This window comes from Notechis scutatus, chromosome 1 (assembly GCF_049901735.1).
Source record: "Notechis scutatus isolate UNSWTSFEM ecotype Mainland chromosome 1, rNotScu1.2, whole genome shotgun sequence".
NCBI classification, from domain to species: domain Eukaryota; kingdom Metazoa; phylum Chordata; class Lepidosauria; order Squamata; family Elapidae; genus Notechis; species Notechis scutatus.
This window is the reverse complement of record NC_142009.1, coordinates 317,513,509-317,631,726: the sequence shown is the minus strand read 5'-3', so window position 1 is coordinate 317,631,726 and position 118,218 is coordinate 317,513,509. Positions and strand designations below refer to the sequence as shown.

The 118,218-nt window shown below is 40.1% G+C and overlaps 1 protein-coding gene across 2 annotated transcripts; it reads right to left on the bottom strand.

Annotated features, from left to right (window-relative positions):
- Positions 1-2,946: 2,946 nt before the first annotated feature.
- On the bottom strand, positions 2,947-111,983 carry MAP4K5 (mitogen-activated protein kinase kinase kinase kinase 5). 2 transcript variants are annotated; one of them, XM_087952444.1, is made up of 33 exons: positions 111,791-111,983; positions 107,270-107,535; positions 63,911-63,968; positions 49,393-49,483; positions 48,805-48,869; positions 48,205-48,260; positions 46,377-46,424; positions 46,109-46,151; positions 43,879-43,951; positions 42,769-42,900; positions 42,589-42,651; positions 42,371-42,452; positions 41,423-41,539; positions 40,148-40,226; positions 39,034-39,092; positions 35,551-35,618; positions 32,617-32,661; positions 30,732-30,774; positions 30,117-30,315; positions 28,952-29,049; positions 27,458-27,499; positions 25,940-26,024; positions 25,759-25,838; positions 23,360-23,420; positions 22,957-23,071; positions 19,686-19,744; positions 18,790-18,893; positions 18,127-18,304; positions 16,152-16,220; positions 9,816-9,908; positions 8,807-8,877; positions 6,442-6,497; positions 2,947-4,758 (listed from the first exon to the last, which is right to left on the bottom strand). In XM_087952444.1, the coding sequence occupies exons 2-33, from the start codon at positions 107,375-107,377 to the stop codon at positions 4,671-4,673; spliced, it is 2,628 nt and encodes an 875-aa protein (XP_087808570.1). In that variant the 5' UTR covers positions 107,378-107,535; positions 111,791-111,983; the 3' UTR covers positions 2,947-4,670. The 2 variants fall into 2 exon arrangements, with proteins under 2 accessions (XP_087808570.1, XP_087808571.1); XM_087952445.1 differs by having other exon boundaries at positions 3,028-4,758; positions 111,734-111,983.
- Positions 111,984-118,218: the final 6,235 nt, after the last annotated feature.

The following is a 118,218-nucleotide window of genomic DNA, read 5'->3' as shown; positions in this document are numbered from 1 at the left end:
ACTGCAAAGTCTTGCTTGCATTGTGTTAAATAATAGCATACATGAAATGTTTGAATCCCAGCTAAGGACAAGTCTGGAACTTCCAGAAAATTTCCTGAATAGGACTTTGAACATCAATGGCTGGGTTTGCCCATTTTAATCTTGCTTTAAACAGGAATAGGTAACTTGTGGTTCATCTTACTGAATCATTGGGCTATTATAGTCAGCCATAATAGAATGTGTTTTATTTGGGCATACCTATGTTTCTTAACACTTAACAGTTTTTTAAATTTTTTATACAGACTTTATTATTTTATAAATAATTCAAGGCAGCAAATATACCTAATACTCCATTCTCCTATTTCCCCACAACCACCATTCTGTAAGGTGGATTGACCTGAGAAAGTAACTGACTTCTGTGAACCCAGAAATCAGCAATCCAAATTCTTTATGGAGAGGATGCTTGACCATTTTACTGGGTGCTTACTACTGTCCTTTTAAAGACCTAATTTTGCAGCCTAGAATCTTGTTTCAAATATATCTCCAAAGCCAAGTTTTAATATTCCAATTTTCCTGGTTGCCCAATTTCACAATGACTCTGGGCAGCTGAGATAAAGAGAGGCTAATTTATTAAAATGTTACTGTATCGATGAAAAGCCATGATGAAATCACATCATAACATTCTTGTGCAAATGTTGTCATCTGTGTTGGTTGTGTGATGTCATGTCCCCTCTAACCCCGTTATGCCCATGAAAACAATGCAAGTATTTGGAGCAATGCTGATACTTCTGGGAAATTAGCTGAACTACTGATCAACATGGTTACCATTGATCCATCTAGTTTTGCAATCAGTCTTGGTAAAAATAGCAGCCCCAATTTCAGTTCTGTTGAGGACCTTTCAAATATTAATTGAAAGTAACCCCGCCCCCTTTACTTTCCCTCCCTTTACAACCTGCCTTCTCTCCAGAGATCACTTGTTACTCCTCATAAAGCTGCTGTTACCCCTTTATAAATCTAACTCTAGCTGCAAACCGTTTACATTTGAGGGGTCCTTGATGCTCTCTGAACTTGTTTTCTTGCAGGCTCGTAACCAAACTAGGTAACACCATCAGTGCTAGTAAGGAGTTGGATTTGCTCTGTTTATATTCTAGTCTTAGGGGATGATCTTAGTTCGATTGGACTGTTTATTGCTTGTTTGGCAGTTCTTTGATTGGGGGTATTATTTGCTTGATTGTTGGTCTGGTTCTTGGAGTTAATCTATGCTCATCTGGTGCCGATTGTTGGTGGGGAGGTGTCTGGTCATTTTGTTCCCTTTTGAGTTTGTAGATTGTCTCTTTTGCATCAAATATAGACATTGTTTATGTCTATGTATCTATTCATGGCGAATATGTTAAGAGTTCCCCCCCCTTTTTCTACCCACCACAAAACAGAAAAAGAACCGGCCCCCCCCCCCCAACAACAACAAAGGGCCGCACCCGCACAAAACAAAAAAAAAAACGCCACACCCCCGCCCCACCCCCCCACACAAACAAAACAACCCCACCCCCCCAACCCCCCCCCCCCCACCCCCCCCCCCACCCCCCCCCCCCCCCCCCCCCCCGCCCCGCCGGGGGCGGGCCCCCCCCCCCTGCCGGGGTTCTAGAAATTCCTTAGCATTTTTGGACTTGGCTTGGTCTAAGATGGTCAGTTTCCCAATTGAAACTGTGGTTAAGCCCGTCCATATGTTGTGAAATTATGTCTTCCAACCAGTAGTTGGTGCTCAAGGATGTGCTCTGCCGGTCTTCTGTCTGTATGTCCTATGTAATGGCTATTGCAATCCATGATGCATTCATTCATCCCTTATACTTTATAGAGCAGTGGTGGCTAACCTTTTTGGGCTCCTGCCAAAAATTGTGCACGCACTTGCACTTGCGTGCCAGCACCCAGAAAGCAATGCGCTCCCCCACGCCCCCTACGCATGTGTGCGTAATCCCCACCCACCCATCCCTGCCACCCCTTACCTGCACTGCGCCTCACAGCTGATTTTCGGTCAGTTTGAGGCCTTTTTCAGCCTCCCAAAGGCTCGAGGAAGGCTTCTGCAGACTTTGCAGGCCGAAAACTAGCCCTGTTTAGTCACTTCCTGTTTTTCCAAAAATATTGGAAGTGATGAAACGGGGCTAGTTTTCGGCCTGCAAAGCCTGCAGAAGCCTTCCTCGAGCCTTTGGGAGGCCGAAAAAGGCATCAAACCAGCTGTGAGGCGCGCACATGCCCAGTGAGGTAAGTTTGCCTGCAGCTCGTGTGCCGGCACAAATGGCTCTGCGTGCTACCTGTGGCACGTGTGCCATAGGTTCGCTATCACGGTTCTAGAGTGTACAATTAGTTACAAAGTAGAATAGAAATGTCTCTTGCCAATTTCAATATGATAGTATTGAACAACCCACCTGAATCCCATTCTCCCTTCTGACGGTTCAGGAAGCATATATGATTTTATGCTTACAAAGCTAAAGAATATTAAAGATTGAAAGAGCCTGGCCTGAGATTAGATTCCCGAGATTCTCAACAAAGCAGATTCAAATATAAGCCAATACATGCAACTCATCCTGTTACAGACTGGATCTCCTGGGCTCTTCCTGAAATGCAAATTCAGACCGTATTGTATCCAAACTTGAGAATTTTATCTATGTGGAAAGACATGGACACCCCACCCCCTTAATAAGAGTAGAGATGCTTCTGAGTGAAATTCAGTATCATCTGCTATCATTCAAATAGAAAATGTGCCTCAGCTAACTTGTACCCACAAGATGGATACTGTTTCAAACTGTGAGGGCTCTGCTAGTTGGGAAACAAACTGCATTTCAATCTGTTTTTTGATATAAAAAGGATTTTTTTCTTAGGAGGAAAAATGGGAAACTTGTTAAACTAACTGTCCTTCAAACTCTTTCATGTGCACAAATCCAATGTTTGTCCCTTTAATAAAAACAGACATAGTTTAATGGGCATATTTTAATTGGGAAAACAAAAAAGGAAACAACATGGACGACAGCCTTGAACAAAGGATAATGGAGAAAATAAGATTTCCCAAGATTTATTAGACAGTACTGCTTCTTATATATATATTTATACCATACCACCAAGAAATAAACCTACCACTCAAATGTGCCCAAGTTGAAAGAAATATTTCATTTTTCCTAGGCACTGCATTTTATCCAACTTCATTCTGGCATAGTATAAATAAAATATGTGTCCATGAACAAATTAAAGCATTTAAAAACTCCTTGAAACATGCAGGGGCATCGTGTTTAGAAAGGTTTATCCAGTCCAGGCCATTCTGAATCTCTAGTTTGACATTGGGGCACATTAGGAGGGTTGCTGTGGGAAAAAGCTGTTATCTTTTTCCAATAAGACACACTTTGGGGACAAAGCACAGGCACCCCTCACAAATGGCTAGTCAACATCTAGAGGTACTCCAGGACTCTGTTAACCATTGGTGACCAGGACAAACTTGTGTCACATTTTGACTGCTGAGTCAGGAGCACAAATGCTTGTAGATCTGGATAAACCTCTGTTCCTCCAACATACTTATGAGAACTGACATGTGGAATGTGGCTTCCCTCTTCAGGTTCACACTCGCATACACGCAAATGTACTGCATAACTCACCTATATCTATTTTATACTTCTTGCCCATTTTCCAGACTGTTATTGATCCTAATACTTACCTTGCATTTCATACATAATTTCAATCAATACCAAATGATCTTTAATGACCAACTCTAGAAGGCAAACCCATATGAAATATTCTTGTACAAAACAGATTTTATATATCGAAAAAGGCTTGGTTTAAATTTTAAAATCCTCTCTATATAAACACCTCCCTTCAACAATGTCCTATATCTAAGAAAAGGTCAAGAATGCTGGTTTTTTTTTTTACAATTGTTAAAAAAAACACATCCCAAAACAAACCACCCACCCACCCACAACCAAAAGCTGCGCTGCAACCTTCGTGTGCTGGAAGTTAAAATGCATCACATCACCCTAGCAGCAGATTAATAAATAAAGATTAAATAGTGTTTCTTTACAAATCCATAGAGAACAGCTGCGTTAAAAAATAAGGACACAAAAACAACTTCCTGGGAACCTCTGCTGAGCATTCCCTGACACGGGGATGTTTTGGTGGCATGAGAGAAAACCCACAAAGGCCTCACAGAGGAGAAATTCATTTCCACTGCCTCCTGCCCCACAGGCATCCCCCCTTTCCTTATTTTGCTGTTGACTTCAACTCCCAGTATCCAAAAAGTAGGCATTGTCAGAAGATGATGAAATCAGCAGCCCAAGCCATGAACCCGAGCATGAAGATATCCTGTCCCAAATCATTTTGACTGCATTTTGAGATTTTCCAACATCCATGCTTCTGTAGGCCTAACAAACAGAAGGGACTGATGATCTCACAGCTTTTATTAAGCCAACAACATAACCAACCACACAGTGGCAAGGGAGAGAACAGCTGCTTCCCAGCTGCAAGACACGTGCGACGTTTGGTTCTTGATGCTAAAAACAGGGTCCATTCAGACATCAATCGGAGAATGTGAAGGCAGAGGCAGAAGAGGAGAGGAAAAGGCGCCACATAATATGTCTTGAACAGGAGATCCATAAAGAGCGGCTTCCTTAGGCAACATATTGCTGGCTCACAGTTCCAAGTCGATTCACGGTTGCTTAGTAACTGTTCTCGTGGCCTGCCAAAATGTAGAGATTGCTGTGTGCTGTTGGATTATCAGTCGGCCTGCTTTCCAGCACCACCACCCTATGGGGCAAGCATAGAATAGGTAAGACAGCAGTTGCTGCAGGCATCCTGGATGCTGTTCCTTGAGCATTTGCTACTGGGATACTTCTAACCTTCCCATCCATCTTGGCACCCGTGTTTTTCTTACACAATCATGCATGCACTGTAGATATGAAGATATGATGCAGAAATGTTCCTTTAAGACGGAGCTGGGCATTTTACAGCCTTCAGGCTACATTGGCCCTTTGGTTGTCCCTGTCTGTCTTATGAGAGGTTAACTGGAAATTAAATAGGGCTTTACCACCAGAAGTGCCAGAAGTGCCAACGAGGGAGAAGTTAATTGCCTTGGTGAACCCGGTAGGCCGGCCCCTTTTCCTATATTTCATATAGCTATACATTTATTTGGGTGAGTGGATGTGGTTTTGGCCTCTCTATGCAAATGTAAAATGTAAAGGAAACAAAAAGGAAAACTTAAAAATCTTACTGCAGGAAGGTTAATATAATTTAACAGACAGTGAAATCTGTTCGGATGAAATTCGGGACTAGAATTTTAAGAGTTTCAAGTTATACCTTATTCAAAAAGAAATGGACAGACTGAAGGTGAGGAGAAGAACATGTATATGTGAAGCAAGAACATGTATTAATGGAGAACCAGGACTTTAAGTATGAGGGTACTGGGTATGAATATAAGGAAAGGGGAAAAAGCAAAGATATTGTTGTGAGGGTATGCTATAGACAAGCCAGGAGAAGATATGGATCATGCCTTCCTGGACCAGATTACAAAACTTTCATGGAAGAGAGGCACAGTAATGAGAGATTTCAACCTTAGGGTCCTTGGTGCTCTCTGACCCTGATTGTTTTCTTGTGGGTATTTCAAACTAGGTAACATCACCAGTGCTGTGGTAATGAAACATCTGCAAGAAAATCAAGCTCAAGAGAGTACCGAGAACCCCACAGTTCAATTCTGAGCTACACGTATTCTCTTCTATCAGGCTTCAACTGTTGGAAAACCATCTTAGCCAAAATTGCAAAGTCCCCAAATTTCTTATCAGTCTTTGGGATCGCTTTACCTTTCAGGAGCTTGAACAAGGGGACTGGATCTCCTAAGTCTGACCCTAACTAACAAGGAAGGACTTAGCTGAAAAAGTAAATATACTGGAGACCTTGTGAAAAAGTTATCACACTACCTTAGGTTTCAAGATATTACTGACATGATGATAGCAGCATTGCGTAGCTTTTAATTCAGGAGCACCAAATTCAGTGAACTTAGGGGAAAAAAAACATTAGATAGAAATAATCAAACGAAGGGGCAAAAAAAGTTATACAATCTGAAGAGTGCTTTATGGAAGATAGCCTCTGGTTTTTAAACTACTTCTACAGTGGGCGTATCTTCTCTCCTTTCTAGCATCATAATCTTGGAATTTTGGCTTTGGCCTTGAAACTACAGAATGTCTGCTGTGTTTGTCAGAGCTTTACCTGAAATTTGCAAGGGCTGAGATTATGTGAAAGATTTGTGTGTCAATCAAAAGGCATGGTGCCTTGGACCTGCAATTGCCTGGCCATCACACATTGGTATAAAAGTGAGAGAAGGCAGTGGTGGAAGAACACACTCAAAAAGAGGACTGGGAAATAATGATTGTTTCTCTAAATGTACTACTTTCTTTTTAAAGGAGAAAAGGCTGCAGGCTGCTCTTCTCAGCTCACCTGTCAGAGCCCAGTAGACGGAACACCCTTGTTTCATCAGAGATCTCCTGGGTAACCTGCAAAATACCAAAAACAGAACCCAATGTGAATAACTGGCAGAAGAGCATCTTTGCCCATTTGGAAAACCTAATTCAGATGACAAATGAGAATTGTTTCAAGCAGCCCATCCACTTTTAATAATATACATACCAAGTCATTTTTACATTATGTACTAAACCCTAGTAATGCAATTCTTCCTCAGCACAGAAAAGTCACATTTGTTCATTCAGGAGGAGGTTTTTATATATAGTGTTGTAGATATGGAGCACAGCTGCGTTCAGCAGAAGATCAATCTTTTGAGAGTTTCCATTCAATTTGGGAAGCTGCCATTCAACTAGATGGACTTCTAGCTAACTTAACTAGACCAATTTTCAGCCAGAGAAGGATCTCTCCTCTCTTTTAATGTTTTTTCAAATAGAAGTTGACAGGGATTAAATCTAGGTCCCATGACAAGAAATAGGGCATACTACTGTCGTCTTACTCAAAACTGATCAAGGAAATACGCCTATGTTTTTAATCCAATAGCAGATTCTACCAGTCTGGGACAATACAAACTTTTGACATTTTAATAGCATTATACCAAATATCTCTATAATCCTGATAAAATATTGTACAATAGATCAGTAAGATTTCCATGCCACAAATTGGGAGAAATTGAAGTCAAAAGTGTACCAGTTGGTTAATAACAAAATGGCTGAGCTATGATTTGAATGTAGAACTCCTACCGTTCAACAGAATGATAAGTGCAAAGGAAGCTGTATTAAATCAGGTCCATGAGATTCAGTGTTGGGTATTCCCATGTGCAGGAGGAAACAATGCCTACTTATCACTACCTATTAAGCTACCGTATTTGCCGGTGTATAAGACGACTGGGCGTATAAGACGACCCCCCAACATTTCCACTCAAAATATAGAGTTTGTTATATACTCGCCGTATAAGACTACCCCTCTTCCACACACCTTCCACTTTTGCACTTTTTTTTTTTTTTGATGCACTTTTCTGCTTTGGACAATTTTGAAATGAGCTAATCCAATTTTGAACCAAGAATATGCAAATAGCTATGGAGTTTAGAAATGAGTTTTAAAAATATTTTTCATTGCTTACCATTAAGCGTAAAATATGTTGTAAATAAAATGAGAACACAGGAAACGTTCTCTTCTCAATACAGCTGATCTCTCTCTCTCTCACACACACACACACCAAAAACCCGGACACTGAAAAGGCTGCCAAGGAACAGTATATTCAATGCCTTCTCTTTAATCAAGAAACAAGGAATTCCTTAGAATCTTTTTTTTCCCCAAGTGGCCCTCTTTAAAAAAAAAAATGGAGGTAACACTTTCATTCAAAAAGTCTTCCAGTATCTGGAGTCGCTCAGACATATTGAAGTGAGGCAGGAGAGTAAGTGAAATTTGAAATGATCCAGCTACCGTTTTCTTCCCCTCCGCCCGAAGGCCATTATCTCCACGTCAAAACGAACGAGGGAGGCAAAGAAGCCAAACACGCTAAAAGGATCTCTTTATTTTCCTACACAAGGTCACACCTACTTTTCCGCATTCAAAGGACAACCTCTCCTCACCACCACCACACACACACACCCCAATACCCGCAAACAATGTTCTGGGCATTAATCACCATTGCTACATTAACCTGGTAAATTTATACCCTGCCTCCCCCAGTGTTGCTTTGACAGCAGGATTTCACACAGCGGGCGCTCGCTCGCTCTCTTCTCCGCTCTCCCACCGTTCGCACATGTTGGAAGCACCGTAAAACCTGATAACCCACCCGGGGCTCCCCATCCTTAACCTACAGCCGCCCGCATGCAAAACCTGCGTGCAAAAAGAAAAAAAGAAAAAGAAAAGTACGCCGCACGTGAGGATCTTGAATCCTCTCCTCCCACACCGCTAAGGAAGGAAGAGGGGGAAAGATTGCGCAGCGCGTGGCGAGTGACACCCGCCACACACACACACACACACACACACACACACACACACACACACCGCTCCCCCAGCCTCCTCCCGGCTGCAACTCAAGCTCGAAGTGGGAGTCGGAGTCCTCCCGGCGTATAAGACACCCCCCACTTGGAGGCATGTTTTTCAGGGCAAAAAGTCGTCTTATACGCCGGCAAATACGGTATTCTTTTTCTTTTGCATCATAACAGAACACACTCTTGTCTTCGAGCCAATAAAATTATTCAGGTGCAGATTAGAAGCAATAAGGGGGATTATGTTGTTCAGGGTTCCTTTGTCTGTGACTGGCACCTGCCTAACTGAAGGGTAAGGAGGAAAGCAAAACAATGACCAACAAAACACTCTTGCCCAAACTTACTTCATCAGACTTAAAACTTTTGCCTTGCATCCCATGTTTCCAGAAGGCCAACACGCTGTCCTGGAGGCACACTGCAAGAAGAGACACAATGTAAGACTGACTGATTAGGAATGTTTGGGGATGAGCTTTCTGAGCAAAGGGAAGCAAGTCCATTTTATTAGTCAGGCTTCATTGCGTTCCTACCATACGTGAGGGACCCAAATGAAAGGTAGAAGTATGGAAACAGATCTGTGGAATGAGTGAATCTTGGGTACCACTTCCAAAGGCTGGGAAGATCAAACTGTTAAATTTCCACTGGCTGATAAATTAATCAACATAGAACAAGAACCCAGTTTTTCTCATTGAGACTCATTTTTCATTTCATTTGTCCCTGCTGAAGGACAATTGTCAAGCGATGGAGCACAGTTAAGTAATGTGTCACTCGTATTACCACTTATCTAGCATCAATTAATGAGAATGTATGATTCCAAATGAACACCCCTTGAATCTCAGAGGGATCTTCGAGGTTAGTCAGAAGGAATATTCCCACTGCAAAATGTGCAGCATTAAACCTGAAGACTGACCCTTGGTTAGAAAGGCTCAGGCGTTTGAGGATACAGGGAGCTTCCTTCTTTCCTTGCATTTCAACTTGCGAATCTGTGGTGATTTATAACTGTTTATCATCTATCATAGGAATCAGTAATATAGTCCCTACTGGCATTCTGTCTGCAAAACCTCTGAATAACATCTATAGTCTGCCCCGCATTAAATAACTTTCATTATTTAAAAATTTAGGCAGATGCTTTAGGCAAATCTTACGTAATTTTAGCATAAGACTGGGATCTTATGAGATTTCGATTAGGAATGCTGAAATCTGACAGTTTGGATAACAATCCACAACACATCATACATAGAAAAGCTGAGAATGATATCATAGAAATCTCATATTTTAGCCTTTAAAAATGCAACCGTCTCGCATATGATATAGTCACATCAGGCACAATAAATGACAAGGAAAGCATTTGCTCACCTACAGATTCAATGCAGAAATCAAAACTTAGTTCTGATGCCAACTTCTTGCTTGACTTCAGCTTACCATGCAAATTCACAATCTTCACAAATCCTTGATTGAAAAAAAGCAAACAATATAATAGTAATAAAAGAATCTCAGTGCCAGATAGGTTCAAAGCCTGCCTTCAAAAGCAAAGGAGAAGAACATAGTACTTATAGAGCTCAGTCAGCCTCACTCAGTTTAAGGTCAAATCAAATGGACAGACTTTTCAAGAGACATAGTTTGAATTTTGCTGACATTAAAAAATATTTAAATTCACTGTTTTAAGACTGTGCTGAATTCAATTGAGATTATTTATAGAAATTCTTTAGACTTTTTCACTAACTTGAAAAACAAATGTTATTTTCCCCTCAAATATTCACCAGGTTTTCCATATTAGAGATAAGCTCATCTGTCCCCAGATCAATAAATTTATCTATCATCTTTCTTTCCTTATCAGTAACTTTTCATTTGCTGTTATGAAAATAGTAATAGCAATAGCACTTAAGACTTATATACCGCTTCACAATGCTTTTACAGCCCTCTCTACAGAGTCAACATATTGCCCCCCAAAATCTGGGTTCTAATGAGCCAAATCTTTGTTGTTTAATCAGGGGTGGGATTCACATTTTTTAACAACTGGTTCTGTGGGTGTGGCTAGGTGGGTGTGGCCATGTGACTAGGTGGGCGTGGCTTCTTCTTTTGCAGCAAAACACCCTCCCCCCAAATTTTTGGGCCTCCTGGGCCTCAGGGAAGCCTCCTTGCGGGGGGACGTTTTCTCTCAGAAGGCTTCCTGGGGCCCAGGAAGGCAAAAAATGGAGTAGGGGCTGCAGGGCCCCCCTCATTGCCCCCCCATGCTCCTTTTGCCTCCTGGGCCTCAGGGAAGCCTCCCTCGGGGGGACGTTTTTCTCTCAGAAGGCTTCCCTGGGGCCCAGGAAGGCAAAAAATGGAGTAGGGGTGCAGGTCCCCCCCTCATTGCCCCCCCCATGCTCCTTTTTGCCTCTTGGGCCTCAGGGAAGCCTCTTGGGCGAAGCAGCAAAACAGTGAGGGAGACCCCGGCACAGCTAGTCATCAGAACAGCTGATAGTTGAAAGGGGGGATAAAAAGAAATATCTTAAGGAGTGACTCTGTATGGGGGAGAATGTAGTCAGCGATGTTGGGATGTGCGATGTCGCACATGCACGATAAGGACTGACTGGGCAGGGAGGGAAGGGGCCAGCCAGGGGCATGATTTGCCAGTTCTCTGATCTGTGCAGAATCATAACAACTGGTTCTATAGAACCGGTCCGAACCGGTAGAATCCCAACCCTGTGTTTAATCTTTCTTGAACCAAGGATCACCATGGGCTCATGAGGGCCAGCACAGATATCCAAGTAAGCTGGAGGCTGAAGCAACACCAGGTGAAAGCTTAAATTTGATTTTGTAATTAAAAGTAAATTGCACAGATGAAAAAGAGATAATTAATTGCCATGTCTCATATTAAAAAAAAACTTTGGAAGCTTCTTGGTAGGTAATGGGATTGTATAGCTGTGTTTAATTTTGACATAATGATGCTAAAGGCACAACTGAGAATGATGGAGACATCTGTGATTAAGACATCAGATTAATAGTTTCAGAACAGGTACAGTTAATCAGCAGTTCACTGTGTCACAATCTCTTTTTTCTCCTTTCTTTACTTGCTCTCTATTCATCAAAAATTCTAACAGTTATAATACTGTGTTACTTTTTGTTGGGGGTCAGAAAAGATTGATCAACTCTTGGAAAATCTTAACTTTTGCTGTAGCAATGATTTAGGAGTCAGTCCTGCTTCTTGCCACTTGGGGGCTTTTGCTGAAGAAATATTCACTACAATGAAAGTGTCAAGCAATGCATTTGGCTTTACTACATGCCTACAACTTTATTACATCGAACAGCAAATGTGGGCACTGGGCCTAGTTAGCATCCATTCTGCAGGACATCAAATGATGAAAGGTACTCCCTGTTCCCATGCAGTACTACAGAGACTGTCAAAAAGTTTAATGGCTTCTGCTGTCATTCCAAGATGTCACAAACGCTGCCTTGTATTTCTGAGGCTGGAAAGAGGGGTACTGAGGCTAAAAGCAGAGAACTGTACAAATGTATTTCAGCAATTAGAAAAATTCTGGTTTTGGTTTGCTGACATATACTGGCCAGAGTGAACAGACTGGGGTGTTCTACTGAGTTTCTCATACAATAAGGCCGGGTCTTTTTTTTTTTGTTGAGCCCTGAAAAAATGGCTAGGCCGTCTTTTCGGGGGTGACTTAATTCCCCCCCCCCTTGCATCCTCGGGCAGGCGGGCGACGACGGCTTGGATGTTGACCTCGGTGTTGGTGGGGCACTTCGTATCGGGAGACTTTCCACCACCGTTGCTTTCCCTTCTCCCGTGCTGCTGCGGCATTTGGAGCAACGCCATGGCGTTTGGCGCAGCCACGCGGCATTTGGCGCAGCCATGCTGGGCCGGCCAGGGCTCCTCCCTGCAACCGGAGCCTGGTGGAGACACACAGCTTCAGGCGCTCCTGTCGCCGCCTTCCCGGGCATCGTTCGAAGGCAAAGCCCATTCTTTTAAAAACGACGCCCTACTACTGGTACAACAAAGCCTCCCCTGCCCAAGAGGGAAGCGAATCTCCCGGGGCTGTAGGCGAATCTCCCAGGGCTGCAGTGCAGGATTGGCCCACCCCGGGATAAGTGCCCAGCCGCCATCCCTGCCTGGCGCTGGGCAGAGTGCTAAGAGCTTCGCCTGGGGCGCCCAGCGCAGCTGACAGGCGGGCCCTCCTGCCCGGTGGCGGAGCTCTGGCCAAAGCAGCGAGTGCCTCCCCGCCGGGCCATCCGCGCATCCCGCCAGGGCCGTGCTGGAGCTGGGTGGGCTTGGCAGAGCCAGGAAAGCGAGCCGAGGGTGTGCCCCGCCTGCCAAGCAAAAAAGCCGAGCCGACCTGAGCTTGGCTTCCTTCCCAAGTCCCTCCAGCCTGACCCTGAAGTGGCCACTGGGAGAGGCTGCCCAAGGCAGTGATAGCGCCCACCCATCCGTGGACAGGGAGGCAAGGCGATGGCCCGTGCCACGTCCTCCAAGCTGAGCCCCGCCGAGTGAGCGCCTCTGCCCGATGCCCATGCCGCTGCAGCGTTTGGAGCTGCCGGCACGTTTGGAGATGCGTGGGGACCGGGACGGGCTGGGTGAGGGGTGGAAAGGACAGGCGGCTTCAGGCTCCCTGTTAGACCCGTCGGCCAGGGAAGCAGCACATGAAGCTGAGTGTCTCTGCCAGGCTCCGGTTGCAGGGAGGAGCCCTGGCTGGCCGCGCGTGGTTGTGCCAAATGCCACGTGGCTATGCCAAACACCGCGGCGTTGCTCCAAATGCTGTGGCAGCACAGGGAGAAGGGAAAGCAATGGTGGCAGAAGGTCTTCCGATATGAAGTGCCCCACCAATGCCGAGGTCAACGCAGGCAGCACCATATCCGGGTGTGCAACAAAAGTACTTCCTAACGGCAAGCCCCCGTCATTCCCCCCCACCCCCATTTTGCATGTTTTAATATAGGCCTTAATTTGGGGGGAGGGGCTTAATTTCATTTCATGCCTATAAAACATGCTGGGACTTCCTACTGGGAGAGGCCGTATTGTTGGAGAAACAGGGTATAAGGCTATAACATAAATAAATCCACATAAATTCAGAAGCCTCATAAGAAATCTATCTGGAACTTCCGGTTTGTCGGCTTCGCGGCGGCAGGGATTTGCGAAGCTGCGCGATCCCTGCCGCGCTAGCCGTTTTTGGGGCTCCGACCCAGCCGGGTGCGGAGCTAGCTGCCCTGCAGGGGCAGCTGAAGGTAGGGGATCCGGAGAAGGGTTTGGGGTGCTGCAGACCCCCTCCCTGGCCGGCAGAACCCCTTTTCCCAGGGACGGTGCAGCGGCGGTCCGTAATGGCCGCCACAAAGAAGCTGGCAGCCGGGTAAGAATGCGCAGGAGGAAGTGGAGAAAGTGATTGAGAGGAGAAAGTTTTTCTTGGCTCCTAGGACTCTAAGACATATTTAATAAAATTCCTGAAAAGTATGACTTTCTGAATAATACCTGCCAGAAGAGGAAAAAAGCGGCTGCTTGAAGGTGCTGAAAGGATAGCTTTCCCTCTTTTCCTACGGAATAAATAACTGGATATTAAGAAACCTATTTTTTAGGTGGAAATTGGTTTTAAGCGATGAGTGGGAAGAGAGAGGATTAAAAAGAAAATATTTGTATGCTAAGATTTGTTGGAGCAGATGCCTTAAGGATTTGAAGACTAGAATATATTGTAACAAGACTTTAAACAGATTATGGACTTTCTTTCTCTTTGATTGATATCACCCCAGAAGGAGAAAGTGAGAACTCTGCCTTGGTTTGGACTGATTGATAACTTTGGGACTGTTCTATCTTTTTTATTTTCTTTTGAATATTCTGGTTGTTGTAAGAAGAAAGAAGGAGAAAAGAAAAGAAAAGATTTATAATGGCTCTTTCTGTTGAGGAACTAAGAAATGGTGTGGAAGAAGCTTTCCTTTTCTTAGAAATGGCGCTTACTAATTATCAACAAAAATTACAACAGATGAAGACAGCAGAGGAACAAGAAAGAAAGGAAGGAGCCATCTTTAATGAATCTCAGAATTTGATCCAGAAAAAGGAAGAGAGAAAGAAAAGAAAAGAAGAGAAAAGAAGAAAACTAAAGGATTTAAGGACTTAAGATCTAAAAAACATTTAAGAAAGGGAAAAATAAAGTGCAAAACCAATATGATGATTGTAAACAAAGGGGAAAAGAAATACGACAGAGAAGGGAAGCCGGTAAGGCAGAGGCTAGAAGAAGGGGGTAGAAAGGTTTGTTTGGAAAAGAAAGAAAGGGAAAAGGTGGAGAAAAGCTACAACGTTTTGAAATTAAATGGAAAAAAGGAATTTTTTATGGATAATGGATAAAGTATAATTTAAAAAAAAAAAAAAAAGATTTTGCAAGGTACATAAGATGAGATGGTAGTATTGTAATGGTTTAAGAGTTGATAAGAGATTAAAATGTTAAAATGTTTAAAAATGATTGGTTTTAAAACTTAATAATAGGAGAGGTTTAGAATATTGTTTTAATTAAAGAGTTTAATAAAATTATGGTATTGATGTTATTATAAAATTTTTATTTTAGTATTTCTTTTTAATATTTGGATTTATTCTCTAATTATGCACTTAATTGTGTTGGATGTATTAGTTAGATAGAATGTACCAAGCAAAATCTGATTGGGTATTAGATATTATTTTAAAGATTAATTTGATTAACTTAGGGGAGATAGAAAGGCATCATACTCTGATTAATGATTTCAGGAGAAACTGATTTTCTTTTTTTCATAAGGGATGAGACAAAGGGATGATAAAAAATGGACAAAAGATACAAATATAATGATTTAAACTAAGATGATTAATTAAGGTAGAATTAAGAAGTGTGAAATATGTGGAGAAGTTAATATAGAAGGCTTAGAATGGTAAATAAAATAAGTAATGATATGTAAGATGAGCATGAATATAATTGAAGTCCATGAAGAGAGAGACACCTGGGTCCAAGTTACTTTCCAAAAGATATTTTTTTATGTTTTGTGTGTTGTGTGTATATGTCTTTTTGGGGGGGGAGAATTGGTAAAAACTTGTAGAAATATAGAATGAGAATAATGGTAACTAAGTCAGAAAGAAACAGATGAAATAATAATAATGATATTGAATAAGAGTAAAGAGAAGTAAAGAGAAATTGAATAAGAGGTTTTGGTATATTATATGGAAATGGTTTAAAACAGAATCATAATTTATCTGACTTGTTAAATTTACAAGGGAAAAAGGTTTAAACATGTAATGAATAATGATAATTTGTGTGTTTTAAAAATTAATAAAACTTGTTAATAAAAAAAAAAAAAGAAATCTATCTGAGCACTTCCCTTGAGCCTGAAGCTATCCTTTTGTTAGTCTAATTTACACAGAGTGGCTTCTAATGCTAGAAGCACTGGAGAATTGAAGCTTTCAGTTTTTCTTGAGAGTGAACCTTCTCTATCTGAAGATGCTTTTCAATTAGATAAGATTCAATGGAAAGAGACTTTATCTGGAGACCTCCATTTCTAGGATCAGGCAAAACACTAAAAGAAAGGCCTTTTCAATGACAACACCAAAATGCCACATGTCTGATGTCTACTGTGATATTTTTCTGCATCAGGTAAAGCTGAATGCATTCTTAATCATATATTATCTCCCTTTGAGGTATTTATTCCTTATGCCCCATCTCCTATTTTCTTTTAGACAGGATATGAATCCCATTCACTTACTGTCCAAGCAAACAAGAACTGTATCTCTTTCCAGCTGAGTGACGTGGATGGCATCAAGTTGTTGACAACCTTTAGGGGAAACAAACGATTAGTCTGTATCCAAAACATCAAGGCACCAAAACTAATACACATTCAGCTTATTACATCAGAAGCCATTAAAGTTGCTTTGAAATAAAAAAAGCAGTAAGAAAAAAAAATAAAGAGATTCAATTGGATGGACTCTTCAGCTCAGATTATTTTTAGAGCAGTATTTTAATCACTGCCATCTTCTTACCGATGTTTAGGACAGGGTAAGGAATTATAAATTGTTTAAATGTTGCTGGATTATATTAGCAAGCAGGGAGGGTTGACAGGAGTTACAGTTTAGAAGCATTACCAATACTTAATACTGCAAGGGGGAATTATGCATGTTATAAGTATTTTAGAAGCAACCAATTGTGTATTATGTAGGTAACATGTGGCAGACAAAGAGCCCTTGATCTCGGATTACAAGGGAAGCCTTAAAAGGATGTTGCAGGTAATAACACTCATTCACTGTGGATGTGAGAAGCAAGAAATTAAAAGGGAAATATTGTAAGAAGAAGCACTGTTCTGAAGAAAAGGGAAGGAAAGGAAAGGTTTCCTTTATTAGGCCGTTGAACACTAAGATAGCATAGTAACAAGTCACTTAATAGGCAACATTTGTATTTAATAAATACATAATGGTACAAAAGCAATCTTTCTATGACCTTTGAATTCCCCATTGTTTCTTTCTCCCATTAAAAAAAATATGTGTTTTTATTAGAATTTGTTCCCTCATCGATCCTAAACCAAAGGCCTGTTGAACATTCATAGAACACTGTAGGGAGAAAGCGGCCTATAAGAACAAAAAAAAAACCAAAAAAACCCACCAGGAAATTGGTAGCAGCTTTTCTGACTAAGATTTCCTAAACTGCAGTTCAGTTCATTAGATGCATCCTGCAGAACATCTGCTTCTATTATGTAGTTTCTTTGATTAGGGATCATTGCTGGAATCCAATATCTGTCCAAAAAACAACATCACCCTATGGTTTCCCTTTTCACTGCAGAACACTAGGGATTCATCTTAGAAGGAAAGTCTTCTGCAGGTGGCTATCAACAAGTCTGCCTTCTGCTTGTGAAGGGTTCCAGATGTAAGTATATGGTCTTCTGCAGGAGGGGAAAGAGGTTGGGCAAATGACATGCATCTTGATGTCATCATACAAATGACACCTAGTTGCTTATAATTATAGAGTGGTGACATTTGCACAATGATGTCATGTTGCATGGGTCATTAATTTTGATATGATCAGGACTTGTAATATATCTATGCCAGAGTATCTTATTTTTCAAAATAGTTTGAACAAGCTGGCTTCCTGCAGTCCTTACTGGAATACCAGTAAAATAGAACTTCTATACACTGAGGAGTCAAATCGTTCCAACTGTTAATCTTCATCGCAGCCCTCTCCAACTAAGTAGACTAGAGTGATGGGTTGTAATCCAACAAAGCTAATCCATATGCTTCTGCTGTTATAAATATACTCCTGCTAATTACCAGTATAGGATTATTGTTTATTGAATTGTGGGTTGTACTGTTTTCATGTTTTATCCTATGTTTATCACATTTTTGCCTTAGACAAATAGGATTTTTGCAAAAATAATAATAATAAATAAAACAATGAGGTAAACGAGGTATGCACAAAACGTTGCATTGTATTTCTCAGAAAATGCAAAGTTCTGAAACATTCTAGAATGTTTTAGTCTTCTTCTGCACCATGCTGACCTAGCCATTTTTGAGAGCTGTCCAGCAGTTTCCTAGGACAAAAATCTTCTGGGACAGGAAGTGCTTTGTGGTGGTCTGGCTCCAAAATAAATATAAAATGTTTCCAAAAACATTCCACATCCGAAAACAGAATATTTTGCACATACCGAATACAGATAGTAGGCAAAATTAAACTAAACGCGGCCAGAGACTCACCTGTACCAATTTCTGTAAACCATGAAGAAGCGGAGTTCAAGTTGATTGTCTCAAACTGTACAACCTGATTTGGTTCAGCCCCTCTGCTGATCGCAACACATACCATAGGGTATTCCTGTTCAGGGATCACCAGCATTTCAAATACTTTCAGTGGCATTGGCAGAGGGAAATCAAAGTGCTGGAGGATGAAGATAATTAAAAAAAAATCTAAACAACTTGTATATTTTAAGATATGCATATTTAGAATGTATCTATTTGTTCCAGCATTATTTCATTTATATTTTATCTAAAAAGTAACCTACATACAGTATTCAATTTAAATCTATCTACAATATTACAACAAATATAGAGAGGTATACAAACTCCATGCACTTTCTCTGAAAATGCTCTCAAATGAGCTTTTATGGATTCGCTTCCCAAGGATTGTTATTTTATAGGCCCTTCTGTCCTGTTTTGTCTCCAAAAAACAATTGCCAATTTATCCTTGATCTTTTTAAAATTTAAATATAGACTAATAGCTTAAACTGAACTCAAAAACTGCCTTAGATCCAAACTCATTTGAGATCTCAAATTATTTCAAAATTCTAACAGCAACTCTACTTTTGGCAGATTCCTTTTAAAAAGTTGCAAAAATACAAGAGAGAGGTAGGAGGGAAAGTTTACCTTTATTAACATGAATTTCTGCATTGGTTCATACCACTGAAGCAAAACAATTCCCAATTGCAAAGCTCCACAGAGATATTTATGACCTGTATATGGGTTTCTTACTAATGAAGGAAAAAGAAAAGAATTCTGAAGTAATCATAATAGATTATTTTAATTTGCCAGCTACTTGAATTCATGTTACCATTTATCACAAATGAATCATTTATCACTATTCTCCTATGCCTGGAGTAACCTCCTAGAAAAGTCATGTGATGTTGCATCTCCACAGAGATATAATTTTTGTTAACATTATTAATTCAATCAAGTTCCCTCAATCTACCTCTATTGCAGACCGTATGTACTTCAAAGATTGCAGAACCACCACACTCAACATGGCCAATTGTAAAGGATTGGGATGGGTATTGTAGTTCAGTTTCTTCTTGGATTTCTTGTTTTTCTTTCTCAGTGGTATTGTACTGGTCTGGGCTTCTATGATGCATGATCTTTCACACTGTTAATCTGAGAGATTAAGCCTGAGCAATTTATACTTGCATGGAATCTCAACCTGCTATTCTCATCAATTACAGAACTATCCATGTAGTCTTCCTCAGAGAGAAGGAACTCTCTCTGCAATAGTAGTCAGGAAAACTTCTGAAGAGCACCTGCTCTACTTTAGCCAAGCTTTGACACTATGAGTTTAGAGAAAGAGCAAGAGGTGAGTAAACAGAAGATCAGGTTTTGGGGCAACCTTCCATATTATAGTGCCTTTTGAGATATACTGGATGATTATATTTCTGGTCAGAACAGTCACACAGGATGGAATTAAGATAATTATAGTCAAACATATGCAACAGTTATCACTCTAAGTGTATTGTAAATTGTAGAGTAGTAGAGATGGAAAGATGAAAACTTACCTATGCAACATTTGTGGCATCCTTTTGTATCTGGGATCTTTGTTGTTAAGGCAAATTTTCTGAAAAAACAAACCAACCCAGAGCCAACTGTTAAGAATAGATCAGAGGCCTCATGGGAAAATACTTTTTAACAGAGTTTTCTTTAAGCCACTTTTGATTTAAACCCATAGAATATTAAACAGTGACAGGAATGGAGTAACTGTTCTTGATGGCAATTGTATATGTTTACAAAATAAAAAAATTATGGAGAACACAGTTATCTCCAAATATCAGCTTTTGGAGACTGTTTTTGTAGCATTTTGGTGGACTTTCTGAAAATAGAAAGACTTTTTTCTGTTCTTTCAGGATTTTCTTCTTATGTAGACTCCTTTCTTCTATTAACATAAAAGGGTCTTCATTTTTAATATATAACACTTCACTTATAGTAATAAATCTAACACAAACTAAATTTATAAAAAAAAGAGAATAGAGATGAGTAAAAAGTGCAAGGAAAAAGAGAGAAAAGTAAGAATAAAGAAAAATAAATATATAAATATCAATACTTTATGACTTCTGATCTTCATCACAAAACAAATCTAGTAACTCTTTACCCCCTCTAAAATTAAACATTTATCCCCTCATCTCATATCCTATCACTTATTTATAAATATATCATAAAACATAGTATTTTCAGTCTTGGTATCAGCAGAAAGTCCATAAAGGGCAGTCAAAATGACATCTTAGTTTAACCATGTTTAAATTTGTTCTGAAGATTTCTGGTAGCTTAGTGAGTTTTACGAACTTAGTATCCTTTAAAGAAGCCCTGTCACAGTTATGGGCAAGAGGGCCGATTCCATTGTCTCTGGTGCTCAAATGTGTGGAAAATCACTGTTCTGCAATCTTCTTGCCAGGAGCAACTGTCTGGAATACATGTGGCTAATCTCTCATCTCCTCCTTATCCAGAGAGATCCAAGGAATTAATCTATTCATCAGTTCATTGGTTTTTGTCCCAGCTATTTGTTCTACTTTTGCAGAGCTGTTTTCAGTTCAATACTGCCCCCAGAAATTTCAGGAACTATTTTCCTGAATTCACTGACTAGAAATGCAATGCTTTAAGTATAAAATACATGGTACAAGAAAACTATATACTGTTTTAATAATTAACATTCTTCAGAAATATTGAATTCTAAAGAAACAAATTACCCATGTTTGACATTTCAGAATAGCATTCTTTTTCCTTCCCCAAATACATTTTTAGTTTTCTTTGCTTTCTCAAATTGTTTTTTTCTGTAGCTCTAGATGTACAGGAAACATTTCTCTAAGTTGGTATAAATTCAGTCATAATAAAAAATTCTATCTTTCTTGTATCCATCCAATTGGCCACTATTATAATATTCTTCTTACTGACTTTCACCTAGTGGCAATTTCAATTCTAGCGGTCATCAAGAACAAAAAACCAATTTCCCTTTCCTTTACTTTAACAATATCCTTTGTGTAACCCAACAAAGATCTCAATAGTTTTAATCACATTCTGTAATATCCTTTAACTGTTTTAATGGCTGTTTGCCATAATTTTTAACTTTCAACAATGCTATCATCTGTGAATACCATCTACTCTGTTATCTCCTATAGCATCAACACAGTTTAGAGTCCTGTACTCTATTTAAAGAACTATATAATTATTTTCCTAAAGTTATTTGACAACAGAGAGCCAGTGTGGCATAGCAGTTAAGTTGCTGGTCCAGACTCTAAGCCAATGACTCTGAGCCAATGACTTCCCCTCAGCCAAACCTACGTTATATGATTACTGTTGTGGGGAATATGCCTCTTTGCCTAAGGTGCCCTGAGCTCTTGAAAAAATTGAGAACAATTACATTCTATTTTATCAAGTATTGTGTACTTTATACACTTAAGAAGGTATCATGCCATAGTGCAATGAATCATATAGATAACTTGATAGAAAAAGTTTATATTCTATAACCGACAAAGTATAAAAAGAAAAAATGAGAAGAATAGAAAAAAGCTCAGGAATAAAACAAAAATAGTCCAATAATTCATGCTAGACAATTGCAGTTATAGTTGGGAATGAAAACCAAAGGAAGAAACCAAAAAGCACTTTACAATATATAAAGTTATTTTTAAGAGATTCTTATTTGTCCAATGTTCTGTCTTTTCTCCATCCCAAGATACCGAAAAGCCTCTCAATTCTGATTTGCAACTTTTAAAAATTATAAATGCTTGTTACATTATGGCTATAGCACAGAGTAAGAAAGGCTGGATTAAAATCTATGTTCAATCACAAAGCACATTGGGTGATTTGGGGTCAAACTTTGCTGGATTGCTATGAGGATAAAATGAATAAATTGAAAAAAAGAATATGTGAAGATGTCCATGTTTGTGTGGGGGAGAAAGATAGAAAAACAAATGTCAAGCCCCATGGAGAAGTGGCCTAATAAAAGTGAAACCTATACCAACAACTTTATTTCTGAAATTTATCTTCAACTTTCCAGACAAATATGCTTCAAAATTGTCGCGAATAAATTAAAATGAGAATAAAATAACTAAAGAAGGAAAGCTAAAGCGACAGAATGAACCACTTTACAAGCAGAAGGGGGGGGGGAACGACTCCCTGGAGGCCTGAATGGGACCAGTGAGGACAAGAGGCAATCTTTGAATGGGTTCAATTGGTGCTACTATTATGGCAATTTGTCTCCTTGCCTTGCTTTCAACAGAAGGAGAAAACTGTTGAAATAAAATCTTAGCAATCTCTCTGCTTTTCATGAACTATAGAATCTCTGGGTCCCAAACCATAAAATTTATATTTTTGTTTCACTTTCCTGAAATCAATTATCTATTTGTTTATTTGTACCCCGCTTGTATTATTTTTACAAACATCCCAAAGCGGCGAACATATCAAACACATTTTCTTCCTTCTATTTTCCCCACAACAACAACTCTGGGAGGTGGGTTGAGCTGAGAGAGAGTCACTGGCCCAAAGTCACCCAGATGGCTTTTCATGCTAAGGCAGAACTTGAAATCACAGACTCCTGCTTTCTAGCCTGGTGCCTTAACCACTAGACAGAACTGGCTCTCTAATATTATAATATTATAGAATGTTGCAAATACCCGTCTATGTTTGCAAACCTAGAAGGAGCAAAAACAATTTTCTATGAACATTTACAAGAAGAGGCAACAGCTTATGGAAAATATTGTCATGATCAGCTATAGCAAGCAAGCCAGATAAATGCCTGGGGCAAAATATCAAAAACTTGTTATCTCAAGATTACCATACCTTGGTAGTATTTTATCGGGAAATCGATGGGTCTGAATATGAGCAGCTATTCCTGTTTTTTTGGCTTGTTCAAACAAAGCTATTAGGTTATGGGAGTAGAGCTGGAATGTTTTCCCTATAACACAAGATGATATTTGATCTGTGTCAGACTCTTACATATCAAACTGATATTGCAAAAATAAATAAATAAGTAAAAGGAGAAGGAAACTTATAGAGCAGAAAAATTACCTTCTAAAAGAATAGCCCCCAAGTATCCATAGGTCCAAGCAAATTGCAGAATGAAAGGGAAAAAATTAAAGAGAAATGATTTTAATAGATTTACCAAAAGTTAAATTCAGTACACTGAAATTTTCCACCCCCATCTTTTAAACTTTATGAGACATTTATTCAGCAATATACATACCTGAGAGTGACATTAAAGTGTTGTTGATAACATACAGCCATGTGCACCGCCGTGGGAACAACTAAGAAAAAGTAGTAGAAAATGTTTCAGTGGTGAAATTGGGGGAAAAGGTATTTTGATTCTAGAGCTCCGTGAATTCCAGGAAATATAATTCTTGGGCAAACAAAATTATCCAAAATGTAAACACACAAGGAGACCTTCAACTCTCTTCAACCTGATCTAATATCAATACTACTAACAGGATAATTTGAAGTAATATTACTTGGAGGTAATCCCTTTGTATTCAACTACATTTATTGCTAGATAAATAAAAGCATTGAGATCAAATATCTTGTCTGTCAATATCATTATCAAACTTTTCAGAACTCCATGTCACTCACATTTTAATACTTTTCATCTATAAATTTATCTCTACCTCCCTCCCGGACTTTTAAGATCACTCATAATAATTCATATTGCAAAACTGAATACCAGGAACCCCAATCAAAGAGGTTGAAAAAGCAGGAACAATAACAGAAAATTGTGGTAGATCAAAATATTACATTGAGAAATGTAAAGCAATAAGAATACTTTCCAATCACATTGCAGGCTATACTGAGTGATACCGCTCAGAAAAGAGATGGATAAATTTTCCTTAGGAAAAATCACAGATTTAGGTCAATCATTATTATTGATTGATCAATATTGATCAATAATACTGATTGATCAATATTATTAAGTGTTGTACCTTATGATTCTTGACTCTGGATGAATGTATCTTTTCCTTTATGTACACTGAGAGCATCTGCACCAAGATAAATTCTTTGTGTGTCCAATCACACTTGGCCAATAAAAATTCTATTCTATTCTATTCTATTCTATTCTATTCTATTCTATTCTATTCTATTCTATTCTATTCTGACATATGCAATCTTTTTCAGGCCGAGAATATTCTGGATCTTAAGTGGGACCACATTCTAAAAAGTGGAGGAATCCAGAAGAAATACGTAACTTTTTGCTGAATTTAATTAGAACTAAATATCAAATTAGATCAAATGCAGTATGACATTTTATAATTACTGCCTATGCATTTCATATATTTTTCCTAACATCTAACATTCTCAATCTAATTCAGCAGCATCCACAAGGAGGGGCCAAAGAAGTCAGGATGTCTGCATAACCAAACAATCAGAACCCCACATCTTTTTCATTATTGTAGTTGTTGGTTTAAATTCATTGACTACCTTACTCCAGTGGACTCAGGGTGGCATACAAAACTAGGGAAAACATGAAAACAGCTAAAAATATTGAATCACAGGCAGCCCAAATTAAAATAATTATTAGACAGCAAAAACAGCAAAACAAAACAGGGGCCACTGAACAAATAAAAATCAACCCTGGGCCTGGGACCAGAGCATAGAGAGGAGCCACATAGGAGGAATCCAAGCCAGGTCACATGCCTATACAGCCAAGGCCTGACGGGTCCCCTGGAAAAATTCCAAGCACCAACAGGGGCCACCAGTCACCTGGGACAAGCCAATTCTGTGTGTTGTGTGTGTGTGTGTGTGTGTGTGAAACATATATAAATATGGGGCAGAGCTTCCACCATGTACTCTCCTGACACTCCCCCCCCCCCCGTGAACACAAGCCAGAAACTATGGCAACCTCTGAATTGTCCTTGCCTATGTCATACTTTTTGGTTCAGATGACTGCAAAGCTGAAAAGATGTCCCTGACCCTTTGCTGAATCTACAACAGTCTAGAGCAGTCTAGAGCATAGGGGGAAAAAATCTTCAATCTAAAACAAATACCAAACTACCACAGAGAAGAGATACAAAGAGGGGGTGGGCTGCTGGGGATTTGCAGGGGTTCGGGAGAGCCCCTAGCTAAGATTCTGTGCAGTTTGGAGAACCCCCAAATCCCACTCCTGGCTGGCCCCTCCCACCCCTCCCAGGAGTCCCCACATGGCCTGTTTTGAATGCAGGTAAGTGCAGGGCATGTGCGGAGACTTGGGGAGGGCGAAAAACGGGCCTCCCGAAATTCCAGAAGGCCAGAAATGGGCCCGTTTCTGGCTTCCAGAGAGCCTCCAGAACCCGGAGAGGCTGTTTTCACCTTCCTGGAGGCTCAAGGAAAGCCTCCAGAGCCCAGGGAGGGCAAAAACACACACACACACCCGCCATGGTACAGGAGGCCATCTAGGCCATGCCCACCATGGCCACACCCACCCAGCAACCAGGCAGAGAACTCATTGTTAAAATTTTTGAAGCCCACCCTGGATACAAAATACCACCCAGCCTGCTTGCCCACATCCATGACATTCTTAATTTCCCACCTGAGAAACGAGCATCATTTTTGCCTGGGTCTCTCCCTCCCTAGGGAATGACCACCTCCATCTGGGACCCAGAAAACATTCTCACTTACCTGCTCCATGGTAGCTTCATGCAGCTCATTGAGATTCAGCGTGTAAATGCCCTCCTCAGTCCCAAAGATAATATACTGATCTGTAATACAGTAGAAAAACCAATTGACTTAGCTACACAAGTTGAAAAAAAGTGAAAGTAACAAAGGATCTCAAATTTGCACACATAAAGCAATTTTTTACCTTTGGTGTCTGGGTGTATCCATGATGTGGCACAATTGATCTTCAAAGGACAGCCATCAAACACTTTTGAAAAACATGCTCCCATCTAGAACAGCATTAGTAAACAAAATACATCCCAATTTAACAACATGGGAAGTTCCTATTCGTTCTGGACAACCGTTTGTCTAGAATAATATAGGGTTTTCTGCTTGAGCAGGAGGTAGGGCTAGAAGACCTCCAAGGTACCTTCCAACTCTGTTGTTTTGTTGTTCTGACCATTATTACTACCTTCAACTGGTATAAACAAGGGCCAATGAATCTCTGGGATGAGAGATAATAAAAAATGGAATGAATCCTGATCTATTCTGTGGAACTTCAATACCATACAGGGATTTTGTATCTCCCAATTCCTTTGTAATGGGAGGATGTCTGTTTCTATCAACCCCCCTACCCAAACTCTGTAATTTGGGAAGGCATCAGGGGTGGAATTCTACCGGTTCGGACCGGTTCTATAGAACCGGTTGTTATGATTCTGTGCAGTTCAGAGAACTGGCAAATCATGCCCCTGGCTGGCCCCTTCCCTCCCCTCTCCGTCAGTCCTTATCGCACATGCGCAACATTGTGTGCATGCCCGACATCGCTGACTGCATTCTTCCCCGCCCAGTCACTCCTTAAGGTATTTTTCCCTCCTCCCGATCATCAGCTGTTCCTATGATCAGCTGTGCCGGGATTCCCCTCGCTTACTTTCTGCTTCGCCCAGGGGGCTTCCCTGAGGCCCAGGAAGGCAAAAAATGGAGGGGGGGATGCAGCAACCCCCCCTCGCCTGCTCTTCCATTTTTTGCTTTCTGGGCCCCAGGGAAGCCTTCTGGGAGCAAAAACGCCCCCCCAGGAGACTCCCCTGAGGCGCAGGAGGCCCCAAAATGGAGCCCGGGGGGTTGCTGCGTGCCCCCCTTATGCTTAGTTTTTTTCCTTCCTGAGCCCCAGGAAAGCTTCCTGGGAGCAAAAATGCCCCCCAGGAGGCTTCCCTGAGGCCCAGAAGGTCCAAAAAAAAGGGGGGGGATGCAAAAAAGAAGCCACGCCCACCCAGTCACACGACCACATCCACCTGGCCACACCCACATAACCAGTTGTTACAAAATTTGAATCCCAGCCCTGGAAGGCATAGAACAATGATGAGGGTTAGTTAGCTATTATTTTTAAATACTTATTTCAGCAGTCCGATAAAATACATGAAAGATTTATCTATATTAGTTTTAGTTAAGGGAGACTGTTCCATTAGCCAGTAAGATCTCACAGTGATGCCAAAGTCTCACAAGCTTCATTCTTATGCATGATTCCCAATCATTAAAGTGAGTAAAGGTGCGGGCATACATCCCTTTGAAAAATCCCATGCTCGTTAAAGAGGAGGATGGAGGCTAGGAGCCAAAGGAGGGGAAGAAAACAATTTGGGTTGGGGAAAAAGGGTGCAGATGAAACAAAGTTAAAAGTTTAACAGCAGAACAATATCAACACACCTTCTTTTTAACTGAAAGAACTTACCAGCACTTTTGGCGTTGGTGGCAGGCCATTGATTGCTGGCTTCTGTCAACAATAATAGCAAAAGGCCAAATTTGAATTCAATCTGAAATATTCCTAACATACTTTAGTAGGCAGAAAAAATACTGTCAAGAATGAATCAGTGTGTTCTGTCCTTGTTATTTATGGGATTGCTTAATAGTTACATTTGCATGTGTATTAGGATATTCTGCCAAGATAGGCACTCTTCGGGTGCTTTTATGTTTGGTATATGTCAACAAGGAAAGTGTGTTCTTGGCAGAATTCCTTCTTATGGAGAGATTCTTGTGCCAGGCAAATTGCTTTTATCCTCCGGAAAAGTATCATCTGTGCATGTTTTTGAAGTGTTTAATTTGTGCCTTAGTGAACCGCAGCTTGCTAGAGCATGCTAAATGGAATATTCTTTTAAGCATTTATTTAAAACATTTTCAATAAAGTAAATACATGTTAGTAAATGGATTTTTAAAAAAAAAGATTTCCAGGATTTCTGGAATGTTGAGCTGCAAACAATTGGAGAAAGAGATAGGAAGATGCTATGTAAACAGAGGAGAGTTCAAGTCCCCCTTAATTCCAGAGCCTCAGTGGGTGGCTTTGAGTCAGTTATTCTCAGCCCCACTTACTTTACAGAAGTGTCACTGTGGGGTAAAATGAAGGGGAACCCTACATAAGCTGCCTTCCATGATCAGAGGAAAGATAGGTTGAGGAAAGGTGAGAGACACATCTGACTAACAATGCTACACTATTAAAGCCTGGGATGAGTGGGATGCATAAGTGAAGGAGGGGTAGTGCCAATGTTTGCCATGGCTCCGTTTCTAGGCCTTCAGATTTGTAGATAGCTCTAAAAATCTGGGAAAGAAGAGGCTCGCTCGTTGACTTGGACCATCTTCTCAACCGAGAACTTTCCAAATGCGTTAGAGTGACAATTCTCAGAATTCCCATCAACACAGCCAATAATCTTAACACAGAGAGAGAATCTGAGGCTGAGAAAGATTTCTCAAATCTGCATTATTCTGGAACAGGTGTGTGTGCATGCATAGAAGAGTGCCACAGCAAACAGAGAGTTTTCAAGGATGGAAAAATAATTCTTTCCTTGCCTGCATTTCAGCCACCTCTTCCTGCATCTGTGTGTCTCCCCTTTTAGATATTTATCTCCCCATTTTTATTATTTTTATATATAATTCAAGTGGTGAACATATTTAGTACTTCTACCTCCTCCTCTTTTCCTCAAAACAACAACCCTAGCTGGAGAATGGGGCTAAAGGAGAGGGACTGGCCTAAAGTCACCCAGTCAACTTTCATGCCTAAGGCAGGACTAGAACTCACAGTCTCCCGATTTCTAGCCTGGTGCCTTAACCAAGCCAAACTGTCTCCTTTTTCTTGCCTGTCCCTCTGTAACCACTGGCGATCAAGAGTGCTTTTTGGATGTATCGAACGGCAATCAAATGTCCACGCTGCAGAAGGAAAGATATAAATGCCCACCAGGAATTCCCGCTTCTCCTTTTTCCGTGGCAGCTGCGGCATATGGCCCGATCCCTCAGCGTTTTCCTCAGGATGCTTCATCACAGTGTCCCCGTTACCTAAACAGCAGAATTGTAAATAGGAGTAAGCCCCACATGAAGAAAAATAGAAAAAAAAATAATCTAAACTGGGTAATGGGAAGAAGAAGGGCAAAACATTCACTAGTATTCCAGGGGATGACAAAACATTCACTAGTATTCTACTGGGAATCTTCATCCCTTCACCCAGGAAGATTTTCACCTCAAAGGGGAGACTAACCCAAAGCTAGTCATGAGTCCACTGCTCTGCTGGGGCCAAGAGATACAAGGAAATGATATAAAGAGGGAAAGACCAAGTTTTTTTTTTCTTTTTTCCTTGGACCTCCGTCCATTTTTTTACACATTATTCCTATTTTATGGCTTATGCTGTAAGTTTTCGTGAGTCTCCTGCTTTTCAATGGCAAGTAATCATGCTGCCAAATGTTGGTATCATGAACAAAAAGGACTCCAGGGGCATCAAAGATGGGTTTTGAGGCTTCAGCCTGCAGGAAAAGTAATATTTTGATAGTCTACATTTCTCAGAACACAAATAAGGGATTTTCAAGGGTTTATTTTTTATGCCATATACTGAAATTTGGGTTGATGACAGAAATTGTAGAAGACCAAATTCCCACCCAGCGCCCCTTCTAAAGTCTGCAAATTGGCTAAGAACACATGATTATGGTTGAATCAAGTGCTTTTATATACTGTGAACTGACTGTCACATTTTAGAAGTCCTCTGACTTAAAATTTAAGTTCTTCTGCATTCTGATTTGGGCATTCCAATTTAAAGAAGGCATACTATATGCCAAAGTGAAAATATTCCTACTGGGGAATAATGCATTGAGATATCCACCCAAAAGTATCAGACAACTTGATGGTACCATCTTTCCTCCCTTTTCATGCTGAATATTTTCAGGGTAGTTATAGCCTGCGTCTGAGCATACAGTGCAAACTTTCTGCAAAGATCTCCTTTAGTATTTGTTTCATCTTACATATTTCGGGAGGTCCTGATGAAAATGAATGAACCATGAAGCTAAGAGAACTTTGCATATACTGTTGAGCATGGTGGAAGTAATAATCCTCATTCAAGGAACGATGTTAGTTACCCAAATCTGTGTATCTGGCTGTGAGCAGACCAGGGCTGCTGACACTGCTGCTCATCCCAAATACAGAGGGTTCTAGCTGAGGTCCACAAACAGGTATGCTTTGTCTCCGGTGACCTGGTGAGGCTTGATTTTGGAAATCGGGACAATACTTGATCGTCTGGGACTTCTCATTATCCATGAAAATTTCTTCTAATCGAGGCTAAAGCAGAAACATAAAACATGAATGTTGCTTTTCCCCTGGACATTTTCTGTTTCTGAAGATGTGATCAAGCCTAACATGTTCCCTCTTTCCCAAGCCTGAGCTTCCCTTTATGCCTGATGTTTCTCCAAAATGGCCTCTCTGGCATATGAACAGAATCTCTATACCATATCTTTAAGTTACTTAGACAAAGGTCCCCAAACTTGGCAACTTTAAGACTTGTGGACTTCAACTCCTAGAATTCCTTAGTTAGAACAAGACCAAGTAATATTAAACAATCCCTGGAAATGTGTGACCAATAGCAATAAAGTGAACAATGGATGATACATAAAATCTTACTAGTTTTTAGAAATCTTGTTCCTAAAAAGCTTCCTTAGTGTGCAACTGTTGATTAATGCTTAGGAATATGCAATTACCTTTGGAGGCAGAGGAGGGGGTCCGGCTCTTTTCAATGTTGATCTAAAAAAGTCCAACAAAAGTGTTTATTCCCATCTAGTAAGGTAGCAGCATTACTACTGGTATCAAGAAATCATTACTGCTTGCAATTTCAAAAAAAATGGCTAGTTGCCCAGCATCAGGGGTGGGATTCTACCAGTTCGCACCTATTCGCTAGAACCCGTTGTTAACTTCTAAGCAGTTTCGAGAACCGGTTGTTAGAAGAAATTACTGGCCTAATCCTGTAAGGAAGGCAGGAAGGAAACATTCTGGTGTTGCTTACAGAAACTTCCTCTCCATTAACCTTTATTACATTCTTGGCAGGACTAGACTTCCTGTCTCAGGAACCTCTCTGGAGTTTTCTTTCCCTCTTTTGCTGGTACTCTGCTTGTGTGAAGTGACCATTCAAAGTTACAATGGCACTGAAAAAAGTGACTTATGACCATTTTTCACATTTACAAATGTTGCAGCATCCCCACAGTCACGAGAGGCCAGGAGAGGAGATGTGTGCCTCAATGTGAGTGATGTTGAGTTGGCCACGCCCAACCAGTCACATGACCAAGCCATGTCCACCCAGTCACATGACCACCAAGCCACGCCCATCAACTAAGCCATGCCCACAGAACCGGTTGTTAAAAAATTTGAATCCCACCCCTGCCCAGCATGGTTAATTTTGCAATAGTAGTATAGCTTCTTTCTTTCATATGGAATTATTTTTAAGTAAGCAAGCAAACAGAACTGATTATTGGTAAAATAAAAATACACAAAGATCACCCCTTTGAGATTTCTTTCCCCTTTGTAAATGAGGATATATCATATACCTGAGAATACCCCCTCCTGCACAAAGTCCACTGACAAGAAAAGTTATCTTAAATTTCTCTGGTGTTCCTCAAACCTACATCCTACTATACATGTGTTGTTCTACTCTTAAAGATACAAATAACAGACTTTTAAAAGTCATCTACTTCAATATCCTATGAATGCCATCTATAGCTACAACATCCCTGAGAAATGGCGTCAACTTAAACTCCAAAGGAGGAGTTTCAAGGTCAGTCCATCAAGTCCAATATGAGCTGGTCCCAAATAGACTTCTCATAGGACTATGTGGAAAATGAAAGAAATGATTTTACACTACTGCCTAGGCTGAACTAAGATTAATCTGGTCCACCATTTCATTGATAAAAAAAAAATCACTAGTAATAGCTCTGAATTTGTCATTTTTTCCCCCCAGCAATTAGGAATTAAAAATTAAGAGCCACTTGAAGCTCACAGAAGATTTGGGATGTTTTGTTTGCATCTTGATAGACAGTGCAATGTAATGTTGCAAAATGATACAGATCATTTTGGGAGGAAAACTGTACATGCTTTCCTAAACATGTCTTGAGATTCTCAGTCACATAGGTTATGGTTGTCCCAAAGGTGCTTTTTCAAGAGGCAACTGGACTTTCTTTTGTTTTTCCTTCCTTCCCCATCCAAGAAGCAAAGAGGTGTGAAGAAGCTTCTTGGGTGAGAAGCAAAACATCTTCAAGGAAAAGCAAAGAAAGTCCCACTGCCTGTTGAAAAAGCACCTCTGGGTTTCTCAAATATGATGGCTAAGCAAACTGAGAAGTTGTGGTTTTAGAGAGCAGCTAATTCCTTAATTGTCATTGCACAGAGTCTGCAATGCAAGTGGAAGCCCCTTCCAGAACCATCTGTTCTGAGTATCTTTATGTTGTAAGTCCATGGTGCAAGAAAAGCAAGATGGTTTGGCCTGTATCCAACGTGATGATTTCCATTCTCAGTGTGGAACAAACATAAGCCCTTTTTGGGGTAACAATTACAGTATCAGTCACTAAAGATAAAAAAGGTCAGCCAGAAAGCACTTACTCCTCAGCATCTTCATGGCCATTACCAAATTTGGTAAGATGTCCCCTAAAAGAAATGTTTACAAAATTAAAAAGGAAGAAAACAAATTGTAAATCAAATCAAAGTTCAGTTTGAGCAAGTGCAGCTGAAAGGCATCTATTTCTGTGACAGCTGAGAAAGTCAAGCGGCCAAGTTGGCAGAAATTTGCTCTATAGAAAAAAGATAACCCATAAAGGAAACCTGGAAGAGGCATAGATTCTCTGTGTCATCCAGGAGGCACATAACAATTATATCTGAAAGGAAGTTTTGCTCTGAATTTATCTTCAAACTTCAAAGGTTGAGAAACAATAGTCTATATGACAACCTTCCCCAGGAGTGACTGTAGCTGTGTGGGGTAGAAACTGCAGGAATTGAGTTTGGAGTGTTATCCGGCTGGAGCAAGCTAGTTTTCAAAACACTGAATTATCTCAATTTAACACGCTTCCTTCACCAATCTTCCCAAGGAACTCTTACAAGTTCATGATTTCCTTGGCCATTGTAAGCTTGGCTCAATTCATACATCAATTCTACACCTCCAGCAAGAAACATTATTGACCAAAGTTTTGCTCAGAATATCTGTGGACAGGAGAATTTTGGGGGGGGGGAATGTTAATGACAGTTTGCTATAGTTCCAACCATCCTCCCACAGAGATGGTTTAACTAATTCAGAAGAGAAACAACATGTTTGCTGAAAATTGTATTCGCTGAAAATCGGATTTAAAGTAAACTCTGTTTTCATTAGAATTCTAGCTGGTGAAATGACCCTTTCACATAGAGCCAAAGTCTAATAAAGTCATAAATCACAGTTGTGTGTTTTCTAGAGAGGTCCAAGAGTGCAAAAAGCTACTCTAAAGCCAAACTAAAAAGGCTCATTTTTTATTGCGTGGTGGTGACAATATCCAGGATTTCAGGCTTCCAAAACCCCAAGCATTTCCTGTTTATGCTGCTGGGCAGAACATGATCTCCAAGGGAGTGGAAGTTACATTTGCCCTGACTGGACGTTAGGGGCACTCGTATTCTACGTTATCACTGCAGCTGATGAATGTGTTAACACCTGGCCTCTCGGTTTCTTTGAGGAATTCATTCCGTCCAAAGCAGCAATGAATGCTAGACATAAATCCAGAAGCTCCTGTTTCCCAAAAGTGCTTTCTTTATCAGTTGCCTGATCCTGGAAGTCACTGCAGGACATGCCAACCCAAAGCAACGGAAAAGGCAAAAATACTCCTACGCAATCAGAGAAAGCCATCAAAAATATCATGAATATTTACAAACCAAAAGAGAAATTCAAAACCGCTAGGATTACAAAGCCCTTTTCCTTCAGTGAAAAAAAAAAGCTACACTATAAAGGAATGCATTTATTCATATGTATTCCTCCTTATCCCAGTTTTCCCTGCATTTTCTTTGGTATAAACCCCATGTCAAAAGTAGTAAATTCCAAAAGCATTCCTCTTCACTCTTTGTGATAAAATCAACTGTGATTTTATAATTAGTAAAGATTTATGGAAAAAAATATATAGTAAAACTATAATGTAATGGACTGGCCAAAAGAGGAATGTACGTAAAGAATGACCCACATAAATAGAGGCTATGCTGCAAGGCCCAATTCAAGGCTTTTTAAGGCAAAAATATTTTACTATGATGAGCTGCTTCTGCCATGGAACTAGCAGTTTTCTATTTGCATGGTGATATAAGAAACCTATGGTCCTCAAAGCTCTCAGATCTCAGATGACCTGACTAGGACCTATTCTAAAGAACAACTTTCCTAGGCTAGACCTTCTGGCTGCAGAAAAATACAATAATACTGATATCTGCCTCCTCCAATTTGGTGTGATCTAGAAGTATTGGACTTACTCTCATAAACCCCACTAAGCTGGGCTGGGCTACCTAGGAGAATGGCAGCGACTACCTAAACATCTCTTATGAATTGCTCAGAACATTATGAAGAATTCAAAATGGTTTCTCATCCACTCAGGGCTAGGGGTAAAGAGAACTGATCTCTCATAAAAAAAAGCTGCCCATAGGGCTAATATACGTTAGCTGTGAACTAAAGAGACAGCAGCAGCTGTATTAAACATGCCTGAGGTTGAAAATGTAACCCAGACTGAAAAACAACTTGTACACTCTCCCAATAGATTCCACTCTATGTATCAAATGAGATTTCTACAATCACATGTAACACAGTGCCCTTATCTCTCATTCCATGCTATGAGAAGCAGCACGAGGCAATGAGAATATGTTTTAAAATTATTCATATTTCTGAAGTTCTTATCCTTTAGAACCCCAGACTGGGCAAACTGCACCAACAGCCGTAGTAAACAAAGTGCTTCCTGATCAATTTCCATAACAGCAGAGAAATACAAGGCAAACCTCTAACAGGTTGGCCATACTGAAAGCAAGGATACGAGCCTTAAATAACTGGATCACAGATGGGCAACGTCTGTAGGATGAAGGACCACAACTGAGCCTTCCAACCTTATGAAGGCCACGGAACAGACAGGTTTTAATCCTCCCTCTCCCCTCCCCCCAACTCTCTTATCCAGATAGATATCTGACAGAAAATTAATTGGCTTATTCCTTTCTTTTAATTTTGATGCCACCAGACTCCAGAATGAGTCTGAATGGCACCAAAACCAAATTAAGTAAATAAATAATGCTGAAGATGGGGACAGAAGAGCTTCTGAATGGCAAACTATTCCCATTTTCAGGAGGTTTAATAGGGGGTTAATAGCAAAGGAGGAAAATGTTCCTCAAAGAGCTCCCCTTCTTGTTAAACTGAGCTTGGAAGTCCTCTCGAACTCATACCGAGCATTGTCTCCTACAGTCTCCAATATCTGCTCCCCCCCACTTTGCTCTCAAAAGTAAGATTAGCATGAAAATCCCCGCTATTTATTCAGGACAAAGCCATGCAAAACTTACTTGGCACAACCTCCACCATCAGTGAAAGGGCTCCAATGTGAAGCAAAGGGTGCTCCGGCTGGTATTCTCTGCCAATGCATAAAACCACAGATGAGTGACTTCCCAAGAGGACCCAATCCTCCAAAAATAAAGATTAGCACTGCTGCAACTGAAATGGAAGCTTTATAGACACATTTACAGCCAAGGCAAAACAATTCCCAAATTAAGACACAGGACTGGTTTAGTTCTGGTCTGGAAAATTCAAGCAAGACAAGGCGTAGCACAGTATAGTAGGTATCTAGAGGAGGAACCAGGCTTCGACCTCACATAGCCAAAAGCAGCTGCCGTAGTGGTGGAGGCTAGTAGTTTTGAAATACAGTAGTCCTCACTTAAGGTTCATTCTTTCAGCGGCCATTTGAAATTACGATGGCACTGAAAAAAGGGACTTATGACCTTGAAGTTGCAGCTGCTGCAGCATACCAGTCTCACAACAACAACGTTCAGTCCCACCGGGGCAAGACCTGCTTTTTGGGCAGCCTTCTATCCCTGGCCATCAACTGCCTCCACTGCCTGATCTTGCCATACCCACTGCACCCCACTCCATTATTGCAATGGCAAAAAAAAAAAAAAAAAGGAGAGATAGAGGAGTGGGAAGCTCAAAGGCAGGCAGATACAATCCTTTACCTTACTGAATCTCAGAGCTGGAGAGATAAACCAGGAATGGCTTGGATTGGGGTAGGTCCTTGCCTAACGACCAGTGCGATTCAGGTAAAAACAGCAATGGGAACTGATGGGATAGCTGTTGCTATAGGGTCTCCTGCTTGAGCAGGGGGTTGGACTAGAAGACCTCCAAGGTCTCTTCCAGGTCTAGTTGGTCCCAATATGGTATTTCCAATAAAAGTATCCTTTGAGGAATTTAATTGCCTTGGAGTCTTGCTTGCCATGGATTTATTACTTGGAACCCTGACAATATGACACACTACTTATTAGAATCAAGAAATGAGTTACTGCAGGACTTCCGGGTTGAGCCCTCCTCACTGATGGCCCGTAGATTGTGACTGTCCGCGGCTATGGTTTGTGCTCTTTCATCGGACAGCCCCAATCATTGCGATTAAGGGCTGAAGCTGCCTTGGAGGGGCGGTGGAGTAAGGGGAAGACGCAAGCCAGGTTGAGGGGAGCCACATCTCCCCTCCTGGGCTTGGTCTCCCCCCCCCCCCGAAGACGACTGAAGCAGTGGTCTAAAATGGCCACTCCAAAGAGGAAGACGACTGAAGCGGTGGTCTAAAATGGCCACTCCGAAGAGGAGGACTCAGCTGGACTAAGATTTGTGCAGGGGGGAAGAAAGAGGTGGATAACATCTGAACCGGGACAATTGGATGAAACAACTAAACAAAAAGTACCCCGGGATTAAGGTAACATTGAACTTTTAAGAAAAGAAAAGTGAACGGCGGAAATACAAAGGGACAGGAAAAAAATAAGAAAATAATTTTGACAGCTAAGCGGGGCTTCAAACCGGGAAAGGAAGAAGCCGGAACTAAAGACTTAGTTAAATTGGACTAAAATATTTCGGCAATAAACAGGCATAAAATAAAGCTGAACTTAAGATTGTCAAAAAAAATAATAATAATAAAATTTACAAGTTGGAGACTGGATTGTACTGGAATATTGAGGTTTGAAAAACCCTAAATAAAAAAATAGGGGAAAAAAGTGAGGACTTTGTATAACGGAGAGTGCCATCTTCTGACAAAAACTTGAGCTCAAACAAAAGGGAAAGCATCCTGTTTCTGTATGAACTTGTGTGGATATAACATTAAAGAAAGATTGAAACAAAGTAAGAATCTTAGAAAGTGAAAGCTGAACCAGAATAAAGAAAGAAGCAAGGAAAGACTGATTGTGGGATTGATTGACGTTTTTGGTATAGACCCTGGGCTGGAACAACTGAGAACAGAAAACTGGAAGAAGAAAGAAGGAAAGTAAAAGTGTTTTTTGTGGACGTCAACGATTATAAAATATAAGAGTGTGTAATGATGATATCTCTTCACAAATTAAAAATGGAACTTAAAAATATGAGAGAACTACTACAGGAAAGAGGCGAATCACTTTGCCCTGTGTTAGAAGAAATGGAAATGGCGATTGAAAAACAAGAAGAAAGAACTTTAGAGGAGGAGGAGTTGACTCAAGGAGAAGCCATCTTAAATAGACAATTAACACAAAGAACACTACAAAGACGAGGGGAAAGAAGGAAGGTTAAAAAGTTTACATTTAAGAAGGTAATCAAAAAGGGGAATACCTGTGAAATTAGGAGAGATAGAAAGATCCAGCAGAAAAGGGGAAAGGAAGATACCAAGAAAGAGAGGGATATAAACTGGAATGAGAAAAGGTATGGGAAAAAGAGGGGGAGGAGAGGCAGTAAGAAACAGGTGCATGAAATAAAGAACTATGGAAATAGTAAAATGATGGGGAAAAAATCATTTTTTCAGAGATAATGGTTGATGAACTAAAAAGGGGATTCTGCAGGGTTACAAGGGCTAACAAGAATATGTTTACAATTAAAAAAAATACTTAGAAAATAGGGTAATATAGATTATTAAAGAAGGGATAGATACTGATAACTTTTATTAGATGAATATATATCTTTATTTTTATTTCCAAAAGAAAAGTTAAGGTTTATTGAAGAAATTGTAATAATTGAAATGGATGTGAAGATGTTTAAAAATGAGGTTAATATCAGTGACCAGAAATTGAATTGTCAATTTTTTTCCCTTTTACTTCCTTTGAAATTAGAAATAAAATTAAGGGGGGGGGGGAGAAATATGCTGCGGAATCCAAATGAAAAGATGTAATGACTATTATTGTAACTACTTAAAAATAATGGTTTATTGGGAATTAAGATGAGAGAATAAAGGTATATTTTAACCACTGAGATGTTGCACAGAAAGCAGTAAAAGGGGGGAAACCTATACTTGTCTCTTTTGTGTGTGCATGTATATTAAAACTTGTATTAACCTAGAATCTATAGAAAAAATGTGTGATGGAAAGCAAATATGACAGATTAAAGAACTACTTAAATTAATAAACTACTACAGACTATGAAAAGGAAGGAGAGACATTGGTAACTTTTTTTTGATTAGGCAAACATATATTGCTACTTTTATTTTTAAAATAAATATTAAAGGATTATATTTGAAATAATTGAAATGGAACGAAAAGATGTTTTGATTGAGATGAATGTAAGAGACTAGGATTAATTTGCTTGTTTCTTTCCTTTTGGAAAGTTTGAAATGGAAAAGGTAATAGTAGAATTAAGTATGCATATATGAATGTATAACTATTGTCATATTTGTATGTAAAAGTGATGACCCAGAAATATGTTGTCCACTAAAAAGAGCTTTTTGTTTTTATGTGAAAAATTGAATAAAATTTGTTTTAAAAAAAAAAGAAATGAGTTACTGCAAATTAAAATTACAGAGAGAGGAAAGGAAAAAAAAAATAGTCAAGTCATACCATTTCATCCCGGGCTTCTGTCTCTTTCCTTAAAGGTGGTTCAAACTGCAACTTGTCAACTACAAAACATGTATATTTGCAATTTTAAACATAACATTCTCCTGCCATAGTTTTAAAAAGTTCAGGCGCTTGTGTGCACACATACATACCCAAACAGAGTTATAAAAGAACCCAACCTATCAAAAGCTCAAGTATATCAATATTGTTAATTGAAACTCTCTCCTTTAAAATAATAATTAAAATATGAGGTACCTTATATGATAATACTAAGGAAATTAGAACATATTGTTCCACATTAAAATATAAATTATTTTATATTAATTGATTTGTTGGCTTCTCCCAGGATATTTTTTTCCTTCTTCTTCTTTTTAATATGGAACAGTATGTAGCAGAATAATAAATCGGTTTGGTGAGTTCCAGCCCTCCCTTAGGTATGAAGCTAAACAGATGATTTGAGGCTGGTCAGAAAGAAGCAGTGGCAAAACTCTACTGGAAATATTGCCAAAAAATGGCATGGAATTATCCAGGCAGCACCACACATCAAGACTTAAAAGTGCATCTCTGTGCATACACCTTATGCACTCATAAAGAATACTTACATGTGGATGGTTAAATGATTGTGGATTTTAATAACAGGGTTTTTTTTTCTTTTTTGCAAATGTCAAAATACCAATTTTCTGGGCTAAAAGTATATTTGGTCAAAACACAGAGCAAGGGGTTGTTCCTGTTGCATGAAGCCTGCTTCTACTTTCTGCTAGACAAACTAAGCATAAATGAATTCACTGTGAACACATGTGGTTCAGCCTATTTTTCCAAGATTTTGCTCAACAGAAAGCCAGGATGATTAAGGAAGTTCAGCACCAGTTGGGGGACAGAATCTTTTCCCTATTTTTTTTTCCTTGGAGGTCCTGGACAACAGCCCAAGGAAATACCCTCAATTCAGTGTCTAAGTGTTCAGGATATTTTATTCCATTCCTCAGAACACCCTTCTCCAAGGATACTTGAGAGTTGTAGATGATCCAATCTAGTGGGAAAGACTACTTCAAAGATAAACATTTCTATCTGATTTAGTACATGACAGGGTGAAGACTTTTAAAACATATTAGAAACTCACAATTTATTTCAGATGCTGTCCTTTCGGCTCTGACATTTCTGTTGGTAGAGCGAATCGTGTGGCGAATAATAGGGTGTGGCTAGAGGATTCAGAAAAGCAGACATTCAGAGAGCCTCTTGAACTTAAAGAGAATTTCCTGCACAACCACAACACTCACATGTTTTTGCAGCTGGGATTTTTTTTTTTTCTACCTGTGGTTTGTACCAAGTTTCCAAGAGTTCATTCAAGTTCCTGACCTTATGAAGCTTTACATAATAATTTTATTTTTTAAAATTAAAAAAAACCATAAATAAATATTTTTAAAATAAAAACTTTAAAGAAGATTTCCGATTTAAGACATTTCACTGTCTGTAATAGTTTGATGCTAATTTATATAATGGATGTAAAGCAACATTTACATTTTTAAAGAAACTACAGAAGTTGGCTGATTGACTAGGGATTTAAAACAGGACAAGGGACAGGACAAAAATAAGACTTTTTAAAAAAAAGTCAAATAAGCATTAGGACTGGATAATTTCATATTAGAGATTTTCAATAAATCTCTAATTTATATTAATTAATAATATTACATGGTAAAACATTCAAGAATCTATCATTTATATACTCTTCTAAGCAACTACAGGAAGCCTTTGGCTTACTACCATTTGTTCAGTGACCATTTGAAATTAAAACAGGGCTGAAGTGACTCCAACTTGTGCCTGAGGTTACAGCTATTGCAGCAACCCGGTGAGGACATGATGACCACTTCACTCAAGATTCGAGTTCCAATTGTGGTTGTAAGTTGAAGACTGCTTATAAACAGTAACTTTCTGTGCCAGTTCAAATCTTCAAATCATCTTCAGGGACAGATCCACAAAGAGCATGTTCTAATAGCCATGAGAGCATTTCTTGTCTGGGTGTACTCATCAATCCCTGAGAATGAAACTGCCTAGCTCAGGGGTCCTCAACCTGTGGGCTGTGAGCCACTACTGGGCCGTGCCGCTTGAGTGGCTGGCCAATCCGAGTGCATGTGCATGTGCGCACCCCTCCACTCACGCTAGCATCATTGCGAGTGTCACATGGATGCTAGTGTTGCCATGAGTGTCACACGGGCAGTCACAGCCCAGTTTGCACTGCGTACCCAGCTCCATGCGTGTGCATGCACACTTAAAGGTACCTGCCCCTCCCCCCTGGGCCGCCAACACAGAAAGGTTGGGGAACTCTGGCCTAACTGACACACAGCTTTACTATTTCATCCAAAATAAGATAAGGAAATTGCTAGGAAGAAGAGCTCACCTCAAAATCATCATCATCTGTCTCAGTATAGTGGGGGTGGTTATCAGGATTGTTCACTTTGTCCAAGAGCTCAACAGCCAGAGAACGAGAAAGTCCAGGCTGCCCAACAAAGCTATGCTAAAAAAAATATTAGCGTAAGAGGCCAGATCTAAAATATTTGCAATGCAAGTTAAAGCATGGATTTTTACACACACACTTTTTTCAAAAGGCAACTTGACTTTGCTTTTCCTTGAAGACATTTCGCTTCTCAACGAAAAAGCTTCTTCATTTCTGACTGAATGATAAGAGGATGGGAGGATTTATATTCCTTGCAGTCATCAGGTTGTTTGCACGCTTTCTGAAAGTTGTTGAGGCCACTTGGAAGTTTATCTGTGTCCTCAAGATCACCTGAATAGTGCAAATAGGTGGAACCTTTTTGGAACTGCTGAAAGGATTGTGTTGTAAACAGGAGATAGATGATGTCATACCTCTCCCCCTTTGTTGAGAGAGGGCTGTTAAATCTTAATGTAGATGGACTCTTTGACCCCTGTTCCAAACCAGTGGTCCTCTCTGCCCAAAATGTGGACTTTGCTGTCTTCAAAAAAGTGACCTTCGTATAATTCTAATTAACATAATGTCCCCTTTTATGTAAGAAGTTTGCTTCTTTCTGTGATTCCAGGCAATTTTCTTTGTTACCAAAAAAAAAAAAAAATCTAATTTCATCAATATTGCATGTTAAAAGCCCATTTTAGGTAGCAGGCTCGACATATAACCCGGTCTTAACTCAAAAGTATTTGTTATAAAAACAAGAGACTTCTGCATGCCTGACATTTTTTAATAGTTACATTTTACAGCCTTTTCAAAAACAGAGGGCCTCTTGATCTTCTGAAAGCTTGAATGTTTGTTCCATTAGTCGTGATGAGACTTTCATGTAGGCCCCATCCCCCAAAGAAAAAGAAATATACTTACTGTCAGAAGTCTGTCAGCAGTTGGCCTCTTCTTTGGATTTTTTGTAAGTGCTACTTTGACAAAATTATGGAATGTTGATGACCTGTAAAGCAAACGAAAGCTGTAATTTTTATAAAATTGGTAGTTAACACAGATCTAATGGATTTTTCTTGGTATTTTAACCTATCTCAATTTTCTGCTAGCCCACTCACAAAAAAGGCACATCACTCAAGACTTACCATTTTGTTTTTTCTTTTAGCTTTGGAGGTTGAAAGTTACTTTTGGACATTAGAAAGAGAGCCCTGAAAACGAGAAGTAGGCAAGTTTAGAAAATACATTTTTTCTGGTACGGTAATCCTCTTCCCTTTCTTTAACTCTTGCACAGGTACAATGGAGAGGGCCCTGTCTTAAGAGCAGACCTCATGGGGTGAAGATCAAACATGGGTGGTTGCAACTCTCCAAGCTCAATTGCTGTTATGCCCACAGCCCAGATGTCACAGAGTTGGTTGTAGCCGCCATTCTTTTCTACAGCTGCCACTTCTGGAGCCATCCTTAAGAAGATAAATAATACTATCAATTAGACCACAAGAACAGGTCAATCCTTGTCTAACACCCTAGATTCACTGGGCAGCACATTATGAGTATATGCAATCTGATACATATAAAACAGCCTACATTTTTTTTTACCACCCATCAAAGCCAAATGAACCTGCCCTGCATCTTGGTTTGCCATTGTATTGTCCCTATAGTTTTGTAAATCCAGCCAGCTAAAAGCAGGTTTCTCAAGTTCCAAGTGAGCTGCTGTGAGGCATCTTTTTACTTCATGGGTCACAAGCTGTTCAGGCCTGAACTTAATGCTATTTATACTGATTTAACACTCATAGAACTTGAGGAATGTACAGAAAGTTTTGACAGACATTAATCTGAAGACAATCTCAAGTTTCAAGAAATGACAATCTGGCCCATTCAAAAGCACACAAGATCAGCTTTTCCATAAATAAAAACTTGTGTTATCATGAAGACTACGAGATTTATTTATCAGATTTATATACTGTATGTATACTTGTTTAAGTAAGATAGAATTCTCACATTTAGAGCAACTGAATTTCATAAAACAGTATTACAACTTGGTCGTTAGATTTACTATAAACATATACATCAATGTTTGTATCCCAAAATTCATTTTTAGCTGTTTCTTCATATTCATAGATATCCGCTACAGCAAAACATATTTCCTGGATCATGGAAATTATTGCACTTGAAGGCAATATGTTCCTGTTTCCATGTTACTCTTCTTGCTTGACAAGAAACTTTTGGTGGACCCAAAGCTATGCTTAGCAGAAGATATTTTACATAGAGACTGTCTATCCAACAATGAAGTAGAAGGATATAATAGTCTACAAACTGCTATTTTCAACATAGTGTAACCTTAGCTGAACAATTCTATTTCAGATTCTTTATAGCACAGTCAGGAAACCCTGGTTCAAGGTCAGTGGCCCCAGTTTAAATAATCCCAAAGAATTTATTACCAGTAAGGGGTGCCAATAAATGACTTCCTCTTTGCAATAGTGGCTGTTATTTTTGCTGCTACGCCAAAGTCAGCTGCAGAAGGAAAACATTGAAGACATTTTTAGAAGTTGCCCTCCTTTTCATGCATATATCCAAGAAAATATTTAGATCTTTGTTCTCATCAGGGGTATATGAATGCCAGATGCTTCAGGTAAGTAAATAATATTTAAGAGTTCATCTAGAACTTGTGTCAAGAATAAGAAGTTTACTTCCTGATTCTGCTACACAAATCAATCTTAGTAAGTAAATGAATGGAACTAGAGTTACAGACATTTAGTATAAGACATAGCAAAATCAAAGCAAGTTCTGCTACCACAGTGCAGTGCCTTCTGGTTAGTTTGGCCTAAAGCCCATATAAGCACCTGCCACATTTTGCCACAACTTGGTGCATTGCCTAGTAAACAAGTATTAAGCATATTTGTGAGCTCAAAGAAAAATAACACTCAGTCCCAATGCCTTACAATTCTTAAGCCTTAGATATACATGGAATACAGCTAAATTTCTCTCATCTTGCTTCCAGAACAGCATAATATCTCATATTCAGTTTTCCATTATCACTACAAACATTTTGGAGCTTGAATTCAGACTGTTGTGAGATAAAGCCTTGGCATTGGAAAAAGATTATGTGGCTACTGAGAATCAATACCCACTTAACAGCACATAATCATCCATCAAAGCCTTCCCACCACACTATTTGGCTGGCAATTGCCCCAATTATAAACCAGTGTGGCAGATCTTGACTTAAATTTATCCTCCATCAGATGGGTAACATTACCTGGTTATTTTGTTCTGTCTTGTAAAATGGAAAGAAGAACATATATGATAAATTGTAGACCTGAACCAATGTTCTAGGATTTCCCTTTATGACCAGCATTCATTACCAAGATTCATGGCATTTATGAAGTAATAAAAAGGGTGATTCTGAATATATTCAAATATATACATTTTCTTTTACTACTAAATAACAAAAACCTACTCCTGTGCATCTGTGACCAAGAGATATAAACTTAGGCAGTTCAGCTAATACATGAAATGGAGATCTGCCATCTTCTTTTAAGGAAATAAACATTCTTAAGATTAAGGAACTATAATGAAACAATAATTTCCCAAAAGTCAGCCCCAATACAATTCTACAGACTTACAAATAGAAATCAGATTTTCTTTAAAACTTTATAACCCCCGTTATCTCATATATGAGTTCTAAAATGCATTCTTCATTAAGGTAAAGAAGAAAATTACTGAACCAATGATTAAAACCAGTCAGAGTTTTTACTGTGCTCTATATTTGGCTAGATTTAACCATTGTTGCTTTTTAAGAGGCTTTTATCTTCCTGCTATTGTATTTGAAGTTGTATTTATTATGCCCTGAAGACTTCAATTTGTTATATTTCATTGTTTTTATTGCAATGGTCTACTTGTTTACCAATATTGTTTTTAAGGATTGTAGATTTTATATTTTTAAACTGTAAGCCATTTTTGTTGATTAAACATTATTTTTTCTCTAGATGATGATTATAATATTTCAAGAGAAACTCTAGAAACATAAGATTTTCCTGTTTGCAAGACAGTTGTATACTCTATCATAAAATGGTCAGATTGTTCAGCAGCCTTGTTGCTCCTCCTTATCTTGTGTAAGACAGACTTACACAATTCACCTTCCTCCTTTTCTCTAATTAACTACCGGTAAGTTCTTTAAAAAAATGAAATCTTTAATAGGATTGTGGGACTGCCATTTTAAGGCTAGAGAAGGGTTGTTTTGAAGATGTCATAGGCAGTAGCCAAATTGGTGTTCTCTAAACACTTGAATTATATCTCTTATAATCTGATATGGCCAATGGTCAAGAGTTTTAAGAGACATAGTAAAAAATGTAGAGTTGCAATTCAACTCTATATGTAGTATACGATAAAAAATTATGGAAGCCATTATGAAATTGTATTATTTCATGAACTATGAAATAATTATTATATTATGGAAAGCTATATGAGATCCACTTTGGTGTAGTGGTTAAGAATTGGGAAACTGGGAGTTCTAGTGAACTGACCTTGGGTCAGTCTCCTTCCAGCCCTAGAAAGGAGGCAATGGGAAACCACTTTTGAAAAACCTTGTCAAGAAAACTATAGGAACATGTCCAGGTAATCTCTAACAATCAGACATGACTGAATGGAAGGAAAAAAAATAATGACACCCACCTAGCTTGATGTCTCCATGGTCAGTCAATAGAATATTTGCACCCTAAAATACAAAAGGTTTTCAAAAAGTATAGGTTATTTACTATCCTGAAGAAACTAGTTTAGAGTAAATATAGAGAAATGGTAGCTATCTAGGTGTTGATAAACTACAACTCCTATCAATCTATAGGACCAATAGTAAAGCATACTGGGCATGTTCTCCAAGATTTGAATCACAGATCTCGTACTACTGGGCCACAAGCTAAATATTTTTCTTAGAGTCACATACCTTAATGTCCCGATGCATCTTGCCTTTCATGTGCAAATAAGCAAGTCCCTGAAAAAGAAATCATAAAAAGAAACAGTTAGTCTAAGGATATAATTTCTATTAGAATTAAACAATATCTAAACTATCTGTACAATAAGGCAGGGTAATGATTTAAATATGTCTATTGTCAAATCTCCTAGCAACTTAGAATAAAATCTAAAGTATGAATTTTAAGTATCTAACAACTTTAGGGATAAATTGTAATTTCATGCCTTCAGATAATGGTGCTATTATAATTGTTACCATCCCCAATAATATGCTCATTGTCCCTACTGGTTGGGTGTGCTGAAACTATTTTTCAACATATGTAGAAGGCAGCAGGCTTACAGAATGCAGAATTACAGAGTTGGATGGACTTTGGAGGTCATCTAGTCCAATCCCCTGCTCAAGTAGAAGCCCCTATACCATTCCAGACAAATGGCTGTCCGAACTCTTTCTAAAATTTCCAGTGATGGAGCACCCATAAATTCTGAAGACAAGTCTTTCCACAGATTAATTGGTTTGATAAAGGGAAAAAACAAACTAAATAACCGTAAAGATTACTGGCAAAGGCTACTCAAGAAACTCAAGGAAAAGGCTTACTCTTAAATTGGTATTAATAAAATATGCAATGCTTTTGATAACAAAGAAAGGAATTTGATGTTGAGAACAACTGCAATAATAAGACTGGCCCCAAAATAAAAATAATTGAAATGTATTTGCTTAGAAAATGGCTGTAGAAAAATGTGGCACAGTATGATTATTTGGACATTAGCCATTAGACATTCTTGGGCAGGAAGAAATTGTTCAGTCCAAGTGTTTATGAGTAAGTGGTTGCTATCCATTAATTACTACCATAAGAAATGTCTATATGGTAACATAAAAACTCCAGCTGCATATTTGTTGCAGATAACTTGTTACAATAAGTTCTGAATATTGTTACACTAAGTGCCAAAACTCCGTGTCAAATGTAGTCCTAACACAATTGAGGTACAGGCAGTCCTTGTCTAACCATTACAGTTGGGATTGGAAACTCAGTTGTTGAGTGAAACGGTCACTAAGCAAGACATCATGTGACCATTTCATTCAACAACCACAATCTCAGCATTCCCAGTTGTGGTTTTTAAGCAATCTTGCAGATTGTTAAATGGACAGAATCCCAGGTTAGAACTGTTAACGTGCTCGTGGGGCTGGGGAAAACCCCGTGAGGCCTGGCATAGGGCCTATGTGTTTCTCCACCCAGGGCCTGAACATGCTCCCTGACAAAATCCAAGCAGGATTTTCAGCTCCTGACAGGGAGATGCTTCTGCCCGGCCTACGCTGAGCTTCCCAAGGGCTTCCCTTTCCCAAAGGTACCTCCTAGTTCTTAATGTACCTCTAACTGTCCTGCCTCTCTGCCTCTCTATGGTAACATGATTTCAACCATAACATTTTCTCATTCTTTTCAGAGGAACATTTTTTGAACTGGGATTTCTAGAAACTGAAACCACACTATGCAGAAACACGGTAATATTAAGTGTTATCCTCGTTCTTACGACTTTATCCATGTTGTTGTTCCCTCATTTCACTGTTTCACATGAAAATTAAGAGGTAGCAGCGGTTACGGAATTGATTTAAGGTATCACTTTAGAAGCTACTATTTGCTTTGAGATGCATAGAGATACTTTAATTGACATGTGCAAAATTTCTGTTTTGCTTTCAATAAACACAGAGCAATAGCTGACTGGAGTATGAACTGTACTCCCCCACCCCAGTTTAAATCACAGCCCAGTCCGAAGAAGTGACTTGGTGACCTGAGGCAATTCATTACCTGCAATGTCTCTCTGCAAACATACGCAATCTGTAACTCTGACAGAGGGCCGGTTACTGAAAGGAAAAGCAAATTTACAAATGCTGAAATATGCAGCAGCAAATTCTTGATTAAATTAAGTCTAACTAAAGCATCAAACAAGCCAAAGAACCAACCCCATATTGCTGAAATGGATGTGATGCACCAAGAAATAAAAAATACAAAAGATCAGGCCACAAATTCATCCAAGCATGGCACTCAAATTTTCACAGTGGCATGCCACATGAATTTGGATGCATATACAGCTGTCATAACATCCCCTTTGCTTATTTCTTGTATCCAACAAATTTAAACGGACTGCTTTCATGAAGAAGAACTGGCTGGGGACTTCTGGAAGTTGAAGTGCCCCGTGTCTTAAATTTGCCAAGATTGAGAAACACTGGTTTAGCAAACCTCTTCTCACCAGAGGAGCTTGATAATAGGCAACCACTTTCATGATCAATAGGAAATAACATTGTTATATTTTTTTACAGTAAAATTATCATGAATACAAAATGGAGGAAAATAGGGAAGAAGAGGGATGCAATAAAAGTTAACACAATAAATAAAATCCTCGGATACCATGATAAATGTCTTGAAGGGACCCTCCTCCACAGTATTCCATACAAATCCATAGCTTCTCATGGCTAAAAAAAATAAAGCAAAAATGATCAGAATCAATATCCTAAAATAATCCAAACTGAACAACATGCAGCTATCATTCAATTTATTCTTCAGACTGTGGGCCACAAGAATTTCCATTTACAAAACAACAGCAATTGAGCAGCTTTTAAATGTGATATGCTGTTATTTCTCACCTACCCTTAAAGCTAAGGGCAGACGGGCTTTTCAATTATCAGATGCCCTACAAATGTGTGCGTGAAATGAGATCAACTCTAGTGAAGGATGAATTTTAATGAAATGCCGCATTCCAGTGAACTGGAAAACAGATCACTTTTAAGTTCAGTGGAATAGTTCAGTGTTATGTCATCCTAGACAAAGAAAAGCTTCCACACCTAGCAATCAAGCTTTAGTAAACTGCATTTTGCAATAGAGAGCTAACTCTCAATACTATACAGTTTCCAGGTATATTTCCAGATGAATTTGGCTACCTCCAGGAAGTTGTCATGGAAAATAATTTAGGTCAAGATAAAACGCAAGAGGTCTTACCTGAGATAGCTTCCGAAGTATGCTACTATGTTACAGTGCTTGCATTCTTTAACCATATAGATTTCTTGCTGTATTAATGAGAAATCATCTCCTGAAAAAAAAAAAAAAGATTGTGCAAATTATTATGATGGGTTTTTGCAATTTGCAAAGGGATCTTAGTTCATTACTTTGATATGGTGATGAATTGAATCTGCATCAATTGCATATAACAATAGTTTGGGAGTAGGTAAAAGGTAAAGCAAAGGTTTCACCTGTCCAGTCATTTCTCCATTTGAGTGAAGGCTTATCTCCATTTCTTAGCCAAGGGAGCCAGCATTGTACAACGTCATTTCTTTGGTCATGTGGCCAGCATGACTAAACGCCAACCCACATGGAACGCTATTGCCTTCCACCAAAGTAGTACCTATTTATATACTCTCAGTTGTATGCTTTTAAACTGCTAAGAGAGCAGGAGTTTTGGGGATAGGGGATACACCAATACATTATTTGTTTTTAGTTGCGGGTATAATTTGTAGTGGCAACTATCCTGGAAGATAAATTCCTTTTTCTCAATTGTGAAAAATCCAAACCTCAAAACACTGTACATCTAATTGTCTTAAAACTGGCAGAATTTGCTAGTGATATCTCTACTATGTTTGCAAATTCCATTCAATCCTGCTTCCTCCGCCCCCACCCTGTTCCCAAATCCTATTTCAGACAGTTGAGGAAACATTCAAGAGTTAGGAAAAGGAAACAGGGGCTTTGAATCTGAAGAGAAACTTCAATCAGTCTCAAGATAAACATTTCGAGACAAATATTTTTTTCTGACCACAACACTATGCAAAGTCTCTGTTGACTGTACAGTACAGTAAAACTGGTAAATGGTTTCAATATCAAATTAAATATGAGAGGAAATAAAAGATGTTGCTGTCAAGTTCCAGGAGGGGCCTAAAAAGATGAAGAAATTACTCAATTTGTAAACACTAAAAATGGATGAAGTATCACAGTTTAATTAAGTTGATTAAAAATAGAAGAAATTTTTTACAGTACCACATCAAAACACCATGTTCCACAAATTGAAGAATTTTTCCACATCTAACAACCAATGATTTACTTTATCTGAGTTTCTAATCTATAACCGACAAATCTTTTGAATTGGGTGGCCTATATGCAAGTAGCTGTTTTGCCCATTTTCATAAATTTAATAGTCTCAACAATTTATTGGAATAATAGTGCCATGAATTCAACCATCTGACAAGAAATACTATATTCAAAAACATATTTTTTCATTAGAATAAATCATTAGAAGCTGTCAAATCAAACCAATATTACTAATTATAAAAATAAAGTTTTATCAAATTATACACATTACCATGGTGGTCCTGAACTGTACAAGCAACACTAAGTCATCACTCTAAAACCAATAGTTTCCCCATTTTTCTGTCCCTTTACTTCTTCATTGCAACATAATGAGATTACATAAAATGTACTCATGAATGACTAAGTTCCAGCCTAGCAGAAACAAATGCAATAAAAGACTAGATCAGTACCCTTGATTGTACAAATTAACTTAGAATATTTACAACTGCAAGAACGTTTCTAGAAATTCTATGAAGCCAGAGCATTTACAAGCTCCAGAAAGGATTTCTATCCATCTGGCAGTACAGCTCAGTCTGATGAGTTTCAGTAGCATGTTGAAGGTGTGTAGGGGCAAGTATACACACTTCTGGGACCATGTGTCTCCTGGGGAGGAGGAATAACAATAGCACTTAGACTTATATACCACTTTATGGTGCTTTACAGCCCTCTCTAAGCGGTTTACAGAGTCAGCATATTGCCCCCAACAATTGTGGTCCTCATTTTACCCACCTCGGAAGGATGGAAGGCTGAGTCAACCTTGAGCCTGGTGGGATTTGATCTGCCAAATTGCAATAGGAGTAGCTTGCAGTACTGCACTCTAACCACTATGCCACAGAATATTAGGAATAATATTAATAATATTAGGAATAATAGGAATGCTGCTATCCTGTCCCAGCAAGAGAAATAGGTCAGTTGGTGAGAAACACCATACATCACATACATAAGTAAGATATTAGAAGAACTAGAACCTATAAGCAAACAGAGATTGAAGCAGGTGTCCCTCTGCACTCGTCCACAGTTATTGGGGGAAAGCTGAGGGGTTCAAACTGGTCCCAGTGCAGGTATGTGAAAAGGAAACTGGCTCACGTAAAAAGAGGGAGGAAAAACAGCATAGAACAAGAACCTGAAAAAGCAACACATGTAAGATCCTTAACCAAAAATTCCCAAAGCACATTGCCTAATCAATTTGAATTGTACTTCATTTATATTTTTACATCAAAACATAATGCACTCAGTGCATCATTTTACTGCTTTTTCAATCTTCATCATGACTGCCTTTTCTCTAGCCGAGCAAAAAGCGCCAGCAATCCCTGCATGCCACAGTAACTGGAAAAATGCACACAAGCCCCAAAGGACTGGAAGCATCTTATGAAACTTGCGGGTTGCAATCACGCTGTTCTTTTATGATAAAATAGCCTGGATATGCAGAACCATTCCAATTTTCAAACTGGTTGCATCCAGTGAACTTCCTCAGGGAAAGGACTGGTGGTGTGGGAAGATATCTTTGATGATTTGCCAAGCTGTGAAAGAGATCACTTCTAGCTTCCTTAGATTTGGTGAATTCCTCTGGCGTTCAAAGGCTCAAGAAAAAGCTTTTCACTCTCTCACTCTCACCCAGAGTTCTGAATAAGGCTCAAGTGCTCTTGTGGCACAGCAGCAGAGTATATGCCTTGTACAAAGAAAGTCCTAGGTTCAAATCTCAACTGAAAGGAATGGCACTGTAACAAACGTGTTAGTAAATAATGAGTCATTAGTACAGTTGGATTTGAAAGGGAATTAGAAAATTAACAGAAAATGCAATTGTCAATGGCTAATCATGATGTCTTGTGTTTTTTGGCATTTTTTAAAAGCAAAATTTAAGAGAGGGCTTTTATTGTTCTGCTTGCTGGTCTCTCCTCTGACTAGCTACTGAAGAAGCAGGAGGCTGGACCAAATACGCCCTTGGTCTAACTTAGTGTTAGTTCCTCTCATATTCTTAGGATGAGGTAATGGGACAATAAGTCTTTTGCCTAAGTTTGTGGCAGGCTGGATTAAGGATATATCAAAAGATTATATAATTTATGCCAATGTCTTCTTTTAAGGCTTTTCAAAGCAAGCTGAATTTGAACAGTAGCCGTAGGCAATTTTTTCCAAGATAATCTTTACAAAAAGAGGATGTTTAGTTGGAGAGAAAGGCTTTGTCCATATGAAATCTTACAAAGAATGCTGAAGTTTCACAACATTTTTGGATTCTCACTCAAGATCTGAGTATCCCCTTCATTTTGCTTACTGGTTGTCCTGACATGAGCTGGACTACATACATATCATACCCATTTAGATTAGGGAAGGTCATTGCATAGAGTGGTGCGCCAAACAATTTGTACTGTGTTGCAAGACACAGCTTCCCACCATTCCTGGTTGCCTTAATTCAAAAAAGAAGTAGATCCCTCTATCCAGCTGGCTTGCTGCCGCCATTAAGCTAGCAGTCATGGGAAGCTGTCCCGACTTCTGTTTTTCACCCATTATAAATGCCTTCTCTAGCTAAATAGTTGGACAAATCAAGAACTCCAGAGAGCAAGTATTCAAAACAGCTTCTAAGCCTATGCTAAGTGAGAACAGTGAATTATGATTGTCTATCAATGCGCCTATCACTCCACAACAATACACAGTGGGTGTAGCAATGGTGGATCTCCCAGCAACTGCACACCATATAACCACAAGTTCATCAGTGGTCATGATAGGGTCTTGCCCACGGCCATCAAAACAGTGTCCGTGCCAGGAAGGAATAAATAACAAATTCCAATCAGCATACACATCACTTTTTTGTGCGTGTACAAAGATAGCATTCAAAGGCCTAGAGCTCTCAAATGCAAAATAGACAGCTGACCCATGAAAATTGGAATTATTTGCTACTTCTGAGTTTCCCAATTTATACTACTCTTTTTCCCCTGTTAAACAAAGAAAAGAGTACAGCAATAGGCAGAGATCCTTAATTTTACATATATACTGATAGGGTCCGAGACATCTGTAATTAACCAGATAAAAGATCTTGGAGTCAATGTAGACCAGTGTTTTTCAAACTTGGCAACTTTAAGATATGTGGTCTTCAACTTTCATGCCGATTGGGGAATTCTGGGATATGGAAGTCCACATATTGCAAATTTGCCAAATTTAAAAAACGACATAGACTCAATGTGCAGCAGATGGGAGAAAAGCAAATTCTGTGCCACAGATCATTACAAAAAGGAATTAAATATGAAACTGCCAACACTGCCATCCTTATACATATTTGTATGTCTGCATGTAGAATACAATATAAAGTTGTAATCTAACTGAAAAATGATATAATACCACAGAAGAGCAAACAGGAGAGAGCAACTGAAATAATCAGGGAGCTTGGTCACTCTCCCCCATTAGAAAAGACTAGAATGTGTCAGTCTCATATAAAGAAAATATTTATAAAATGTTCTATCGCTGGCACCTCCCACCAGCAAGACTTGCTTGGTAGGATGTTCCCTAATATGTCACCCAAATGTTGGAAGTGTAACTTTAGCCAGGGAACGTATTTTCACATGTGGTGGACGTGTCCTAAAGCCCAAAAATACTGGTCTAAGATACAGACGTGGTTAGAAGAGATGACAAAACGAAAGATTAAATTCAACCCAGAGACCTTTCTACTTGGAATGACAGAACCGACATGGAGCAAAAAACACCAGCTTCTGATATCACATATCATTACAGCGGCAAGGATAATCTTTGCCCAAAACTGGAAATCAACAATGATACCCATGGACCTGGCAGTAACTAATAAAATCCACCAATGTGCAGAAATGGTTAGACTAACCATATTACTAAAAAATAAGGAAGAGGAGGAGTTTTTTACAATTGGGAATATATGGTACAAATGGTTGTATAAAAAGGAAGTAAAGATGTCTAGTGAAACTGATTAAACAAACAACAACGGAAAATGGAAATAAGGATAAATGTATATATAGCTATGTAGATATGTAAAGTAATATAATTAAATATTGTATTATAATTGTAATGATAACATAACAAAAAGGATTTAAGAAATAAGTTATAGATTCACCTGTAACAAATGACTTTAATTGACACTAATAGAAATGTACACTACTATGAAAATGTTGCAAAAATGTGAGATCATGTTTCTCTTTTTTTAAAATATTTTTTTGAAACTTTCAATAAACATTATTAAAAAAAGAAAAGACTAGAATGTTTGAGATTTGTTTTTTACAGGTAGTCCTCTATTTACAACAGTTCATTTAGTGACTATTCAAAGTTACAACGGCATTGAAAAAAGGGACTTATGACCATTTTCATACTGTTGCAGCATCCCCGTGGTCACATGATCAAAATGCAAACACTTGGCAACTGACTCATATTTATGATGGTTGCCATGTCCTGGGATTGTGTGGTCGCTTTTTGCAACCTTCTGACAAGTCAAGCCCATAGGGAAGCCACTGAACAACTGTGGCAAGAAAGGTCATAAAAAGAGGCAAAATTCACTTAACAACTGTCTTGCTTAGCAAAAGAAACGTTCACAAATGAAGGCGAATATACGTATCCCGGGATCCTGCCAAAAAAAAAAAGGGGGGGGGTCAATTGTGGTCATAAGTCTAGGACTACCTGTGTTTGGAAAAAAGATAAATGGGGAATAACATTGCGGGCTTCAGAATAATGCATTTCAAAGACAAAGTAGACAGAGATAAGCGCTTCTCTCTTTTGCAGCCCGGAAGGTATGAAAAATGGAAGCTCTGCTGTTTAAACTATGGCTTCTTCCCTCACCTTTCTACAGTTTGTGCTCTACCCTTGTGTCTGTAAAATTCTACATATCTTGACAGTACCCTATAAATAACCTAGAGGGGAAATGATACTACCATGTCAACTTTGCTATTATGCAGACTTTCTTTTTAAAGTATGAGGTGCTGTGGGAGGATAGGAGGCCCAGGTCTGACTGGAAGCCACAAACCCTGATGTGGAAGTTGTAAATCCCACATCTGTGCAAGAGAACAAGCAGTCGCTGATGGTTAATGCAGATAAGATGGCCCAACCACATGCAGAGACTCCGTTGAGACTCTCCCCCCATTACATTTCCGAGACTTGTAACTGAGGAATCTACCTCTTTAGCTCAGGCCCAACCAACAAATAAACTGGCTGAGAATCAGCTCTGGAAACTCATAAATGACAGACACAGATCTAAAGCCAAACACACAGATAGCAGGCTACTAAAATGACAGCAAGCTATTAAAATAGGTTTTAAGAGGGAAGACAGGATACTATGCCAATCTCCAGACCTTGCTTTTATTTCACTCTTATCGTTGGGAAATATTACACAGCATTCTTGCTGTAAAACCAGCCTTATTCTCTAAGAAATTCAGCTAAGATCTTGGTCTAAACCAGTGGTCGCCAACCAGTGGGCCGGGGACCACTGGTTGTTCACAAGAAAATGTTGATGGTCCGCAGAGAAATGTCACCCCAAAGCACCCCCCAAAGTAATTAATCCAGGCTGCGCGGGAACACAAGGTTGCACTGCCCACATGGCCCGCAGGAACACAAGCGACGCATTGTGAACAACACGAGGTAGTGAGGGGAGGGGGGAAAGGGCGGAGGGGGGAACTTGCCCCACTCGCCCCACGCACCTGGCCTGGCCACCCGGCTGCTTCTTGCTGCTTCTTTCTTCTTCTCCTTTTGGCTGCATGCAAGGAAAGCAGCAAAAGTCTTTCTTTCTCTCCCCCAAACTCTTCCAGAAATGAGTCTTTGGGACCCTGCAAGGCATCCTGCTCCAAGAGGCTGCGCCAGTGTGACAAGTCTCACAAAGACTCGTTTCTGGCGGAGTTTGGGGGAGAGAAAGAAAGACTTCTGCTGCTTTCCTTGCATGAAGCCAAAGTCTCTCTCTCTCTCTCTCTCTCTCTCTCCCTGAGATCGGAGCTGGAGACGGTATCCTGCGGTCCCAAATAAGGAATGATCGATTGGTAGGAAAACAGGTTGGGAAATTTTCCTGAAAACTTTTTTGGGGATTTTCCCAGGGTCTCTGGTCTGCGGGATTTAAAATTATGACTTTGGTGGTCCCTGAAGTCCAAAAGGTTGGCGACCCCGGTCTAAACAAAAAGTGGGAAGATGCAATACTGCTCTTCTTTATGGTGGGGGGTTGCTCATCACAATGTCCAGGGGACAGGAGAGTAGGGCTTGCTTGAGCAGGATGGCACTCAAAAGGAGCTACCTTACTCAAATATGCATAGTAGTGGCTGGCCTGTCCTCACATTTCTTGAGAAGAATCAATTATTATTGGGGGGGTTTCCCCTGTAGCATACATTATGAAGGTTCTGATAATGAATGTTATGGTTGCTACTGACCAGTAGAAGGCACTATGTGATTGGTCAGTGCTTTCTGTTGGTCAGTAGCAATGATAGCAACTTACAGAAGCTATAGGTCAGGGGTGTCCAACCTTGGCAACTTTAAGACTTGTGGACTTCAACTCCCAGAATTCCTCAGCCAGCTTTGCTGGCTGAGGAATTCTGGGAGTTGAAGTCCACAAGTCTTAAAGTTGCCAAGGTTGGACACCCCTGCTATAGGTTAACCTTCTGTTTTGCTATATGCTCTCATACTAGAGAAAATTTTGTGAAATAGTACAAACAATAGTAAAAAAGAAGGCATACTTATATAGCTTCCTGCAAGATGACCTCCCTTCCTACAAGCTCTGGCAGAGAGGCCAAAACAGCTCTATAGCTAAACACACTGTATAGGCATCAAGTGTGAGTTCAAATCCCATTAAAGGATCAAACAATACGGAAGATATCAACCCCTGGAGACACCCAATAAGGATGACAATATTTGTGTGTTATTTCTTACTGGTCAATAGCTACTATAACAATACATGTTAAACTATATCAAAGTTGTTTTAAGGGAGGAAGTCTTGAGGCTTCCAATATGAGGTCTGGACAGCATATCAGCAGCTTTATAATCTGAGGGTGCATTAAGAAGAAGAAAAATAACCTGTTTGGGGCAATCAGTAACAAACTTTACAGTAACATTGTTATGCACAAGTCATGCTCATCTCTGACATCTGGGAATGATGTATGATTTTCCTGAGCTGTGTAATCAAAATCTCAACCCGCATATTGCAAAAATGCCATAAGAATTGACTGGTGTTTTTTTCAAAATAGGTATCACACATGGAATTTTGGTGATCTGACAGACGCTAAGATGAAGCCTGAAGCTTTTGGAATTGAAAAGTGTTCCACTGTAGATGTGTGTTGTGGATATATGCACATTGAGGCACATACAGATATGCTGATAAAGAAGAAAAAACAATGTTTGCCTGAGAAAATTATAAGAATGTATAGAATGCCTGAACAGGAAATAAAATGAGAGAGGATAAAGCAGAATTGCCACCAAATTACCTTACTTATGAACACCAAAGATAACCTTCTGTACTAAATTCAACTTCAATTTGCTCAGTTTCTCATTCTTCCATTGTGATATATATCTCAACTCTTATCATTCTGATATTTTCTCTCTGTTTCAGGTATTCGTTAGATTCATAGCCTAGCTTTCCTCCAAAAGCACAAGACACACAAACCATACATAACACTTATCTTGTTCAATCAATCTCCCTCATTCCCAACCACTCTCTTGCAATAGCGACTGGCTTAAAACCGTCCAGTGAATCTCTGTTGCTGATGGAAGATTTGAACTTGGGTCTCCCTGGTCCTCAGATATTATGCCAGTGGAAAACCACAGGTGGGAGAAACTACTTGGTAATGGTTACAAAACTTATTTTCAGTCCATATTTTAAGAAAACATTGGACAAACTCAAACTCGCTCTGCTTTAACTTCCTGGAGTATATGAAGGGAAAGGAAAACATAGTTAAGCTTTCCAGATTCTATTGCTAAAGCCTACTTCAAATAAAATAGATCTCCAGCCATTCTTGAAGAATCTATTTCCTGAACTGGACTACTTCAAAGATCTCATAACACCAGATTTTTTAATAAGCACTTTTTATAAAATATGCTCATTTTTACATATGTGTTTCCTCAATATACAGAGGGTTTTTAAAATCAGTTTTCTTCAATATGTTACACATTTGCACACCTTTATCCAATAGATTTTTTAAGCACACGTTTTCCTCATGTTGAAAAAGACATTTGAATTTCCTATTTTTAAGTTACAAACCACATCAGTAACTTTTAAAAAACTTCTTGACATACAGGTTTGAGGAGTTGAAAATATGTCAGATTAAAATGCAAGCTAAAAAGATCTGACTTTTCTAAAGTTAAACTAGTGGTTTGTCAGCACAATTCTGTGTTTACATAATAACTAAACCACATTATAGTTGGTTTGGCTGTCTCCACTGAGTCCAAACTATGACTCAGAATTTAGCTGAGTCCTTTGGCTGCATTCTGTAATCAAAGCTTGTTACAGGCTACTTGCTCTACCCAGTCTGATGTAGCTTCTTAATTCAGTGATTAATATTCTACTTGTTAAGCACTTCTTAGTACCCCAGAAACACAATGTGGGATAAAGGAGAGGCTATGAAACAGAATCCTTCATACCTAAACAATGGTTTTTGCTCATGTTGTTTGCTGATAATAATAAACTGGAAGTCTCAAGCAATACAAAGATTGGTGAGCTATTTGGCCTTGACTGCAGAGGGAGCTGTTGCTAAGGTGATTAACTTGATCTTTTACCAGACTTTCATCAGATTTGTTTCCCAACTAGGTTCAATGCTAAAACAGCATGTCATACAAAAACTGTCAGCATCAACTCAGGCTTTTCTCTATTCCCACTTTAGGGCATTTCAGGTAAACGCAAAGAGTTTGCCTTCTACATGTAATACTTGGGCCCATCTTCTAAACATTGCCCCCTTAAATCTTTTGCTCAGGCAAAATCAATTTTAATCAGCTGCAGCTGCTTAAAATAAGTTTTAATTCCAGTCAGCAGATGGCAATTGATTGTGCATGCATCCTGGCAAATACCCAACCCTTGTAGAATAGAAGCTGCTAGCAGAAGGACAAATCAGCAGGCCTGTTTGACAGCCTAGGAGTGGGTGGTATTTGGATCTAAAACATCTTTGCTCCAGATCTGAATACAGAGCACTTCTATGAGAAACTGTTTGACTCATAAAATGCCCTCATCAGTCTCTGCTCAGTTCAGAAATCCTAATTCAAGCATCACAGACAGACTGGATTCCTAAACCTCTGACTTAATCAGGGTTGTTTCATTCTCAAATTATTCTTATCATTAGGAAGTTTTTTCCTAGCATTTAATCATAATCTGCCTACGCTTCTCCTTGAGACAGTTCCATTCCATCTGGGCACTGAAAGAACCATGTATATACATGAGTACTCTTCTTACTTCCTCATTTTTCTCCTTTAATGTTGTGGCTTTGGGACAGTAAGACTAGGGATAGAAACTATTTTTCTTGCAGTTATTCTTTTTCCACAAGCAAGCTGTTCTGTTAGGCCCTTTGGCTGAAAAATGAAGTAAAATTTTAGAGACTAAATATATAACAAATACATTTTTTTCAGACTAAACATATAACTACTGTAAAAATAATGAAGTGTTTATCTCCCATTCAATCAGAATGATGTTCCAAACTACTTTCTGAATGAACTGAAGGAGTCTGTCATCCCACTCAATCTGCATAGCTGCAAGACATGGTTAACTGATTGGCACTGCAGCAAAGCCAAAACCTCAGCTAGTCTGCAACCTTGGGAAACATCTTCTCCAATGCACCTCTACATCAGGTGGCACCATTCCCTATGCTCCCCCACCCACTGCAAAACACAGTTTGCCTACCACACCCCCAGTCTGGTTTCACACTCAGTCAGCAGGTTGCAGAACTAAAATGTTTGCAATCAACAATAAGTAAGGACAAACCAAAGGAAAATAGACAGGATTTACAGAACATTGAGAATGGTTTGTAAATTAAACAGATTATGATGTCTTAAGGTTCCGTATAAAACCAGTAAGCCCAGCATTTGCCCCTAAGGCCAGGTCACTCTGGAGGCCTATAGTCTTGGAAATGGTGAACTAAGTGCAATGTTCTTACTAAGTGATTTTACACAAGCAATCCGAAAGGAAAAAGTGTGAATAAGAAATGTAATGAACGTCTAAAAATAGGATTTCGATGCACTCAAGGTTGACTCATCCATTCATTAAAAACAATTTTACTAGAATGTGTTTAAATATTCGTTATGGCATGAGATATATAATTAAAATGGCAAATTTTGGGTTTATGTTTTTGATATAGATTTTGGTTTTAAAAGGTCTTTAAAATGGGAAGAGATGGAAAGACATACACAAATACAACCACTGTGAAATTGTTATTCATAAAAAAGTGAACTCTCATGCTCTTAAAAACAAAAATGGAGAGACAGTGTTATTTGATTGGGTGGCCACTGCAATTTCTGATTGTTTATTTAGTGGTCCATGCTTCTTGAAAATTGAGAAACATTAATCCAGGGTCTTAACTCATATTAAGATCCAGATGTTGTGCCCCTCAAAAGAAAACAATCTGAAATTGTTAACAATGTTCTGTATTACACTGGAAAGAAATCTGATTTTCTTTAACTTTAAAAAAATGTGATTGCAATGGACTGCAACTAGTAAGCCATGTTTAAAAAAAAATCAGGGCAATTCAGTCATAACAGATAGACAAAGTAGAAGATAATAATAAAACAGAAATTGGAGGAACATGGGGTTTGCTCTCTGTTTAACAAGTTCCCCAAACCCCCAAAACTTTAATCTTAGACTGTCTACTATTGACCTTACCCCTTTCCTAAGAGGTCTGTAGGGGGCGTGCATAAGCGCACCAACGTGCCTACGTCCCTGTCCTATTTTTTTCTTCTTATATGTATCCATTTCATGTATTCATAACTATGTTTATACTTATACTAGTTATCTTATAATTGCTTGATTTAATAAATAAACAAATAAACAAACAAACAAACAAACAAATAAATATTCCAGACTAATATTTCTCCAAAAATGTGGCACAGGATATCAAACACTAGAACTGAAGGGAGGGGCACATTTAATTCCTGTTGAAGTATCCTTTAAGTTTTGGTATCTGACCTTTGTTCAAAGACTGGCTCTTATCCCAGGGTTACTGCTGAAAGAAATAAACTGAAGAAAAGGGCGAACGGCTCCGGGTTCTTTGGAATAAGAATCTGATGAGCAATGTGATTAAGAAAACCAATTCATACTTCTGGTTTGAAGGGATCGTGCGCGGTTTCTGTCTGGGCTCGCCGCTACAGCGCCCCGAGCCGTTTCGGGGCTAAGCCACCTCATAGAGGTGGTGAAGAGGGGGGAGACCGCCAGCAGGGTCGAGGAGAGCCGCATCTCTCCTCCTCAGCTGGCCATTACTCCCTTTCCCGAAGGCGGTTGTAGCGGTGGTCAGAAATGGCCACCACAAAGAAGAACTCGACCGGAAAAGAATGTGCAGGAGGAAGATAAGAAGTGAAAGTTTTGGCTGACCGGGTTAAATTGTGAAAGCAACAACCAAGGTACCCTGGAATTTAAACTTACAAAAAATAACATCGCTCCCAAAGAAGAGTCGGAAGCAGCGAAGGAAAGTGAAAAGGAAAAGGTTTGGCTTTTTTTCTTCTTCTCTCTCCTTCCCTATACTGACAACTAAGAGACTTAAATAAGAAATCGGAAAAATCCGCTTTGACATTAATAGGCAATTAAGCTGAAAATAAAACAAAATGCCAAAGGGATAATAAAGATTTCTGGACATTAAAAACTTTCTTTTTCATAAGCAGGAAGGGAGAGAAAAAGAATAACGGCAGGATCTGGAAGAGGGAGGAGACTGCCTGGAATTAAAAAGAATCTAAAGTAAAACTTCAACAAGACTTCTAAGATACATTTTAACTGAAACTTTGCAACTAAATAGTAACCCCAGGAAGAGAAAGTGAAAAAAAAGAGCAAAAAAGAAACAGCTTGTGTGTATTTGGATTATTTGGTGATCTTTGGATTTTTGGTTATTATATTTGAATGACTAAAATCAGTCGGGTGGTTGTTTAAAAATTTATACAACGGCACCACTTCTGGATGAATTGAAAATGGAACTTAAAAAGTACAAAGAAGATGCACAAGAAGGGAAGGGTTCTTTTGGCTTCGTTTTTCAATTCTTAGAAATGGAGATTTGGAACTATGAGAAACAACAAGAAAAGACTGCAAAACAAGAAGACTGGGACAAAGAAGAAGCCATCTTTAATGAACAAGTAATTCTATGTGGGGAAGAAAAAGGAAAGGGGGGGAAAGAGAATGGAGAATTTAAGACTTAAAAAAACAACCAAAGAAAAGAAAAATAATTCGAAAAATAAGTATAATACTGGAAAGCAACAGAAAAGGGGAATACAGAAGAGAGAAATAGAGGTAGAGAGACAAGGGGTAAAAAGGGAAGAGAAAAGAAGAGAGGGAAGAAGGAAAGGAAAAGAAGTTACAAAGGTCCGGAGCAAGATATAGAGAAACAGGACCTATTTAGAGATAATGGGTGAAAATCTAACTGAAAAAGATATTCTGTAAAGGTACATAAGATTGTATTGTTATATTAGTAATAGAAATAACTTTAGAAAATTGGAAACAACGTATGATTAAAATGAGGGATAAAATAGTTAGTGTAATTTAGTGAATTGTTTGTGAATAAAATAAGTGAAATAAAGTAAATGAGAAAATTGAATTAGGAAGGAACGGGAACATTTTAATTAGTTAATGTCTTATAAAATATAAGTGAAGGGGGGGAATTAACTATGGAAAGCTTATAATTGTTCCCATAGAAGTATGATATTTAATTGAAAAGTAATGTTAAAGATGTTAAGACTTTAATGAATATTAATATTAATGCTAGAATTGAATTGGAATGGAATGTTGTTTTAATTATATACATTTATATTTTTTTTCTTTTTTTAAGAATACAGTGTGTATTTTAAGAATGTACCAAGCAGAATCCGAATGGAAGTTATGTATTATATTGAATGTTACAACTTTAGGGAAAAGATATAAAAGTGTCATACTCCAATCAGTAACTACAGGAGAAATTTTGTTTAATGAGAAAAGATAATAGATAATTGAAACAGGACAGACAAAAAATATAAATACAATGATTTGAATTGAGATGAGATAATTAAAATAAAATTGAGAAAATTAAAAGAGGGGAGAAGCTGTGCAGAAAATGTAAAATGGTAATAAGATATGGAATAGAATATAAAAATGAGCATGAACCTGAATTTGTGTCTGTACAAAGAAATGCAACCTGGGATTATGCTGCTTTCAAAAAAGATGTTTTATTTGTATTTTTTTTCTCTTTGTGAAAACTCAAATAAAATTTACAAAAAAAGAAAAAAAGAAAAAGAAAACCAATTCAGTACCATTAGAAAATAGAGAAAAGCTTACCTTGTTCTAGTTTGATAATTTTAACTGCAGCCAACTCGCCATTGTGCACATTTCTGGCCTACAGAAACAAATATGAGAATGAGATGTAAGTCAACTATGGATATAGGTTTTTCTAGTGCAAGCCATGTTACATAGAAAGCAAACATAATTCTTTCCTATTGACGCAGATCTGCTGAAATATTTGAATTAAATTATAGCTACCCATAACAGTTTGCTATAATATTGGTCTGGATCAGTGGTGGGATTCAAATTTTTTTACTACCGGTTCTGTGTGTATGACTTGGTGGGCATGGTATGGCTTGGTAGGCATGGCTTGGTGGGTGTGGCAGGGAAAGGATACTGCAAAATCTCAATTTCCACGCCACTCCTGGGGGAAGGTTACTGCAAAATCCCATTCCCTCCCCATCCCACTAACCTGCTTTCCAGCTCCATTCTCCTGTGCAGGGCAACAAAAGAAGACCCAGCCAATCAGCTGGGACTTGGGAGGCAGAGAATAGATGGGGGCAGGACCAGTCAGAGGTGGTATTTGCCGGTTCTCTGAACTATTCAAAATTTCTGCTACCGGTTCTCCAGAACTGGTCAGAACCTGCTGAATACCACCACTGGTCTGGATTATAGATAACCTGACATGTTTGCTGTATAAATCTACTCACTGTATAGTTTAATGTTATGGGTGAAACAGACCATTATGGCTTGATCAATAAACCATAATTTTAAAATGCTAGCTTAGCATTATCATAACCAAATCTGTGTATTCCATATTTGAGACCTTTCATGGCAGCTGCAATGTAATAGATTTTTGCCACATGGACCTTTTGTAAATCATGACGATCTACACATTCCTGACAGACCTGTTTACTCATTTGTAAGTTTTAAAAATCACTCCACATAGCTGCATGCAATGTGTCAATGTCCTTATCATAAGATGATGTAGAAAATTAAAAGATAGCCACAGAAAGAAAATGCTAGTTTATTCTGTGATCATCTCCAATATTTTTTCAAAAATACTTGCTTTTTTAAAAATAACAGAGTTGGAGGGGACCTTGGAAATATTCTAGTCGAACCCTCTGCTTAAGCAGGAGACCTATATCATTGCAAACAAATGGCTATCTCTTCTTGAATACCTCCAGTGATGAACCCCTATAACTTCTGAAGGCAAGCTGTTCCACTGGTTAATTGTTCTCACTATCAGAAAATTTCTCCTTAGTTTTAGGTTAGATCTCTCTTTGGTAAGTTTCCATCTGTTACTTCTTGTCTTGGCCCTCAAGTTCTTTGGAGATTAGGGTTGTCTTCCTCCTTTTTGTGACCACCCCTCAAATATTGGAAGATTGCTATCATGTCATCAACTTCTTTTTTGACCAGAACTGGACACAGTATTCCAAGTGTGGTCTTACCAAAGCAATAATACTAATATTAATTTTAATGAGTTTTTAATATTAAATAATACTAATTTCCCATCAGTATCCAAACCTATTGTTTAATTTTGCAGAAGATTTGATTATAACTTTCTATTTTGTTCCTAGAGTTTTAATTCACTTTGAATCTGTTATTATTAGTTGTTATGTTTGTTTGCTGTTCCAACATTTCTATTTTTAACAGGATCATTATTCTTTATTACTCATCAGTTATTTCTTTAAAGTTTAAACAGATGTTAGCTGTTGTTGAGGTTTTTTTTTTGCAAATAAATAAGATAAGATTGAAAGACTACAGGGTCCCTTTTTTTTTAAGGGTTGTACTTATTTGTTCTAGCAAATATTAAAAAAACTACTGTTAAAAAGCTTGCAAAATATGCAACAATTCATATTGTCATTTATATCATGACCAATGCTGGAGAGGTGGAGCTGCAATTAGAGCCATCTTTTAATTGTGGTTGCAAAATGGAGGGTGAACCACAAGTTGATGCACTCCCTTTTCTCAGACTCTGGGGAATTCCCCCCTTCACTAAAAGTTAAGTATTGCATTAGTTGACTGTAAGTAAGGCTAAGAACAATTTCATATATAGAAACAGAAAATTGATGGTAGAAAAAGACTAAACTCATATCTACCGTATATACTCGAGTATAAGCCGAGTTTCTCAGCCCATTTTTTGTGCTGAAAAAATCCCCCTCGGCTTATACTCGAGTCAGATTCCCTCTGAAAAAAAATGGTGTGGAGTCGCTGCCGCCGGAGCGCCCCAGTCCCGCCGCCTCGGGAAGGGAAAGGCAAAGCGCTTTTGCCTTTCCCTTCCCGGCTGGGGCTGTTGGGAGTCGCTGCCGCCGGAGCGGCCCCAGTCCCGCCGCCTCGGGAAGGGAAAGGCAAAGCGCTTTTGCCTTTCCCTTCCCGGCTGGGCTGCTGGGAGTTGCTGCCGCCGGTGCGTCCCCAGTCCGCGTCGCCGGGAAGGGAAAGGCCACGGCTGAAGGCCGCCGCTGGAGCGAAGCTGCGCGCAGCGCTGCGCTAGCATCGGATCAGGCGCGCCGGACGGTTCCGACCGAGCCCGAGCGTCGTCTTTGGCGCCCGCCCAGCGCCACGGAGCTCCCTGTACCGGGAGAAGGGAAGACCCCCGGGCGGGGCAGGGAGAGGAGCTTCTCCTGCCCGCCCCTCTTTCCGCGCCCACCGGTGTCCCCGCAGGGCGACCCCCGCCCGCAGTCGCCGCCGCTTGAAAGAGACGGGCCGGGGGTGGGTAGAAAGGCGCTGGGCGCCCTTGGAGGAGAAGGTCCCGCGTTCGCCTGTCTGCCCGCGGATGTCAGTGGAGCTTTGCCGCTGCTTCATCCGGGGTCTCTGGGCAAACACGTCCACCCGAGTGGGGCTTGTCGCCTCCGGCACGCAACGAGCACTGCCCTCGGATTCCCTGTCCGGTTGCCCCCTTTTGAGGGCGATGGCAGTAAACTGTTCCCGTAGCAGCGGCTGCTCCTCTTTCCCGGCTGGGCTGGTGAACGAGGCTTCGCAGGGCACCTTCGGCTCAGCAATTCTCTCCGCTGGAGCGGCTGGTCCCGGGAGGCCGGCCCCTCTGCCCGGAGGGGCTGGGGGGAGGGGGCTCCGGTCCGGCCTTCCAAAGCCGTGAATTCGTCCCTCTCGCTGATACGCCTGAGGCGCCCCTGGTTGCCTTGCCGGCTGGTTCCTCCGCCACAGAGCGAAAGACGTGCTTCCCTCGAGGAGAGCAGGGATGCGGGTCCTGAGGCAGCCAAGTCCCCCAAATGCTCGCAGTCCCACCTGCCAGCCGGACGGTCGCCGCTCCCCTCTGGACTCTGCCGGCGCCTGTGCCCTCCAGAAGGCAGGAGGGTCACCCGGGTGGTTTTGTTTTTAGCAAACCTGAGAGGAGCACCAGGGTGGGGAAAAGGGAACACGTGACTACGCAGGAGCTGTTCTGGGATTCTTTCCTGCTTCTTGTGCAATCTCACGCCCTCCCGAGAAGGGACACCCTGACCCCCATTTGGGACTTGCGCCTGACAGGGGCCTGATGGACCCCAGAGCTTTGGAAGTCATTCATTCTTCCAGGCTGCACATGAAGGACATGAAGAGCTTCCAGGCTCTTGAGAAGGGGGGGAGAGGCCAGCCTGATGAGGTCTCTGCTCCATCTGACCCTGGAGTAGTGGGGTAGTTGTGATTGCAGGAAGCCAGGCAACAAATTACAACTCTGGCCTGGCGGGTTGATTCAGACCGCCCTGAAGGAGGACAGAACCCACGTGAAGTTGTGATAACATTCAGAGCCAAAAACAGCCCCCACCCCTCTTCGGAGAACCCAGTAGTTCCCACCAAAGAGAGGGCGAGGGTGCAAAGGCTGGTCTGAACACAGCTCAGATCTGGCTTTTTAATCAGGGCCAGGGGAGCCCCCTGAAATGCAGGTCCTGGGCCGCATCCTGATACTTTCCTTGGTGCTCTGGGCAGAAGTAACTGGCCTGCTTCAGTCACAGTTCAGCAGAACACCCCACTAAGTACCCCAAGGTTTAGTGAACCATAAACCACTGTTGGCTCCAACAAGGGGACAGGCCAGGAAGAAGTAACTGGGGTTTAGTAAATCTAGAATCATTTTAATCCCAATCCAGATTGAATCCATACAGTCCAAACTCTGCGAAGCCTTGTTCACCAGCCCAGCCGGGAAAGAGGAGCAGCCGCTGCTACGGGAACAGTTTACTGCCATCGCCCTCAAAAGGGGGGCAACCGGACAGGGAATCCAAGGGCAGCGCTCCTTGCGTGCCGGAGGCGACAAGCCCCGCTCGGGTGGACGTGTTTGCCCAGAGACCCCGGACGAAGCAGCGGCAAAGCTCCGCTGACATCCGCGGGCAGACAGGCGAACGCGGGACCTTCTCCTCCAAGGGCGCCCGGCGCCTTTCTACCCACCCCCGGCCCGTCTCTTTCAAGCGGCGGCGACTGCGGGGCGGGGTCGTCCTGCGGGGACACCGGTGGGCGCGGAAAGAGGGGCGGGCGGGAGAAGCTCCTCTCCCTGCCCCGCCCCGGGGGGGGGTGTCTTCCCCTTCTCCCGGTACAGGGAGCTCCGCGGCGCTGGGCGGGCGCCAAAGACGACGCTCAGGGCTCGGTCGGAACCGTCCGGCGCGCCCGATCCGATGCTAGCGCAGCGGCTGCGCGCAGCTTCGCTCCAGCGGCGGCCTTCCAAGCCGTGGCCTTTCCCTTCCCGAGGCGACGCGGGACTGGGGCCGCTCCGGCGGAGAGAATTGCTGAGCCGAAGGTGCCCTGCGAAGCCTCGTTCACCAGCCCAGCCGGGAAAGAGGAGCAGCCGCTGCTACGGGAACAGTTTACTGCCATCGCCCTTGTTAGGGTTTGGGGATTAACCCCTAGAAGAGTATTGCAGCAGTAGTCAAGCCAGGAAGCCAAACGAGAGTGGAAGGGCCCCAGAGTATACACACACTGAACACAAACACTGTTTGTAGTTTAAATAGTTTTTAATCCAGTTAGAGTTTAAGCATTGTCATTCAGTCCATTAAGTCATTCACAGTATTTCCATCCAGTAAGACTCACTAGTATAGTCCAAGTTAAGAGTCCTTGCAATATCTTTATCAGCCGATAAAGATATCTTCTCCTCCTCCGGTTTCACTCTCCAGAGAAACAAACGCTGGATATTCAGTAGAATTACGCAGTAAATCAGCAAACAGTAGCAAACAATAACAGTTCAGTCACAGGCACTCACAGTCAGTAATCACAGTTAGTCACAGCAAGACACAGTTAATCGCAGCAGCACACAGTTACAGTCGCAGCAGCACACAGTTACAGTAATCTTTCCAGCTTCTAATGCTTCCTTATATAGTAACTTCTAACCGCACCCTTAATCGGCTAATTGCCTGCTGCATTGTGCTTAAAGTGATAAGCACTTAAACCATGATATCTAAGTTTTATATATTTATTCACCCAAACCATATTTGGTATCAATGTTATACCTAACATACTCCCCTTTTGGGTGAAATAAATATATAATACCTTTACAATCTAATCCCATATTTTTCACAACTCTCCTGGTGCTTAGTGGCACCTTGGGCTTTAGTAAAATTATCAGCTAAATTGTCCTCCGACATACAGTACTCTAGCTGAATCATCTTACTTCTTACAGATTGTCTCACGTTTAGGTATCTTAGATCTGTATGCTTGCTCCTTGTTTTTACTCCAATATTTGTGGCCATTTGAATTGCTGCCTGATTATCTTCATATATAATTATAGGATAATCTACAGTTATACCTATATCAATTAACATTTGTTTATACATTATTAATTCTGTACATAACAATGATAAACAGGAGAATTCTGACTCCATAGTAGACAAACTTATATGCTGTTGTCTTATTGACTTCCAGCCTATTAATGTCTTACCCAGCATTATGGCTGTTCCTGAAGTCGACTTTCTAGTGTCTCTTTCTGATGCAAAGCTAGCATCTGCATAAGCACTCAAAATTAAATCACCCTTTGGTTCTAAATACAATGAATAATTCATTGTCTTTTTAAGATATCTTAATATCCTCTTAGCTGCAATCCAGTGTCTTTCACATGGTGCAGAATTGAATCTAGCCAACTGATTCACGCAGTACGATATATCTGGTCTAGACCAATTACTAATATAACTCAAACTACCAATTAAAGATTGATAAATCACCTTATCAAACTCCGGGCTTTGTACATCAGTGTTGCTAAACTCCTGACTCATTGGAGTCTTAGCTGGCTTACAAAGCTCCATCTTGTAATCTTTTAGCAATTTGCTTATCTTATCTTCCTGAGATATCTTAAAACCTTTCCGTGTTTTCTTTATATTCAAACCGAGATACTTCTTTATCTCCCTAATTGCTTGATCTTTATTCTCTTTCCTAATGATGCTATTATTTTATTTGCTTCATCATTAGTTTCAGTTATCAATGCAATGTCATCTGTGAATAGTAATAATAATGATACTTTCCCATTTGTCTCCCTCTTAAACAGACATGGATCGGCTAAACCAGCTTTAAATCCTATATTGTCTAGTTCCTTTACAATATACTGGTTCCATTCATAGCCTGATTGTTTAAGACCATAGAGGCTTTTCTTTAACAACCAACAATCATTATTATCCTTATTTTCACTTTTAATACCAACAGGTTTTTTCATATAAATAGTATGTTTTAATGGGGTGCAAGTAAGCAGTTTCCACATCTAAATGGTTAACTATATAGTTTTTACTAGCTGCCCACACTAAAGCTGCCCTCAAGGTTGCTGCCTTAAGACTAGGTGCAAACACCTCATCATAGTCATTAGCATTCTGCCTAAAACCTTGGGCTACTAACCTTGCCTTATGGATTAAATTACCATCTTTATCTATTTTTACCTTAAATATCCATTTGCAGCCAATGGATTTCTTTCCTACAGGTAATTTGGCATTTTCATACACCTTCATATCACTTAATGAATTCAGTTCCTTATTCATTGCTGCATACCATTTTTCTTTTTCCTTATTAGGATACTTTTTAATTTCTTCAACAGAATTAGGAACTTGATTAATCTGGCACACTGTGTTAGCCTGGTACCTATCAGGCGGTCTAGATATACGTGTAGTTCTTCTGGGAATTACAGGGCTTACAGGAGGACTTTGTTGAACTACTACCTGTTCATCTTCCTCATCCTGTTCAGCTATTGAATCTGTTTCTTCCTTTATGGGCACTATTTCATCCTGTATTTGTCTCTTTACTTTATTTTTAAAGTTACAGGGATAACTAATGGGATTTCTATAGGATTCAATAATTACATCTTTATTGGCATCCTGTTCTAATTTCTCCCATCCTTCATGTTCTAGAAATTGGGCACTAGCACTACATAACACTTTAGATGTGCCTTTCTCCCAAAATCTATATGCCCTATGGTTTGCCTGATAACCAACGAAGAAAATCTTTTAGCTCTATGTTGCCCTTTTTTCTGAGTTGTGCAGGAATATGCACCCATGCTGGTGCACCAAATGTGTGCAGGTAACTTAGATCAGGTTTCCTGCCATGCCATCTGGTGAATGGAATTTCACCTGTTGTTGTATTAACAACGTTGTTCAATATGTTATTAGCACACATTGTAGCCTCCCCCACAAAGAATCAGGTAACCCAGAATCATTTAACATTGTTCTAACCATTGCCTGTAGTGTTTGGCCTCTTCTTTCAATAAAAGCGTTATGTTCTGGCCTGTATGGAGCAGACTTCTTATGCTCTATTCCAGCTACCTTAAGTCTGTTCTGGAATTTGTTATTAATAAATTCCGTACCATTATCTGTCACCAGGGTTATCAGTTGCCGTTTAGACTTTCTTTCAGCAAACCTAAGCCAATTGAAAAAATGTTGATATGTTTCAGTTTTGCTTTTCATTAAATAGCAAAACCCATATCTAGAATAATGGTCCATAATGCTCAGTATATATCTAGCACCCCCATACTGGGTTTCTTTGGACCTATGATGTCTGCAAATACTACTTCTAAAGGTTCTTTTGTTTTGAAACCATTTAACCTATTTGCAGGCAATACTTTGCTCTTATCTTCACAGCAAACATTACAACGTAAATATTTATCACAAGATTTTAACCTTATTCCTTCAGATAACTCAACTGTACGTTTTAGCATTTTAAAATTTACATGCCCCCAAACGCCTATGCAATAAATGGATACATTCTTCATGAGGCTTTATATTATTAAATACAGTTTGAGCCTCCCCTTTCCTACTATTATCTAATACATATAATGTTCCATTTAAAGCTGCAGTTACCCTTTTGTTATCTTTTTCAATTATGCAATTATTATCTTTAAAAGTAATTACATAACCTAATTTATCTAATACCCTTACTGAAAGCAAATTAAACTTTAGTTGCGGTACATACAACATTTTTATATCCTGGTTTATGTACGGACAACGTGCAAAACCTTGACCTTTCGCTTTCAGGTTCCAGCCGTTAGCAAGAGATATATGTTGAGAACTTGTAGACATTTTTATAAATTTTGTCTTATCTCTTGTGATGCAGTGGGATGCGCCACTGTCAACCACCCATAAATTATTCTTCACATCAGAATTGCTAAACGTGGCTAGTTCAAATGCTTTCTTTGGCTTTTTTACATTCTGGCTTTTTCTCTTTTTGCAGAACCTTGCCAAATGTCCTCTGCCTCCACAATTAAAACACTTTTTAATTGTGTATGCCGTTGAAGATAAATTCTCTTCTTCCGGTGCTTTACTTTGCTTTGCTGGTTTCTTTCAAGCTTTGAAGATAATTTCTCTTCTTTCTTATCTTCTCTCAGCTCGTCACGCTCACGCCTTCTTCTGGCTTCTTCTAGTAGCCTGCCTGTTATGTCGGTTAATGAGAGGCTTTCTTTTGGCAATACCTCTAACGAAGTCACATAGTCATCATAGCTTTGATCTAATGAAGATAATATTATGTAGACTTGTTGCAGTTCATTAAATATAAGCTCTTTTTCTTGCAAATCTTGAAAAATGCTCTTCATACAGTTTAAATGAACTAACATATCTCCATTCCTCTGAAGATGCGTTCGAAAAAGCTTCCGTGTAAGATTTATATGTGCTCCTACACTGTCCCGAACATAAATCTTCCTGAGGTTCTCCCAGCAGTTTGCAGCATTTTCTTCTCCACGAATATGGACAAGCTGCTGATCACAGAGAGTCAGTCCTATGATGCATAAAGCCTGCTCATTCTTCAGTTTAAAGTCTTGTAACTTTTCGTTATCATCATCATTAGCAGGATCCCAGCTACTCACATCTGGTGGGTTTGCTATAATGTCCCACAATCCTTCTCTGCGTAGAAGTAAACTACATTTCATTGACCATGAAACATAGTTTGTTCCATCCAGCCTGGATATCATGGACAGTTGTGACAAATTTACTTGTGCCATTACTCTTCAGATATTTTGACTATTTTAAACTAATTAAAACAGTTTGTTTTTACAGTAATGTGCAACTCACACCAACTCTCACTGCTATATCCTGGTTAGTTAGACTATGCTGCTGGGCCCATAACCAATGTTAGGGTTTGGGGATTAACCCCTAGAAGAGTATTGCAGCAGTAGTCAAGCCAGGAAGCCAAACGAGAGTGGAAGGGCCCCAGAGTATACACACACTGAACACAAACACTGTTTGTAGTTTAAATAGTTTTTAATCCAGTTAGAGTTTAAGCATTGTCATTCAGTCCATTAAGTCATTCACAGTATTTCCATCCAGTAAGACTCACTAGTATAGTCCAAGTTAAGAGTCCTTGCAATATCTTTATCAGCCGATAAAGATATCTTCTCCTCCTCCGGTTTCACTCTCCAGAGAAACAAACGCTGGATATTCAGTAGAATTACGCAGTAAATCAGCAAACAGTAGCAAACAATAACAGTTCAGTCACAGGCACTCACAGTCAGTAATCACAGTTAGTCACAGCAAGACACAGTTAATCGCAGCAGCACACAGTTACAGTCGCAGCAGCACACAGTTACAGTAATCTTTCCAGCTTCTAATGCTTCCTTATATAGTAACTTCTAACCGCACCCTTAATCGGCTAATTGCCTGCTGCATTGTGCTTAAAGTGATAAGCACTTAAACCATGATATCTAAGTTTTATATATTTATTCACCCAAACCATATTTGGTATCAATGTTATACCTAACAGCCCTCAAAAGGGGGGCAACCGGACAGGGAATCCGAGGGCAGCGCTCCTTGCGTGCCGGAGGCGACAAGCCCCGCTCGGGTGGACGTGTTTGCCCAGAGACCCCCGGACGAAGCAGCGGCAAAGCTCCGCTGACATCCGTGGGCAGACAGGCGAACGCGGGACCTTCTCCTCCAAGGGCGCCCAGCGCCTTTCTACCCACCCCGGCCCGTCTCTTTCAAGCGGCGGCAACTGCGGGTGGGGGGGGTGCCTGCGGGGACACCGGTGGGCGCGGAAAGAGGGGCGGGCAGGAGAAGCTCCTCTCCCTGCCCCGCCCGGGGGTCTTCCCCTTCTCCCGGTACAGGGAGCTCCGCGGCGCTGGGCGGGCGCCAAAGACGACGCTCGGGGCTCGGTCGGAACCGTCCGGCGCGCCCGATCCGATGCTAGCGCAGCGGACTGTGCGCAGCTTCGCTCCAGCGGCGGCCTTCCAAGCCGTGGCCTTTCCCTTCCCGAGGCGACGCGGGACTGGGGACGCACCGCGGCAGCAACTCCCAACAGCCCCAGCCGTGAAGGGAAAGGCAAAAGCGCTTTGCCTTTCCCTTCCCGAGGCGACGGGACTGGGGCCGGACCGGCGGCAGCAACTCCCAACAGCCCCAGCCGGAAGGGAAAGGCAAAAAGCGCTTTGCCTTTCCCTTCCCGAGCGACGCGGGACTGGGGCCGCTCCGGCGGCAGCAACTCCCAACAGCCCCAGCCGGAAGGGAAAGGCAAAAAGCGCTTTGCCTTTCCCTTCCCGAGGCGACGTGAGATAGTGAGATCGTTTCCCAAATTAATTATTTTTATTTTTGAAATTTACCAGTAGCTGCTGCATTTCCCACCCTCGGCTTATACTCGAGTCAATAAGTTTTCCCAGTTTTTTGTGTAAAATTAGGTGCCTCGGCTTATATTCGGGTTGACTTATACTCGAGTATATACGGTAATTAAAATTTACAAGTCTTTGGCTTTTACAGTACATCTGAACTAAAGTATTTTTGTTTACAAAGTGTTATATCTTAATGTGTTGAGCAATCCAGTCAGTTGAAGCAGCCCTTTTAAAAAGCATGGTTAGCCAGCTTTTCCTTACAGCCAAACCATGGTTGGTTAAGATGAATAAATAGTCTGTAGTATTGAAATTTAGTGAAACTAGAGAAGATACAAGAAGAGAATTTCTATCAGTAATATGTGTTCTATGTGCCTGACTATCAGTACCTGTTTCATGGATAAGACCATTGAATATTCATATGCTTGCCCATAAAAAATGGAAATAATTTTAAATGTTTAGTCCATCACGCAATGCCTACATTCTAAATGAATTTACATTTAGAGTAATCCATAGTTTGCTTCAACATGGTTCACTGAAAAGTACCAAGGAGCAGGTTCAACTACAGCATAATATAAACCAAACTAAACCAAACCATAATGGTTGAGTAACATGGTAATCCAAAACTTTTATTTGTTAGAGTAATACCCTGACTTTCTTCTGGGAATACACAGGTAGTCCAAAATTTCTATTGCTAAGCGAGTCAGTTTTTAAATGAATTTTGCCCCATTTTATGACCTATCTTGCCACAGTTATTAAGCAAATCACTGCAGTTGGAAAGTTAATAACACGGCTGTTAAGTGAATCTGACTTCCCCATTGACTCTGCTTGTCAGAAGGTCACCAAAAGTGATCACATGACACCGGGACACCTGAAACCATAATAAATATTAGTCAGTTGCCAAGTGTCTGAATTTTGATCACGTGACCATCAAGATGCTGCAATGGTTGGAAGTGCGAAAAACAGTCATAAGTCACGTTTTTTCAATGCTGTTGTAACTTTGAATGGCTACTAAATGAAATGTTGTAAATTGAGGACTACCTATAAAGGAGCATAGAGAAGATCTCCCTTCAATTTTTTATTTCCACAGCCACCCAGAAGAGGCTGGGATGGGAAACTGGCCTTATGCCACCTAATGAGTTTCCCCAACTAGGATAAACCTGGGCATGACTCTCTCTAGCCCAACATCTTCACAACACAAACACATCTCATGATGGTTTAGCCATAAGACAACACATGAACCATGTCCCAAAATAACATGCACCAATCTCTGCAGACATAGTTCTCATAAAGAATAAGGCTTAAGGAACAATAATTTATCCAAGAAAATATATCCAGGTGAATTCTTTTTAATTGTGCAAATTTTAGAAAAGTCAATGCGGGTGTCTTCATAAGTGTGCAGACACATTCAGATCTCTATGTTTAAAGAAAGGCCCACATTCCATGTTGTATTGTAAATTTTCCCAATTAGTGCTTACAGCCTTGGTATTCTCGATGCTACCAATGAAAGATGACGGTGCTTTTCTCACCTTCCTGCACTTGTCTTTCTTCTGCTTTATCCTAATCTTCTGGGTCACACAAGTCCCTGTTCTGCTCTTCCTCCCTGACAGCATAATGGGGTAAAAGGACTAGGAGGGTCACCCTAAATCCAGGAAGACAGCTGCTTCCTTCTTTGGCTGCAGGAAGACAACTGTGCCAAAGCAGGGTACATTCAGTCCTCTCTGCATGTGATAAAGCAGAATTTTGAAAAATAAAAATGTGATTAAAAAAAACAAACCTCCACACAGCCCTTATGAAGGATTGCGAGGAAGTTGTTCCACAGCTATGGATATTTGGAGGCTTTGAGTGGTAGCTTAAAGTTCTAGCTTTCAAATATCCCATTTCCTTCTGGTATCATTTCTCCACAGATCTGCAGAAAACCACAGAACTACCAGAAGTGCACATGGAAGATTTTGAGGAAACTGAAGTAGCAGCTCCAAGCAGGAAGCAGACAACCCATAGATACCTTAGAAAATACAGGTTACTCTTATTGCCATGTTACTCATAGTTCATGACAGCACCAGCAGAATTAAGACTTGTAAGATTACACTTGAACTGGACTGGGCTGTTTATTCTAACCCTGGTAACAGCAGCAACAAACAGTGAAAATGTCCCTCTCCTTTCTTTCATGTAACCTACAAACCGGAAAACTGAATGCACCAGGTAGCTATTGTGGCCTTGCAAGTGCTCAATATCCCTTCCTTCTCCTCCTCTGTATGGCAGGAAGGTGAAACAGGTTGATCAAGGCCCTTTGGTCTTAATAAGCTAAAAGTCTATGCAGCAGAACTGTGGGGAAACTATAGTAACCATATCAAGCAGGAAATTAACAATTCAGTCCACCGCTCTCCTCCATTATTAGCAAGCAGTTCCATGCAGATCCAAACATATCACTATCAGACAACCTATTAAATTAAACACAACTGGCAGTAAGAACAATCGTTTTGCTGCCTGCAAGGGATATTGAACACAGCACTAAATCTGGCTTTGCTTATTCTTGTTGTTGTTTTTATGTTTCCAAAATTCAGCTTAATATCCACATCAGTTTTTTAATAGAAATGCATATTTTTTTTAAAAAAAAACAACTATCCTGAATTATATGCAATAGCTTTCTATAACCAGATGATCTCCAAAACAGTTGGACTATAATTCCAAACCAGCAAATCCAAGGACTAATCACAAATCCTTCTGCTGGTGTGGGGAATATAATATTTACTTATTGCATGCATGTGCTAAATATAACATATTTGAATTCACCAGCTTGACACCTGGTGAAATATCCACGCAGCTATCTTAATAGCAGTAGGAAAATGGCTTATATCCCTCTTTTCTACAATGTTTTCAATTTCTTAGTCTATCCTGCAGCCCTGGTATTCCCTGGGAATCTCTTATACAAACACTAACCAAGCCTGAACCTAATTAACCTCTGAGACAAGAAGAGGTTAGCCAAGAGCTATCACATGCCTTGGCATTTGTCTATTGCCCAATAACAATTAAAACATTACTCTCATAAAGTAAATATCTAAATAAGAAATTAAAAAGTGACTGTGAAATTATGCATCAGCAATAAATACAAAACTAAGCCTCAGTGAGTCTAGAATTAAAATACAGATTCTGAAAAATGGTAAGATTTACTTAAAAGCTGAACTGGAAGTTTATAGGGATAGAAACAATTTGACTTCTTTGATTGAAACAGCTTTCTTGAACTTAATTTTATCTTATGTGTTGATTAAACTCCCCCACTCTAACCAGGTACTATTTAACTATGCTGAAAAGAATAGCAATATAATAGAATATAACACAAACAATAGAATATAATCCAATCAGTATCTTAAACTTTAAAAAAGCTGATTTTAACAAACTCAAAGAGAGCCTAAGAAAAATTCCATGGATAAAAATCCTAAAAGAAAAAGCAACTCAAGAAGCATGGGAAACTGAAAAATGTGATCATGAAAGCCCAGTCCAACACAATACCACTGAAAAAGAAAAACAAGAAATCTAAGAAGAAACCAGCATGGTTGCACAAAGATCTGTCTGATAAACTGAAAGACAATAAGGATAAATACGAAAAATGGAAAGAGAGACACATAACTAAGGCAGAATATCAGCAGATAGCCCAAATCTGCAAAGATGAAGTCAGGAAAGCAAAGGCTCAGAATGAAGAAAGACTTGCAACAAGAGTCAAAGGTATTTTTTTAAAAAAGTTTCTTTCAACGTGTAAATAACAAGGAAACAGTCAAGGAAACAGTCCACTAAAGAGAGAAGATGGCAAGGAAGTAACAGGCAATAGAGAGAAAGCAGAGCTGGTTAACCCATTTCTTGCATCAGTCTTCATGCAAAAAGAAACTATAGCCCAACCTACCAAAAACATAACTGTAAAAGACAAGACTAGAAATAAAAATTAAAATAAGCAAGAAAATGGTAAGATAACACCTGTCTGATCTTGATGAATATAAATCACCAGGACTGATGGATTACATCCCAGAGTTCTGTCACATGTTATCTCAGAACCATTATACCATATCTTTAAAAAATCCTGGAACATTGGGAACTACCAGACAATTGGAAAAGAGCTGTGGTTCCCATCTTTAAAAAAGTGGGGGAGAAATAGACTCAGGAAACTACAGACCAATCAGCCTAACATCAATACCCGGGAAGATACTGGAAAAAATAATCAAAAACAGACCTGTGAATATCTAGAAACAAATACAGTTATAACTAGTAGCCCACACAGGTTTGTTAAAAACAGATTATGCCAAACCAATCTTACTTCATTCTTTGACAAAGTGAATAAATTAGTAGATCAGCAAAATGTTGTGGGCAAAGACTTCAACAAAGCGTTTGACAAAGTAGACCACAACCTACTTCTTGGTAAACTAGAAAAATGTGGAATAGACAGCATCACCACAGATGGATTTGTAACTGGCTGACAAACCATACTCAACAAGTAGTCCTTAATGGTACTACATCTACAAGGAGGAAAGTAATCATTGGGGTACCACAAGATTCCGTCTTAGGTGCAGCACTCTTCAATATCTTCATAAATGGCTTAGATGAGTGAATAGAAGAGGAAATCATCAAGTTTGCAGATGATACTAAGCTGGCAGGAATAGCCAACACCCCAGAAGACAAGCTCAGGATCCAAACAGATCGTAACAGACTTGAACAATGAGTCCTATCCAACATGAAATTTAATGTAGAGGAAAGCAAGCAGGAAAAACCAAAGGTACAAGTATAGATTAGGTGAAACCTGGCTCAAAAATAGTAACTCTGAGAGGGATCTTGGAGTCCCAGTGGATGATAATTTAAACATGAAGCAACAGTGTGCAGCAGCCAAAAAAGCTAACACAGTCCTCAGTCATATAACCAGAGGTATAGAATCAAAATCACATGAAGTATCAGTACCACTTTATAAATCCTTATAAAGACCACACCTGGGATACTGCATCCAGTTTTGGTCACCACATTACAAAAAAGATGTTGAGACTTTGGAAAAAGTGCAAAGAAGAGCTATTAAGATGATTAAGGGCCTGGGGGCACAAGCATATGAAGAATGGTTGTATGAATCGGGTATGGACAGTCTAGAGAAAAGAAGGATTAGAGAAGACATGATAACAGTATTCTAGTATTTGAGGGGCTGCCACAAAGAAGAGGGGTTCAACTTATTTTCTAAAGCACCAGAAAGCAAGACAAGAAACAATGGATGGAAACAAATGAAGGAGAGAAGCAACATGGAATTAAGGAGAAATTTCCTAACAGTGAGGACAAGTGGAACGGCTTGCCTTCAGAAGTTGTAGGTGCTTCATCACTGGAGGTTTTTTTAAAAAAAGACTGGACAACCGTCTGTCTGAAATAGTATAATGTCTCCTTTTTATGCAGGAGGTTGGACTAGAAGACCTTCAGGGTCCCTTCAGCTCTATTCTGATTGAGAATTAACATCTCAAAGAGTCTCAAATTGCTGTAAATAAACTCTATTTGAAGATTTTGATAATATATTGGAAAACACGGTCTTTCAAGTAACTTCTTCCCACTATTAAACTATCGTGTTTCTCCAACAATATGCCCCCCCACAATAGGAAGTCCCAGCATGTTTTCTAGGCATAAGGTTAAATTAAGCCCCTCCCTCCAAATTTAGGCCTATTTTAAAACATGCAAAGTGGGGGGAAAGGGCGGGGGGGAACTTGCCGTTAGGAGAGCCCCGCGGGCAGCCATGCCTCGCCACCAGCCGCTCCTAACGGCTGATCATGAGCACGGAGAGCTCCCTACTCCTGCCAAGTACCTTTGCTGCCGGGAGCTCTTGCACAGGAAAGATGGGCCACACCAAGAGGCGGATGCTTCCGCTTTCCTATCTGCGCAAAAGGCACCGGCTCTGCCCTCCCCTGCCACAGTCCCGGCAAGGACGTGGGAGCTGACTTTAAAATGGACTCCATCCACGTCCCCTCGGGCAGCCAGAGATGCCTCCGGCAGGACCGCAGAAAAGTGAGCCGCCCAGCCTGCTGCTGGCACGCTGTTCTTTGACCAATGCTCCGCTCTGGGCATGAGCAGGAAAGCCCAGCCCAGCCCAGCCCAGCCCAGCCCAGCCCAGCCCAGATGGTCCACTCCTCTCGGGGACCGCAAGCTCACTTGCCCCGCTTGGCCTGGCTTTCAGCGCTACTGCCAGCCACTCTTACCTTACATGGCAGCGGTGCCTCCTCCTGCTGGCTGCGCCTTGCAGGCTGAAAGCATAGCCCGGTGGCGCCCAAGCGGGGGCTGCACACTTTCGCCCCAGCACCCAGCAGAGCTGGAATCCACTGCCTGCCGTGCAAACCCCAAAGAGCAGCCTCGCCCATGCTCGGTGGAAGAGAAGCTGCACTCCGCTAACTCTTTTTCCAGCTTTGCTGGGCCTCGGGGTGACAGCGCGCAGCCCCCACTTGGGCTGCGCTTTCAGCCTTCCGGGCGCCTGCAGGCACCATTGTGTATACTTCGGCGGTGGCTCTGTAAGCAGAGAGTCTATACATACTCTGTAAGCAGAGTCTGTGCATCTCTGAGAGCGCCTGAAGCTTGACGGGGCTGCCTAGGCCGTTGGTGGTCCCATGCCCTGTTGTGAGCTTGGAGTCCGTGGGTTGGAAAACAACCTGCGGACTCCCGAAGAGAACTTGTCGAGGGAAGAAGTAGGGGCAGGTTGGTCGTGGTCACCGCACCTGAACGGCGCAACTACATTCTTTTGGAAGGTTCTGGCTGAGAGACTTGGGAAAATCCCAGGAGGCAGAGCAAGGAGGTTAGGGATGGTAGAACAAAATTGGCACGTGGCCGGCTGGCTGGTGTTTGCGCTCAGGGGAAGAGGAGCTGGTGGAGCAGCAGGAGCACCAAGAAGGCGGCCCGCTTGCCTTTGTCTCTCGTGCAGTGGCTGGAAGACGGGCATTGCCGGGGCCGGGGGCCTCTAAGGTACCCAGCAGTCTTCTCCCCCCCCACTCTTCTCAAGCAGGGCAGGCTAAGAAAGCAGACTCCTGAGTAACGGTTCCGAGAGCTACAGCTTGATCTGAGCTCGAGCATGTCTACATGGCACACCTAATTTGGCGCTTAATGGAGCTCCGCAGGTCTGCCAACGCACTGGACCAAGAACTACCCGCACAGGCTGAGTTGGCATGATGCACAGGGTGGAAAGTGGTTGGCTGTGTGGGTGTCGCAGAAACACGGCCATTCACTGATAAGGGTGTAAATACACACGCACAAACACCACCACCAGGCTGCGCATGGGGGGGAAATTAAGACATCCTCGAAAAGACGGCCTAGCTGTTTTTTCGGAGCTCCAAAAAAAAAAAGAAGACCCAGCTTTATTTTATGAGAAACACAGTAGCACTTTAAATTATACCCAGAAAGGGACTGAAACACATACACATAAATTCAAAGCATAGATATAGAATCTGTGCATTTGAAATCAGTTAGTTTTAAATCCTTTTTACAGTGAACCCTTTTAATAATCTAACAAATGAAAACTTCCTAACCTGAAATGTACAACTGTTGGAAGCAATAATTAATCTGGAAAGAACATTCCGAATGCTGGTCTAACGGAATCTTAGATGGCTTGGCTCCAGCTTATTTTGACAGGTCACCTCTCCCCAATTGCATCTATTCAGCCCAGGAGAGCAGGAAGGCAGGTCATGTTGCAAGTTCTAGCCAGCAAGGAATTACATCTGGTGGGACTTAGGAAAAGGGCCTTCTCTGTAGTGGCTCCCTCCCTTTGGAACATCATTTCCCCATATAGGCCTTGGATCTAATTTTGTCAGTGGGCCTGGAGATCCCATTAGGAGCTGTTCAAGAAATTCTGTTGTTGTGGGAAGTGAGGAGGGTATAAATGTGATTTTTTAAAAAAACGGTGGACTTTTAATGTTGTATGCCACCTGGAGTCACTGTGTGTAGTTGGGTGGTTATATAAACTTGTTTACTAAATTAATAAATCTTCATCTCCATCACACTGTTGAAATAACAGGTACCTGATGCAACATTAGCTGATTTGAAAGTTGTAAAAGGAAATCTTCTATAACAGGGGTGTCAAACTTGCATCGTCACAGCATGCATCATCATGTGACATATCGGGATTTTTCCCCTTCACTAAACCGGATGGGAGCGGGGCCAGCATGTGACGTACCAGCCCGTGGGCCGCGAGTTTGCACCACTGTTCTATAATATTTATCAGGGCAAAAATAGGTGAAAACAATATGGTGAAAGCTTGGAAAATATAGTCAAGAGATTAAGCTGCAGTATGACATATCTTCCTATGTCTCCTCTTTGTCCGCAAAATACTTTCTAGCTCCCAATTCTGACCTTTAGTTTTCATATCCTTCCTTCCTTCCCTCTCATTTTATCATTCTCAAAAGATTATATACCTTGAGAAAACTTAGGTCTTAGAGGCATAAATCCAACATTGATCTTAGAAACAAAGAATGTACCGTAATTCTAATCAGTTAATCACTTTCATAACTTGTCTTTTTGTCAGACTAACTGACTAGCTGAGACCAACTTAAATAGCTATGAAATTTATTAACTGTACATTTAGAGCAAGGGTCTTCAAACTTGGCAAGTTTAAGACTTGTGGACTTCAGCTCCCAGAATTCCTGAGCTAACATGACTGGAGGAGGAATTCTGGGAGTTGAAATCCACAAGTCTTAAAGCTGTCAAGTTTGAAGACCTCTGATTTAGAGTAACTTCAAAATACATTTCAATTTGTTTTTACAGTGGGAAAAAAATCTACCAATCCGAACCAAGTTCACAGAAGGCAGAAAGGAAAGATCGGGGCCATCTGGCAAGGCTCTTGAGAAATATAAACAAATGCATTCCTAACCCATCTTCTGGGATGAGTTGTATACAAGTCTACATCTAAGCCGCAATATAATTAAGGATTCTACTGATCTAATTTATGATAGAATGATGAAGTTTTAATATAGCTTCTGTTAAAATAACCAAGAACTTAAAATATATCTAATTTAATAAATACTAAAAGCTTCCTATTATTTATACCTGTAAGCAAGATGTGGGGCACCAGGCTAGGAAAGGCTGCATTGTTAGATTGAGGCAATGGCTGTCCAAACCTGGCCCAGAGTAGCTTTTTTGTGTTTGGCCAGTCTCAATCCAGGCATTACTGCTTGTCAACCTCTTATTCTTTCGGTCTGCTAATTTTCTTATCTGCACATTTGTAGCTTCCGACACTATTTTTTTTTTTCTATTGCTCCATAAAGTTGCCTTTGAGGACACTCAGAATAGTGGTAGGATTCAAATATTTTTACCACCGGTTCAGTGGGTGTGGCTTGGTGGGCGCGCTTTGCACGAGTGCACACACTTTGCGTGCACATGTGCCAAATGCACACTTTGCACAGGCGCAGAGGCATTTGAGCAGGTACAGAGGCATTCTAACCTCCTGCAAGCCTGCACTCTCCCGGTCGCTTCAGCAGCTGCCACGTAGCACTCTGCTGTGCCGTGCAAAGCAGATGCGCTTCAAATTCACAGGATAAAGGTGAGTATGGGAGCCCGGGCAGGCAAGTGGGCCCAACAGCAGAGCGGCCGAGAGAACCAGGCCAAACCGGTAGAATACCACCACTGACTCAGAAGAGGCAACTGGTGCAGAATATGGAAGCCAGACAGCTAACCAGGGAACTATGTTTCTGCCGAATTACTCCTATCTTGGGGTTGCCACAGTGGCAACCAATCGGCATCTGGGCTGAATTCAAAGCACTGGTAAATTACCAATAAACTCATATACAATAAACTCATAATAAACAGTGTATTTGTGATATAGTCCTATGTAGATAGTGGCAATTTTAAACTATCTAACTTGCTATATGTTTTAGATGGGTTTTAGACTAGTTGTTGTTGTTGTTGTTGTTGTTGTTGTTGTTGTTGTTATTATTATTATTATTATTATTATTATTATTATTATTATTATTATTATTATTATTATTATTATTATTCTCTGTAGTGTGATTGTGATGTGGTGTTTGGGACACTGTGCTGGAGTACCTTACAAATTTCATTGTATTTGTAGAATGCAATGACAATAAAGGTGTTCTGTTCTGTTCTGTTCTGTTCTATTCTAGTCTATTCTATATACGGAGGACCACAGGGAAATAACAGGGTCCACTATACCAAGGATGATTCTGCCTGCCTACTCCAAACATCTGGGGAGCACACTGCCTGGGCAGTAGTCCTTGGCTTGTTCTCTTTCGGGAAGGCCTCTAAAACCATTTAAAAGCCTCAGTGGGCTTTAGGATCTCAAGCTATTCAGGAGTTGGTGAGCTGTTACTCTTACTATTATTGCCCCACAGTCAGCCAGATTTTTAGACTGGATTTGGCATTTTTATCCCCCCTATGAAGTCCCCCCCAGGGACTTGGGATAGGCAGATAGATGTTGTTGTTTAATAATATTAAAGATACTGTCACAGGATGTGAGCTGCTCCAAGTAAAGTGCCTTTTGCAACTGGCCGGTGGTTAGTTTGTTAAATGCTGATGGTGTTCAAGTAATGGTCTAAATGTTTTGGGATTGCAGCCAAGGTGCCTAACACCATTGATGCTATCTTTGCTTACTTTTGCCTCAGTCGTTATGATAAGTACTCCTCCTATTATCACTCTCTTTATCATATCAATTTTACTGTACTCTAAATTGGTGGAGGGAATTCTGCTATATCAGCCTGACTGACCCTCCTACAGTTAGCAGGAACACCATTTACTTGAGTAGACACACCATACCCTGGTCACAGCCACATTCAGAACAATTTACAAGATAAAGCTATCTGGTATCCCTGGTATTTATTGCAAGTCCATCAGCAACAAGCTATTAAGCAAACAGGAAGCGGGTTTGAGCTGCTAGAGAGGGAGAGGGCAAGAAAGAAAAAAAAAGGAACCCAACAGCCTTTTGTAACGTTCACAGCCTTTTCATTTTCCACACTGCTCGCAGCAATTATGGATTCTGTACAGTTACCCAGCTGGAGCTAAGAGAGAGAAAGCGGTGACAGGCTCCATTCTGAGAAAGGGTGTTTGGGAAAACATTGCCTAAACAGAGACTTTACAGACTTCAGCAGTTAAAACAGATCTGCCTCTCAGAACTGGCCTTGGCTCTCCTTTTCAAGCCAAGACAAAACAAAGGGAAGGAAAGTGGGGTAGAGAGAGAAATAAAGAAAAACAAGATACGTTTGTACATATAGTACACTAACCAGAAATTATCTTTCAATGTTACTGGAAACCTAAAGACATAAAGGTATACAAGCTTCTTGATTAAAAAAAGAGAAGTGGAGTCAATATAGCTAAATGGATTTTGATTGTAACAGAGAGGTGAATGCTTGTTGCTGGCAGAGCATCCAAGTCACGTAGCTCCTGAATACCCTCATGTCTAAGAACGACACAATGCATCCCAAGATGAGTTATGGGGATCTCTTGTTACCAACAGAGCATGTTTTAGTCATACATAACCGCTCAAAGAATTTCAGTCGGAAGTGAAGAATTAGTTGTACTTTATCATGAGACCATGAGAGCTACCTGGAGGAATGACTAATGCTCATAATGCGACCCAAGGAAGGATTAAAGTTCATCCCTCTGAGAACAGTGGTCCAGACTATAATGTGGGATGAAGGTGAAAGACTGAGCCAAGAGACTACCCTGTATGACACTGGTAGGAGAATCCCATATAAAAAGGCTGTGGTTCTTATTGTGAGACCATGAATTAGAAGAGGACATTGATACTTAGCTAGCTCCTAGAAATTTTTGATATCTGCAGCTGTTGGTAAACATTTAAGTGAAAGTCCCAAGCCCTTGGATGGACACACATAAGTCAAAAACAAACACTGCAGATAGTCCTCAACTCACAACCACAATTGAGCCCAAAATTTATGTTCCTAATTGATAAATTTGTTTTGTCCCATCTTACGACTTTTCTTGCCACATTTGTTAAGTGAATCACTGCACTTGTTAAATTAGTAACACACTTAAGTGAATCTGATTTCCCCATCACATGACCCCAGGACACTGCAACCGTCATAAATATGAACCTGTTGTCAAGCATCCAAACGTAAATCACATGACCATGGGGATGCTGTGTGGGAAATGGTCATAAATCACCTTTTTAAGTGCCCTTATAACTTCAAACAATCACTAAATGAACTGTTGTAGGTCGAAGACTACCTGTAATCTCTTTGAAATGACACATTTGACAGAAATAGAAAGTGAGTGGATAGACCAACTTCTGTCAGCATCTAATGGTTGGGAAAGTAGTTACTATATTGTCTTGAAAATGAAACACAGAGATGGATTTGTGGGGAAAAGAAACCGGATGAAAGACTACTTATTCCTCCCAAAAAAAAAAAAAAGACGGAGAAAAAGAGGGTTCTATCATAATCCATGTAGGTCCCTAGCTTATTGAGCCAAAGTTACCACTAATAAGAATGCCATCTTTCACAAAAAAAGGATGAATGGGAATGGAAGCTGTTGATTCAATAGAAGTCAACATCAGCATGGAGAGAATTGGGGAATGGCTCCAATTGTGGGCTGGTGAGAATATTTATAAGTAACAGTGACTCACATCCTCCATTAAATGATTTATGAGATTTAAAAAAAGGGACATATATATTCACTTGAAAAAGGATTAATGGGGGAAAGAAAGGCCAACCACTTCCCATCTTCTGGAAGCCTCCTATCAAGCAGCAGGCTTGTTTTGGATTTTACATTTTATGATACACGAGACATAACTACATATGCTTGAAGATACTCTTTATGTACCCCCCCCTTTGAATGAAATTATATTTTGTGTGTGTGTCTGTGTGTAAAACCACACCACAGTAATAAACTGGACACACAACACATGCAACCAGATCAATTACAAATCTAGTAAGCTGAGTTAGCTTTAGCGTGACTATTTTTTTTTGTCCCTTAACATGTTATGTTAATCTATTTGAAATATTTTTAAGGTTCAATGTATCATTTTAACACATAAACTGAGTTAAATGTATTGTGTAAGTATAGCAAGCTATATGAAAGGCTCTGGACTGACTATCACCATCTCAAAAAAAAAAAAAAAGTCAGAACCAAAGAAGATTTTTTTTTTTTGTGGTATGTTATCTTTGGTACAAGATTAAATATCACTTATGACAACAGAGATTACAATTCAGAGTTTACAGCAGTAGAAGGAAGCAGAAATCAAATTGTTAAACTTCTGCAAGTTTCCAAAACTCCCCAAACAGGTTTGTCTACTTGAGCAAAGCAGAAGAAAGAACAACAATAAAAAGTATAAAAGTTTCAGGGTGGTGCAAATACCACCAGAAGATCTTTTTTTTAGAGACCTGAATCTGTTTTTCTGTCTGCCTAAGAATCTCTCTGAAGATGGCTTTGGTAAAAAAGAGTCACAAAATACCAGTAAATACCAATCATCAAATTAAAATGCAATCAAATCATAACACTTGAATAAAATTAATTCAAAGTGTATTATTAAGCAGAATCAGAATGCAGAAAAGTTAGCTTTGAAGCTTGGCAAAAGTAAATTGAATCAGCTCTCTGGGAAGAGGTTCAAGAACAGAACATGATCTGCTTCTGAGAATGATCAACAATTTATCTGGCAGCTCTAAGAGTACAGATCTGTGGAACAGAAGCTTCAAAATGTCTAGACAAAATAAATTGTTCCTTTCAAATTATTTCTATACCATGACATTTCCCCCTCTTCCAGCTATTATGTCTTGCACATTTATAGAAGGCACAAAGAATCTTTAAGAAAGAAAGGCCTTCTATAACCTTCCACAGCTCCTTTCATATCTAATCTAGCTACTGCTCCAACTAGTGCAATCTTGTCTAATATAAGAACAGGTGACATGGTGCTACCAGCCTCCATTTCTGTATGGACATTTTCACTTGTGCCTGGTAGACTGCTGGTTACTCAGCACTGCTCTAGCTACCTTCTAAAATGTAAAAGTACGTGCAGTGTACAGAAATGTGATTTGCCAACCAGCAGAATGGAGACTTCCAAGTTGCAGATCTTTGCTCTCCTATGCAATTTCAACTTTTGCAAGATCAGCCCAGACTGTGCTGTAAAACTGAGGGAGAGAAAGTGCCACACCTCCTAGACTGAACAGGGAATAAGATCAGGAAGGAAAAGGAAAGCTGCACAAATATCAACTGACTTCAGGCATCACATTTCATGGTGACAGGAAGTCTGCTGAAACCAACCAAATAGGGCAACTGTAACAAAAGGGAAAACATGAACTCTAATGTCTGAATCCTAGAAAATCCACCCCATTAATCTACCCGAAACTAAGGGCTGGGCCATATGCAATCTGGTCCTTGAAACCAAATTCCACCAATCATTTCCTATTTTCCTATTAACATTTGAATCAGCAAACTATAGTTTGTACATGACCTTCAGACTGGAATTGCAAACCATCTTTGGATTTGGTTATGAAAGTCCAACAACATCCTAACAACAACTCTAAAGAGGAAGTAGCTCTCTGGACCTGAATACAAAAAGCTTTAGCTGTCCAGAATGCAGCAGCATTGGCAGCAATGGGCACATAACACCTTTGAGGCTGCACTGATTGCAAGGTTTGCTTCCAAGTGTAATTCAAGGTTCTGACTGCTGCCTATAATGGTATAGGGCCTGATTACACAAGAGGCCACCTGTCTCCCACAGTATCTGCCCAGCCAGTTTGATTTGGGAAGGTTTGTGCACTCTGGGTTTCATCAATTAAATGATGCTATCTATTGGGATGCTGGAAGCATGCAGTGCCTGGCCTCTGGAATGGGGGTCTCCCCTCCCCCCGAGATTTGAACAGCTCCCACCCCACTGCTTTTTCAAAGGGCCATGAAGATGTCACAATTTGCCTCATCCTTTGACAAGGACAATTGATGCACCTCTTCCTTTACTTTGATCTCATCCAGGTTTGTTTTTTCTGCCATCTCTTTAAATTCTTTTGTGTTGTTTTTATATGTTTCTTTGTTTTTAAATGCTTTTAACAATTTATAAACTGCTCAGAATTGCTGGGCATTAAGTGGCATATACATTGTGTGTTTGTACAAAGCCAAAGAGCCAGCGCTGTCTGAAGACGTCTCCGTGGTCATGTGGCTGGCATGAGTAAACGCCAAAGGCGCATGGAACGCTGTTACCTTCCCACCAAAGTGGTCCCTATTTTTCTACTTGCATTTTTACATGCTTTCGAACTGCTAGGATGGCAGAAGCTGGGACAAATAACGGGAGCTCACTCCGTTACGTGATGCTAGGGATTTGAATTGCTGACCTTTCTGATTGACAAGCTCAGCATCTTAACCACTGAGCCACCACGTCCCTAATATATATATTTGGCGATCTTTCGTTAGCCTCTGCTAACAGTGTCAGGCTGTATAATTACCATTGGATGATATGTGCCTTCATATATTATTAATCAATTTGGCCATTGCGCATGTAATACCATGTTTCTCCAACAATATGGGCTCCACCAATAGGAAGGCCCAGCATGATTTCTAGGCATGAGGTGAAATTAAGCCCCACCTCCAAAATTTAGGCCTATTTAATCCATGCGTTTCCCCGCCATTTCTCACATGGTTCGTTAGAACTACACGAGGTGAAGAGAAATGGGGGGGAAGGGCGGGTTGGGTGGGGAGAAAACTTGCCTTTAGGAGTGCCCTGCAGGTAGCCTAGGCTAGAATACCCTGATCTACCGATAGAACATCAGCCGAAAGAAGCTCCCCGAAGGCAGAGTCCCCAACTGCTTCGGGGCGAGGCATGACTGCCCGTGTCCCCTCACCATTAGGCAGTGTCTTTCAGGCGATGGAAGCTCCCCAAGTGCAGTCACCAGCCACTTCGATCAACTTGTAGAAGCGGCCCCGGGGCGAGCGCACACGCACACTTCCCTCGCTGCAAGGCCGCTTCTATCGGCCGACTGAAGTGGCTGGTGACTGCCCTTGGAGAGCTTCCATCACCCGAAAGACACTGCCTAATGGCGAGGGGACACGGGCAGCCACGCCTCGCCCCAAAGCGGCTGGGGACTCTGCCTTCAAGGGAGCTTTCATCGGCCGATAGAAACGGCCTCGTGGAGAGGTACATGCGTATGGGCCACTCTAGGTGGGGGAGGAAATTAAGTCTCTATTATGTCTCAGTGTGTTTTTGTGGATCAAGCCGGTGATTTTGCTTTTGTGGAAGCCGTTGGCTGTCAGTACTTTGGTCAGGGTGCATAATTCAGTCTTAATGTGTGTCTTGTCTGCCAGGCGTTTGGTTCTAGTAATTAGTGTTTTAGCCACGGAGTTTATCTGTGCTGGGTGGTGGTGGGATTGGGCGTTGAGGTAGTGGTTGGTGTGTGTATATGGTGTGTCCTAGTGTGCCATCTGTTTTTGTAGATTAGTACATCTAGGAATGGTAGTTGTTTGTTTGTTTCGTTTCCATGGTGAACTTGATTTTGGGGTGTGTGCTGTTTAGGTGTGTTAGGAAGTTGTTTAGGTTTTCTTTTCCATGGGGCCAAATCACGAATGTGTCATCGATGTATCTTAACCATAGTTTGGGTTTGTGGATGGCATTGGCCAGGGCTCTGGATTCTAATTCTTCCATGAACAGGTTTGCAATGACAGGTGACAGTGGTGATCCCATAGGGGCTCCTTCAATTTGTTTGTATCTTTGTCCTTTGTATATGAAATATGTGTTGGTTAAGCAGTGTTCTGTTAGTTCCATGAGGTGTTTAGCTGGTTGGTATTTATTTTTGATGATTTCCAGGGTCTCTTTTATCGGGACTTGAGTGAATAGTGAAACCACGTTTACAACCATCTGCTTGTAAGCTTCGACACACATTAAGACTGAACTATGCACCCTGACCAAAGTACTGACAGCCAACGGCTTCCACAAAAGCAAAATCACCGACTTGATCCACAAAAACACACTGAGACATAATAGAGACCCAGAAGATGAACAGACCTATGGAACAGCTGTCCTGCCCTACATAAGAGGCACTACAGACAAAATTAGTAAGATACTACACAGACACCACATCAAGACTGCCTTCAAAACAGACAGAAAAATAGCAGCCATCCTCAGAAACCCCAAAGATAAAATTGATCTGGAAAACCAAGGCATATACGAAGTCCCCTGTGCATCATGCCCGCCACATACATTGGACAGACCAATAGAAGAATAAGTACCCGCCTGGATGAACACAAAAATGCAGTCAAAAAGCTGGAACACACTTCCTCACTAGTCCAACACATGGAAGCCACAGGTCATAGCATCAACTTCAATGGCACCAAAACCCTAGCCACTATAGAAAACCCCAGCTACAGAATTATCAGAGAAGCCATAGAGATTGAAAAAAGACCAGAAAGCATGAACAGAAGAGATGATTCCACCAGACTGTCAATCATTTGGAAGCCTGCACTCACAAACAAAAAAATCTCCACACCACAAGCCAGGCAGACACCTGGGCACAAACAGATCCTCCCGATACCTCCAGCTCAAACACACCCCAACCAGGCACCCAGATGAAACGTAGCTTCCTAACTAATGATAGCCGTCCATTTACCCGGAGCCAAGCTACACTAAAGGCCTCCAATAAAGTAACACAATGTTGCCAGCCAATCAAGATACAAAAACAGCCAAAAAACAGACAGAAGATATTAGAAACACCAATCAAGCAGAACACAGCAAACTCCAAGACCAATAAACACAGACCAAGACTCTCAACCAATCGGGATGAAGAAAAAACCATTCTGGCACAGCAATAGGCTGCCCCAAATTCAAATCTGAAACCACTGTAAAAGCCTGACTCACAAATGAACACTATACAGAAGCCTGATGATGGCAGATGAGATTCTGCCGAAACGTCGCTACAACTTTAAAAGCACAACTACTATGACGTGGGAAAATACCGAACAAAGCTGAATGCCATACATGTAAGTACCCGCGAAAACTTAAGAAAATATATGTGTGTGTATACACACACACACACACACACACATATACATATACATATACATATACATATACATATACATATATATATATATATATATATATATATATATATTCTTACGTTTTGCTGGTACTTACATGTATGGTATTCAGCTTTGTTCAGGTATTTTCCCGTCATTGTAGTTGTGCTTTTAAGTTGTAGCACTTTCGGCAGAATCTCATCTGCCATCATCAGGCTTCTGTATTGTGTCCGTCTGGAGAGAAGCCTGATGATGGCAGATCAGATTCTGCTGAAACGTTGCTACAACTTTAAAAGCACAACTACAATGATGTGGGAAAATACCCGAACAAAGCTGAATACCATATATGTAAGTACCTGCGAAAACTTAACATACACACACACACACACGCACGCACACACACCTCAGTAATATAGCTATTATTGAAAAAGAAAGAAGAAAGGGAAGAAAACAGTTGTGAGATAAATATGGTCTGAAGGATTAGGAGTGTTGCATGTGCCAACCCTCAATAACGCTCTAGCAAAGATACTTTTTCCGTTCAAGAACTGGATGGGACTATATTCTTCTAGTTGTAGGCACTCTAAGTCCTCTGTTATAGATCAGATCTGGGATACTGTTCAGAGCCACTGCAGAATCTGTACCAGTGTTGGCGAACCTTTTTGGCACTGAGTAGGGGAGCCCTGGAAACCAGTAGAGCAGCTCCCCAGCTTGCGCACGTGGGAGCACCGGAAACCAGAAGAGCAGCTCCCTGGCACACATGCCACCTGGTCTTCTGGTTTCTGGCACGCATGCGTGTGTGAAGATCAGCTGGTCAGTGCGCATGTGTATGCCAGAAACCAAAATCTCAGCTTCCCAGTGCACGCATGCGCCCCGGGGAGCTGCTCTTCCCGTTTCCGGAGCTTCTGTGCATGCGAAGACCAGCTGGCCAGTGCACATGCGCGTGCCAGAACCCAGAAGAGCAACAGGCAATGGCTGCCGTGGCTGGAGAGATGGTTCTGCGTGCCACTTTCAGCACACATGCCATAGGTTTGCTATCACAGATCGATACGATTCTTCTGTTTACACTAACACAGAATGGACTTACTGCTTGATGCGAGAGAAGAAAATGGGGCAAAACCCACTTAACAAATGTCTCAGCAACAAAAATTTTGGCTTCAATTATGGTCCTATATTGAGGACTGCCTGTAATGTGGTACGCTTAATATATGAACTTCTACCTGGAAAAACTGCTCTTTGAAACACCTCAAATTTGCATGTTAAAGTTTTCAGTTCTTGAATATTCCAAATTTTAAACACTAGTAGCAATTTGAGATAATTCTGTTTATCCCAGACTGAAGGTGTCCATAGGATATGATAAAAAAAGTCGAGATGGCCACTGATCCAACCATTTTTTTTCATGAACATCAAGCTTCAATTGCACTACTGCAGCTATCGCCTTGGCTTTAAAAAATCATTTTATGACCTTTCTTGCCACAGTTAAGTGAATCATTGCAGTTGTTAAGTTAGTAACACAATTGTAAAGTGAATCTGGCTTCCCCATTGATTTTGCTTGTCAGAAGGTTGCAAAAGGTGATCACATGACCCTGGGACACGGCAACCGTCATCAATATGCCATGCACCTGAATTTTGATCACATGACCATGGGGATACTGAAGTGGTCGTAAATGTGGAAAGACCATCATAAGTCACTTTTTCTAGCGCCTTTGTAAATTTGAACAGCCACTAAGCAAACTGTTTTAGGCCGAGGACTATCTTCTACCCAAACATACATTAATTCTTCTATGAAGAAATCTAATTTATCAGGAAGAAGTCTAGGCCCCCTGTTCCTGCTGCTTGTAAGAGCAAGGCTGAAAGAGAGATAGAGCAGAAAAATTCTTAGTAACTGGTGGAATACTTTAGCAAAGGAAAGTAGGTAGTCCTTGACTTATGACTATTCATTTAACGAGAGTTCAAATTTACAATACCTTTGCAATTACAACCAGCATACCACCTCCGTGGTCACAGTTCACATGCTTGACAACTGGTTCACATTTAGAGGTTGCAGCATCCCATAGTCACGATTGCATTTTTGAACCTTCTTGCCAATTTCGGGTAAAAGAAATATTTATTTTTATTTATTACATTTAGAAACCAGCTTTTTCCCCTTATTTGGCTTATCTTAGGGGAGTTAAGAATCTGGCTAGGTGATTTGGGGCCAGTTACTTTCTTTTAGCTCAGCCTTACCTCACAGGTGAAAATAGAAGTAAGAGCATCACGTACGCTGCCTTGAATTGCACAAAGGCCTAGATCTTTGGCAAGGATGATTGACGCCTGTTGTTCCTTTTCTTTGTTCCCGTCTAGTTTTTTTCTCTCTGACATCATTGTTCCTTTGTTTCATATTGCTTTTGTGCTTTTTGTATTGTTCCATGTTTTAAATGTTTTTTAACAACTTGTAAACTGTCCAGAGTCATTGGGATATAAATTTAATTGATGATGATGGTAGGAATAAACTGAATAAAATAATAATTTTTTAAAAGTCAGATGCAGCTCTCAGACTAACAGGCGATAGCGTTTGCTCTCCCAAACCTATAGATAGTCCCCAACTTACAATCATAATTGGGAACAGAATTTCCATTGCAAGTTGTTGCAGTTGTAAGTTGAGTCACACCTAATTTTATGACAGTTTTTAAAGGGGTCATTAAGTGAATCCAGCTTCCCCCAGGTGTTATTTGTACACCACCCAGAGCTGTTCTTTGAGGGAGAAGGAAGATATTCAGCTCTATTCACTTGAGTGCACTCTGACACTTCAGGAGAGACAAAGGGATGGATCATATTTTTTCACCACTTTGCATGGAACTGCTTGGAATACAACTTCATATCTTCAGCAAGCAGAGCATATACTTTGTCACAAAGCACAAACCTATGAAACTGTCCTATTGAAGCCAAATCTACCTCATCAAATGGTAGTTGTATGGGAAAATAAGGACAGAGAGCACTATGTGCATCACTGGGGTCCTCCAGACTGACAGACATCATACAATAATCAATAAAATAAAATGAACTACTGGTGAGGTCTGCAAATTCTAAAGAATAAGCGAAAAAAATAAGATGGCCCTATTAATAGGCAAAAAGCAACAAGGATGATTAGGGGACTGGAGGCTAAAACATATGAAGAACGGTTTCAGGAACTAGGCATGGCTAGTCCAGTGAAGAGACTGGATAGCAGTCTTCCAAAGAAGACTGATAGCGGTCTTCCAATATTTGAGGGGCTGCCACAGAGAGGAGGTGGTCAAGCTATTTTCCAAAGCATCTGAAGGCCAGACAAGGAATAATGGATGGAAACTGATCAAGGAAAGATTCAACCTAGAAATAAGGAGAAATTTTCTGACAGTGAGAGCAATCAACCAATGGAACAGCTTGCCTTCAGAAGTTGTGGGTATTTCATCACTGGAAGCTTTTAAGAAGAGACTGGACAGCCATCTGTCAGAAATGGTATAGGGTCTCTTGCTTGAGCGGAGGTTGGATTAGATAAAACTACAAAGTCCCTTCCAACTCTGTTATTCTATACATAAAGAAAATCTGGATGCCACAAGTAAAATTTATTTTAAGACCAGGAAATTGCAGAACAAACTTTCCTTAGAGACCTAAATATAATATATAAAGAAATGGTCTGAATAAGTCAGTGATTGTAAATTAAAAGAACTGAACTAAAATGGGTGTATAATATTAAGTACAATCATATCTTTTTTTTTTCTTAGATGAATAGCCAGTTATCAAATTTTAACCCACACAGAATGAAAACTGTTTTGATTTTAACAGCTGGAACTTGTATTTCCAAAATGGGGGTGGGAGAATAACTTACAACCATTTGCTTGTTTTCCTCCCACCAAGCTTTGGGAGAGCATCTAATGCAATCTAACAATACTCCAATCCAAATAACTCTGATTAACTTGGTTACAGTTTCCCTGTAATTCCTTTGAGAAAAAAAAAAAAACCATTAACACCCAGAGGAAAAAAGAAAATAAGTATATAAGCTTGTCTTCTGGTGACTACATGAACAAATAATTTTCTTGGCATTTCCTTCTGGGTTGTTTTTCTGATTTTCCAACCTCTTGAGATTTACTAATGGTTTTAATCAAAATACAACTAGATCTACCACTGCTTAGTTTAAAAAAATCTAAGGTTATCTAGTTGCTGCCACCAGTTTTGGGTTATTGGAATGAAAACACCCACTTATAAGCAACTTTTAAAAACCCACCCCTCATCAATTAAAATATTCTCCAGAACATGTGACTCTTAGCTGGGCATAGGAAATATTTGGATACTAGTACATCTGCCAAGAGAGGTATTGCAAATCATTGACAGAAAGAGTGTCTAAATTTCTGAATCGGACATATTCAATTTTTCTGATTTTGAATTTTCCTGACTCCAAGATACACTGAATATGTATTCAAATTTGCAGAAAGATGTGTTTAAGTTTGTACCACACAAAAGTTGTATCAGCTTCTGTGTACACAGGAATTCCCTAAAACCTACATCCAACTAGAGTGCCTAAATACATATATAATGGTACACATCCCTTATATGTAGTTCATTAATGCATAGAAAAGTTACCTGACATGGCCAACTATACACATGCAGGTATGTATACCAAGTATACTAAAATCCATTTAAATGTGCTTTATCCAAAGTGATACAAAATTCACCGTACTTGACTGAATTAGCTCTTTTTCACTCACTCAGGAAGATAAAAAAGACTTTGTTTGAATAATGCTTTGGCATCCCCATCTATGTATTTAAGAGGATGCAACTTAACACAGATCTTCAGGAAAGTGCAATTTAATTTAGACTTTTCATTTTCTGTCCCAAACATCACAGACTAATGCTATTTCTATCTTGAATAAGAATTTTCTCTTTCCCAAACCCTTTTGAACATATTCTATGATTGCAATGGAATGACCTTTTAAAATAGAAAAGGATATATGATGTATTCCTTTTACAAGTATGTTCATTAACACACATGCTAGCGTAAAAAGGTTACTCAAACCTAGAGTTAAACTTAATGATTCATTTAATATGCTACCTCAAAGTCCAACAAAACACATGAAATCATAGCATGCTGTGTGAACCCATTGTAGTTTATGAAACTTAGTATATTTCTTAACAATGGATGAACCTAGCCAATTGTGATTCATTTAACAAAATGTGGATAAGCAAACCACAGCTTAGTGCAAACAAAGTGAAGCAGTTGTTCATGGCAGAAAACTGAAGTGGTTTGTGCTACATTGGATAAATGTGATTGTTTCCATGGCAGTCTCATGGCTACTACAATAAGCAACTTTCCTATTTGCTTATGAATATACTACTACTTATGTTCAATACACACTTGGGAGCAATACAATGCATTCAAAACCCAGTTGCTTGGCCAATGTATCTCTTTACTTAAGCCACTATTCTGCAGCATGAAAAATGTTATAAGGAATTAACATTTACATTTTACAGAGAATTTACATTAGTACATCATAACAATTCCATCTAGTTAGAGAGGTCAGTTTCTTCTAACCATGCCCAGGGGCAGAGATGGAAAGTGAAAGAGAAGGGCGTGGGGAGAAGCATGTATAAAACTTGTTGGCCAGTTCCATGTCACAAGACTAAGACGAAAGCAATGCTGTTTCCAACCCACAAAACACAAAAAGCTACGAGGAAAAAAGATGACAGCTTTTATTATTAGCTTACACAACAGAAGGAATATTGTGCAATGGACAACACATTCAATCTTTCAGCATTTGTTTATTATATAGATGACTAATTGAGTTTCTGAGAAATTCATACCATCTAGCAAGCCAAGGGTAACTGCTCAACTCCACGTGAAGTTCCAGCTTCCTGGATCAACTTGATTCTCTCCCCAGGCAGAATGTATAGACAAATGATGACGTTCTAAATCTCTGTACTGAATGAAGATCTACCATTTTACATTGACCAAAATTTGGTCACTTTGCTCCAAGAAGAGCTAAAAACTATTATTAAAGTTCTCCAGAAGAATGTACCTGGCAGCACACCCCATACTCCATTATCCTGGGTGCAGAAAAGGTGCCTAATGCATCTCAATATCTAAACCAAGTCTTTTAAAAAAATCTTTTTATTTTATACTTAGACTGTGGATGCCATTTCGAATTTTAAAAGAGGAGCTGGATATTAAAACAGCAATGCTAATTTAAGTTCATTAAAGTGACATACACTGCAGCAAAATGTCCTAATTTCACATAGAAAACTGATGAGCTTTGAACTGACAATGACATCCTGGGGCCATAATTTACTGCACCAACTTTGAAAAACAGAAATTCTGCCATGGAGATGATTAGGAAACAGGGGAAAAGTCAGTTATCAAAATATTTTACTTATTTATACCCCCACCCACACGTTTGTGTATACATACATACACAGAGAGAGGCACAAACACACACACACACACTGCAATTACAGTTGGAGAACTATTTGGAGCTTTGATCCTCCAAAGAGGACACCACAGAGCTGGAAACAGCAGAGAGGGAGAGGGGGGGAGGGAAAGGAGAGGGGGGGGTGTAATAAAAATATAAACTAGTAAGAGTTCAGGTATCTTTCTCATGCATGCACACAAAACCCTTCACCAGGAATCATCATATGGATGGCTCTTCCAAGTGAGGACTCTGCACCAGTCTGCAAACAGCTCTGGAGCTTTGCGTTCCTAGTGGAAATAAAAACTGAATTATTTCTGGCTCAGTATAGAGTACAACTCGAACTGCTACAGAGTGAGGAGGAGAAGAGTGTTGTTAAAGCTCTATGGCTGTGGTTCCCCATCAAAGGGAACTTTTGTTCCATTATTCCTACCAGCTCCTAAGCTTCAGGTTGTTTCAGGAAAAAGCAGCTGGGTGGCTTTGCAGTTCTTCCTCCTTAACCCAACCCAAAAGGGCAGAGATGAAAGTGACAATTATTTTGTCACTTTCCTCTGGAGTAGAGTTGAATACGGGCAATGGCTCTCTTTTGTGTGGAATTATGGTAAGGAAAGATTGATTCTTGCTCCCAGTAGCAAAGCAGAAGTAAATGCATCAGGGATGCATTTCAAACAACTCAGCATCTAGAACATGGGTGTCAAATTCGATCGTGTCATGTGACATATCGTGATGTTTTTTTGCCTTTGTGGAGTCGGGGTGGATGTAGCCTTCGTGTGATGCATCCGGCCCACAGGCCACCAGTTTGACAGGCCTGATCTAGAAAATGAAAATGGAGACAGTGTGGAAGTGCTAATAGATAACTGGTGACAGATTAATGACAAAAGCAATTCAGAAAAATCTACAGACTATTAATTATGACAACTGTTTGCCTCAGTACATATAGCTGCTATCATACAGGAGTGGAACTGTATTCATGTCCTGCTTGTGGACTCCCAAAAATGTCTGGCTCATTAGTAATGGTAATCACCATTCTACAATAGAATGGTAAATAATTGTATGAAGATCTTTGCTTTGATAAAGCACAACTCCTTTCTCTTTATGTAATACTCTTCTGAAAAAAAAAATACTTGATGTTGGTTGAATTCCTCAACCACAACACTACCATTCATTTAGCAATTTTAAAACTTACAATGGCACTGAAAATAGTGGCAGACGGTTCTTGCACTTATGATTGTCAGAGCATTTTCAGGGTCATGTGATCAAAATTCAGGAACATGGCAACTGGCATGTTTTTATGAGTTGCAGCATCCTGGGGTCATGTGATTACCCATTTCTGACCTGTCCAACTGGCTTCTGACAAGCAAAGTCAATGGGGAAGCCTGATTTGCTTAATGACCACATGATTCATATAACAACTGTTGTAATTTGCTTAACAGAGGCAAAATGGTTATAAAATCAGGTGCAACTCAACTGCCTTGCTTAGCAATCATTACTCTGGTTCCAATTGTCATAAGTCAAGGATTACCCCTACTACTCAGAATCAGTTTGGATGGGACATCCAACCATTCAATGTTTTTCTCAGCTCAGAAGCAATATAAGTACCACTTACTATGGAGTCCAGCATCTATAAAGTAGAAGTAAAAGTAGAATCTGGTTGACGTTAGCATTTTTTGAAAGGGAGAAATTTATTTGGAAAGAGATTCCCTTGAGGTAATTATTTTACTTCCCATTTGATCCTCCTCTGTACAGGAAATAATCAAGATGGAACATGTGACATTTTTCAATACCATCTCACTAATAGCAGAGAAAGGGCGGCAGGCACATAGAAGGAAGTCTAATTTATACTGTCTGCTTCACCACTTTTTTGGAAAATTATTCTTTCCTCTTTGAATATCAAACAATGAAAAAAAGATATGCAGTTTTTCTTTAGTTAAAGCCTCATATTAGAACTGGGGAACCGTGAATTCTAGTTCTGCCTTGGGTATAAAGCCAAATGGGTAAGCTTGGGCCAGTCACTCTTTCTTATCCCTTGAAAAGAGGCAACGGCAAACCACTTCTGAAAAAAATCTCGCCAAGAAAACTCCAGGATTTGTACAGGCAGTCTCCAAGAATCAGAGACAACTGAAATGGAAGAAAAAATGTTTTTTTTTTACTTTGTACTAGATAATTTTATCCTTCTAACATAGTAAGGATCACCACCGTTTGCAGTATAAAAAAAAAAGTGGCACCAGAAAACCAATGCTAGAGTGGAGTGTTGCATATAATAGCAACTGCCTACTTATTCTCCTCACCCACCACATTCCTTCTTCCCCTCAACTCTGCAATGGCTTCAGTGACCCTCTGCCTTTCCCTCCTGCTCTGGGGATATCCCAGGAACATGGCCAGAAATAAAAGCAAATATAGGATATTAACATAGACCTTAGGCAGACATTTATCCCATTCATGTGAGATGTATTGTAAAAAGTATGAAGCTGGGAACAGGAAAAACCTTGCCCTTTCTGAGACTAATCCACATTTCTATGTGGTGAGAGAGAGTCAGAGAAGAGAGAATACTTCTAAGTGACACTAGAGAGTTAGATGACTTTTCCATGGACAAATTCTGCGCCCTCCAAATTTTTACCCTTTGCCTCAATAGGCTGGGCGCTCCGAATTGCTCAACCTACATTTTAAAAAAGACATGAATACATTAAATTAATATAGCAAAAACATTGCAAAACCTCTACATTCCTGTATGAGCTCTCACAAAACCTCATAAGCGACACCATTGACGTCTTGATAGGTTTGATAAATGTGCAAGATTTAGACAACTAAAAATGAATATGTTTCTTTTTCTCCACCCCCACCCACTCTGCAGCACTTGAATAGGAGCCAATCCCTAAATCAGACCCAGGTCACCTTTCATTCCTTCCAATTCAATACTCAGTGGATTAAAAAGAATGCTGGGACAACTCCTCCAAAATATGTATGTGGTTAAATCTATTCATAAAAAGCATCTGGAAGGCTTTCTCATTAACAGAGGCTGTAGTTCCTTTCAAACCTTCACGCAAGCAGACAGCATGACAAACCAATTTACATTAACTTTCAAAATCTCAGCCTGATTCTTTAGAAACACAGTGCATGAATAGTCTACTATGACTTCTGCATGGAGGAAGGAGTTTGGATCTCTTTAGCCCATAACCACACCACTCCTCAAATATACTTACATATGATGTGAGGTCTTTGATGAACAGGTCTCTCAGATAAACATATACACCCTGTATGTAATGGTGACATTTTGAGTATTTTCAGGCAAGCTTAGAATGGCATTATAAAGCAGATCACAGCTCTTACGGGTAGTCCTCATTCAATGATCACCAATTTAACAACTGTCCAAAGTTATGATGGTACCAAATAATGAGATGTGAACAATCTGTGTAGTGTAGGTGTCATAGTGTCCCCATGCTCATATGATCACAATTTGGGTGCTTGGCAAACAGCTGACAATTATGATGGTTGTAATATCCTGCAGTCATGTGATCTTTGCAACTTTCATTGCCAGCTTCTGCAAAGTCAATTGGGAAGCCAGCAGGTGGTCAGCAATCATGTGATACCACACAGGATTCTAAGTTAACAATAGCAGCAGCAACTGTCACAACTGCCATGATAAATCAGCATGGTCACGAGCTTTACAATATCACTTAGCATGGAATTGTTGGTTCCAATTATCATCACTAAGCAATGATTACCTGTATATCCATATTGCAGATATAGCAAGAGAAACACTGCAGCACATCAACAGCAACTGGTTTCAAGGCTACCAGATGAATTCAGAGTGAAGAGGAGATTCAAGCAGAGGCCTTTTTGGCCTTCAGCTATTCCTCTATTCTCATTAGTTGAAGGCAGCAACAACAACAAAATAAAAACAAAAACAAACAGACAACCTTATCTGCATTTGTTTATTTTAGCTTTTTTAAATTCTACTCTTCAAAAGACTTCCTGGATTGTTTTGCAATGTACCTGAGAACCCAACCAAGAGCCTCAGTATCTTGACTCAGTCTAATACAGAGTTTTCCATTTGTATTATGAGCCACATAGAGTCCTTGCAATATTATTACAATTGCACAGCATTAATTAGAACCACACAAATGGTCTAAGACAAAAAATCAGAAGAAGCAACTATTTCACTGAATTATGAACATTCAAATATGTCACAAATTCTACATCTGTCTTTATCTGATTTTGCTTCCTGAAAGCAATTAATTTAGGGATAGTGTACTTTTTAATCAGGCCATATAAATGCTATGTTCCCTTTAGAGACAAACATATAAACCTTCACCCAGTTGAAGAGACTCAGGAATATACATAGTATGAAGTCTCTGTATTTTTGTGACTATTGTATTTATTATGCTAAAGTTCACCAGAGGAATAAGACAGGATTTCATACCAAATATTTATTTGGATGAAAACCATATTTTACAATCCCTTCTTTATGTATATAAATTATAGGAACACTGATTTAAACTTAAACAACCTCTACAGCCACTCAGAATAATAAGAAGTAGGAGCCTTTAATGCAAAAAAAAAAAAAAAATCCATTCACTTGAAACAAATAGAATATGATTTGCAGTTGAGATCTATTGTTGGTCTATGTTTTGAGTTAATCTTTTTTGAAAAACGGGGAAAAACAGGAAAAAACAGGATTTTTGAATAATCTCGTCAAATCTTTTTGAGTTATTTTGCTTGCCATACAAATTTCTCTCTGTGCTTCTTCTCCCTTTTTCCTTTTTGTTAAAAAAAATCAGCATATTGTACTTGTATTTGCAATACTGACTAAATAGTATATATTTATACAACATCAATTAAATAAATCCTAATAAAACAATAATAGCAAACATCAGACAGCTTAAAAAGTATCCAGGGCAAATGTGAAATAGTAAAGGCACAGCTGTTTGCCACAAAAATCACAATTACACACATTATCTAAATAAAATAAAAACATTGTGATACTCTGACCTTCTGGCCCCTTATGAAGCAGGTTACATCAAACACCGAAGTCTCATTCCCACATTACTGTTCATATGTAATACAGCATATTGTATATCTGCAAGTTCTTTCACTTCCAATGCTAATGCAATACATAGTGCAACATGTATTCAGAAATGACTTCCACACCAAGTATCTTTTAAGATTCAGGCAAAGATCCTGCTCACGCTTCCACTGAGGAAGTTCTGAATTGTCATTTCACTAGCTGCACCCTCTTTTCCCCAATTTTTGTTTCTAGAATGTTTAAAACATGCTCTCCTATTTTATGAAGTACTGACATCCAAATTAAGCTCTGTAATGTGGTACCTAGGGCAATCTTTGAAGACTGAGCACTGGCAAGAGCAAGCTGTTCAGAAATGTAACTAATATGTTACACTATTATTTTCAAATCCAGTTCAAAATGCTGTTTCCTAATTTTTAAGTTTTAAACTTTTGGTTCCAGATAGTTTCACTTGTATCGATCTACCTGTTCTTTATAGCCAGAGCCTTCTTTCTTTTCCTCACCTGAGGAGGACACTTATACTGTAGAATGCATCACTTCCTGGATTCACCAAGGGATGAATGCCTTACACCAGTGGCCCCCAACCTTTTTTGTGCCGCGGCCCGGTACCGGCATCACAAAATCATCCGCGGCCCGGTACCGGCATCACAAAATCATCCGCGGCCCGGTACAGGCATCACAAAATCATCCGCGGCCCGGTACCGGCATCAGCACGCATGGCAAGGCGAGCTGAGCGACCGGCCAGCCAGCCGTCCCCCGCTTCTCCCCGCCACCTTCAACTCCTCCTTTGTACCTGTGTCAATGGGCTTCGTGACGGCTTCGTGACGGTCGCTCGTCTCGCCTTGCCATGCGTGCTGAAAGAATCCTCGTGCCTTAGTTTTGTTCGAAGCCGCCCCCCCCCCCGAATGAAACTAAGGCGCGAGGATTCTTTCAGCACCCAAACGCTGCTTTCTACCCGGAAAAGCTCACCGGAAGCACTTTTTCATCAAAACAAGATGGCGGCACCCAGAAAACTAGCGGCCCGGTACAAATTGTTCCACGGACCGGTACCGGTCCGGGGACCGGTGGCTGGTGACCCCTGCCTTACACCAGGGGTTTTCAAACTTGACAGTTTTAAGACTTGTGGACTTCAACTCCCACAATTCCTCCTCCAGTCATGTTAGCTCAGGAATTCTGGGAGTTGAAGTCCACAAGTCTTAAACTTACCAAGTTGGAAGACCCTTGCCTTACACCATGGATACCCCATCACTATCAGCTTTGAACATAACCCTAAAGGGCAAATCCATTTATTCTTTAAAAATTTTCCTCAGAATATGCTAAACAAGTTCTATCTATGTGATCATTAAGAATCAACACCAACTTTAATGTCTGTCAGAGTTCCAAGTGGAATCATGATTTTTAGTATTGAAGGCAGTTTTAACTTTTCTAGCGTTTAATATTTTTAATACTTTTTATTTTTAAATATTTTTTAAAACCACGTATTGAGAAAAATGCCTCTAAAAGCAGATTATAAATATTTCAAATAAATGTCGTTATGTACTGTTAGTACAGCAATCTGCTTTTAAAGTGAAATGTGAATTAATTATAAACAGGCACTAATGACAAGAAAATTCAAAAGTTTTATTTTTGAGAACATGGAATTCCACAGTAGTTAAAGAAGTATTCAATCCAAACAGAATTGAATAGAATATTTATTGAATCACTAAAGTTAAGGGCATTTAAACAGAACTATAAATGTTGAATCACTTCACTGTTTCTACAAAACTGACTGGTAGGACAATTTTAAAAAAAACCTATGGAATGTCAGAGGAATTAGAATATGTTATTGTGGGGTATTCCAGTTATACTGTGAGCTTTACACAAGCATTGCACTCAATTTCACAGCTCAGCTGGATATCAACAGAAGTAATGTACAAGCAAAATAATAAGATTACTAATTAAAAGAATCTTGAGTATTGATCAATATTCTTAAGTTATGTTCTCATATCAACATGAACACAATCAAAGTACATATATTCTTCAAGAGGGGTTTTTCCTGCTGCTTCTGAAATACCAACCATAAATTGTCTGAAGTTCTCTAAAGTCATATCTAGTGCTAGCGAGACTGTGTTATATCATGGACAATCTAGGACAGGGATCTTCAAACTTGACAGCTTTAAGACTTGTAGACTTCAACTCCCACAATTCCTCCTCCAGTCATGTTAGCTCAGGAATTCTGGGAGCTGAAGTCCACAAGTCTTAAACTTGCCAAGTTTGAAGACCCTTGATCCTGGAGTTCAGCCAATCTAGGATTTTTTTTAATTTCCTGGATGATATACACACAGTGTATATTTATTTATGCCAGCCAGGCTAAATATATCTGCACTACAACTGAAAGAGGTTAATAATTAGACCAAGTGAAAAATCAAAATTGGTTTTTTCACTAGTCTGCGTGGAGCAAAATCCGGCATGAACTACCCCAATATAAATCTCAATGAAAGAAACTACTTGTCTCATGCATGTTATCTATTCTCTTTTCTCCTCCACTGCTGCTTCTTTATGATATTCGAAATTGGCCACTTCAAAAATCCATTTTCCCTCAGGACATGAAATAATTGTTTTTAAATATTTTAAATGTATTTAAACATAAAGCAATGCAGTATCATATATAATCAAATCAAAAGTCCAAATGAATTCACAAAGGACGGAGGCTAGAAACAAAAGGCAAATATAAAGTCATTCAATCATGGTTGCTATGATATTTTGCTTTTTAATGCAAAAAGTATACCGTGTGCATTCTTCCAGGTTCAGGGATGCTGCAAGTTTTATAGATGAGCATGGATGAGTTTGGCTTCCATACAATAATGGCTAGTTCACACACTACACTGTACTAAATCAAGAGGACTAGAAGACCTCCAAGGTCCCTTCCAACTCTATTCTGATTTGATTTTATTCCAAAATAATTCAATTAAGGCTGGATGCAATCCATGCAAATCCATCTAATAACCAATGGTGCATCATCTTGCAAGTTCCACGAACCAGTTCAAGCTATTTTCAGAAAAGAAAGAAGCAGGAACCCTTACCTTATAGACATCTCCATAGGTGCCACTCCCCACTCTCTGGATGAGCTCGTAGTCTTGCTGGGGATTCCGCCGCATAATATCTCCACTTGGGCGGGTCAGAGGATCCATAATCTGCTAATACTCTCCCCTTCCCCACAGTGGGGAACAGGAATGATGCACAATCACCTCTGCCTCAAGCACTGGAGCCAGGTAAATGATGGCCTTAAAATCCTAGTGGAACTGTCTGCTGGCAGGAACACATGGCTTCGGTCCAGTCTTTGTTGGGCCTAATATTAAAAAACAAAAAGAAATTGGACGAGGTTTTTATTTCAAACAGAAGCAGAGATAGCTTAAGACACTTTGGGACCAAAAGGAAAAGCAAATGGAATTCTTCTTCTGGTTAATGAATAGAAAGCCGTACAGTTACTCTGCGGTTAAGACACTGGGCTTGTCAGTTGAAAGCCGGCAGCCCTGGTTTGAGATCTGAGCGCCATGTGACAAGGTGAACTCCTGTCCTCGCCCCAGCTCTTACCAATTCGAAAGCATGCAAATGTGAGTAGATAAATACCAGTAGGTATCACTTCGGTAGGTAACAGCTTTGTGTGACGTCATGCTGGCCACTTGACTGTGGAAATGTCTTCAGACAATGCTGGCTCAATGGCCTTGAAATGGAGATGAGCAGTTAGCAACAACTAGCGGAATAAAATCCGCAGGGATTCCTTTAGCTTTTTTACTTTAATGGATAGGGGATACAAATGTGATATTGTTGTCCAATGTCCATTCAGTTCAATAAGCCTAAGCTGGGAAATAGCCTGCCACCTTCAAGCCTCATGCCCTAATGGTGCCTATAAAGAATCCAACCTAGAAAAAGAAGAAATTCTCTGACAGTGAGAATAATTAATGGAATAGTTTGCCTCCTGGACTTGTGGGGACTCCATCATTGGGATCTTTCAGAAATAGATTGGACAACCATTTCACCAAGGTTTCCTGCCTTGAGCAGGGTGTTGGACTAGATGACCTCCCTATGTTTCTATATTCATCACATCATAGTTGCATTTCCATCAGGCCACAAAAAATAACCTCAGCAAGCCAGCTTTATCAGCCGAATATTAATATCTACCTTTTCAACTCTATAATTCTGGCATTATTGCCCCAAACTGTAGGTATCAGGACTGGTATTGAAAGAAAAGCTAAAATTAAGTCCTGAGTTTGTTGAACTCCCATTTTATTCTTAGTTAACTCATAGAAATAAGCAAGTTTGGCCGGTCTCTTTCTTTGCCAAGATAAGAGACAAGGCAGAGACAGAAGGGATCTATGAAGTGACAACTGGTGGTAAGAGGAAGAGGAATATAATCCTGGCTTGCTGGTTTCTCTTTCCAAAACCCATCAGCAATATTGGTCCCAGCTGCGCCAGTGCCATTCTGGAGCCCTAACATGCTATTTTCATCAGAATGCAGCAATGGATGCATTTTTGAAACCTCATTTTTAGTATCATTTGAATAGGCGATCAATTGTATATGCCACTTAAGCATGGATCAGGAAATATGTAGTTCTTTAAAGATTCAAAAGAAAATATAGGCTTCAGAGAAAAAACAATGTTCAGGCATTTGTAAGGGAGAAATATAAGGGAGAAAATTGCTCAAGGAGAACAAATGATATGAATTCCTGTTGATCCTTCCTTACAACTGTAAGGTTCCTTACAACTGTATTTTTACAATAGGTTCCTTACAACTGTATTTCTCAATCTCTATATTAATAGCATAGGGGGAAAAAAGCTAATAATGGAACTCCATTAATTCCCATCTATTTTTGTGGCTCCAAACAAAAAAAAACATGTGCCATAAAGATAATCAGCATCTGCACCACATAATCCAAATTCTGTACTTTATCAAAGTTGAAACAGGATCCTTTTCTAATTTGTGACTTAGGCACAATATTAAAATATTTTTAACATTTCCAAGAAAAGAAAAGAAAAGATTTTTTGGGTGGGAGAAAACATTTTAACTCTTAATCACTGTATATCAAATGATATTCAAATGATATTCCCCAACTAACTACACTTGATAATCTCCCATGTAATCTCTCAAGGTAAGAGAAGGCAAGTACTTGGCTAACACTTATCCCCAACATAAAAATAAATCTCAACTACAAAGCAGGGGGCTTCCATACTGTTTTAGCACTATTTCTTGTGTCCATTCACACTGATTTTAACATTTGCAAACTATAGCATCATAGCATTATGTATTAGAATATTTTCAAAAGATGTAAAACCTTCAGTCTGATGGATATTATCTTCATTAACAATATCTACAACTCAAATGGAAAGGGTGAAGGTAGATATTCCAATCTAAAAAAAACCCTTCTCAATATGCCTTCTAGGTCAAAACAGTAACAATTGCATCAAAAACTCTAATGAAAGCCCACCTGCATACCATCCATATTCCACTCCTCAAAAGCCACATTAATAATGCACTTCTCCTTTGCAAATGCTCCAAGGCTATTTTTTTCTCATCAATTATCTGAAGGTATCTTCCACTTAATTTTTTTGTAGAACTGGATATCTTCATTACCATTTCCATTATTAAAGCACATATTTAAATGACTATTCAAACAATACTAAATATGAGGTTTCAAAAGCTATTGTTCCGTAGGGAAGGATTTCAATTGTAGCATGCAAATATAAATTATAATCCTACTTGGATATCTGGGGCATAAATATCTTTGATCCTGCCAGGGAACCTGAACATAAGGAGGAAGTATGCAAAGGGGAAAGAGGTAACAGTAGTCAAGCTATCTATAACTTCAACATATAAACAGAAGGATAAAAAGCAAAGCTTACACGGACAGATGTCTAGGATTGATACCCACAGAATCCAACAGCGAACAGTTTTCAGAAACAAAAGAATTGGCAAGATGACAATGCACCAAACAATCTCCTAAAAGCCATCTCCATAATATGCACCATTAAATTTTAGTTCTTTCTTGTCAGTTAAGTATTTGCCACACTGCTGAGGCAAGTGAAATTGCAGTTCAGGAATCTATCAAATAAAACTTGCACAGTATCCAGAACTGAATTTGGGACAATAAGCTAATGTAAGCAACCTTGTTTGCTTAGCGCATTTATGTATACTGCAGCATCCAGCTTTTCATGGAACAGCACGGATGTCCAGTATGTTTGTTTATAACAGGATCTGTTATCCAGCCTCTGTTAACAAATCTGCAACAAACATTTCCCTGTCATTCCAGAGTTAATTGATTTAGCATGAATCCCTTTAAAATGTTACTGTATTTTATTAATTATATGAAAGGGATGCCAAAGATAAAATTGTAAACAGTAGGCTTCTGACTCAGGATATTTGCATAAAAGGAGTTAGATCTTTTCAAAGCAAACTTAAAGCTACAGATGTTGTTAATGACCAGATAATATAGCAGCGTCAGAACCAATTTGAGGATCTTTTCCTATGTACAAACCTGTCCTGGCAAATATAAAAATTCTGTACCATTACTATGATATTAGCTTCATATCCTTTCCATCTCATGAGTGCAACAGCTTTAAGTGATCCTTACCTACACTAGTTTAAAACAGTATCCCTACCCATTCCCCAATCCCAGCACTGCCTAAGTAAATATATAAAATCTGTCAGACTTTGTCAGACATTGTCTTGGAGAGAAGTCAGATAACGGCAAACAGAAGCAATATAAGGACCGGAATTGAGGACAGCAAATTTCATATACAGTTCTACAGCATCCAAGATATGGAAATAGCACTTCAGCTGGGGGAAGGCCTCATGTCAGAAGCTGATGAACTTCTGGTTATTTTTCCCTCTTTAAAATTAGCAATAGGTGCCAAAGGAAGCCACTGGCCTCCCCCTCCACTGTTTCCCTTGGAGCAAGGGAACTTTTCTGGTTACCAAGCCTAGCTGATAACTGAAATGGCTCAAGCCTGATGTCACGGATGCTTCCTTCAGCCTTCACCACAAAGCAGAAGTGTATGAACAAGTCTGAGAAAGAGGTGCGCAGTTGTCCCAGGTCTGCAGCTCTGCATGTAGTCATACAACATGCTAAACTAGAATGCAGTTGACTAGTTTCTGTTCCTGTATATTGCACCAACCTAGTCAGCTAATATAGTTATTTTACTGACCAACTCTGCTGTGCAAAGTTGGGTAAACACCATGGCTCACTTAACCATAGTTTGCCTTGTGCAAGTACAGCCTGCATCTTACGCAGTAGAGAGATTTGTTCAGTCTCTACACAGGAGACTTGGAGATACTTCCCTGGCTTCGCCGTCTATTTCCCTCCCTATCCCCCGATCCTGCAGCCTTCGGCTTTCCCAAGACCCACGCATTCAATTTCCTCGGCTTCTTCGCCCAAAGGTCCACCACGGGGAGGCCTCCCTCTCTCTCTCTCTCTCTCTCTCTCACTGAAGCCGGGACGCCTCCCTTCTCTTCCAGCCGCGGTCGAAGTGATCAAGGAGGCTCCGCTTACCCGCCCCGCAACCTCGTGTGCAGGCCCCGATCCCGCAGCGGCGGCGGGGCGTCTCACCTCTTCCAAGCCGAATCGGGGTGCACAATGGTGAAGAATGAGGTCCCGCTTTGTCCCACCTCGCTCGGCCGGGCGGATATCAGCGGAGGCCCGCCGAATTGCTATGCGGCCGGCCCGCCGCTCAAGTACGGCCTGGTCAGCTTCGGCAAGAGCTGCTCGGCCTCACCCGCTTCCTAGCGCGTCGCTCGAACCCGCGCCGGGCCGGGCCACACCAGACAGATGAGCCGCCGCCGTGGCCACCTCCTCTCCGGAGTCCCGCCCTCTCGGTCCCGCCTTCTCGGCGGCGGCAGCGGCAGCGCCACAGAAGGGCCGGGGCCGGGTTAAGCAGAGCGACAGCGCCCCGGCGTGGGTCTTCCGAATGGATCTGTTTTCGAGTAAACGACCGTCCCAGCCTCGAAGGCCTCGGTTCCAGCACGCCCGCCCGCCCGCCTGCCTTTCTTTTCCCTTCGGGAGAAACACTCCGCATTGACTCACCGGCTCCCTGACGAAATTTCGCCCGGGCTGCTTGAGATCTGGATGAATGGAGGGATGTCCTCGCAGAGGATCCTCGCGCAGGCTTAATCCATGTTTATTCTCTGCCTCGACAAACCCCATAAAGAAACGCGTGGTTTACATATTTCTACATCAAATCATGCTGAGGAACAGTTGTTTTGTCTCATAGGTAACCTGTATCTGCTTAACCAACCTATCTTCATTTCCTCCTCACCTTATCCCAGTTTAAATTCTATGTTAGTCTGTGTAGCGGATGAAGAGAACTGAGCCTCAAAAGCATAAGCCCTTTAATGCAATTTGTTAATTAGGTGATCTAAGAAAGTCATATTGTAACATTCAGAAGGCAAAAGTCTTGCATCTTTCTGGCTAGGCCTACTTTCATAGGACGGATTTCCTTCTTGTATTGTTTTCACCTAAACCTTCTCTATATGAATGGCTGGGGCAATCTGGTTTGTGGCCTTCTTCCGTTCTCCTTTCCAGCTTCAGAATTAGTGTCAATGGAATACCAGTTGGAAATCTCACTGACATAAGCCAGACTGAAAAACTGATTAAAAAAACAAGCAAATACAAACCACGTCCATATTGTTGGCAAGAAAATGTAATGGATGTATCCATGAAAGAATCTAGGTCAACCTGAATGGATTTTTACAAGTTTTAACTCTTTTAAGATTGTATTTAATTATACTTTTGAAATAAGATCTCAAACCTTTCTGAGATCATTTATGAAGTGTGCCATTTAAAAATGATTTCAATTATTCGATCCAACCTTTCATTCCCTCCCTCTCTCTGAATATGTACACAAACACATACAAATTCCTTATATTTGTTAGATAGAGTAGGACCTATTGGTGATTAGCGGAGGGTGGGGATGTAATGAGCAATTACTGCTGCTTGAGGAATCCCACCTTTTAAAATTACCAATATATGCATAGGTTTATAAAACTTCGATGGCAATAAAACCTTTTTTTGTATGTCTTTATCGCCACAGGCAGGTCTGGCAGCGTACTCAAAAACGGGCATGCATGGAGAGAGAGATTACCAGTACCTCATCGATTAACATTTTTCTTTGCTAGAAAGCCTTTGTTTGTTGAGCTCTTTTGAGATTGCATGTAATCTTTTGGTGTGTGTGAATTCAACTATTTTTTGATTAATGATCAATTAATAGTTCTGCTTTTCCAAGACAGTCACTTTGAGGTCTGTATCTAGCCATTACATGCAGTTGATGAAGTTAGATACCTGTAATGTATGGAAAAAGATCCTTGGGACAAGAGGAAGAGCTGCAGATTACACTGTGGTCAAATAAGAGGCTCTCAGTCTATAGAAGGAATGGGGGCATGGGAAAAATTTCAGAAGAGACCCTTCCTCAGTTTCTTGGAATGCACAAGTGGTGGTAGAGATGTATTTTCAGTTTTGCAAGATTCTATCAGTATAACCTTACAATAAATTTAAAGCTAGTATTTTAGGGTGTGCTTCTTGTTTGGACTATCTCATAAGGTTGACAATACTGTAAGTCTGTAAGCACATCTCTTCTGCCCTCGCCTTTGCATTTCAAGAAATTGGGGAGGGTCTCTTCTGCTACATCCCCATTCAGTGCCATGGTCTAATCTTTGGTTCTTGTTTCCCAAAGTTATTCTAGCATGTCATTAGACATTACAGTATCCATCTCCTGATTTTTTGCCACCACAGATTAACAAAGTTGTGCTGTCTGGGGATTTCTGTGAGTTGAAGTCTATTCATCTTCAAGCTGCCAAGATTGAGAAACCACTGTTCTATTACATATCCTTATCCCATGTGGTTTAGGGATATATATGTCAACAATTAAGCTTAAATCTTCTTAAAAGTTAATTAGAAACCAGTGCAATTTTTGCAAATTAAATGTTGAAGTAATTAATTAGAACTTCAAGAAATCTACTTACTGCAGAACTCCCATCTCTGTCCTTTTAGAAATTTTCCACAAAAGAATTTGATCCCATGATGCCTTTAAAACTAATATTTCTTTTATTATAAATTATTCTTGACCTTAGTCGGTGTTTGTATGTGAACATAAATAGAGGTCCTGCATCTAAGGCCTTTTTTAATTTGCCATTTACATTAGCACTAGAACTCCTTGGCAATCATAGTGTTGCTCTTTGATCTTATGAGAAAGTGTCTTCTTTCAGAAGATCAAAGAGTCAGGAATTAAACACTTCACTCCTAAACAATCTAGAAAAATAACAAGTTTCCTGTTGAAGCCACCAGAGAGTAGGATGAGTGGATATTAACATTCTTCCCACAGCTTTGGATATGGTCATGTGATCTACTGAGCTTAATCTATTATGGATTGTTCAATAGTAAATGACTTATATCTTAGGATGGACAGCATGCAGTTTGACTGTTCATCAACCAATAAGCAGCTCCAAAAAATTCTCACCACTACCAGGCTATATACAGGTGAAACTCGAAAAATTAGAATATTGTGCAAAAGTTCATTTGTTTCAGTAATGCAACTTAAAAGGTGAACCTAATATATGAGATAGACTCATTACATGCAAAATAAGATAGTTCAAGCTGTGATTTGTCATAATTGAGATGATTATGGCTTACAGCTCATGAAAACCCCAAATCCACAATCTCAGAAAATTAGAATATTACATGCAATCAATAAAACAAGGATTGTACATAGAACAATATTGGACCTCTGAAAAGTATAAGCATGCATATGTACTCAGTACTTGGTTTGGGCCCCTTTTGCAGCAATTACTGCCTCAATGCGGCGTGGCATGGAAGCTATCAGACTGGCACTGCTGAGGTGTTATGGAAGACCAGGATGCTTCAATAGCAGCCTTCAGCTCTTCTGCATTGTTCGGTCTCATGTCTCTCATCTTTCTCTTGGCAATGCCCCATAGATTCTCTATGGGGTTCAGGTCACGCAAGTTTGCTGGCCAATCAAGCACAGTAATCATTGAACCAGGTTTTGGTGCTTTTGGCAGTGTAGGCAGGTGCCAAGTCCTGCTGGAAAATGAAGTCAGCATCCCCATAAAGCTCATCTGCAGAAGGAAGCATGAAGTGCTCCAAAATCTCCTGGTAGATGGCTGCATTGACCCTGGACTTAATGAAGCACAGTGGACAAACACCAGTAGATGACATGGCTCCCCAAATCAACACAGACTGTGGAAACTTCACACTGGCATCTTGCAGTGTGTGCCTCTCCATTCTTCCTCCAGACTCTGGGTCCTTGGTTTCCAAATGAGATGCAAAAGTTGCTCTCATCAGAAAAGAGGACTTTGGACCACTGAGCAACAGACCAGTTCTGTTTTTCTTTAGCCCAGGTAAGACGCTTCTGACGTTTGTTGTTCAGGAGCGGCTTGACAAGAGGAATATGACATTTGAAGCCCATGTCCAGGATCCGTCTGTGTGTGGTGGCTCTTGATGCACTGACTCCAGCCTCAGTCCACTTCTTGTGAAAGTCCCCAACACTTTTGAATGGCCTTTTCCTGACAATCCTCTCCAGGCTACGGTCATCCCTGCTGCTTGTGCACCTTTTTCTTCCACACTTTTCCCTTCCACATAACTTTCTATTAATGTGCTTTGATACAGCACTTTGGGAACATCCAACTTCTTTAGCAATTACCTTTTGAGGCTTTCCCTCCTTATGGAGGGTTTCAATGATGGTTTTCTGCACAACTGTCAGATCGGCAGTCTGTCCCATGACTCTGCTTCCTACTGAACCAGACTGAGAGACCATTTAAAGGCTCAGGAACCCTTTGCAGGTGTTATGGCTTAATTAGCTGATTAGAGTGGGACACTTTGAGCCTAGAATATTGAATCTTGTCACAATATTCTAATTTTCTAAGATTGTGGCTTTGGGGTTTTCATGAGCTGTAAGCCATAATCATCTCAATTATGACAAATCACGGCTTGAACTATCTTGCTTTGCATGTAATGAGTCTATCTCATATATTAGATTCACCTTTTAAATTACATTACTGAAACAAATGAACTTTTGCACGATATTCTAATTTTTCAAGTTTCACCTGTATATTGAAGAGCAATCAGAATTAGGATAACATATCACTATCTTAGAACCAGAGTTAGTTTGAAAATCAGGAATTTCAGAGTAAAAATGTCACTTATGTCAACAATGAACAGATCTTGGCCTAGAAGTGCAAGACAAAAATCTGTTAAACTATAGGAAGGGCAGAAAAGCAAGGGATCAGAATTAAGCTATAGCAGTTTTAAGTAAGAATTGCACTTTCAGGTTGACAAGAGTATAATCAACTGTTTCAATGGCTTCTTCATAGTCTGCATAAAAAATTTCCTTAGTTAACTTTGTCCTATCATGCATGTGATAGTCTGCAACCAACTTTGAGCCGAACAGTTTGGTCAACCACTACTGTAGTAATTTATTTCTTTTAAAAAATTATATAGCCATCTCATTTGAACATTGCAATTTTGGGCCTATAAAACAAGATAATTTTGGTTAAAATCCTACAAAATAATGGGCAACCTCAAAGTCACATTGACACCTTTTTCTGGACAGTAACTCCAGTCAACCCAGTCCCAAAGCCTGGGGAGAAAACCAAGTTTTTAGTGCCTTTATGGAAGCTAGAAGAGTAAGGGTCAACTGTATCCTAGAAGAGGAGATAATCTAGAGCAGGCTTGTCCAACCCGTGGGCCGCATGCGGCCCAGGTCGCCTCATAATGCGGCCCAGTGCCCACCCCAACCTTCTGGCAAGAGCCAGCGAGGAGGAGGAGAGGCAGGCACGAGGCGGGGCGAGGCGAGCGCCACGACAAGCAGCAACAGAAAAGGCGGGCGCCGCCTTTGCTGCTTCTGCCGCCGCCGCTGCTGCTGCTGCACCGAGCCTCCCGGTCCTCGCCTTCCAGTCCTGCCGCATCCAGCCGGGCCATTTGCAGGAGGAGAGGTAGGCGCGAGGCGGGCGAGCTTTCTTCCCCCCCCCTCCCCGCAAAATTTGGCCGGAAAATTAATAAAAAATAAATAATTTTTAATAAATAATTAATAATAAATAATAATTTTTTTTTATAATTTATTATATAATTTTATAATATAATTATTTTATAATAATTTATTATATGTGCGGCCCAAACCAAATTTTCATCTTCTAATGTGGCCCAGGGAAGGTGAAAGGTTGGACACCCCTGATCTAGAGGAAATAACTGGGAATCTCAGCCATATTTGTATTGAACTAGAAACTGGCTTGCCATGCTGTTAATTCTAGTAAAACTGGGGTTGAATTCATGCTTAAGATCTCTACCGAGGAAATACTCAATATCTCAGTAGGCGTGCATATATATATAGATACATCAGAAACAGGAAACAAATAGAAACATCAGTTACAATGCTATATATAAAGGTGACAGTAAACTACATGATTAGATGCAAAGGAATTGCTAGTAGCACAAATGGTAGCAATAAACTACAAGTAACAAACTGTGGTTTAGGTGAATATGATTTAAAGAAAAACAAGCTTACCCTAGAACAGGGATTTTTAAACCTTTTCAGGCAGGGGAACCTGTTTGTTAAAAAAAAAAAACTGAAAATCACCTTCCCTGGGAAAATAAGGTTGGCTTGATTAATGGTTAGTCAGAAAGGTAGGATAAAAATGGGCAAATAAATAAAACTCATTCTGGCTTGCTGATAGATAGATAGATAGATAGATAGATAGATAGATAGATAGATAGATAGATAATAACTAAAACAATGCATAGTAGTTGCCCAAAATTGATTTGACCAGGGAAATAGAGATTGTAATCCCCTTTGAACGAGACTTATGGCCCAACTCCTATTAAAAAGTATTTTGTGAGACTTTACATTTTCCATGAACCTCCATTGTGTTATGATCAGGTTTACATATTGCGCTAAGCCAGGGGCGTAAAACTCAGATCATCATGGCGGCATCATGTGATGTATCAGGACTGTTTTCCCTTCGCTAAACTGG

Excerpts from the sequence above, each read along its gene's own strand:
- MAP4K5 (XM_087952444.1), bottom strand. The coding sequence starts at position 107,377 with ATGGATCCTCTGACCCGCCCAAGTGGAGATATTATGCGGCGGAATCCC. Across the intron at positions 42,652-42,768 it reads TTTGATCTTCACCCCATGAG|GGCTCTCTTTCTAATGTCCA; the intron begins GTCTGCTCTTAA and ends TCTCGTTTTCAG. Across the intron at positions 6,498-8,806 it reads AAAGTTTTAAGTCTGATGAA|GTTACCCAGGAGATCTCTGA; the intron begins GTAAGTTTGGGC and ends GGTATTTTGCAG.